This window comes from Lissotriton vulgaris, chromosome 12 (genome assembly GCF_964263255.1).
Source record: "Lissotriton vulgaris chromosome 12, aLisVul1.2, whole genome shotgun sequence".
NCBI classification, from domain to species: Eukaryota; Metazoa; Chordata; class Amphibia; order Caudata; family Salamandridae; genus Lissotriton; species Lissotriton vulgaris.
The window spans coordinates 735,975,007-736,119,185 of record NC_141700.1 but is presented as its reverse complement, the minus strand read 5'-3'; the positions used below and the strand labels follow the sequence as shown (position 1 = coordinate 736,119,185).

The 144,179-nt window shown below is 44.2% G+C and overlaps 1 protein-coding gene across 1 annotated transcript; it reads right to left on the bottom strand.

The window, feature by feature from the left end:
• Positions 1 to 31,746: 31,746 nt before the first annotated feature.
• Positions 31,747 to 140,832, bottom strand: LOC147678444 (vomeronasal type-2 receptor 1-like). The gene is made up of 7 exons (XM_086945630.1): positions 139,879 to 140,832; positions 124,624 to 124,826; positions 119,257 to 119,548; positions 106,406 to 107,245; positions 78,281 to 78,508; positions 58,067 to 58,190; positions 31,747 to 32,663 (listed from the first exon to the last, which is right to left on the bottom strand). Exons 1-7 carry the CDS (start codon positions 140,830 to 140,832, stop codon positions 31,747 to 31,749), a joined length of 3,558 nt encoding a protein of 1,185 aa, XP_086801756.1.
• Positions 140,833 to 144,179: the final 3,347 nt, after the last annotated feature.

The window sequence follows — 144,179 nt, the reverse complement described above, 5'->3', positions numbered from 1 at the left end:
ATGTGATTGGTCCAAATTAACTTCCCATGACCACTAGCACCAAGCACAACAAGTATTCTCACTTGGAATGCCCGTTTGACCGTGAAGTGGCGCTCCACATCGGTGAGAGACGGGCGGATGTGGTGGAAGTCAAAAGAAGTATAAGCGCGCCTCGTGCCTCTTTCCAGCATGTTTTCAAACATTGTTGGGAAGCTCTCGGTTTAAGTAACGCATCCCTATTTGTTTCAGGGAAACAACATTGTGGTAAAACACGCCTGCATGCGAGAGACTTGGGCCAGATTTAAGATACAATGCTTGCCGTTTTTACACTTGATCAACACAACCTTAATATAATTGGAATGGTCAAGATAAGAACCGGGTTTACTCTTTGATATTTTGTTGAAACTCATACCGGCAATAAACACGAGGGGCCTCATTTATGAAGGCCTTGCGCCACTGGTACGTCACTTTTTCCCATTTTAAAAGTGACGCACCGGCGGCGCAAGGCCTTCATAAATAAGGCCCGAGGTGCTCTGCCTCGTTCTGAGATTGGTTTTGAGTTCGAGTACGGGCTCCTCGGAAAACACAACTGTAGCACCGTTTGGACATCAGGTAGATAATGACTAAGCTTATAATGTGGTTGGAGTATGAGAGAGGATACATCTTGTTCATGCGTTGTTTACCTCATGTATTTATTTATTTTTTAGAAAATGCTGACATCTACTAACATGAAGCCCTGAGGAGAGTCCCTGTTCCAGTGGCTTGGGACTTGAAACGCGTTGGCACTTTGTGACACGGAGGAATGGGAATAATTATATTGTATTATTCGAGGGATGTGTTATGAATATTATTCCCCACATGTGTAACTAAAGTATTTCCCCGTGCAGGGCACATGTTTGGTCTAACAAACAAGATAGCGACAAGATTGTTTTAGTCGTTTTTGCGTTATGAGGCAAATGTTAAATGTTGTTTTGTGTATAATCATTGTACGGAGTGGTTTTGTGCATTTATGGTCGTTGTTCATTGTGAATTGCTAAAAGTATTGTTGTTATGTCGTTTGAAAAGACGAGTGTCTTCCTATTTTTCATGCATTTGAACTTTTTGTATAAAAAAAACAGTGAAAATCGAAAAAAGGAATAGTTTAAAAAAATTCCATGCTAACTTAAAAGGTAGCAGTCTGTTTAATGCTCTAAAGTAATAGGACCATGAGACAAAACGGAGCCAGGTCCCCCTTTTCGTGTTTTCAATTTATTGCGTCCCTACCTGGCCCCGGTCCTATGGGCCTATCCCCTCTAGTTTTTGTTTTTAGAAATAAACATTAATGGATTTAGTCCCAGATCTCTGTACTAGGGTGAATGGATGACATTGTTCTGTATTCTGTCCATCAATTGTTCATTTTGCATTTGTCACCCAGAGTTGGACGGGTATGCCTAAACGTGGGTCCTGTACTCTCCATCCCATTGGAGACAAGCTATCCTGTCTGATGAGGAGTGAAATCCCGAAACAGGTCCTAGGATGCTTGTTTCCAGTCCAGGGAGGACCTGGCCTGGCCATTTGGGCTGGACTGTTCCCATTAGGCGTAGGGTCAAGACTGATTTGCATAGGCCATGTCCAAACTGGAATAGCATGGTGAGCAAAAAACGATGGATTTAGGCCCAGATCTCTGTACTGGGGTGAATGTATGACACTGTTCTGCATTCTGTCCATCAATTGTCCTTTTTGCATTTGTCACCCTGAGTGGGACAGGTATGCCCAGACGTGGGTCTCGTGCTCTCCATACCACTGGAGTTAAGCTATCCTGGTTGATGAGGGGTGAACTCCCACAACCGGTCCTAGGATGCTTGTTTCCAGTCCAGGGAGGACCTGGCCTGGCAGTTTGGGCGGGACTGTTCCCTTGAGGCACAGGGTCAAGACTGATTTGCATATGGCTGGGTTCAAACTGAAATGGCCTGCTGAGCAAAAGAAACAGATGGATTTAGGCCCAAATATCTGTACTTGGGATAATTTATGACATTGTTTTGCATTCTGTCCATCAATTGTTCTTTTTGCACTCTCTAAGTAGACTGCATGTAGCCTACATAGAGAAAATAGCCGCCCTATTGCAGTGTTGTGATTGAATTAGGGGAGGGGAGGGAGGCTGCCAATGGAAAATGCAGCTCCTGCCAGGAGCGGCAGGAGCTGAGGCGGCGGCGCTTGACCCGGGGGAAGGAACTTTTTTTAATTGTAATTACCGTCCCGCCCCCCGAACACACGGACCCCCCCCACCCACCCATCATGCCGGCCATGGCTGGTAAACGCTTTCTCCACTCAAACGCGTCATTTATGAGAATATTGACAGTGCGAAACCTCTACACGTTCACTTTTGTCCTGCACAGGGAAATATTTCTTTAATCTCTTGTGTGCTTTATGACTCTTGCAGAAGTATTGGTTTGGAACCATTGCAGAAGTATTGGTTTGGAAACATGAAAATTACAACCCTGTTTTTGTCATTTGGTCATGTCTCCCCTTTGTTAAACTGAGAAATGTTTTGGTGCTTGTTTCCAGTTAAAGCCACCTCTAGTAGTTTAGTGGCGTGTTAGCATCGCTAGTTATCAGTGTGTATACGCCTGGCACTCACTCACACCAGCTTTAGTCCAATGTGATCCTCAGGCGCATCTGTGCACAGCAGCAGTCTGAGGCGAGGGAGGGCCGGCGTCATCCCATGGAGGGAGGGACTGGTGTCATCTCAGGGAGGGAGGGCCCAGCATCATCCCAGGGAAGGAGGGAGTGGTGTCATCTCAGGGAGGGAGGGTCCAGCATCATTCCAGGGAGGGATGGACCGATGTCATCTCTGGGAGGGGGAGCCCAACATCACCCCAGGGAAGGAGGGACCGGCGTCATCTCAGGTAGAGCCCAGCATCATCCCAGAGAGGGAGGGACTGGTGTCATCTCAGGGAGAGAGGGCCCAGTGTCATCTCAGGGAGGGAGGGCCCAGAGCCATCTGAGGGAGGGAGGGAGGGAGGGAGGGACAGGTGTCATCTCAGGGAGGGAGGGCCCAGCACCAGCCCAGGGAGGAACTAGTGTCATCCAAGGGAGGGAGGGACCGGTGTCATCTCAGGGAGGAATGGCCCAGCGTCATCTCAGGGAGGGAGGGCCCAGTGTCATCTCAGGGAGGGAGGGCCCAGGGTCAGCTCAGAGAAGGAGGCCCAGGGCCATCTCAGGGAGGAAGGGCCCAGCATCATCCCAGGGAGGGAGGGCCCAGAGTCATCTCAGGGAGAGAGGGCCCAGCGTCATCTCAGGGAGGGAGGGCCCAGCGTCATCTCAGGGAGAGAGGGCCCAGCGTCATCCCAGGAAGGGAAGACACAGTGTCATCTCAGGGAGGGAGGGCCCAGCGCCATCTCAGGGAGGGAGGGCCCAGGGTCATCTCAGGGAGGGAGGACCCAGCGTCATCTCAAGGAGGGAGGGCCCAGCGTCATCTCAGGGAGGGAGGGCCCAGCGTCATCTCAGGGAGAGAGGACCCAGCATCATCTCAGGGAGGGAGGGCCCAGGGTCATCTCAGGGAGGGAGGACCCAGCGTCATCTCAAGGAGGGAGGGCCCAGGGTCATCCCATTCGGAGAAGCACAGAGTCACACCGCTCTCTTTGGGCTTTCATGAGGAGCCAGTGTGTGAAGGGTTGTGGTGGAAGTGCAGTTCAGTGCTGCATCCAACAACAGTAGGTGCATGTTCGCACCCGTGGTGGAACCTAGCACCCTGACTCAACTCCGTAGAAAAACACAGGCACCCTTAAATGTTTCCTTTTTACTTGGCTTTGTACAGTATTTGATCAATATGGAACAATCCAATCTCGTACCTGGAATGCAAAGTTTCAGTTTTCCATGCAAGAAAGCAATGCCCCCTGCCACCCCCATACGTTTAAACAGTGCCCTTTGCACACACAACTTGTCACTCTGTACACGCTGTGGCCACACCTACATTATTAGAAATCAATATATCGATTGCTTTAGATAATAATATGTATGCATCAGCAATGTTAGTAAGGCACGCAAGAATATTTTTGAAAGGATATGAAGAATCCGTATAATAGTTACAATACAATGTATGAGGTCAATGTACAGAGAAGGAATGATAGAAGTTCAATTGACGGTATTATTTTACATTGTCAATTTGTCGCAGAACACGCACTTTCTACGCCTGCTGTTCTTTCCCCATTATGCGTACACAGTGTACAACGCTTCATTCCTTATTTTTTAACCCCATTTAAATTATTTCTTAAAAACACACAACGCAGTGGCACCAATGTGACAGCCTTCCACTGTGCTCCATGTGACACCTCTGCCAGTACACTGCAGTGCCGTGAGTCACTCATGCCAGAGCCACGTTCCTGCAGACAAAGTGAATACCTGAGCTCCAATTCCAACATAAAAGCGGCCAATATCTTTAAAACATACCCAACTCTGGGCTGTTATGCGTAAAATGCCACCCTGCCCGGCGCTGTGCTGCTGACGAACGAAGCAAGAGTTACTGCTCTGTCACAGACTGGAGACATGTAGCCAGCAGCAAACTGCCTCAAGTGATTTTCCTTGCTGTTGTCCTAATCAAGGCAGTGTTAGTCAGTGAGGTGCCGAACCTCGCACGCTTTACTGTTTGTTAATTCAAGGGCCAGCAGCGATATTAACATTAATATAGGGGCCATATTATCAAGAAAGGGCGATACATCATCGCCGCTTTTATCGGCAGGAAACTGCAGCTAGAGCGGCGATAATGTGCTTGATAATATGCCCTTGTGAATTCCCATAGAAGCCCAGGTTCTGGTGTTAACCCGTGCTTCTATGGGAATTCACAAGGGCATATTATCAAGCCCATTATCACCGCTTTAGCGGCAGTTTCCTGCCGATAAAAGCGGCGATAATGTATCGCCCTTTATTGATAATATGGCCCATAGTCTTCAGCTTTTGAATAAGCGTAACTTTGCACTATGTTTGGGAAAGACGTTTTGACACTTTAAACATGTCTGATTGAACTAAAATGTGTCGCTTGTATTTATTAAACATAGTATGAAAGAATGACACACAAAACAGGGGCATATTATCAAGAACGGTGTTAAAATTATCGCTGGTTTAGCGGCAAAAAACTGCTGCTAAAGCAGCGATAATGGGCTTGATAATATGCCCTGGAGAATTCCAATAGAAGCCCATGTTCACACCAGAACATGGGCTTCTATGGGAATTCACAAGGGCATATTATCAAGCCCATTATCGTCACTTTAGCAGCAGTTTTATGCCGCTAAACCGGTGATAATTTTGAACGCCATTCTTGATAATATGCCCCTTCGTCCTTTGGTAGTAAGCGCGACAGAGAAGATAGTCAGCCAGATACTAAAAATAATGGTGCAGCACCTATAATGTATACATGACGGGACAAACTGACACCTTTTAGTTTACATTCATAATGAGTTTATATCATATTTCTTACATAATGAGGTTTGTGTTCTCATTTACATGCCAGATATCCTGATGGCTCGGCTCGGCTCGTGCTTTTGTTCTTAGAGCCAAGGCAGGCCCCTGGATTGGTTGTCTCTAGGAATTTGCTGGCCTGCTCACCTCTAGTAGATGCGTGAATGCGTGTGCACTCATCTGCATGTGCATGATTGACTTTTTGTGTGTACTTAACTTTGTGTGTGTATTTACATTTATGTGCCTGATGGTGTATGCAGGGAGGTGGGTGCCTGGCTTTCTGTTCTGCCTCCCACTACCTGTTTCGTGACATGACAGTTGTGCGAGAGAGAGAGGGAGAGAGAGAGAGACAGACCACCACAGGAAGCGTGGGATGTCTACAGACTGCCGTGGCCTGTGCGTAGAGGCCGATGCTACCCCCTCTCACTCAGGGCGCCAGTGTGCACTTCAGTGATTTTAGGCAGTGCCTCGGGTCTTCAATGCAAATGCCGCTGCCGTAGACATGTTGCCTCCATCACAGGCATGCAGGCATCTGACTCCTCCTAGACTTAAACAGACCGCAGTCCCATAACTGAGAATGGAAAGGGGAGACCACTCGGTCACCCCGAACGTATGGATGGGTGCCCCGATCCCCCGGGAAACCGTTGTGGGCAGGGGGCATGTCCCGGATGGTATGCCCATAGGTTTTTCTCCCTAGTAGGTAACCAACTGTCGTATTTATTTAGTCTTCGGTCGGGCGGTAAGGTCATGATCGGTGAGCAGTGATTCAAGGTCCCTAGGGACCCGTAATGGGGCGCCACCCATTACGGATGGGTCGCCCAGGGGGAGACGGCCATAGGCCCCTCCCAGGGGGAGACGGCTATATGCCCCTCTCCAGAATTTCCCGGGGGACGGATATCCGCTCCGGCGGAAGAGAGTGCGAGGAAAGGGGGGGAGTCCACGCTGTCCTTCTTACGGATACCCCGCACGGGAACTCGGACGACCTTAAGATGGGGTCGAGTGAATGGGGGCCCCCACAACAAGGGAAGTTACAGTTGGCTACGAGGGTAAAGTCCTCTGCGCATGCGCCACTCACACGTGAGGGCGGGAATTTGGTGATAGGGACCTCAATCAATCAATCAGGAGTTTGTTAAAGCGCGACTACTCACCCGTAAGGGTCTCAAGGCGCTAGGGGTGGGGGGGTGGGGGGGTGCAGGTTCCATTCCATCAAGGAGGGGGTCTGTCGAAGAGCCAGGTTTTGAGGTTTCTTGCGAAGATGGGGAGCGATGTTGTCTGTCTGAGGTGGAGCGGAAGGGCGTTCCATGCTTTGGCCGCGAGGAAGGAGAAGGAGCGGCTTCCCGATCTGGTCTTTCTGGTGCTGGCGACCACGGCGTAGGAAAGCTGGGCTGATCGTAGGGTCCTTTGGGGTGCGTGGAATTTGAGTCGGCTGTTCAGGTATGCTGGTCCGGTGCCGTGGAGGGCCTTGTGTGCGTGGGTGAGCATCTTAAAGGTGATTCTCGCCTCGACGGGGAGCCAGTGGAGTGTGCGCAGGTGCTAGGAGATGTGGCAGTGTTTTGGCAGGTTGAGGACCAGTCTTGCGGCGGCGTTCTGGATGTTCTGTAGCTTGCGGATGAGGTTTTTGTTTAACCTGACACCGGTTAAGACCTTGCAGTTAGCCCCTAACGTTAGGATGTACAAATTCATATGCAATGCATTATGTCATGATGTCGGACTCAGTTAGGAAATCTTTGTATTAGAGATTTGTTAAGGTTAGCCTGAATACCTGTCTTCATCAAATGTAATGAAAGTTGAATTTGTACATGATACATGAAACGTTTTAATTTAAAGTTTACAATTTTGTTTCATATTTTAATAAATACAGCCGGGGAGGTCGTGAGGCCCCCCTGCCTTCCAAAAGTGCAAACTGTGTCTGTCTCCTCCCATTGGGATCGGAGGTGGATGGGGTGGCGGGCATCCCGGCCCATACTTCAAACTGGATACCCCGGGTGTAAACTCAAGGGCATGCTCAGGACCTCAGTCTCCGACCATACAGCCCTTCTCCACAGCCATGCATGCCTCAAGGAAGAACCAGTAAAAAGGAACTTAAAACGATTGTGCCATGGGTACACCGAAGGTGAGGCTGGGTAGTTCAAGGTCGAACTTGTGCTCTAAAGGTTACGCATAGATTTCTGCAACTGAAACGCAACCCAATGAGCTATCTGAACGCAGGATGAAATAGCAAGAATAGCACTTCTCTTCTGGTGTCTCTCGGAGGACAGAATGGGCCCTGATTCTTCATGGGTCCAGACTCTCTGCTTGGCAACCTCTGGCCCATGTGATCTCTGGGTGTGGCCAGCATCCCCACCGTGGCACAAGCCAGAGGGGGCAGGACTGGCACCCACCCCTACCTTGGACCCTGAATGGCATTTCTACTGAGAATTTTGGGAAACGATAACATGGGAAGCCTTTGCTGTTACATTCAAGCATTTTTTACACAGAGTACTACTTGAATGCATTCATATTTTCTGCACTTATTTTTTTAAATGGCGTTTCTTGCATGAAAACAGAACATTTATTTAAGGAAATAGTGCCATTGTATTGATGTACAGCCCTGCACAGTCAATTAATGTATTCATTGTATAGTTAAAACCTTTACAAGTGTTCAAAATTTAATAGGAGCAAATGATAACATCATCATACGTAAAGATTGTCCTCTATAGCTCATAAAAATTGGAAAAATCTTAAATGATAAATAATTAAATCGTATTGCTTTATTAACCTTCCTGCTTCCTCAAATTTGCTTGAAAATGCACCATTTGTCCACTCTATTTTCAAAATGTTCTCAGGGGGAGAACCCCCTCCCAATCCCCCCTGTGGGTTGTTCGGGCTCTTTCGCTATGCTTGATCGCCGCAGTGCAGTATGACTATCATTTTAAACCTTACCACTTTCAAATGTCACCAGCCCTCACTGCAAAATGGGCGCACAAAAGACAAGAGCAGTGGAAGGTTAAGTCATGGTCAAAACAGGTGAAGCACATGCAACAGCCTCTCTCACACAAGGAGCTGGCACAATATAGGCACACAGAGGGCCAGCACTACACACAGACACACACACACCAACACACGCACACACACACACACACACACAAACACACACACAAACGAACACCCAGACAATACACGCTGTGCATAGTTAGCAGTAGAGCAAGCTGCACATGTCTACAGGCAGATCCTGAACAACAGTATTGAAAGCCTCCCTTACATATCAAACAAGTGCTGCTAAGTTGGCATCACTGCAGGTTCCCTCAAACACAGTATCATGTGATTGTGATATGTGCCTGGAGCATGGCTTCTCGCTAAGCGGCTATCAATTAACTTTGCTGTTAGTAGATCTTTCTACTCTCCTTTAGGCCATAATGCATTTGTTTAAGGTGCTCAGGTGATCTTACTGGTTACATGTCGTGAAGCCTGGTGATTCAGTGAATGAAGGTATTTCATTGATCAGAGTGTAAGATGCTGGGAAGATGCCACCAATCATGACATCCCCATCCAGCCTGTAGCCTGTCAGCTGATGGCTCCTCAGGGTGCATCCAGTGGCTTCAGCAAGGTGTCCAGCCGCAGGTATGAACAGAAGCAGCAGCAGAGATGAGAACTTCATGGCTGGGAAGTATCTGTGGAGGTAGAGACCTTGTGTCCAGGAAGAGTGTCTTGTCAGTCTCTGCTGGCTGGCTCTCTGCCTGCCTCTGGACCAGCTCTGGAATCCATGCTGCCAGATGTACCTGTAGGGTAAAGATGGACACTGAAGCATAGAATCTTAGGTAGCTAGTCCTGGTTTGCTAACACACTTTTAAATTACCACTGGTGTTGTTTGTTCCTATAAATGAGCATAGGTACAAATGGCAGGAGCTTCATTAACAATCCCAAATGGAACTTTCCAGGAAAATGCAGATTTTTTCTTGCTCCTAACCCAAATACCATGGCAGGCGGTATGTGTTCCTAGCGCTAGAAGATGTGTGGAATTTCTTTCTGTACACAGAGTTTTTGAATTGCAGTACAATATAACTCCTTTAAATGTCTACACTGTTTGAACCCACATTATGCTTTGCTTGTAACTTGAGCAGAATTAAATTGAGCACTAGTAACACCTGTTAATTGCAGCACTTAGAGACAAAAGACGCGCCATAATGAAATGCTGCATAAAACAGTTATGATTATTGGCATTAATGATGGAGATAAATAACAATGGTAATAATAATATTAATTGTGATAACAGAGGTAGTAGTGATGCAGGTCATGTTATAAGGAGAGTTACATTGCAGCATTAAAACATCAGCTTGTTGGAGTACCCAGTAAACTGAAGACATGCCTGACAATAGCCCTTCTCCAGAGCGTGTGACTCCACCAGCTTCACAAATGTTATTTTTCCTGGATCCGTTCTAGTGACTTTCAGGGCCTCATCTTTGAGGCCCTGACGTCCATGGCGCAGGAGCCTGCTCCATATTTACAAGGCAGCACTAAGCCACTTTTTTTGGTTTAATGTTGCATTGTAAATATTGTCCCCTTTAACACATTTTTCTGCGTTAAAGGAGTGTGCTATGGGTGTTGCTCGGGGCGTTCCCAATTCAGCCATGTCATTTTGACATTGCCCCAGATTTAAGGGTAAATCTGAGGTAGCGCCAAAAACGTGTGGGAGGCGTAATGGAGGCACAACGAGGAGAAATATCTTAATGGCTCCTCGGTTTTCCTTTTTCTGTGTGCGGCACACATTATAAGAGGAAAAAGCCTTGTGTGATTGTTTTTGTGCAGGAAGGTTTTCCAGTTTGTGCGCCAGTGCAGGGGGGAAGCACAGAGATGCAACATATTGTTGCAAATATGTTGCATCCCTGTGCTTCGAAACTAATGCAGCGTGGCGCGGTTTAATGACTTGCGGCACCGCGCTGCGTTAGTTTCTTGTAGATCTGCCCCTGAATGTTTACTGCAGCTCGCTCGTCGGTACCTTCCAGGCACAATATTAGATGTGAACATAAGTACAAGATATGCATTGGAAAGTGTCGGTGACTACTCAGGAAGTTACAAGTGTTTGGTTGTTGACCTCATCTGCAAAGGATTCCCTTGACGCCTGCTCTGACACTCCTGTGGACTCGCCCTCTGGTTACACGAAGGGGCAGATTTACAAGCCCCTTGCGCCGCTTTTGCATCACTTTTTCCATGCATTACTACATTTGGTATAGTGGTCGTCTTCAGGGTACTCATCACGTGTAACTCACATGTAGTGACATCTGTTTCACATACACAAGTTGTGAACCTCTGTAAACTGAGGCCAGATTAACACCTGGAAACCTGCTGAAATGTCACCTCAGAACACAGAGCAGCAGATGAAGACTTCTAGACCGACCTCAGTGCTTACTCATGACAAAGGATTTGGCCCCAAATCAGACAGAAAATCAGAATTGAATTTATTAATTTGGGCGTTCACCTGGATTTCAGAGGGTTTTCCAATTTTCTTCGATTTTCAAAGAATTTCAGGAGTCATCTTTGAAATCTGTGATTGTGGTAATCCCGTTATTCAAACAAACATAGTTGTGCATGTTGCAAATTTTTAAGTGCACATACGGATGTAAGGCATATTTGCATTTGCAATGAGTAACTTTATTTTCTCCACAGAAACAAAAAAACATGTTTTGACACGGAAAAACTATATATCCCTCACAACACTATCAATTTTGAGGCTGGATAGTTTGTCAAAATATGGGAATCACAGATGTAGTTTGGACATAAATATTGTGTGCTTATAGATATTGCCCATTGGTTGTAGAGGTTTTAATATGAACTCCAATGGGCGATATTTTTGTAAATTAGGACAATACATTTTTGTCAGACCATATTAAGGCAATGATGTTCTGGGGGCATCCCATGAGGATATCCCCTCTTCTTTCTCACACTGAGAACATATGTGCGCAGGCTCTTGCAAACTTGTGATTCGTTTTTTTGGAAACTTCAGCGGGGAGACACATGCACAAATAACAGTGAAAAATGGCAATTGTAGATTTACGACTTCTACTTAGATTCACAATTATTTTTGATGATCAGAAATCTCTTTTTCAAGGCACATTTCATAAGAATGTTAAATAGCTGGAGATCTTTCTTTATACTCTTATAAATAATAACTCTTCATCAGGTGTATTTTTCACCCTGGAAAATTCAATGTTTATTTTAGTGTAAAAGTATATTTCGCACTTTATTTTTTTACTGTTTTTATCTCCACAGGGAAAATCACTTTGTTATCAAGCAAATGAATTATGTGTGCTGTAATTGCAGCTCCTCCTCACACAAAATAAGCTGGAATAAAGACGTAGTTTAGAGTTTGGCAGGCTATTAGCTGAATTTGTTGTCACCGTTCCGGATATCCTGTGTGTCTTATTACATGTGCTTGAAGATTTTATGCTCTTATTACAAGTGCCGGAGGATATGATGCTCTTATTACAAGTGCCGGAGGATATGATGCACTTGTAATATGGTGTGCGGGATATCTGTGACCAAGTAACCCATCCGCCATTGGCCGTGTGCATTTTGTGTAAAAAAGAGTTTTGTGAAGTAACACAGATTAGTTGTACCCAAAACATTTCCATGGCCACCCAATGCCACCAATTTGCACCTATTTTACTTCATCTTTATTTTCCTCGCCCACACTTACTTAAACAGACATGTCAGCCCACAAAGCTGAGTTATTTACCTGAGTAATTGGAATTTTGAAGTGAAAATTATTTTGTGCTCCTAGGTACCCTTCAAGCATCATATCCAAAGAGATCCCATGGAACTATTTACTTGGAGCCTGTCTTTATTCACACTAGGGGCCCAATTTATTAAGGGGTTGATTGCCCTTGTGTCAAGCAAGGTGAACCAAGGGCAGAACAATCCTTAACCCCTTCCATGCGGGGCTAGCCCCCCGCGGTGCGGGAGGGGTGGGGCCGCACGCGGTGCCGCGGTGCTCGCGACGAGACCAGCTGGTCATGCTGCACAGTGGAGCTCTGCTCATGACGAGCTCGTCACGACTTCGCTCACTCCTGTAGAACGCCCGCACAGGCGGGGAATTAGCTCAGCGTGGGTGTTCTGCGGCAGTTATGACGAACTCAGCTCGTCATGAGCACAGCTCCACTGTGCCTCATGACGAGCTGAGCCCATCATAAGCATCGAAGGTGTTAAGTCAGATTTAGCAAGCCAATCAAGGTCTTTGCCCTGGGAAGGCATTCCATGGCTGGAGCGTGGGTGTTTCCCACTCATGGATTTTGGTGCATTTCCAGATTTACCAAGACAGGTAACGAGGCAACGACGGACAGAGCGGGGTCTCTTTTATCCTGAGCAAGGTTCCAGGAGAGGTGAGGTATACTCCCTGTACAATACAGATACAAACGATACTGGTTGTTACAGAGGAATGTGAAATTCAGATGACACACATGTATCCTTTAAGTGGTTTAGTTATTTTTCACTTTTTGGTATGCAGTAGCAAACGTTAAGGACTGTGGCCCTGAAGAAAGCCGTGGGATTTGGTTCCCTATAGGCTGAAACATGTTGGCCCGATATATGCAGTTATTGGCAGTTATATGGTTAGACTGCACTCTTTGCACTGTTCTTGTTTTTACTAAGGGAGAGATCAAGTTATATTAAAGTTGGTTGTATTGATCCTCTATCTTTTTTTAAACTCACTACACTATTTTTGCTCTGCACTTAACTCCATCACAATCATTATGCTCATGGTCTTCATGGTGATTGGGGATGTGACCCAGAAGAGTATGGGCAATGGACTAGTCTCAATGATCATGAGACACACCATCCCTGATTGGATAACCAAATGAGAATATTTGATCTACATTTGACGTTGATGGGAATCCAGTATTTCTCTGTATGGGTCTATTCAACAATTACAGTGAGTCCAACGATTTAGGTTGTTCATTTGGTACTTTTTTGAGTGAGCTAGTGGTATCTAGCCCCAGTAACGCTTACTGACTTTTGTAGGAGTGCGCAGATTTTTGGGAGTCTAACAGGCTCTTATATAGACCCCCAGTGTGTTTTTGGTATTTGATTCATTGAGCAGGGGACTTCACCCTGGGCAGGTCTTTAAATATTTTCCCTCAGACCCTTCTTTCTCCGTTAGTTATTAAACCTGGGAATGTGTCAAAATGCCACGCCTTTCCAGGGGAGGTGCAGCAAGGAGAAATATCTTAACCCCTTTACCGTGGCCCCGATTTTCCCGCAGTGCGGCACTTCCACAAAATAGGCGGGGTAGCGTTGGCCATTGGCCGACGGCAACACTGGGGAGGTAGTGCTGCCGTCGGCCAATGGCCGACGGCAGCAAGGAAGGGGTTAATATGCCTTGTTGTTTCCTCTAAGTGTGCTGCATTGTGCAGCACATGTTGAAAGAGGACACAGACTCTATTGATTGTTTTTGTGCGATAAGGAGCCCTTTCCTGCACAAGCACAATCCTGCCTGTAGTACAGACATCCTTGCACCATGGCGCAAGGGTTACTGCATTGGCACTAGGCAGCAGATTGTGATCCAGCGCAGGCAGAGATCTGGAATGTGCCATATATTGCTAATTATGGCCCTTTCCTGCCCTATCCTTTTCAAGCAGTGCAGAGCAGCTAGTTGTGTTGCATAAAATATTCATAAATGTAGCCATTAATACCTTGATCTCACATTCTAGGGCTCTCATTACAAGTTTCAGAGCAAGACGCCCATCCAGTTTTCCGAGCTGAGTGAAATTACTGCGCATCCCTGTAGTTTCCCAAAGCACATCTCAGCAGCACACACATGGCACAATTTGCATGTGTAAAGGAAGCACCGAAAGTAAGAAACACGTGCTTTAATCAGGTGCTAAAACTGACGATGCAGGCTACCTCATATTCCCACCTGTAAAGTTCGGAAACTAGCAAACAATTTTGCTGTGAGGGGCATTACCAGTGTTACCTGGTGGCACAAATACAAGTCAATAATTCCTCTTAGGTCATCAGAGCCTGGATATGCCTTTCTCTAAATCAAACTGATATATATTGTTCTGTTTATTAGAGCATCCCTCAAAGACACAGAACAGGCATACTACAGGCAGCTACTCTTCTAGCTTTGCCCAAACACACAGTTCAGGTCAATAAAGGCAAAAGTACCCAATGCATGCTACTTCAAAAAGCAGGAGCAGTAGGGGTTTCATTCACTCATGGACTGAACATAACTTGAACCTCAAAGTGCAAGCTTCCCGCGTGCATGCACAGAAGGGGCATATCTACAAAGAAATGTCAGAGCTTGGAGCTGTGCCAAATTTGGCAGCACCATGTGCCATATTTACAACAATACGGCGCACCGCTGTGTTTTCCCTAGCATTGGCACTAACAGCAGCTGCCTAGCGCCAACGCAGGCACCCTCACATCATGCCTGCATTTCAGGGAATATTTGTTTAGGTGCAAGAAGGTGTCCCTTCCTGCATAAACAATCAATGATGGCGATATGTTACTTCTATGGGTGCTGCTTTCTGCGTCACATGTAGAAGTAGTGAATTCCATTATTTAACGATTGTTTCTGTGCGGAAAGGGACACCTTCCCGCACATAAACAATCATGAATAACATTCTGCACTTTCTCTGTGTGCTGCATGCAGCACACAGAGAAAAAGCAAAAATAAAGAGAAAAAAAGTATTTCTCCTCGATGTGCTATTCTAACGCCTGCTATTCCAGGGCATTCGTTTGTGGCGCTGCCTCAGATTTACAGATTCTTGTAAATCTGGGCTCAGCATCAAAAAGCACTCATTTAACGCCCCTTTCACGCAAAGTGATGCATGTAATGAGGCTGTATTTACAAGGTCGGCGTTAACCCACTCAAAGTGGCTTAACACTGCTTCCTTAATATTGAGAAGGATATAACACCACCAGGACATCACTAAGGTGATTATCTGGTGTCGCTATCCCCTTGTAAATAAACCCCAAAGTTTACAACACTGAAAGCAGCAGTGACACTGTCCCTCCCATACAAAGCTGATGCAGTGTCCGCAGCAGAAGTGCACACATCTGCACAATTACAGACAAGGTACAGAACAGATCCAGAAGCAATAGAAAAGAGCCTGGGGGCATATTACAAAGGCCCATTATCGCCGCATTAGCGGGAATTTTTCCCGCTAATGCGGCGATAATTTCATCGCCCTATTACCAAGCTGTTGCTAACACCAGTTAGCGACAGCGTGTAGGTGATAGTGGGCATTTAGGGGCCCACTTTGCATGTCAGCGATAACTATTGCTAATGACATGCAAAGTGGGTGTGCCAAGATGTTAGCGACTGGAAACAGTCGCTAACATCGCTATCTCCAATTACCAACTTTTGGAGATATTCGCGCTAAGCGTGATTATCTCCAAAAGCTAACACCTGCCCCTGAGCAGTTCTTAGCCATGTTATCCAATGGGAGGTGGATAACATGGCTAAGAGCATTAGCTCGGTAATGCATGAATATCGCTGACTTTTCAGCGATATTCATGCATTTCGGCCGATTTTTATCGCTTAGGAGATAAACCTTGATAATAGCAATGCTCCTAAGCGATAAAAATCGGCGAAGCACGGCGATAAAATTATTGCCGCTAACCAAGCATAGCGATAATCATCGCTTATGCTTGGTAATATGCCCCCTGCTTCTCTCAAAGTGTCAAAAATGGTCATAGCAGTCACACGCCGGAGTTGGTTTACTTCACAGAGAACTGGTGCAGCAAATAAAGCATCACTGAAAGCTTCACTAACACATACAGAACATGCTATCTTCTAACAGTAGGGTCCCTATAATGCAAAACATGAACATCAGCAAAGCAAGCTTTTCTCAAGCACATCTCACGCACATCTCAACAAGCAGCAGTCTGTAATTAGTCATACACAGGTGCCACACAGAAAAAAAAGCAGGCCACATTTCTTCTGGACGTGTACAGAACCTGCAGGTTAAGTGTTGATCTCAGTGGCTGGAACAGGCTGTGATTTTCTCCCTTGCTCACTGCAGCTCATGGACCATGTTTCTTGAGAAGGAAGAATGTACAACAGCCAAGAGGCAGACTATAGAACATAGTGGATACCCAGGAATGCACAGGCCCCCAACATAAAAGCATATCTGTGTATGTCTTTCAGGACAAGAGGACACAGGAAAGTATGACCTCTCACCTTTAGTCACTGATGTTACTGTGTTAGTTCCTGTGGAGACGTTCTGAGATTGCCCAGGTGTGGAGAGGGGGTCTCTCACATTGATGCCTTCAGTGTTTTACTTTCACTTTGAGATGTCTTTAGGGGAGGGACCGGTGGTGTCTCTTGGAGATGCTGTGACTGCCTAGTGTCTCTTTTTGAGACGTCAATGTGTTGGCAAGGTCTCACTCAGACATGCTGTTATGTCCAGGGTCCTTCTTTGAGACATCTTTAGCGTCCATGTGGGGTCTCTCTAAAGGATGGGTCAGTATCCGGGTCTGACCCTGAGACTTGTGCTATCTGTACGCGCTGTCACCTTGAGAGATGTGTCAGTGCGTTAAAAGTCCCTTCCTTGTACTGGAGAGCTCTCCATCAAATGTGTCTTCATGGCAGCTGAAGCACCACAGACTGTGCCCCAGTGGCATCTCTCGCTCAGCAGCCAGCAGCATTTTATACACATCTGAGTGGCATTTCAGCCTCCTCCTGGACCAATCATGCCAATTATGGCATGATTGCAGCAAATGCCTTAATCACATCTACTTGAAGAACAGAAACTAGCAAGGGCTCTCACCACCCCCAAGGCTCTCTTTCAGTTCCCCGAGTTGAATGTGTTCACCACTGTTGTATGACATCAGCAATGCACTTGTGAGCTTGTTTGTAATCCTTGTGAGGTATTTCTCTATGGAGCTGAGAGAGTACATTATCTCAGATAAACCTTTGCAGCCTATACAATAGTAATTGCAGGCCAGAAGCACATCAAAGTCAATCTTATTAAAATCACAATCAATTGTATGGGCAAAATTCACTATCAATTGTATGGGCATCTTAAAAGACCTTAATGGGCATCTTAAAAGACCTTAATGGGCATCTTATAAGACCTCAATAACATCACATTGACCTTTAGGACATTGTAGGAGATGAGAGCAATTTCATTTTAAGTTGAACAACATAAGGAGTTCTTGATGGCATCACTGTAGACTCACCCTAAATTCTTGCTACATAGAGATCTTAGTTAAGAAGCCTCAGATCAAGCTTCTCTTACACAAATAGAACAGGTTCTGCCCAAGCTTCCCTCACACACCAGGAAAACAGACAGCCTCCTGCTAGCCTGCTTCATACACAAGGAGCTGGAACAGCATGAGTGCAGCAGTGCAAGCTTCTCTCACTAACAATGCTCATACATTGTAAGCATCCTTAAACATTCGACACAGGGAGTATCAGAACAGGTTTCTGAAAAATAATTTAAAATTGCCCTGCTCTGTTTGCTTCATGCCACTCTTTAGCTGCCATCTTTTATTACTCATTCTAAACTAGCCTATCGGAGGGGCTTAACCACAAACAAGCTGCATTCCAGCAGCCAAGCCTCTCTCCGGTGTTGCTACTCGTGAAAACGTTCTACTAATTCCTATGAACTCAGAAAGGCAGCTGATTATTTTCATGGTTGGAATATTGCCATGCGATCAAAACTATAAACCAAGTGTGGTCCTGGGTGTATATTTGAGCTCTGCATTAGTGGAAGAGCCTGGCTCCAACGCTGATGTATGGGGGACTGCCATGTTTGGTATTTTTGTTATTCACAGGCTATTCGTTTTTGTGTATGTAGCCTTTGTGGTATGTTCTTCGGGGCCAAAGACATTTCACTGCCTCCAATGCACCTTACAAGCAAAATAGAAATGCATCACATTTAGGTGATCACATGTAAGCGTGAGCGCAAAATCCGTTCCTCTCGCGGATTTCGCGGATTTTCGGTAAATCCGCAATCCGCGAACTCCAGCGAATTTACCGAAAATCCGCAAATCCGCGAGCGGCGGATTCGGGGGGCGAAAGTTCAAGCCTTCAAGCTTGAACTTGTTGTTGTAACTATTTTAGGATGGCGCCGGCCAGCTGCCTGCGCCATCCTAAAATAGTTACAGCCCAGGATGATGGATGGACAGCTCACTCAAGGGACCCCTGCGCCCTTCGGGGCAATTGCATAGTAACACACACATGGCCGCTGGAACTAGTTGAAGCTCAGATTCAGTGACTCATTCGTCAGCCCAAAAACAATCGTGAGCGTCGTCGAGGCTGGGCATGTGTGCCCCCCTTCTTCCCAAAACTACAGTCGAAAATCAGCTGTGATGCTGGATAGAGGCCTTTGTATCCTTGACTTTCACGAGCGCAATCCTCGTGCTGTTCCTGTGACCAGGAGCTCATTTCTCTTGGTCTGCTGCTCTGATCGGTCTCTGACCATTTATACACACAAGAGGCATGTGAACTCGCACAGAAGACCATCCCCATTAAAAAAATCTGCAAAATCCGCAAATTCGCGGATTTTGCGGATTGCGGATTTTGCGGATCCGTGAATCCGCAAATCCGCAAATTTGCGGATCGTGGATCCACGAAATCCGCCCATGCTTAATTACATGCCACGGTGGTGGCGAAAGGGAGCAGGGGCACAAGGGCAAAAAAAGAAGCAGGGCTCCCAGTGGCACAACGTATAACAAAAAAATAATTAAAAAAGGCAGACGGTGGAAGCCTGCATTCACATCCAGGTCATGGTCTACATCAGTGCTTCCCAAACGTTTTAGTACTACGACTCACATTTTAGAATGACACATTTTCAAACCCCCTCCCCCACACCAGCCTTCATGATTATGAGGCGGGAGATTTCTCAATGCAATGAAAGCATTGTGTGGTAGCACACTTCCATTTACAGACACCACATTTTCCATTGAAATGACCACTAATTCTGCACAGTGATGCAATTTTACTGATTACACTATATTGCGCACATGTGACAATGTGTGAAAATAGGGTTTTAGTGAATATTTATCATTTGCACATCACCAAGTACAGCGTCTTGATTTTCTTGATCCTACTAAAAACTGTGTTTCCATCACACTTCAGAATTACAAAATAAAATTGCTCCATTTTTGCTGCATGTGTACTGTTCATTTACAGGAATTTACATTTTGTTGTGTGTTACAAAAATGACATTCTCCAACCTTCCATGTACCCAAGCAGGATTGTTATATTATTGATTGTACTTTTCTTTCTCTGTCTGTAAAGTGAGAGGAGTTTGTAAGCACCAATCCCCTATTAAAAACATAAGAAGCAATTTGTCAAAAGACATAGCCTGAAAATGTACCTCTCTCTTTGAAGCTCAGCAAATGTGACATGATAAATACATAAATTAAAGGCATCTTTATTACATGCTTAGACTTTCATGATCCAACACAAATTGGCTGGCAACACACCAGTGGGTCACGACCCACTGTTTGGGAAGCACTAGTCTATATAAAACGAGAGCCACATGCCACTTTGGCACAACAACACAGAACAGTGTTGTTAAATCTGGTATTCTTGCTGTGGCTTTCCCCCTAATTTCTCTGCCTTCAATCCTCCTGTTTTGCTGACTTTATTTTTGCTGACTTTACCGCTGCTAACCAGTGCTAAAGTACTTGTGCTCTCTCCTAAAAACCTGGTAGAACCTGCTCATACCCAATTGGCAAATGTAATTTAATTGTAAGAGCCTAGTAAAGGGACACTACCTGAACCCACAGCCCTAAATTAAATGCTACTAGAGGGCCTACAGCACTGATTCTGCCAACCACTTTAGCAGCATTTGTTTGTACAGTTTTAAACTGCCCCTAGAAAAATAAACCTATTGCCAGACCCAAACCTTCCTTTTTATGCATGTAAACCCTGGACAGCCCAGGGGGCAGGGTGCATTGTATTTAAAAAGTGGGACACAAACTTTCTAGTTTTACATGTCCTGGTAGTGAAAAACTCCTAAATTCGTTTTTACTACTGCAAGACCTACCACTCCCATAGACTAACACTGAATGTATCTTATTACATTTAATCAGTGATCATTTACAAGTGGGAGGAGGTAATCAGTTCATGCCTGGAGTCTTTGAAATGTTAATAAGAATCCTCTCTCATAGTGCTGTTGGATTTTAAGTTACAATTTTGAAAATTCTACTTTTAGAAAGTTGGCATTTTCCTGCCTTAACCATTTAGTGCATGCAGCCTGTCTTTGTGTCAAGTGACTGGATGGAGCTGACAGTTGGGCTTTCGTGTATTCCTCCTAGACAAACACACACAATAAAGAGCTTAGATGCTCCGGGATGGCCCATAACTGGCAGAATGGAAGGTTCAAGCTGCACACAGGTCTACTTACACGTGAATTGGCTGTATCCTGCCTCCAGGGAAGGCAGGACGTCTGTGGACTTCATAGAGAAACCTCTGAAAGTTTCTCCCCCACTTCTCAGGAAAGCCTAGGTATAAATAGTGGACCCCAGAAACCAACTCTTCTGGACCTGTGGATAGTCTCCCAGAAGTAGGACTGATGTGTTGCTGAAAGAGCTGCCACTTTGCTGAAATGCTGCTCTGAAGGACTGCTGCCTTGCTGTGCTGACCTTCTTCTTGCTGCCCTCTTGCCTGGGTGGGAAGGACTGGGCCTAAATCTGTTGAACCCAGGATCCCAAAGTTACCCCAAGAGCCTAATTGGCTACCCTCCTGACTAAATCCTCAGAGACTGAAGGCTCAAACAACCTTGAACCCAGCACCTGGACTCTGCCGGCTGTTAATACTATTCTGCAAAGTGGTGCCACCCCAGTCCTAGACCCTTGCAAGTTGGGCCTGAAGGTGCTTCACCATCCCATCTGTTTACCCAACAGAACTGATGCATCACCTCTGCTGCGAGGGTTCTCCCAGAGCAAGAAATCTGTAACGGATCAGCTGCTGTGCAAAGCTTCATAAATGAAGGCCCTTGCATCACACATCCCCTTTCGATGATGACACACGTTATCGTATTCACCTTCGCAGCTCTTTGAAATTGATGCATCAGTTCATCATAGTCGGTCTTTGCATTTCAAGCCCTCGATGGCAGGATTCTCTATGACAATGCAGGAGCCCTTGTTACAGCTCTGCAGCCTTTTGGAACCAATGCATCGCCTCAGGACCTCCAATACTCCACAACCAGGGCTTAAGGTACTTTAGTTCAGCAGGTCTAACTGGTTTCTGTGGCCAGCCCACTCTTCATCAAGGTTAACCTGAACTTCTGACTTTGCCCCAGTCCACTGAGACATTTGTTGCTTTGTTCTTTTTGGCACTAAATTCATTAAACCTTCATATCTCTGGTTCCACTGATTGGATGTTTGCCGTTTTGATCTTGTTTCATTTATTGAAAATGACTCTATTTTCTAAACCTGGTGTGGGATCCTTTTGTGGTGTGTTTCACTGTGTTACTGTTTGAAGTGCTGTGCAAATACTCTATAAGCTTGCTGATCTGTACCAAGATGCTATAGGGTTGAGCACAGGTTGATTTGGTGATTTGCTTGGCAAGTACTGCGGTTGCTGCTGGAGAGGGTTTTAATCCCCTCAACCAGTAACACAATTTCTTACAAGTGTCAAAACAAAGAAATGGTATTTAGGACAAGGAAGGAAGGAAGAAGGGACGAAACAAAAAAGGTTGAGATACCCCTACTAGGCAAAAGTTATGTTTGTTATGTTGTATTATTTGGTTTTATATAGCTCTCAAAATACCCAAGGGCTGCCTTGAAGAAGATATGAGCTGAGAGATTCAACAAGGGCTTTTATTGGTTAAAAAGCATTGTTTTAAGGGATTTTCTTAACATTTGGTTGATTATTTAAGGTTGAGGGGGAGAGAGTTCCACAATTTTGCAGTGGAGACCAAGATCATGACCAGTGAATGGATCGGCCCATGTTTCCGTTACGAAGTTTACATCGATTTTACTGAGATCCATGAATTCTTTAAATTCTATTTTATTTGTTGTTAATGATCTTATGTTTATTAATGTACAAGCTATAAAATTAGGTGGTGCTGTCTTTGCTGATATAGTTTCCAATAAGGAAATGTCCTTGGTTTTTAGGTTGCTAAGCACGAGATCAAATAGTACTGTTTGAGTCCACCTGTGGGTGGAGGGTGACACAAGATGGTTGCTTGCCAAAATCTGAAGTGAGAGAAGTTTGTCTTTAGAGTATTGATGTTTGTTGCCGGATGTTGAGCTACAACGAACAGGGGGTCTGGCGCTGGCCGTGATCTGGTCACGGATGGGTGCGTCCGGGCTTACCTGCATGCATCTGCTACAGGGATGTGCTGAGCAGTAGCGGCTCGCATAGGGCGTACTGCGGGGTGGTGAGGCGGGGCAGGCAAGGGGCAATGTGGGGTGTAGAAAACTCAGACATATGACTGGGAATGGACTGGTCGGTGTCAAGAATACTGAGGGCAAAAATATTGTGAAGGGGCGTTTCTATAGGTAAGCAATGTTGTACTATATTACACTCTAAATGTACGTTGTATAGTTAAGAATAGTACATCTATACTTACCTATTCACACTTACCTTTTCGGTATTTTGGGTTCTCAATATTTTTGACATGATATTCTGTTCACACAATACTTTTGTTTCCGATATTCTGTCAGCGATTTGACTGATTGCATCCCTTCTCAGCCCCCTCTAACCTTAGCTAAGTTGCCTTGATGGAACCTGATGAAGATACATAGTAGTTCACAACAGTATTGCCCCAAGAGCTGGCCTTTGAACATTATTAAATGCTATGTTCAGGTCATAAGCAGTGCATAGTTGGGTGGAATCTATAGTTAGCATAGTGAACTATAATTGGTAAATTCCAGTCTTTTTTGTTCTTTGAACAATATTTTTTGTGTTATTTCAACACCTTACTATAATGTCACTTTAACCTTTGGTTTTTTTCAGTGCATTTCTGAGATGTTATCTTTATGTAAGGTAATAATTTATAACAATATGTAACTATAATGCCACTTTAACCTTTGTGTTTGTCGTGAATTTCTGAAGTTTTCTAATCATATTTACTAAACTGAGCAGTTCCTGGCTATGTGCAGGCCTCTGTGGGTGGCAAAATCCCTCGTCATGCACAGCCAGAGATTTGCTACAGAGTTTAGCCTGTGCCCAGACCTTGCACCCAAACCCACCAGACACCCCGCCCTCCATGGCAGAAGCGTTGGGTTGGCCGCAGGGATTGACCTCCAGCCAGGCCTTACGGCCAATTTGTGTTGGTGTCTGTTAGAAATTGGGCCTCTAGTTGGAAGAGGTTTGCACCCCGTGCACGGTGGGACAACAATCCTAGTCAGATTAAGTCATTCAGACATCATAGATTATCCTGTGCTCAACCTCTGACAACTTGCCATTGAGCCAACAGGCCTAATTTAGGAGGAATGCAAAAAGTGTTTGTGTAACACAGCACACAGTAACACAATGAAAACCACACAAAAAGACTCCACAACAGGTTAAAAGAATAGATATAATTTTTTTAAATAAAATTGAACCAAAATGACAAAAATCCAATGAGTAGAAGTTTAGATATGAATTTCCAAAGAATAAAAATGTCTGAAGCGCTTAGCAGCAATAAGCGTCAATCAGGGTTAATTAGTCACACTGAAATGGGGCAAAGTCAAGAGCTCGGGCCAGATACAGGAGATATGCAGGCCTGCTGAACACAGTGACTTGATCCTGATCGCAGCAGCGGAATGCAGGGTGCAGCCGAGCAATAGTGGGTGTTGATACCGCAGTTGAGTTGATGCATCGATTTTTTTCACGCAATGGTCGATTCCGAAGAAGATGCCCCGAGCTAAGAGCCATTGGTTCCATAGACGATGTGGCAGGTTACTTCATGCAGTCCAGGGGATGTGTCAATGTTCCCAAGCTACAGGGGCAGCCATGTGTTGGTTCAGATGTGTCAGGTCTTCAAGGCTAAGGACAGATTCTGAGTATGGGCCAATTCCGCTCCCTCAACAGCATTGATGCATAGGTTCTGCTAAACGCAGACAGGAGATGTGTTGGGTCAGCTAGAGCAAGCCCTTGGGTCCTCTTTCAATGGACCAGGCACACTGAGTATCAGAAAACAGGAGCCAAGCCAACAAGCCCTTGGAGATCACTTTGGGTTCATGGCAGAGTCCAACATTTCCTCAACAGGGTCAGAGGGCATCAAGCAGCAGGGCATCACAGCCGAAACACACTTCATCTAGAGCAGCAGTCCAGCCGAGGGATAGTCCTTGTAGCAGCACAGCAGTTCTACTGACAAAGATTTGTTACAGGTACTGAAGTGTCTGATTTAGTGGGGTCAGAGTCCCAATACTTATACCGAGTTGGGCATTTGAGGTGGGGGTGATATCAAAAAAGGGTCTGTAAAGTGCAGAGAGGTCCTTTCCCTTCGGCTCTGGCTCCAGGCTCACTACAGGAGGGTAATCAACCTTTTGTGTTGGGACAGGATACTGCCTATTCAGGTATAAGAGTCAGTAACTTCCTCCCATCCTGCCCAATATGAGCCATCAGGATGCAGATGGGCGGTCAGACACATCAAACCTTCCTTTGTGTGTGGATGTCTATGGAAGAATGCACAAAGTCAAGCTGTCACCCACCCCAGATGTGCATTGGAGACAGGCTGAAAGAAACAGAGCTTAAAAGGCTGAGAAATGGCCACTTTCTAAAAAGTTGTATTTCTAAAATACTAATGTCAAATCCAACTTTATCAAAAAAGAGGACTTGATATTACCATTCCAAAGATATAAAGCATGATAGAGTTACTTCTTTATTATCAGGAATTACAGCTTAAAAGTGTAATAAGGAATTCACAATGTTACCCAATAAGGGGAGTAGGTCTCACAGTAGTGAAAAACAAATGTAGGTGTTTTTCACTACCAGACCATGCAAAAATTAAAAGTATCAGTCCTAGCTTTTACTCACACAGCACCCTGCCCTAAGGGCTACCTGAGTAGATACTTGTGTAAGGCTTGGCAAAGGGTTTTAAAATGCCAAGATGTACTTCAGGACAGTATGCAATACTCGAGTAATCAAGCTTCTGTCATTACTTTTCTGGCAAGTGTCATGCCTGTTTTACTTAACTCCTCTGTATGCCAGATGGTCACACACTCTCACGTGGCCAGATGCACCTGCTGAAGGCTTCTGCGCCAACCTGGAGTCTGCCCCATGACCTCCCTCGTTGCCTGGTATAGACCTCCTGGTCTTCACCCAGACTGCTTTGTGTCACTGAGCAAAGGCCGCCTTTTGCAGTACTTTGTAGGGCTTCCATTGCAGCTTGGCCAATGGGTAATTGCTACTTCAGCCCATCAACTACCCTCCTCCACCGTGTGTAAACTGGAGGCAATCTTGCGTTTTGAGACAAAGCACAATCAAACTGAATATCTAAAACTATAGAGGGCCTGCTGTCTCCGTGCCAATTATAGGTCATGATGCTTGCCATCTTGCCCCATAAATTGAACCTCTGCAATGAAAATTTAAATTGACCTTGCTTGTCCATGCTGACTCTAGAGTGGACTAAAAAAACAATTAGTTCAATTTTACAGGCTGTCACTCTGAGATATTACTGTAGCAATGTCCTAAGTGAAGAGTCAATAACAAAATAATGTTTTCAGTGGAACACAATTTGACGTTAGTATAGCAATTTTGTTCCTTTCACACTGCCTGTCATTCTGAGCTTCTGTGGTAATTAAGTCCTCCTGTGTCTAGGAATAAAATCACTAAAAAGAGCCTGTTATAACTGTAGCGTCTTCCCAGGCTGGGTACCTGCCAATGACTACACCACAGAAGGAGCTTAGTAGTACACATCTTTATTCTTCTGCATGTAACTGCACACTCAAAATTCTAAATCAGCCTTCATTGCATTCTGCTTTAGCACTTAGCCACAGCTCAATGGAGTCCATCAGTAGCCAAAAGGGTTCCGTCATTGCTACCTCGCAAGACACTGCATTAATACAACAACTTTAAGATTATGTTCTGACAGACCAATCCCCCCAGTAGTCCAGTAATTTATTCATTTTCTACTCTTTCTGTTTCTTTTGAGTGATGTGCTCCTCAAGTCTAAAAAAAACACAAAAAGATCATGATATAATTATATAGATTTAAAACTATGGGGCCCATTTTGAGTTTGGCAATCTGAGTTTACTCTATTGGGATGGTGGAGGACTCTCCTATCAGCGGGTCCTCCATCAGCCAAATTTAGAGACCTCTATCAGACCTATGGACATCTCTCCACATTGACAGGGACTATTACCTCACAGGGATTTAGTTCCAATATTTCCCAATTGACAAGCATTTCTCAGATTTTTGCAAGGGTATTTGTATCAGAGGTTTCCAAATATTTTAACTATTCTGTGAGGAAGATCCTCCCCACAGCAAGCATGAATCACTTTTACAGAACCACACTTCGGTCTGAAGCTAGAACACCCCTTCCAGGGAAAGGAGTGTGATCTTATTGAATAACTGTGCAAAAGGATCAAACATGGATCCTTGCAGTGGGTGCATCAATTCACTGAGACCTTGGACTCAGTCAAGCAAATTTATAACCAAATGAGACCTAAATCATTTAAACATCCAAACTTTTGGAAAACCTCTACGCTCACATAAAATCTCTCCTGCCACTCACGCTATTGAAAAAGAAGTTGGCAAACTGTTTATTTTCCCATAGAATAGACAAGTAGCCCCTGCACCCTTTTATATATAGTGCTAAAGAAGACATGCCAGGTGAAACTAATAGTTTGCAATGTCCATTCTATGATTTTTCACAACTCCACCATAGAAAGCATACCATGACCCCAAACAACCCTTTACAGCTTCTTACCATCACAGAGAGGCACACACTATCATACATACCACATCACTTTAACACACTCAGATATCCCATCACAAACACACCAACACTCGTGAATACAGGTTCATACATCATACATGCTACATAAACCTCATGGCCCCTCAATGAATCTGAACAATAACACACACCACCACAAATCCACATCATACATAGTATTGCTGTCAAGCACCCACAAAGAACACTGTTACATCACAAAACTCCCATCACTCAGCCAGTGGTGCCTGTCTGTGGAACCTTCCTCTACCCTTTAAAAACACTTACACAAGGGGAAGAGTCTCTCTTGCTTTCAAATGTTCTACCTACTTTGCTGCTGGATCCTGGGAATGCCATGGAGGACTGAAAGGAGAACCCCCCCTGACACCTACTGAGGACCAGAGGGTCTCCCCAAGACCCAGTGAGGCTGGCCTCTTAAAACTCCTGAGGGCCCATTGGAAGAAGCCCTGGAAGTTGCTGCACCCACCAGAAAAGTCATAAAGGAGAACTGGTGCAGGGAGCCAAGACGATCAGCTTTGGAGGTGAGAAAGGATATTGTAATAGCCCATCGTGGATAGCTCTCGACACTAGGAGTACAGTGAGCCCAGGAATGTCCAAATCCGGTAAACAGTCAAAATATCGAATTTTTTATTTCGACTTACACTTATATCGAGTTGCAAATATCGATGGGACAGAATATCGATGTCCAGAATATCGATGGCCAGAATATCGACCCTAAGGTAAGTAATATCGAAATTACTTATATCGATAGCATATATATCGATGTAAGTAAGTTCGATTTACTAATATGTGTTAGAAATTTTAGTTAAGTATTTAAATTAATTGTTATAATATGTGTTTAATATGTTTTTATAAATAAAAAATATATAAAAGTAAATAATATGTTTTACTACCAGAGCGGGTTGTGGGTTTTTAGGGGAATAGGGTGGGAAGTAATTTATTTGTAATTAAAAAATTATTTTTTAATGATTAATTTATTTTGCAATTAAATATTAATTGGTAATGAATTATTTTAATTGATTAATTGATTATTTAATTGATAATTTATGTATATTTTTAAGTAAATTATATGTTTTACCACTGGAGCGGGTTGTGGGTTTATAGGGGAATAGGGTGGGAAGTAATTTATTTGTAATTAAATAATTATTTTTTTATGATTAATTTATTTTGCTATTAAATATTAATTGGCAATGAATTATTTTAATTGATTAATAGAATAATTAATTGATAATGTATGCATAATTTTAACTAAATTATATGTTTTACTACTGGAGTGGGTTGTGGGTTTATAGGGGAATAGGGTGGGAAGTAATTTAATTGTAATAGTAATTAATTTTGGGTAAAGGAGTATTTTTAGGGTTCAGGGTCAGTTTTGGGTTTTTGGGTAAAGGGGTATTTTTTGGGTTCAGGGTCAGTTTTCAGTTTTTGGGTAAAGGGGTATGTTTAGGGTTCAGGGTCAGTTTTCAGTTTTTGGGTAAAGGGGTATTTTTAGGGTTCAGGGTCAGTTTTCAGTTTTTGGGTAAAGGGGTATTTTTTGGGTTCAGGGTCAGTTTTCAGTTTTTGGGTAAAGGGGTATTTTTAGGGTTCAGGGTCAGTTTTTAGTTTTTGGGTAAAGGGGTATTTTTAGGGTTCAGGGTCAGTTTTCAGTTTTTGGGTAAAGGGGTATTTCTAGGGTTCAGGGTCAGTTTTCAGTTTTTGGGTAAAGGGGTATTTTTAGGGTTCAGGGTCAGTTTTCAGTTTTTGGGTAAAGGGGTATTTTTTGGGTTCAGGGTCAGTTTTCAGTTCTTGGGTAAAGGGGTATTTTTTGGGTTCAGGGTCAGTTTTCAGTTTTTGGGTAAAGGGGTATTTTTAGGGTTCAGGGTCAGTTTTAGTTTTTTGGGTAAAGGGGTATTTTTAGGGTTCAGGGTCAGTTTCCCCTACTGTTGCACCCACTGGAGTGGGAATAGTAATGATTGTTAAGTAAGTATATATTATATATGATTTTTAATTATTATTATTTTAATTAAATATGTATTATTATTTTTTTTACCATTATTACATATATTTAAATATGTTTAAGTAATTAATAAGTATTATTTACAGTATTTTTTATGTTATTTTAAATCCCCAAAAAATCGATATATTTGACAACGATATTTTTAACATCGATATTATTTTTTCGATATTTTGGTACTTACCATGTTGTACATAGGGCGTCGATATTTTTGCTATCGATATAATTACGCCGATATTTGTGTAGGTCGAAATTCTGTCTGTCGAAATTCTGTCATAGATCCGCCCAAATCCACCCAACTGGCCGGAGTGGTGGAATACTAAAGTTTGGCGACCTTTGACCTATTTTTCCTCCCTCTGAGTGTAGGAGGCTACATTATTTGATCAGATTTCCCTGTGTTGGAAATGGGGCCGAGGGACGGTGCAAGGAAGCTATGATTTCATAAGTATGGGAGAGGGTTTGTGTGGAGCCCCATTCCCATTTTTCCACTTCACCCAGGGACTCCATCCCCAGGGTGGATTTATGTTACAGAGGCCAGGACCCTATCTATGACCCCTGAGTACTGGCAGACATGGGGAAGCGCTGTTGTGCTTCCTTCAGACTTAAGGATGGAGGACAAGGAGGCAGAAAAAGCCTTGGACCCCATCCCTAGCCCCATTGCACAATTTATGGATGGGGGAGTGTCCCCCCATGTGGTCCACTCTCCCCATTCCCAATGCCCATGTCTGGGATGAGAGGGAGGCAGCCACACAAGGGTGAATGCAGACACAAAGGAAGGCTGCCGGCTCATGCACCAGCATGCAATAAGTGTATGGTGGTCTCCCTGAACTGTCCACCCATGGAGTCCCTGGGGTGACACGGTGGGGCCGATCACCCCACTAAAAATGAAAATGCAGCGGAAACACCACAGCGGCAATATTGACTGATTCTAGAGAACTCGCACCATAGTGCGTTGTGGGGCCTTTGTTTAAAAAAAAGAAATGTCGAGCTTGTCTGAGCTTGTGGTGGTTCCAGGGCGATGGGACCACCACCAAATTGATCAACACAACAAGGCCTTGTTTTTCATGCAGTCTTCTAGGTCTTCATCGTAATTTGGGGTGGGCGGGGTCTAAAATCATCATCTTTCTTGCTTTTCAATATAACTTCAGGCTCTCCCATGGCTGGAGATTGTGTTCCATGGCTGGGAGTGTTTAAATCTCTAAAGGCATTCTGTATGGTAACATTTATGGCCTGGAAAGCCTAAAAATGTATAATGCACTGTTCATGAGCTTACACTGTCTCAGGCCGATTATATGACTGCAAGGCAATGCTTTTTTACAATGCTATTTGACTGTGATGTTCTCTAGGGATTGTTTTGACCTTTACAGTTTAATGCCAAATTTTGGAAAGAATGCACAAGCACAAACTTTGTTTTTGATAATTGTTTTATTGGGTTTTCATAATGATTACACATGTTTTAGTGATTCATCAATATTGCACTAACGACCATGACTCATGCCAAAGCAATGTAATTATTACACAATGATTGTTGAAACCCACTTGAGGCGTCACCGGTGATTACACAATGTCATCCATAAAATGTTCCATCTGCCAATTTACATTTTTAAATTACTGCGTAATATGTGTGCGTAATAAATGCTTTTCTCCTTTTACTAAAGAAAAAGTACTGACTGTGCAATCATTATTGAGTGTTATTAATTATTGAGTGTTATTATTGCGTGCCAGTGATTGGTCATCACTGGACCATATCACCTCCCTTGAAAAGACCTTGGAATGCTCTGCTTTGTTACCCTTTGAGAGTCAAGTGCTACAATGGAATGTTTGGTTCCCAATGAGGACAAATGTGGATTTATTACTTGTGATGGCCACACAACTAATAGCCCAATTTCCTTCAAGGAACACCCGTACTTAAAGGAAAGGAACGACCAATTGGCTTAGCCAATGCGTGTGAAATGTTGTGCACATTTTGTGTTAAACAGTAACGTGCTAAAAGTGATTTTGAATGAAACCTCTCATTAGAGAGATGTTTATTATACAAAAGTGCAGTCTTATTGTTTCCTTTAAAGAGGACTCCGAAGATGTAAAATAAGAAACAACCATTTAATTAAGTATGCAAGTATAAAGAGTTCATTACCATTTCAAACATGTAAGTTACCATTTCTGTGAAGCTATATTCTTCTTAAAGTGGCCATGTGGGAACCTTATGAAGTTCCACTCAATACTAGTTGGTCAAAGGAATGACCTCTGGAGTTCACATAAGTGAGATTTTCTATTTTTGGGATACAAGGGGATGTTTCAAAAAAAGATATTCATTCAACAAAATGAGATACCATCCAAGTCATCAGGTTTTTTAAATCTGGGAAAGAGTAATATTGACACCAGCCTATTCAGTGCAGCCTTGTCTGCCCCTTGCTCTCCCTCTGCTGTTGAAGAGCAGACCATGGGGAAATCAGTGGTAAGGAGTATTGCTGCAGAGCTAAATCTACAGTGTTCAATAGCACTTTTATGCTTTCTCCAAAGCTATCTGTTTCTTGTCTTGGTTCCTTTCCCCAACAGTTGTTCTCTGGTGTTTCTCTCTGGTTTCAGCAATATGATGTAACACTTTGGGAGAAAAATGCAAGCAAGTACTCCAGCGCTGGACGAGACAATGGCAAAAACCTCCACAGCCACTGTGTATTTCCCCTGTGTGCTCAGGTGTCCAGGAACAAATGATCCCCACACACTAATGAACACAAGCATGCTAAATGTGATCCATTTTGCTTCATTAAAGCTATCAGGCAGTCTCCGTGAAAAGAATGCCACTACAAAACTAATACCAGCCAACAGCCCCATATATCCCAGCATGCACCAGAAGGCAGGCACTGAGCATTCATTGCACTGGAAGATGATGGTGCCAGTCTTCATTTCCATATTCTTCTCTGGAAAAGGAGGGCACAGAAGCAGCCATGTGGCGCAGATCAGGAGTTGACCAAGTGTGCAACCAGAGATTGTAAACACTGGAACTTTTGGACCCAGCCACTTCCTCATGTTACTACCTGGCTTTGTGGCATTGAATGCGATGACCACCATGATGGTCTTGGCCAACACGCAAGACACACAAAGGATAAACATAATGCCAAAAGCTGCCTGGCGGACAAGACACGTTACTGGATGCGGGAGTCCAATGAAAAGCAAAGAACAGAGGAAGCAGATTAGGAGTGCTACGAGGAGAAGGTAGGTGAGGTTCCTGTTGTTGGCTTTGACAACTGGTGTATGCCGGTACTTTACAAAGATGCACAGAATTATAATACTTGAGAGGGAACCTAGATTGGCTGCCCCGGTCAAGGTGGCTCCCAGTGGCTCCTCATAGGAAAGATAATCTATTCCCTTTGGAACACATTCATTTTTCTTCTCGTTGGGCCACTGGTCACTTGGACACTTCCAGCAGGCATTGGAATCTGAAAAATAAAACTGTGATTTGTAACAATTTCACAAATTCAATGTGCATTATGAACAGGCATTAACAACGCAAGGTTGTAGAGACATTCAGTGATGCATAGATGTGAGAAGTTGGCCTGGTATATAATGCTCACTAATTCTAGTGATCACTTTGTACCATGCCAAGCAACCCTTATGATGATTGGTTGTAATTCAACCTTGTAGACCAGTTATCCTAGTGGTAACGTGGACAAAGCAGTCTTAGGCTAAACTCTGAAAGGCATGTGAAGCCAGCTGTAATACCATACACAACCCCCTTGAATACCAAATGAAAGGGACACCACACAGATATATATTGAAAATATATATTGATTTATTAACTATAAAATCCCCTGGACTCTTTATGAGCACAGAAGCACAAGCGTTAAATCACAAGACAGTTTAAAATACACAAAAGTTGCACAATATGGATGAGCCCTAGGGGCCACCTAAACCATATACTAAGAAAGTGGTATAAGAGATACCAATAGGAAAGGGAACAGGCCTAGGGCCTTGGGAATCGCTGGAGCTATTCGAGACTAGCAGTGACTAAGTCGGGAAAGGCCCGCGGGACTCGGGTGCAGTGTTCAAAGTGCACGCACTTTCCAATGTAAAGTCTATGGTGCGTAAAAAGTACAAAGTTAAAGAGTTAGGAACCTTCCGAGTGACCTAGAACGCTGAAACTTAAGACACAGGCCCTTGAGAGGTGTACCAGTGTAGGAACACTGGCGGAGCTGAGTTACCTCACCCACAGGAAGCGGGTGCACAGGGTCGAAGTAGTGTCGGGTTTCGTCACGCTGGTCGATGGTGCTTGGAGCTGAAGATGCTGCAGGCGGCTCGATGTGAAGAGTTCCGGTGGATCCAAGGGTGGATCTGAAGATGTGAAGACCTGAAAGCAGAGGGGACAATGTTCAAAGTCACTAGCCAGTGACTACCGTTGAACCAGATTGGAACCAGGCGATGTCGGGTGCAAACAGGCGTTGTTGGGTAGCTTCTCTCTGCAGCCACGTGGACACCGGGGGTCGAGGACGTCCAGGAGTCGGTCACTAGCTGTCCCACGCAGGCTTCTCGCTGTTGGCGGTGTCGGCGACCTGATCGGAGCAAACAGGCCTTGGCTAATGCAAGCCACGCAGGAATCGAAAGATGCTTAACACTCGGACCAGCAAGGTCAGAGTGGGTGCTCTTTTCACAGGAGCTTGGGTGAGTCTGGAGCAACCAGACCCGCTGTGTAGTTTGTCGGTTTCGTTGCCAAGATGGCCGCTGACCACGTGGCTAGTGGCCGGGATGGCGCGTCGAGTGGCACAATGCAAAAGGGCCCCACGCAGATCGTGGAGATGCTGGGGGGCTGATCTTCGGAGCAAGGGCTGCTCGGTGGTGGGGGTTCTCAGTCCCCAAAGCACAACGTTGAGGATGCCTCAGATGCTGCGCAGTCAGCTTTTTGAGTGTCTTCCAAGATGTCCGGTCCCACGTCACTCGGTGCCTCCACGGGTCCCTTCTTTGCAGGGACTGTGGATCGGGCTCTGAGAGGTCTGGGAGTCTGGGTCTTGTCAGGCTCTGGGCTCGGGCTCCGGCAGGAGGCGGCGGCAAAGCAGACGTCGAGTTGCTGGTTGGTGCCTGTGTTCACAGGGTGGCCACTCCTAGGCCACAAGGGAGATTCTCTTCAGTCTTCTGAGCAGCAGAATGTCGAAGTCCAGTCGTCTTCTTAGTTTCAAGTTGATTCAGGATGATCTGCTGTGCAATGGCACTGCTCCCACTCTTATTCCCAGTCTGAGGGGTGGATCACCTACTAGGTCCCTCCTCTGGGAGGAACCAGGAAGGGGGGCGGTTACACCCCCTTTCCTTTGTCCAGCTCCTCGCCAGGCCTGGGTCTGGAAAGTCCCAGGACCGGTTTGGACTTGCCTATGCACGGGGACACCTTGTGTGCCCCGGGCATGTCTGATTCTATTCAGCCCTGTCCTACCCAATACACAAAACCCTGTCTGGGGTGGTGCTCGCACCTCCCAAGGCAGGAAACCCTTTGTCCAGGCCACCATCTGCCGAGTTTCGGTCAGCAGCAGGAGGCCAGACTCGTGTCTGTGGTGGCAGCATCCATTTTGTGATGCTGAGGCTCTGGTTAACTTTAACCGGGGTTAAGGCTACACACATGTCGTGTCCCTCTAGAAGGTTGGAATGCTATCCCCGTCGACAGAACTGTCGAGGGGATAGTATTCCCATTCGTATGACACCTTACTCGACATGTTTTGATAAAGCCAAACCAAAGATAGCATTTAACCACGAGGATTATAATGCACTTAAGAGTATATGGTATGGCAATATCCCGGAACAGCTTAGGGAGTGGTTCCCGACAGCTGCAGACAGGCTCAGCTCATGCTAGAGCACCATCTCACATATTTCCTATGGAAGGCCTCCAGGATTGATGAGGCCTTCCATAGGAGTGGCTGATAGGAACATATGTGTCCAGTTTAGGGTTAGGCACAGGCATACTGTACCTAAGCAAGAGGTGATTACACCAACTTACCCCAGCTGAGTGATCAGCCAGTTGTGTCAAATATGGAGGCCAGGCCAGGGGTGGCACAATACATGCTGCAGCCCCTGGTAGGCCTTGGAAACACCTATGCCCTGGGTATCTAGGGTACACTACTACAGGGGCTAATAAGGTGAACCAGTTCCAATTCGTAATGCACCTAAAGTGCATTGGCAGTAATTTAGAGTGAGAATAGCAGGCTGTGGGTCTGATTAGCAGGCCCACAGCCACATTAAGTCAGAAACCAGTGAAGCAAAAAGCAAAAATTTGGGGTGACCATAGGATAGCAGACCCTACTCTCCTACATAACCCCCCCCAAACGCAGGGACATTAGACTAACCTTGACCAGTTGTGTCTTCATGTTCTAAGTGGAAGTACCTGGAGAGACCACCTGCGTTGCCATGGTCAGTCCCTGGGCGGTGCTCCACTGTAAAGTCCATCCCCTGTAGGGAAATGGACCACCTGAGTAGTTTGGGGTTTTCACCCTTCATCTGATTAAGCCATAAGAGGGGCTTATGGTCGGTCTGAATCTTGAAGTGAGTGCCAAATAAGTATGGTCTCAACTTCTTCAGGGCCCACACCACAGCAAAGGCCTCCCTCTCTATAGCTGACCAACGTTTCTCTCTGGGGGTCAGCCTTCTGCTAATAAAAGCAATGGGCTGGTCCTGGCCATCTACATTAAGCTGTGAAAGCACTGCTCCCACTCCTAACTCAGAAGCATCTGTTTGGACAATGAACTCTCTTGAGTAGTCAGGACTCTTCAGGATAGGTGCAGAGCACATGGCCTTCTTCAGGTCATCAAATGCCTTTTGACAGTTTTCTGTCCACTGAACCTTTTTGGGCATCTTCTTAGATGTCAGATCATTAAGAGGAGTCACAATGGACCCATAGTTCTTAACAAACTTCCTGTAGTACCCAGTCAGGCCCAAGAAAGCTCTGACCTGAGTCTGGGTAGTTGGAGGGGACCAGTCCTTGATGGTCTGGATCTTACTCTCCAGTGGTTGAACTTGGCCTCCACCTACAAGGTGGCCCAGGTATACAACCTTGCTCTGCCCTATCTGGCATTTTGTTGCCTTGATAGTGAGGCCTGCCTTCTGCAGAGCCTCAAGCACTTCCTTCAGGTGGACCAGGTGATCCTCCCAGGTGGAGCTAAAGACAGCAATATCATCTAGATAAGCTGCACAAAAGTCATCCAACCCAGTGAGGACTTGATTCACCAACCTTTGGAAAGTGGCAGGTGCATTTTTCAAACCAAAGGGCATTACCACAAATTGATAATGCCCACTAGGGGTAGAAAATGCTGTCTTGGCTTTAGACTCCTCAGCTAACCTGATTTGCCAGTAGCCAGCTGTCAAGTCAAATGTGCTCAAATATTTGGCAGAAGCCAACTTGTCAATGAGCTCATCTGCCCTTGGAATAGGGTGTGCATCTGTCCTGGTGACAGCATTGAGTCCTCTGTAATCCACACAGACCCTCATCTCTCTCTTGCCATCTTTGGTGTGAGGTTTGGGGACCAGAACCACTGGGCTAGCCCAGGGGCTCTCTGAAGGCTCAATAACACCTAATTCCAGCATCTTTTGCACCTCAGTCTTTATACAGGCCCTGACGTGGTCAGGTTGCCTGTAAATCTTGCTCTTTACAGGAAGACTGTCACCAGTGTCCACCACATGTGTACACCAGTTAGTCTGACTGGGTGTCAATGAGAACATATGCCTGTATGCCTGTAGAACTTGTCTGCAGTCATGTTGCTGATGTTCAGTGAGGCTGCCACCCAAGGCCACACCATCAACTGAGCCATCCTCAGGGTTCTGAGTGAGCAGGTCTGGGAGAGGGTCACTCTCTTCCTCCTGGCCCTCATCTGTAGCCATGAGCAAGCCCATGTCTTCCCTATTGACATATGCCTTCAATCTGTTGACATGGAGCACCCTGTGGGGGCTCCTGGGAGTTCCTAGGTCCACCAAGTAGGTAACCTCTCCCTTCTTCTCCAGAATTGTATGGGGTCCAGACCATTTGTCTTGGAGTGCTGCTGGGGCCACTGGCTCCAACACCCATACCTTCTGTCCAGGCTGAAACTCAACAAGGACAGCCTTTTGGTCATGCCAAGCTTTCTGTAATTCTTGGCTAGCCTCAAGGTTTTTGGATGCCTTCTCCATGTACTCTGCCATCCTGGAGCGGAGACCAAGTACATAGTCCACTATGTCTTGCTTAGGCTTTTTGAGAGGTAACTCCCATCCTTCCTTCACCAGACACAGGGGTCCTCTTACAGGGTGCCCAAACAACTATTCAAAGGGGCTGAAGCCAACCCCCTTTTGAGGGACCTCTCTGTAAGCAAACAAAAGGCAGGGCAGTAGGATGTCCCATCTACGCCTGAGCTTTTCAGGTAATCCTTTAATCATGCCCTTTAGGGTCTTGTTAAATCTCTCAACAAGCCCATTACATTGTGGATGATAAGGAGTGGTGAACTTGTAGTTGACACCACATTCCTTCCACATAGCTGTCAAATATCCTGACATGAATTTGGTACCTCTATCAGATATTACCTCCTTAGGAAACCCCACTCTGGAGAAAACTCCAAGTAAGGCCCTGGCCAAAACAGGAGCTGTTGTGGTCCTAAGTGGAATTGCCTCTGGGTACCTGGGGGCATGATCCACTACCACCAGTATGAATCTGTGCCCAGATGCTGTAGGGGGATCCATTGGACCTACAATATCAATCCCCACTCTTTCAAAGGGAACCCCCACCACAGGTAGTGGTATTAGGGGGACCTTTGTTGTTCCACCTGCTTTACCACTGGCTTGGCAGGTTTCACAGGAGCGACAAAACTCCTTGGTGTCTTCAGACATGTGGGGGCAGTGAAAGTGAGGGACAAGCCTGTCCCAGGTCTTATTCTGGCCTAAGTGTCCTGCTAAAGGAATATCATGGGCTAAGGTGAGAAGGAAACCCCTAAATTGCAGAGGTATAACCAACCTCCTGGTTGCACCAGGTTTGGGGTCTCTACCCTCTGTGTAAAGGAGTCCTTCATCCCAATAAACTTTATGGGCACCTTGAGCATTCCCAGCAGCCTCAGCAGCAGCCTGCTGTCTGAGGGGTTCAAGAGAAGGACAGGTTAACTGAGCCTGCCCCAAGTCTGCCCTAGAAGGTCCCCCTGTCCCCAGGAACTCAACCTGATCAGGTTCAAGTTCTTCAGAGACAGTTCCTTCAGGGGTCTCAAGACCAGCTTCCTGTGAAGCTTGATCCTCACTTGTAGGCAGTTGGGAAGGCACAGCCTTAACCCTCCTGTTCTTCTTCTTGGAAGGTGCTTGGTCCATTGTTCCAGGATCCAAGACCTGAGGTTCAGAGAGGCACTTTTTGGCCTGTGACCTGGTCACAGCAAGGACATGTGATGATATCCCTAACATCTCTGCATGAGTCCTGTACTCAACTTCTGACCATAGAGAGTTCTCCAGGTCATTGCCCAACAAACATTCTACTGGGAGATTAGCACTAACCACAACTCTTTTTAGGCCAGTTACCCCTCCCCAGGAAAAGTTAACAAGTGCCACACTATGTGTAGTAGTGACATTGCTGGCATTGGTCACCAGGTAATTATCACCTGGCATGTATTGTCCAGGGTCCACAAAGTTAGGTGTCACCATAGTGACACTGGCACATGTGTCCCTGTAAGCTTGAGCCACTTTGTCATTAATCAAAGGCGTCTGTCTGTATTTGCCCAGGTTACTGGGACTTATGTCAGGGGTCAAATCTATGTCCCCTTCACAAATCATAACAGCCTGTGTAAGGGTTCTGACTAAGTCAGAGTCTCCTTCAGTTCCCAAGGTGATACCCACTACCCCCTTGGTTTGAGGACCAGCACTGCTAGCTGTGCTAGTGGGTGCAGTTGCCTTAGGGGCTGCAGTGCTGGGGGCTCCACCATTTTTACACTCACTTGTCCAGTGAGAGGTGTTTTTACAAGTTTTACACCAGGGTTTCTTCTGACCTTTCTTCTTCTTCTTCTTGGAAGTTTGGGACCCACCCTCTGTATCATTTTGGGGCCCTGTTGAAGACTTCTGGTCTTTAGCTTTCTGCTCCCCACCCTTCTGGTCTGTTTTCTTCTGGTTACCACCCTGGTTCTGGTTCTTTTGCTTAACTCTGGTTCTTACCCATTTATCTGCCCTCTTTCCCAATTCTTGGGGAGAGGTCAAATCTGAGTCAACCAAATGTTGATGCAACTGCTGGTTCTGACAATTATTTAAAGTTTGTTCTCTCATCAGCAAATTATACAATCCTTCATAGTCTGTAACCTTGCTTCCCAGCAACCATCCCTCCAGATCCTTAGTGGCACACTCAACAAATTCAGACCAGTCCTGAGTCTGTGTCTTCTGGGTATCTCTGAACATTAACCTGTACTGTTCAGTGGTTAAGCCTAACCCATCAATCAGAGCACTCTTCAGGACCAGGTCGTTTCTAGAATCCCCATCACTAACTGTGAGGAGTCTGTCTCGGCCTCTACCTTCAAAGGAGAGCCACAAGATTGCTGCCCACTGCTCCTGAGGGATCTGCTGTACTCTGCAGGCTCTCTCCATTGCAGTGATCCATTTATGGATATCATCCCCAGCTTTGTAGGGGGGCACAATCTTACTCAGGTTTCTGTTATCAAAAGACCTGTCTTTATCCTTGTGGATATTGCTGCCACCAGTGGGTTCTATTACCCCACTCTCTCTAGGCTGTCTTGCTCTAGCAAGTCTCTCTTGGACCAGGGCAACTTCTAATTCTCGCTTCTGGATCCTAAGCTCAGCCTCTCTCATTTTGGCCTCATGTTCCCTTCTCTGAGGGCTAGTCATCTCCCTTCTGGAGTGACCATGAGAGCCTCTAGAAGCATGGGAGTTGTCAGAGTCACCTGAGTGAGTCCTTCTCCTCCTAGGCTTCTGGTTAAGTCCACCTGGGGGTCTGAATGGGTTGTTACCAGATTCATTCCCAAGTAGGCTTAAGTTAGCCTGGTTCAGTCTACTGACCAGCACCTGACTATTTCTGTCATCATCTGACTCACTGCTTCCCCCCTCTTCCTCTTCTTCCTCTTCCTCTTCCTCCTCATCTACCTGAGGAGCGCCAGTGATGGGGGCTTCCTCATCTACCAGGATGATAGGACCAGGGGTGTCTACAGTGTCATCCTCTGAAGGATGGCCTCCTTCAGCATCCCCTGTGGGGTTTGCCTTAAAGGGCTTTAGAGTCTCAGACTGGTCTAAGAGCTCTCTTAGGTGGTCTGTAGTAGGGGAAGGCCCTGTCTTCAGACCCTTAAGACACAAAGCTGTCTTAATTCCTTAAAGGAAAAAATAGCAAATTTGGATGGTGCCCTTGGAGGGTCACACTCAACAGGGATGTTCCCAGTGGAACCCTCTGCTCCAGACATTGCCCTAGTGTGGGTGGATATGTTGCAATCTACCTACACTGGTGTTTACCTACTAAACCTATCTAGTAGTTGTAGCTAGGGTGTGCTACTCCCTTTGATCTACAACAACTAAGTTCAGTAGAACTTAAGTATACTAGTCTTGTTTTATATGTACCTAGCAGGTACCTGTAAGATCTTTCAAATGATAATCTCAAAGATTGTAATGGTAAAACAACAGCAAGCTCAGATCCCCCCGCTGCCACCAATGTGAGAAGTTGGCCTGGTATATAATGCTCACTAATTCTAGTGATCACTTTGTACCATGCCAAGCAACCCTTATGATGATTGGTTGTAATTCAACCTTGTAGACCAGTTATCCTAGTGGTAACGTGGACAAAGCAGTCTTAGGCTAAACTCTGAAAGGCATGTGAAGCCAGCAGTAATACCATACACAACCCCCTTGAATACCAAATGAAAGGGACACCACACAGATATATATTGAAATTATATATAGATTTATTAACTATAAAATCCCCTGGACTCTTTATGAGCACAGAAGCACAGGCGTTAAATCACAAGACAGTTTAAAATACACAAAAGTTGCACAATATGGATGAGCCCTAGGGGCCCCCTAAACCATATACTAAGAAAGTGGTATAAGGGATACCAATAGGAAAGGGAACAGGCCTAGGGCCTTGGGAATCGCTGGAGCTATTCGAGACTAGCAGTGACTAAGTCGGGAAAGGCCCGCGGGACTCGGGTGCAGTGTTCAAAGTGCACGCACTTTCCAATGTAAAGTCTATGGTGCGTAAAAAGTACAAAGTTAAAGAGTTAGGAACCTTCCGAGTGACCTAGAATGCTGAAACTTAAGACACAGGCCCTTGAGAGGTGTACCAGTGTAGGAACACTGGCGGAGCTGAGTTACCTCACCCACAGGAAGCGGGTGCACAGGGTCGAAGTAGTGTCGGGTTTCGTCACGCTGGTCGATGGTGCTTGGAGCTGAAGATGCTGCAGGCGGCTCGATGTGAAGACTTCCGGTGGATCCAAGGGTGGATCTGAAGATGTGAAGACCTGAAAGCAGAGGGGACAATGTTCAAAGTCACTAGCCAGTGACTACCGTGGAACCAGATTGGAATCAGGCGATGTCGGGTGCAAACAGGCATTGTTGGGTAGCTTCTCTCTGCAGCCACGTGGACACCGGGGTCAAGGACGTCCAGGAGTCCGTCACGAGCTGTCCCACGCAGGCTTCTCGCTGTTGGCGGTGTCGGCGACCTGATCGGAGCAAACAGGCCTTGGCTAATGCAAGCCATGCAGGAATCGAAAGATGCTTAACACTCGGACCAGCAAGGTCAGAGCGGGTGCTCCTTTTCACAGGAGCTTGGGTGAGTCTGGAGCATCCAGACCCGCTGTGTAGTTTGTCGGTTTCGTCGCCAAGATGGCCGCTGACCACGTGGCTAGTGGCCGGGATGGCGCGTCGAGTGGCACAATGCAAAAGGGCCCCACGCAGATCGTGGAGATGCTGGGGGGCTGATCTTCGGTGCAAGGGCTGCTCGGTGGTGGGGGTTCTCAGTCCCCAAAGCACAATGTCGAGGATGCCTCAGATGCTGCGCAGTCAGCTTTTCGAGTGTCTTCCAAGATGTCCGGTCCCACGTCACTCGGTGCCTCCACGGGTCCCTTCTTTGCAGGGACTGTGGATCGGGCTCTGAGAGGTCTGGGAGTCTGGGTCTTGTTGGGCTCTGGGCTCGGGCTCCGGTGGGAGGCGGCGGCAAAGCAGACGTCGAGTTGCTGGTTGGTGCCTGTGTTCACAGGGTGGCCACTCCTAGGCCACAAGGGAAATTCTCTTCAGTCTTCTGAGCAGCAGAATGTCGAAGTCCAGTCGTCTTCTTAGTTTCAAGTTGATTCAGGATGATCTGCTGTGCAATGGCACTGCTCCCACTCTTATTCCCAATCTGAGGGGTGGATCACCTACTAGGTCCCTCCTCTGGGAGGAACCAGGAAGGGGGGCAGTTACACCCCCTTTCCTTTGTCCAGCTCCTCGCCAGGCCTGGGTCTGGAAAGTCCCAGGACCGGTTTGGACTTGCCTATGCACGGGGACACCTTGTGTGCCCCGGGCATGTCTGATTCTATTCAGCCCTGTCCTACCCAATACACAAAACCCTGTCTGGGGTGGTGCTCGCACCTCCCAAGGCAGGAAACCCTTTGTCCAGGCCACCATCTGCCGAGTTTCGGTCAGCAGCAGGAGGCCAGACTCGTGTCTGTGGTGGCAGCATCCATTTTGTGATGCTGAGGCTCTGGTTAACTTTAACCGGGGTTAAGGCTACACACATGTCGTGTCCCTCTAGAAGGGTGGAATGCTATTCCCGTCGACAGAACTGTCGAGGGGATCGTATTCCCATTCGTATGACACCTTACTCAACATGTTTTGATAAAGCCAAACCAAAGATAGCATTTAACCGCGAGGATTATAATGCACTTAAGAGTATATGGTATGGCAATATCCCGGAACAGCTTAGGGAGTGGTTCCCGACAGCTGCAGACAGGCTCAGCTCATGCTAGAGCACCATCTCACATATTTCCAAGCACTCTGCCTCCAGGATTGATGAGGCCTTCCATAGGAGTGGCTGATAGGAACATATGTGTCCAGTTTAGGGTTAGGCACAGGCATACTGTACCTAAGCAAGAGGTGATTACACCAACTTACCCCAGCTGAGTGATCAGCCAGTTGTGTCAAATATGGAGGCCAGGCCAGGGGTGGCACAATACATGCTGCAGCCCCTGGTAGGCCTTGGAAACACCTATGCCCTGGGTACCTAGGGTACACTACTACAGGGGCTAATAAGGTGAACCAGTTCCAATTCGTAATGCACCTAAAGTGCATTGGCAGTAATTTAGAGAGAGAACAGCAGGCTGTGGGTCTGATTAGCAGGCCCACAGCCACATTAAGTCAGAAACCAGTGAAGCAAAAAGCAAAATTTTGGGGTGACCATAGGATAGCAGACCCTACTCTCCTACAATAGACATATGAAAAGAATCGCTGATTTGATAAACACTTTCTGATCTACAGAGAGAACCTTCTGTGGTGTGATTGAACAGTTCAGTTAGTAATCCTTACTGATTCTTGACCGGGCTGAGGACTGCATTAATCTATTCAACATGGCCATAAGCACAAACCAAAGCAGGACATCAATGGTAATGGGGTTGTTTTGCTCTGCTGTGAAGCAGAGGTGGTGTGAGGCATGATATGGTCAGAGAGCTGCTGAATGTGTCTCCTTCCACAAATGAATTGGTAATGCTTACCAGAATTCATGTGGCTTTTGCAAACAGTATGCATTCAAGAATAATACATCTGTTTCTATATTTTACAGCATCTCTGTAAGTCTTTCAATTATAAATGACGAGCCAACAAAATGTCATGGGAGCAGAACTGAGATCATATCCCCTTTGACCTTAATGTTCTCACAGGGTTGTCCTCTTGTTACACCTGTTGTCCCTCAACACCCACCTGTTTGCTGCCCTAGTTTATATTCTTAGCTAGCCTTCATGACCACAAGGGCAGTGCCAGGAGGACCGTGGAGCAAACCACTCACTACCAAATCCATTCTGACGTTCCGGTGGTTGAAACACCTTTAAATAAAAAAGCACTCTCTACCAGGTGTTTGAACCTGGATGTCAGTATGGGTTTGGTGGTGAGTGTTTTGCTCTACCCTTAATGCTGTACAAAAGCAACTGCTACCAAACCCTCACTGACTTCCAGGTTCAACTACCGCCAAATTCAAAAGCACCAGCTACCAAACTCTCACTGACGTCCAGGTTCAACTACCTCCAAAAACACAAGCACTGCTACCAAACCCTTACTGACGTCCAGGTTCAACTACCTTCAAATATACAAGCACCCCTACCAAACCCTTACTGACATCCAGGTTCAACTACCTTCAAATACACAAGCACCCGCTACCAAACCCTTACTGACGTCCAGTTTCAACTACCTCCAAAAACACAAGCACCCCTGCCAAACCCTTACTGAGGTCCAGGTTCAACTATCTTCACATACACAAGCACCCCGGCCAAACGCTTACTAAGGTCCAGGCTCAACTATCTTCAAATACACAAGCACCCGCTACCAAACCCTTACTGACGTCCAGGTTCAACTACCTCCAAAAACACAAGCACCCCTGCCAAACCCTTACTGTGGTCCAGGTTCAACTATCTTCAAATACACAAGCACCCCTGCCAAACCCTTACTGAGGTCCAGGTTCAACTATCTTCAAATACACAAGCACCCGCTACCAAACCCTTACTGACGTCCAGGTTCAACTATCTTCAAATACACAAGCACCCCTGCCAAACCCTTACTGAGGTCCAGGCTCAACTATCTTCAAATACACAAGCACCCGCTACCAAACCCTTACTGACGTCCAGGTTCAACTACCTCCAAAAACACAAGCACCCCTGCCAAACCCTTACTGTGGTCCAGGTTCAACTATCTTCAAATACACAAGCACCCCTGCCAAACCCTTACTGAGGTCCAGGTTCAACTATCTTCAAATACACAAGCACCCGCTACCAAACCCTTACTGACGTCCAGGTTCAACTATCTTCAAATACACAAGCACCCGCTACCAAACCCTTACTGACGTCCAGGTTCAACTATCTTCAAATACACAAGCACCCGCTACCAAACCCTTACTGACGTCCAGGTTCAACTACCTTCAAATACACAAGCACCCGCTACCAAACCCTTACTGACGTCCAGGTTCAACTACCTTCAAATTCCCCATCACCCCTACCAAACACTTACTGACGTCCAGGTTGAACTACCTTCAAATACACAAGCACCTGTACCAAACCCTTACTGACGTTCAGGTTCAACTACCTTCAAATACACAAGCACCCCTACCAAGCACTTACTGACGTCCAGGTTCAACTACCTTCAAATCCACAAACACCCGACCAAACACTTACTGACTTCCAGGTTCAACTACCTTCAAATACACAAGCACCCCTGCCAAACCCTTACTGAGGTCCAGGTTCAACTATCTTAAAATACACAAGCACCCCTGCCAAACCCTTACTGAGGTCCAGGTTCAACTATCTTCAAATACACAAGCACCCGCTACCAAACCCTTACTGACGTCCAGGTTCAACTATCTTCAAATACACAAGCACCCGCTACCAAACCCTTACTGACGTCCAGGTTCAACTATCTTCAAATACCCAAGCACCCGCTACCAAACTCTTACTGACGTCCAGGTTCAACTACCTTCAAATACACAAGCACCTGTACCAAACCCTTACTGTCGTTCAGGTTCAACTACCTTCAAATATACACGCACCCCTACCAAGCACTTACTGACGTCCAGGTTGAACTACCTTCAAATCCACAAGCACCCCGACCAAACACTTACTGACGTCCAGGTTCAACTACCTTCAAATACACAAGCACCCCTACCAAACACTTACTGACATCCAGGTTCAACTACCTTCAAATACACAAGCACCGCTACCAAACCCTTACTGACATCTAGGTTCAACTACCTTCAAATACACAAGCACCCCTACCAAACACTTACTGACATCCAGGTTCAACTACCTTCAAACACACAAGCACCGCTACCAAACCCTTACCGACGTTCAGGTTCAACTACCTTCAAATATACAAGCACCCCTACCAAGCACTTACTGACGTCCAAGTTGAACTACCTTCAAATCCACAAGCACCCCGACCAAACACTTACTGACGTCCAGGTTCAACTACCTTCAAATCCACAAGCACCCCGACCAAACACTTACTGACGTCCAGGTTCAACTACCTTCAAATACACAAGCACCGCTACCAAACACTTACTGACGTCCAGGTTCAACTATTTTCAGATACAAAAGCACAGACCAGAATGAAAGCCTGGTGCCACTGTAGCAGAATGATGTACTTTTTATTTTTAAAAGCTTATGTGTTAATGACCTCCTTCCTTTTTAATAAATAACTACAACCTAGAATCAATCTGGTCTCTAGCTCTGAGGATTCGTTCCAGTTTGTTTGAAGATATTTGCAAATGAAACAGCAGTGCTGGAGGTTTTAAGAGTTGAGAGACAAACAGCGAAGCAGTAGTGGGAAGAAAGAATGAGAAAAACCAGAGAAATGAGAGAAAGTTTTCAAGTCCCTAATTTTCCCTTGAATTCTTCACATAATATGTGTCATTTGTGATCAGCAAAAGAAAATGTAACATGAGCCATAATCAAACAGCATCACAATAATGTCAAGTATCTTAACAGCAGGGTCAGAGAATTACATATATGTAGCCACGGGATGAGTCAGAGCAGTACCACCAGCAGTTCTGAAGAATGAAAGTGCAAAGCATCAAAGTGTATTTATTTATTTATTCAATTTAAAAAACGCGCTATCACCTAGCAGGCATCCTGGCGCTTGTCCAGGAGAGATGGTGCTAGTGTAAAATATTCCCAAGTCATGAGAGCAAGAAATGTAATATATTTGGCTGCACATCTAAAAAATTAGGAATAGTCTAAATAGCCGATTAGACATACTATCTATTGGGGAGAGGCTATGTTGCACAATATTTTTTAAATGGTTCAACGCTCCCCTGTTACTGCCAAACAGCTCAATGTGGGTCATTGGCTTCACAGCTAAGTGTCTAAAATAAAACAAGGAATATTTTCTTTCAGCTCAGAAACAGAGAAGAAAGGGGGCGAGAGGAGGGTACATATCAGGGCCACATAATTAGACCCTCAAGGAAACATCATCAAGACAAGATGTCACTCAAACTATGCCCAGTCCAGAAGCACAAGATAAGGAGACACACATCATAAGCATACAATTTAAGAGAACAGATGACTGTCAAACTCATTCATGCAAAACAACCCACAAAAGCAACACAGACAAGCATATTGAGGTTTTAATGGAGATCTTGACTTATCTCTGTCTTTATCCTTCCTCTCGTCACCAAATCTCTCCTTATCTGCCCATCACATAACTAATTCCAGCCTGCCTCTTTCATCAGGCAGCGTTCCACCATTAGTCTTAATATTGGTTATTACCCACTCCAGGATTCGCTTCTCTTCTTAGCTGGTACTCCTGCTGCAATATGTCCTTTGATGATTTTTTCAGGGTAGCAAAGAGCTTCTCAAGATCTACAGAGTCACTAAGCTCTCTCTTTTCACATTACATTGTGACCAGCATGGTGGCAGGCTCAAGCAGCCCATATCTGATGCCTACTTCCGAACTTGAGGTACATAGCACCTGAAACATTATACATTTCATGAAAGTGTGCTGAAATGAAGGTCTCATGATTCTGATAGATGAATGGGCAATTTTTCTTCGACACCATTGTCAGGACCTGCCTTACCTGCTGATGGCATACAAATCATTCAGTGGAAATTTTTATTTCCAGGATTTGTATTTATTTATTTGATTTTTATTTGAAGGGTTTTATATAGCGCTGGCTAGACCCGGATGTATCAGAGTGCTTTACATGAGTATCAGACCATAGTTGCAGATTACATCGTTACAAAGGTTACACATTTATTAGAGCATAGCTACATAGTTGCTTTTTTAGGTCGATACAAGCAATAATGACAAAATGTGTAAGGGAAAAAGCAGGCAATGGGAGAGATTCATTGGAGAGGGGGAAGTAGTATGGGAAGTAGACAGCGAATGAAAGGAGGGAAAGAGGAGGGGGAGGGCGAGGGCGAGAGACACAGTATGAACGAAGAGGGGTAGGGTGATGGGGGCACAAACCGGTAGATGAGTAGTAGCTGCATCCAAAGTCCAGTAAGCTGTGATCCCAGGGGAAGTGGTATCATTCCCCCAACTCCGTTGCGAGAGGCTTCCTTTACGCAATGGACTCTCTCAGAGGAGTCTCTCAGAATCCAAGTCCTGCCTACTGGATCCTTCCCCAAAAATGGGCGTGGGAGTGTTTTGGCAAGGGGCACCATTCCATACCTCAACTGTGAGTGGCTCCCTTGGCGCTGTGGTCTCTCTCAGAGGGATCACTGAGACTCCAGAGTATAAGTAATGGGATCTTTCCCAAACAAGGGGAGAAGGAGTGCTGAGTTAAATGGCACAAGGGACAGGAGGCTAGGCGGCATAGACGGCAAGGGGAGAGAATTAAGGGGAGGGGGATAGAGGCAGAGGAAGTAGACAAAGAATGAAAGAGGGAAAGTGGTAGGGAGGGTTAATTCTGCAAATTATCTGGAATTCCAAAAGTGGCGTAAATTCACACTGCAGTAGATCCTGTGGGAATGTTGTCATATATGTCTACTCAAGACCTTCTTGTATGCTCAGGAAACACACATTATTTTGCCTGCTTTTGTCTTCTAGGTTCATGAGTTTCCATTGGACATTCCATACCTCCGGAATCCAGTCCGGGCCCCGTCTTAAAGTGTTCATCTGGGCCTTATTGGCTTCTAGCATTCTTCTTGCTCTGTCATATCTAGTCTCGACTGGTATGACTCTAACTCCACCCTTATGAACTTCACTTCACCTGCCATCTCCAAGGGGTTTTCTGATACAGAACTAGTGGGCAGCCGTCGCCGCTGCAGGTAAGAGTGGTGGGGCCGGCAGGGGGGATTTTGAGAGACAACCACAAGGAAAAATGTATTATTTATTTAATTTTCCCTTGTGGTCATCTCTCAAAATCTCCCCCTGCTGGCTCCCCGCCCCACCTCTCTCACCTACAGAGGCCGAGTCTGCTAGTGGGTTGTCTTTATATATGACAGTTCTTGCATCAAGGTGTACAGAGTACCTTCTGGCATTTATAAAAATCAAATGGGGTGATGAGCTATCTTTTTCGAAGCTTTTGAAAATGAAAGCTCTCATTGAGATTTGAGCATCAGCTTTGGAGACATTTGAGACAGACTGAAGATTTGTCATCCCCCAGAAAAGTCAGGTTGGGCCAACGAGAGAGACTACAAAAATCTGATTATGGGAAACAGGTTCATCACCATCCTCCTCTACAAGTGCCAACCTGGTAACAGGTGTAGATATCTTTAGCTGGCACTTGTCCAGCCTATTGCAGGGTGTTATTATTCAGACAAGCGGTCTTCAGTGTTATGTCCCAAGCAAGGGACACTCCATCCACCTCAAAAGTCATATTTCACTTTTAGGTGCTTCAGCAGGTAGATCAGAGCCCACAGATTGTCATGTTTTATTCAGTATAAACAAGCCCCCTGTACTCTGATAATTTAATACAATTACCCTGTAGTACACCATATGTCTCAACATGAAGTCGCCGCCAAACCCACCCAGAGCCCACATTACCTAGTGAAGGTAGTCAGGCCAGTCAAGGAAGGGAAAGAAGATCAAATCTGTAACTGGTCCAATGTAATAGTCAGGAAGGAAATGAGAATGCTACTAGACTATCTCATGGGACACAGTGAGAAACAGGTGTTGTGGCACTACCCCATTAGGACTCTAGCAAGCCCAATGCACCACTTAACCTACCCGCATCTGAGGTTCTTGTGCAATCATTGCCACCAGATCAATGCCAAGTCTGAAGTGGAGAAGGGCCTACCAACTCCTAATGACGTGTTGGTGCAGTAGGCCCAGTGCAGCCCAGAGACTATGGCTCACCCATGTAATATTGGTACATATCAGGCCGTGATTCTACTAGTCCTCTGGTTCATTCAAGAGGTCATCCCACGGCTCTTTCTCAGCCACCTGCAGCCCACTTTGCCTTCTCATCTGCCACCCACCGATCCTGGAATTTATCACAGTCGCGTATTCCTAACAGGATGGTCAGAACTAACTCAGAGTAGCCATTGTAGGGAAAGCCAAGCATCATATCCAAGCCACTAAATTTTCTACTGATTTCCTAATTCATCTAGTTTAATCCACTTTAATTTAATAATTAGACATTGATATGAGTATGACTCCACTGGTTTCCATGTTAAGAAACCACAAACACAATACTTCAACAAAATTCTTTAGCATCTACTAAGAGATGTTGAGTGTATTACAAAATCATTAGAATACTTTAGAAGTGTTGATAAAGCATAGCTTTGATTAAAGAATTGTCAGTGGGAGATGGGAGTTATTCAGACCTAAACCAGGTGAGAGAGAAGTGAAAAATCAACATAGAGAGGGACAGAGAGGGATAGATGCTGAGAGTGAGAAAAGATAGATGAATAGTTTAATCAATCAAGTATTTATAAAGTTCGAGGGGAACATGGGGCCAGGCTGATGCCGTTCATGTGAGCTCCCGAAGTGAAGCGAGAGAGATGAGGGCTGACATAGTTTAATTCTTACCTGGTCAGACTGGGCGACGTGTGGAGGTGGCTGGGCCATTTTGGATGTTTTATTATTGAGGTGGTGGTGTGGGAGTAGAGTTCTGTTTGCATATGGGACCTGGTGTGAGATGGAGCCGGGACCACTGGAGCTGGACGTCAGTCCTTTGGTGGCAGCCGTGGGCTGCTGCAGTGATTGCTGGTATCTGGGTCGGGGGAGGAAAAGCCAGCACAATGCAGAAACAGCAGCAACAGCAGCACTGTGAGGTGATATCAGAGGTGCAGGAGCTTTGTGGTGGCTTCGTGTTGGTGGAGAATTCCAGCTCCTGTCCCCAAAAGGATTTGAGGGAGAAAGGCGGTGGTGATAGCGTACAACTACCCAAGACACAGCACACAGTGATGGAAAAGAACCCACCAGCGCCACCAACACAGGTACTCTGTACTCTTGTAGAGGGTCTAGGAGCTGATAATATTGTTTTAAATATTTAGGCAAGGAGTGGCATTGGTAAAGGTAATGGCGCTGGCAAAGGAGATATTCCAGCCATTACACCACAAGCCCTGCAAGTCAGGAATAGGTATCAATTGAGATCTGATCCAGAGAAGAAAGCCAAGGGATTGAGAGCAAAGGAGCAGTCGGCTTGTGAGGGGATTATAGTCTCACCAACCAGAAAAGCGGGGAAGGCTTTGGGGAGGCCAAGGCGGTGTGGGCCTTTAGAGGTGTGTTCACTCCCAAAACCTTCCCCTTGCTCAACTCCTATTTTAAGATTATGGAGCAGACAAGGGGAATAGTGCTGGCTAGCCTGGGGATGCAGGGTTCAGTGGCAATCCCCCTCAGCAATCATTTTTAATCCATTAGGTAGCTTGGTAGATGAACGTCAAGATGGATCTAGCCCAAAACAATCCCAGGACACTATTGAGATTATCGAAAATATTGAGACGCCCATGTAGGGGAGCCCAGTCAGTTGGAGGCTAGTACTGGGGTAATGAGTAGTCAGAGAATCAGCACAAAAACATTATATTGAATCTGAGGCAGATATTCTCAAGAAATTCGAGATCTCAGAGGTAAATCAAAGAGGGATTCAGGAAAAATGTGTCATGCTGGAAGAAAAGCTGTATAGCATCGCACACCGTATTGAAGCCCCTGCAAGTGAGGTGAAAGTCTTATCAGCAGGAGTCTCTCAAAACACCAAGGATTTAGGGATCTTGAAATCACGAAATAAAACACTACAATATGACCTGGAACACCTTGAAACTCAAGCTAGGCATAACAATTTGTGGGTTCTCAATGTTCCGGAAGGTGCAGAGAAAGGGGATATAAAAGGCTTTATCTCCAAATTACTAGGCGAGGGAATACTACAAGATTCAAAGAGTGCATAGGGATCAGTTCAAATTGAATACCAGTAGGAAGACACCCAGGAAAATCTTGATACATTTCCTAACATCCGCAGTTAAAGAGCTGGTTCTGACGTGCGCATTAAAGGAGAGATTTTAACTACTTTAGTGAGATCAGACGTAGGGAAGAGAACTGGGAGTTGGGTTCCAGGATGAGCGACCCGAGGAGTAAAGGGGCTCAGGTTCAGATGAAGTTTCCAGCTATGCTGAGGATTATGTGGAAAAATAAAAAGCATAATTTCAGCAATCCAGAGGAGGTGGATTCCTTTTTAGCCCAGATGGAGGGAGCCTCAGCTGTCATGTCTAGCCTCAGCCTGTAATGATCCATCACTAGTTGTGGCAATCTAGCAGTATTCAAGATCAATTTACGTTCACGTAGAAGTTGTCAGCCCGATGTTGTTTTTTTTTCATTTGTTGCTTAGTGCACCTTTGAATCTCTCTCTTCGGGGATGGGTCGAGAAGGACAGATTTATTGCCTAGGGACAGGAATGGGGGTTCCCCGGGGGTGGTGGTGGGAGGGGCACATATGGTGGTGGGAGCATGAAAAAAAAAGAAGAAAAAATGCATCCTCATTTCGATAACTGATAATCAGCTTAAGGCTTTTCCAGGGCTCTATCAGTGTACGTTGGCCAAACAGGAGTGCTTGCAGGGAATGTGTAATAGGGGTACGACATGGAGAGGCACACATGAATAAGATTAATAAAATCAATTTCATATACTGGAATGTTAGTGGCCTAAGGTCTAGGTGGAAATTTGCAATGGTAGCAGAATATCTTAAGAATAGTGGGGCACATATTATAATACTACAGGAAACCCATTTGGAACCTAAGGAGTGTGAGGTCCCTTTTAGGAAATTATGCTGGGTTCAGGAAGAAGTGTGCTCAAACCAGAGTGGATCAACTAGGGGTGGCCCTAGTTATCAGGAATAACTCAGAGATAAGGCTACTAAAGTATGAATCCGACACCTCTGGTAGATGGCTGTTGGGTAGCATAGGAATACAGGGAAACCCATAGCATGTGCTACATATTATGGACCAAATTGCGACTCGTCCTTGGCATCCCCCGACACAAACACATCAGCCAGCACCTACGAAGTATGCACTGGCTTCCCGTGGAGAAAAGAGTCACTTTCAAAATCCTCACTCACACGTACAAGTACCTACACAACAACGGACCCAAATATCTCAACGACGGAATCAACGTCCACGTACCCAAAAGAAACCTCCGATCTTCCTACCTTGCACTGGTCGAAACCCTGCACATCCACAGAACCTTTCAGGCAGAAGATCCTCCTCTCACATTGCAACCAAGACCTGGAACGAGCTACTGGCAGACATCAGACGCGCCACCTCCCTGAACACCTTCACGGAGACCTTCAAGACCTGGCTCTTTGGCTAAACAAATCTGCGGACACTCCCTCAGCACCTTGAGACCCTCACGGGTGAGTAGTGTGCTTACAATTCCCTGATTGATTGATTGATTGGCTAATTAAATCAGAAGCATGTCTGTTGGAGACTACGGCGCTGATCATACTTGGTGGCGATTTTGATATAGTTCTGAGTAAGGAGCTGGATAGAACATCTAAAGCAAAATATGTAAGCTTCCCTAAAACATTATCCTACCTAAAAATTATGATGAAGGAATTTAATTTGGTAGATGTCTGGCATAGGAGGGCCGAGGTAGGTAAGGGTTTTATCTTTTACAGCAAATAATATGGCTATCATTCTCATATTGATTAGTTTTTTGGTGGACCAGGAGCTGTATAGTGAGGTGGGGGCTATAACACATGCCCCGCAGTCCTCTTAGATCACTCGCCAGCGGTCCTATCCCTAAATTATCGGCAGTCAATGGAGGAAGAAGGTGGACCCTAGAAAGGACCATTTTGTTACAGCAGAGGGTAGTATCCGATGTAGCAGATAGAACAGCAGACTTCATATATTTTACCAGAGATTCTACTGGTTTACAAACTGCCTGGGATGCATTTAAGACATATATAATGGCAGTAATTGGCTCCATCATGGCAGGCAAGAGACGTGCAGAAGGATGAAGAAGCAATCACGGAAATCAAGATCAAAGAGCATGAACTTCCGGAGGCCTCGCTGGAGGGAACTGCTAGGGTATTAGCACTTCGAAGGGAACTGGAAGATTTGGAGGTGGAATATGAAACTCAGTTAGAAAGTATACAGGAGAGATGAAAATTTAGCAAACTCCAGCACTTCTCATATGGGGAAAAGTGTAGTTCATTATTCGTATGGAAGGCTAAGACCGATATTGCTAGGAAAACAATTTAGAATCTGACAAACTCAGAGACTGGAGTACTTTTAAATTCTAATGCAGAAATTTGAGGGGAAGCTTGAAGATAAATGTGCAGTTTAAATCAGGAGGATATGCAACCAAGAAAATATTGTGTAGAAGCCTGGCTAAAAGGAATTGAACTCCTGCAATTAATGAGTGAGCTGAAGCAGGTTTTAGAGGCAGAGATTACAGAGGAAGAAATCAGGGCACAATGTGGGAAAATGACCATTGGGAAAGCGGCTGGGCCAGACTGCCTTCCAGTAGAGCTATATACCCAAATCATCGATGAACTAATTTCATCTCTAAAAGATGTATTCAATGCAATATATATATGCGGTGAGAGTGCCCCTCTATCTTGGTCAGAGGCACAGTGGTTTTATTTGTTAAACCAAATAACGACCCGAAAAGAGCAGATTCCTATAGTCCAATATCCCTCTTGAATACTGATTATAAAATCTTCTCAGGGAAAATAGCATCAAGAGTCGTGCAGGTTATCAAGGACATTGTACATCCAGATCAGAGAGGTTTTATTACAGGGAGGCAGTTGAATGAGTTTACATATTTGATGCTATGAGCAATTGATTTTGAGGAGGCTCAGAAATTACCTCTAACTGTAGTTGTGGTAGACGCAGCAAAGGCGTTTGAACAAGTGCACTGGGTATATATATGGGAAACCGTTAAGAGTCCTGGATTTCCACATATTACAGTGAGGGCTGTACAGAATCTCCATTGCCTCCCTAAAGCAAGGGTGTTGGTCAATGGGGAGCTTTCCAACTGGTTCCATATTACTAGGGGTACGAGGCAGGGATGCCCCCTATCTCCACTTCTGTTTACCCTATACATTGAGCCCTCCGTAGAACAGATTAGAGCAGATCCCCTGATAATTTCCTTTAAGACATCTGGGTTTGTGATAAAATTAGATCTTTATCCGGATGGCTTGACCCTGTATACCACCAACCAACAGGCTGCGATCCCTATCTTGATGGATAAAGCGCTGAATGTTGGTAAGGTATCAGGCTATAAGATCAATGTATATAAGACCAAAGTGATGGATTGGAATCAGGCCAATAGTAGTAGGGGGGCACAATCTCAAATGAGATACCTCGGTATCTTAATACAGCAGAAGCTTGAAGAAATCCCTGGAGTAAATTAGAAAAAAGTTAGCCTGGAGGTGGGAAGACTGCTAGCTAGATTGGCCAATCTACCATTAAACATATATGGCAGATTTAATCTTATCAAGATCATCATCCAACCAAAAATAACTTTTCGTTATAACTCCATACCATTGGCATTTTGGAGGTAGGACATAGCTAAACTGCATGGAAAAATAGGTAGCTTCATTTGGGCATCAAAGGGACCTAGGATAGCGTGGAAAAAAAGGAGGAGAAGGCTGGAGGTGGGTGGACTGGCCCTCCCGGATTTGTTTATTTATTGTTATGCTTTCCACTTTAAGAACGTTCGCATATTAGCAGACAAACCAGATGGCTTATCAATGGGGAGTCTCTTTGAGGCATTGCTTGGGGATTTAGGTCAGGGGCAGTGCCACTTTTTGTTTAAGTACGGGGATCAGAAATGTTTTAAAATGGTGAACTTAAAACTTTTGAAAACGGCCCTAAACACTTGGTTTTATTTTCAAAGGAGGTTTGGGGGACCATATTACTCATCTTTGGCACCGATTTGGGATTCCCCGGGCACCCCTGACTGTTTGTTTGACCAGTTTAGCCAACTCTTAAAATCTGTGGGTTTAAGCTACTGGGCAGATCTCAAAATAGGGTCTAGTCTGGTAGGCTGGGAGGTCCTAAGTAATTGTAATAAGGGACATCTGACGAGGTTCAAGTACTACCAGCTACACTCCTGATGGGCCGCCCAAGTGTGGGATGGGGAGGAAGATGAATCATGGTTCGAACAGACAGTGAGAATTGGTTGACTAAAAAATGAAGTTTCAATCTGGTATTGGGCCTTACAGGAGGGAGAGAATAAGAGTTTATTGGATATATCTAATTTGTGGGAAGAGGGATATGGGAAAGGCAATTTAATGCAAGTATGGCAATCCTCCATCTCAATTCTACGCGCAGTGGTGAAATCCGCTTCACTTAAGAGAAATCACCTGTTTACAACACACAGGGTGCATTGGTCACCGGGTAGGCTCTCAAGAGTGACTGGGAAGGACTAATCATGTCCAACGTGTGACCTTCCTTTGGCAGATGACCTGCATATGTTCTTGCAGTGCCCAAAGATCACAAACCTTTGGATGTCAGTGTGCAACTTCATAGAGGAAGTGACTGGTCAATGTACAGAGGTAAACCCTCGACTTATATTCTTTGGGCTATGCTCTAAGGAAGTCACACAGAGAATTGTGTCCTAGTAGATGATGGTAATAGACCTCCATGTTTGCTGGTTCGGTCCCGGTGTGCTATCCTGTAGCCTTTGGGGGTGGCAATGGCCATGTCTGGTGCGGATGTGGGGCTCATCCAGGTACCTGTGCTGAAGATATTAAACGGGGTGAGGGAGGAGATCATGTCCCAGATCTCCATGGCATGAAGGCAGAAGCAGGAAAGATGGAGCACACAAGAAGGCAGAGTAGATGAAAGGTAGATGAAGAAGGAAAAACAGAGTCAGAAGGACAAATACGGGAGAAGAAAAATCAGGCAAGAAGACTGCAATGCTGGCAGAACAGACTGGCAGGAGGGATGTGCAATGGGGGAGCTGGCTAGAGCACCTCCTCAATGGGGCCACATTGTGACCTCCATTAAGTAGATCCTGGGAGGGGAGCTGGAGGGGCTGGAAAATGGGAGAGAAAGAAAATGTTGGGAAAGAGGCAGCAGTGGAGAAGCAGTGGTGAAAAAGTAAGGCAGAAACAGGAAAGATAGAGCACAAAAGAAGGCAGAGCAGAGGAAAGGTAGAGACAGAAGGAAAAATAGAGTCAGAAGGGCAAATAAGGCAGAAGAAAAAATCTGTCAAAAAAACAGCAATGGTGGCAGAACGGAGCGGCAGGAGTGATGTGCATAGGGGGAGCTGGCTCGAGGACCTCCTCAATGGAGTGTGCCTGCGGCCTCCTTAAGTAGGTTCTTCAGAGGAGGGAAGCGTGATGGGAGTTTGGAAAATGAGAAAGAAGGAAAATGGCAGGAAAAATGGCAGTAGAGGGGGTGTGACTGTAAAAAAGGAGGCAGAAACAGGAAAGCTAGAGTGCAAAAGAAGGTAGAGCAAAGGAAAGGTAGAGGCAGAAGGAGAAATAGAATCGAAAGGACAAAGAAGTCAGAAGAAAAAATCAGTAAGAGAAGACTGCAGTGCTGGCAGAATGGAGCGGCAAGAGCGATGTGATGAAGGGAAAGCTGGCTCAAGGACCTGCTAGTGTTAGGATATTGAACCCAATATGGAAGAAATGAAATGATGTAGAGAGAATAGTAAAAGGTAAGCTACAGACTTCGAAGTGAAAGGGGAAAGGCATGGTAATCACATATCGACATAAGTTAATGTCAACTAAAATAACTATTTCTCAACTCATTCACAGTCAGTGTTGTTTTCTCAGCAAATGACACACAAGAACATATCAGTTTGCAAAATAAAGGTACCTGTTTCATTTGAAATCTCTCCTTCAGCACATAGGACACAGTCAAAGCAGCAGGGAGGCTGTCCTTCTTGGGCGGCTTTTCGATATCCGGGAACACAGCTCTCGCTGCAGACTGAACGGGGAACCTTCGATCAAATTGAGAAACACTGAGACACTGCAGGCTAGCATGTATTTTCATGCAGGTACAGATGGGCACAGTATGTGCCCAGAGCAGGCAAAATATCTTACCAGGAAGATGTAAAGGTGCATGAAGGCACCAGCCCTATTCTGCCAATGCCTCATCTTAATCAGCCACTTGATCTCCTGGCCACTAACTACTTGCACCCACCAGGCAGCAAAATCAACTGAAATCATATGCCTCTTGGAATCTTCAATCCTATATTATTATGTGATATATACCTTATTACAATACCCCACCAGTATTCTTAGTCCTTCTACCAACTTCCATAAACACCTTAATACTGAACCAAAATGACTGTTATTTTATAGTGATTATCACTTTGCCTCTTCGTCACAGTCTTTTTCACTGAAGGGTGACAAGACCCTGCAGACAAAAAAACTTGGTATTTCAATAAAAATTCAAATAAATGTTTGCAAAAAAGTGCATTTTCATTAAACTGATTGCACTGTGGGGGAGAAAATAAATACTTCCAGAGGCACTTGGTGTTTTTTTCCCTTTCTTCCTTTATTGCTAGTAGTTTGCAGATTCAACTACCTCAAATTATGAAGTGCAGATACAAGTTCAAAGTTTATTGTTTGATTACTTAAAGCCATTACAATTTACAAAAGGATAAAATATCATAAAATGCTAAAATTGTCACTGAACCATAACAATCATGTTCAACCATGTTCACGAGGCGGTGCCTCACAACATATGATTAATAAAAAAATATGTATAATAAAAAAAAAAACAACTGTGATACACTAATAGGTCTTGGGCTAAAGAGCTGACTGCTGTTCCACAGGCAAGAGTTCTCCTCAAATTATGAAGTGCAGATACATGTCTGTATTAATATAGCTCGAGTGGCTGAGCCTGAGCATTCCATTTCTATATCTTCACCTGCTTTCCTGTAGAGAGTAAAGTTCTATACAGAATCTATCGACAGCTGTATGAAACATTTTTGTTTGTGCCTATGTATCAAACACATTTTAGGAGTCTGTAAAGTTTTACCAATCCCTACAAAAGGGTTTAGAAATGGATTTAGAAGAGGCATGTCAGAGACTTGTGTTGCCACTTTGAATAAGTGGGTTAGTTTTCTGATGCGGATGTCTCATTCACTGTCAGAGGGCTTCAATGACATACTATTTTCATCAAACATTTCACAATACAAAAATATTGTGCCAAAATAAGTGGTCCTAAATATCGCATTTACATTCTTCCAATGTAAAGTACAAAAATTATTTCTGCAAGATATAGTGATCATAAATGTTGGCATTGCATAGTTGAGTAGATATATTGAAAAGTATGTAAAATTATAACTTACAAAAGTTAATTAACTTCCATAAAATATCACATACATGAGATATACAATAAAAAATGAAACAATATATTTTGTATTCAAAAATATAACAAATACTGATTTATAGAAACAAAGATACAATGAATAGCATATCAATCAGCATTGAAACTATCTTTTTCTAAAAGCCAAATAATTAAACACATTTAAAAACGCAGCATATGTATACCCACTCCAAAGTTGGCAACAGTAAGGAAAGTGTTAGACTTTTGAGGGATCAAATATACTAGTCTCACTCTGAACTAAGTACCATTAGTGAAGGTTTTGAACTTTGGAGGAGTCAGATTTACCATTCACATGCGAACCTAAGCAGTAGGGGATCGGCAGATTTAATATTCCCACCCCAACCTAAGCAACAGTAGGGAAAGCTTTTAACTTTGAGGGGGAAAGATTTGTCAGATTTAATATTTCTACTCGAACCTAAGGAACAGTAGAGAAACTGTTGGTAAAATACATATTCATACCTAATATGTGGGATAGCATAATTTTTAACATCAAAATGCAAACATGTATTTCATAAAAAAGAAAAAAAGAAAAAACATAGGGAAAACACATAAAATATACCTATTTTTTATAAACAACCCAAAACTAATAACACAGTCCAAACAACATGTAAAAAAATGAGGACCGATAAAAATAATTACAAAAATACTGAATACTTAAAGAAATAACATATCAATTAAATTGATTAATTAAAAAATACATAGTTTACATAATCAATAATCTAATTATCCATTTAAAATAAACAGTTAACTGTTTATAAAAAATAATTCAATAACGTTTCAATTGAATAATTTTCATAATTAATGATATAATTAACCAAATTAAAGCATACAATTAACAATTTACAAAAATATTAAGTAATATATTAATTGAAGAATTTACATGGTATATAATCTAGTTTAGCAATTCATGTTTAAAAATTGACAAAAGTTATACAAAATGTAATGGATGTATTGCAAAACATTTCCCAACCTACTTGTCTATAAACCCAACAACTTGCCAATAATTGAAAAGGTTTATACAATCAAAAACTCTTTACATATATAACCTAAACAATAAAGCACTAATAAAAAGATTACAAACAAATAATAATAACTAGGCTTTCCTCTTTTCAGTTTCTGTTTTTGGTAAATTCTGGCTGGGTTTTTTCAGTGTTTTCAATACCTTAAAACAAAGTAGTTATCAGTAGTTACACATATTCACCCCATTAAAAACAACAGAAACTGTGTTTTCCGTTGTTTATGGAATGTTATATTTTTATTATTGCTTGCTTTCTGCACTGATTGTGCATATGTATAGACAGTGTGCGTACAGGATATATGAGGTCCAAATTTCTTTTTGGAAATGAAACATACTGTAGTACACCATACAATGCTTCTTTAGTGAGTCTTTGGTCATGTACGCTCGCTCTTACCTTCCCATGTAAATGTTTATCTTTGAAAAGGCCCTCGCAACATTGCCACTTGAGACGGGAAATTGCAAAACAGCCAGTACACAATTTTCTAACTCTGGTCACTGACATAGCTTTCCATGCCGAAACTGGTGCACCAGAAGATTGCAATTCTCTGAGACAGGTTTTGCAACATATGCGTTCAACTGGACGCATGTGCCCTCAGTTATTGAAGCAGTAAAAAAGGAAGCAGTACTTTTTGAGGTGCAGACAAAATGTCCTTTTTCCAGAAGGGATCTAGAACGTGTGCAGAGTGCCTCAGTGAGGCTTCATTGACTTCAAATGCCATGGTTGATGAAGGGACATGTGTATGCATCATTCCTAGCCATTTCTCATGCACTGTAAAATAGCATTTCCTGAACTGCTCCTCAACATTTATTTGCTTACCAAGTGGCAAGAATTCTAACATGGAATATGTTGTAGTGTCAAAGTAAATAAAAGTGTCGCCCAGCCCACTCTCAAGGAGATGTTTCACATCTACACCAATTGCGCCTAACACTTGGTAGACAAGGGTGTTTTCACACTCTAGTTTTTTGATTATGTTCACTACAGCACCCATGTTTTCCTGTAAAAATCTAAGAATGCAGTAGAGTGTACTTTTCATCCCATTATCAATATGCAACAAAGATCCTTGCATTTCTTGCCTTTGGCATCACCACTAAGCAAAAATTCTGTAAACCGTCGCCACATGGATAATGTAGCATTCACGGCCTTTAGGACTGAGAACAACCAGTTAACTGACACAGTTGGGATGACTCTCTCTTTGATGCCACACAAAGCACAAAATTATAAATATTGGCGTTTTAGATCTGTTTTAAAGCACTCTGCATTGCTCATAGGACACTACCAGGGGAGGGACCGTCCATTAACCGGTCCATCATTCTGCCCTATCGAGCGAACAGATGTCTACGATTGGATGACCTCCGCCTTGCCTTAGTTCCCAGAATTCAAAGTGCAAAAAGTGGTGGACGTCTGTTTTCATATTATGAGGCTAGGTTATGGAATTCCCTTTCCCTCCACATGTGTATTGAACCCAATCATTTGGCCTTTCGTAAAGCCCGAAATACCTGGCTTTTTCCTAACTTGGTTTGGTAGTCTCTGTGTTTGCACTGTTTCCAGTGCTGGGATGCCCTTGGGTAGCTATGTGCTTAACAAATGTTTTAAAGAATAATAATAAATAAGTTACCACACATAACGAAACAGTGCACCGAAATGGACTACAAAGTCAATAGCATTCTTCATTAATTCTGAAGATTGTAAAACTTCTTTCAGCATACTATCTAGCAAGTGGCAAGGATCTCTTACAGGGAAGCCCTTCAGCTCAGGTATGAGTATTGACAGGTCATCACGCACCTTTTTCATATACGTAGCTAAATTACTGCAAATATAAACTATATCACTTCAATCTTTATTGAACTTGGTAAGAACATTTTGAAGCAGCATTCCAAGTGAAACTGCATTCCAACCTCTGGTGTCATGTTTTCACCAATATCACAGATGCTTGGGGACAGCAGCCTTTTCACATATACCTGTCACTACATCTTGCATTGAATGTTTAAAGCCAGGGGTGTTTGGCAATTCACCAACTATCAATACTGACTCGCTAGAAAAGGGGGCTAATGTATCAAAGGGTTTTACCCATTCTCTGTCTGTGGATAAATGTGATGCTACATATTGGGAAATAATCTTATGAAACCAGCTATTTTACATATCAGTGAAAAAACTCAAACATAGCCAAAATATCAAATATGATTTTGATATTTCCTGATTCTCTACAGTTTATAAACTATTTAAATTAGACATAAAACATGCTTCTAAACCCTGCATCTTTAGACCAAAGATCACAAAACCAAAAAAAGCAAATGAAAGAAGAAACAATATTTTAGTGACATCCCTAAACAACAAAACTCAAGCAGAATATTGTTAGCCCAGTCCTTCTTGCAGTTGCATGTATAACAAAGTTACATTGTATTGGAATTTTCATGAAAGGATAAAAATTACTCTTTCACTCAACTTGTCCTACCTTTGAATGGCATTTAGTTTGTGGTTGTGAAGGTGTTTTTTCAGTGTTTACACTGGTGAGGGCTACTTTGCTTTCGATTGAGTTTTATCAGCTATTATTGGTTTAAACCGAATACAGGACAGCCTTGTAATAACATATAACATATTATTAACTTATTGTACACAAAATCATAAACCATTATAAAGTAATGAATACAACTATTTAAAAAACAAAAAGAAATACATACTTAAAAGTACAATACTCTAACCTGCAATATTCTGTCATATAATATTCTTGTCATCAGAATATTTTTGTGAAAACATTTGTGTTGTTAACATGATATTAATGCTGTTCACTATCAGAGGTGGATTTGCCAGGTATTGTACAGAGAAGATCAACAACAAGATGGCACACCTACGCCGAATACCTGGCCTTATGCTACTACTAGATGTAGGTCCATCTTTATCCTCATTGAGAATTGCGATTTGGATTTAAGCCTCCTTCCAAAGGATTCCTCAACATATTGTTACAAATAAATGCAAACTTAAAGCATGAGATCAGTGTGGCATGTGATCATAGGTTGGTACTGCTAGATACTCTCCTATACGATATGGGCCGTGGCTAAGAAGAGGGCCAAAAGGTAAGTGACCCATTAGCCTATCGGCAATCTTTACTACCGTAAAACATGATTTTACCTGCCACAGGCCTGCATTCTCCCACACTTTATGGTGGGTGTGTGTAGTGCTATTATCCTTCAGGGTCTAATTAGACGTGTGCCATAAAATTCCAACCACTGCACACAAGCCTGTTTGCACAGGGTCAACAATCCTAGTTGTGTGGATTTTATCACACTTGGTAATTGCCTTGCGCGATGAAGTCTACTTTTCTTAGTATATGTTATATGGTAAAACATATTTGAATTTTCTGGGGGTAAAAGTTGTGGTGTTGTTCGGGACATGAAGATTTTGATGTAGTAAGTGCACCTGCTTAATTTGAACCCCTGGTTATTATATTTTGTTGTTACAATAAATTATGACTACTCCTCTGGGGCACCTGAGATGAGGCCCATAGTGTCAGTTTTGTTGTTCAATGAAGGTTACTCTGGAGAGTCCGTATAGTTATGCCCGTGAGCAGTGGATTAGGAGTTTACATAAAAACATGCAACCCTTAAATGATAGAGAGGAAAACAAAAAGATCCATAGGGGAAAATAAAATGCCAGCTGCTCTTCTCAATCTAGCACGAAAATACTAACCCTGGGTGTAAGACTATGCTACCTCGCAGAGTGTGTGTAGTATGCGCAACTACGCCCTGCGAGAATTGCACGTATCACAGTGCAAAAATGCGTAGCGTAGCGGGCATTTTTTGCAACTCGCGGTTCTCAACGTCAAGTTGATGACCGCGAGCGAGCAAACTAACATCCCGCCGAGACTTTTTCCTCGTTAGCGATCAGCAACATCAAGTTGCCGATCATGAGCGTGGAAAACAAATCTCCCAGCGAGATTCTCAACGGGGGGAGGTCAGGTTCTCATTGCGTATGCTCACGACCGCTCGTGATGAGAATCTTCCAGTCCACGTTGAGAAAGCTGCCGCTTGAGTACAAATCTACTCGAGCGGCAGAAAACGACGCTTGCAATGTGCAAGATGCGGTTTGCAATGATTGCACAGTGCACACAAGCATTCGGCACTGTGCAAGCAGTGCGAACAGCATTTTCCCTAACGCACTACGCAGTTCGCGTAGCTACGTGTAGCCCTACTACACAAACTACGCCCAGGGTTAGAAAATACTAAGGCACACCCAATTAGCAATTCCTCTAAGACACACTTTTCCACTGCTGTTTCACCAACAATTCATGCTCTTACATAAAGAAAGTCCTCATGCCTCTTTTAGTAAAAATGTTACCAACCAAATTCTTACAACATTTTCACCTACCCACTGGCTTCCCAGAGTTCCCTTATTCAAGTGTGTTATTTTAATTCTGAAAGCATTTCCCACTCTTCTTTCAAGTAGTGACTTAATTTAAAATGGTCCCAGTATTCTTGTTTTCGGTCCAGGGAAGACTTGGCTTGGCAGTTTGGGCTGGACTGTTCCCATGAGGCACAGGGTCAGACTGATTTGCATATGGCCATGTCTTAGCTGGGGTGGCGGAGTGAGCTAAAGAATGGTGATCGATTAAACCTAGATCAGTGGACTGGGGTTGAGGGTTTGATTTGCTCAAGCGCTCCGTCCGTCATCCCCTTTTGTATCCCTTTGTTCGCCCTAAGTTGGCAGGGTTTGCTCAGACGTGAGTCCCTTGCTCATTTTGCTACTGGATTCAAGATAGCCTGGCTGATGAGGGTTATAAACCCAAAACCGGTCCCAGGATGCTTGTTTCCTGTCCAGGAAATACATGGCTTGGCAGTTTGGGCTGGACTGCTCCCATGAGGCACAGGGGCAGACTGATTTGCATATGGCCATGTCTGAGCTGGGGTGGTGGAGTGAGCTAAAGAATGGTGATGGATTAAACCCAGATCAGTTGACTGGGGGTGAGTGTTTGATTTGCTCAAATGCTCCGTCCATCATCCCCTTTTTGTATTCCTTTGTTCACCCTGAGTTGGCAGGGTATGCTCAGACGTGAGTCCCTTGCTCACTTTGCCACTGGATTCAAGATAGCCTCGCTGATGAGAGTTATGAACCCAAAACCAGTCCCAGGATGCTTGTTTCCGGTCCAGGGAAGATATGGCTTGGCAGTTTGGGCTGGACTGTTCCCATGAGGCACAGGGTCAGACTGATTTGCATACGGCCATGTCTGCGCTGGGATGGCGGAGTGAGCTAAAGAATGGTGATGGATTAAACCCAGATCAGTTGACTGGGGGTGAGTGTTTGAGCTGCTCAAACGCTCCATCCATCATCCCCTTTTGTATCCCTTTGTTCGCCCTAAGTTGGTAGGGTAAGCTCAGACGTGAGTCCCTTGCTCACTATGCCACTGGATTCAAGATAGCCTGGCTGGTAAGGGTTATGAACCCAAAACCGGTCCCAGGATGCTTGTTTCTGGTCCAGGGAAGACATGGCTTGGCAGTTCGGGCTGGACTGTTCCCATGAGACACAGGGTCAGACTAATTTGCATATGGCCATGTCTGAGCTGGGGTGGCGGAGTGAGCTAAAGAATGGTGATGGATTAAAACCAGATCAGTTGACTGGGGGTGAGTGTTTGATTTGCTCAAACGCTCCGTCCATCATCCTCTTTTGTATCCCTTTGTTCGCCCTAAGTTGGCAGGGTATGCTCAGACGTGAGTCCCTTGCTCACTTTGCCACTGGATTCAAGATAGCCTGGCTGATGAGGGTTATGAACCCGAAACCGGTCCCAGGATGCTTGTTTCCGGTCCAGGAAAGACATGGCTTGGCAGTTCGGGCTGGACTGTTCCCGTGTGGCACAGGGTGAGACTGATTTGCATGTGGCCATGTCTGAGCTGGGGTGGCGGAGTGAGCTAAAGAATGGTTATGGATTAAACCCAGATCAGTTGACTGGGGGTGAGTGTTTGATTTGCTCAAATGCTCCGTCCATCAACCCCTTTTGTATCCCTTAATTTAGAATGATGGCACACCCTCTGCAGAATGTGATGAGGGGCCTATGAGTCTCCCATATCTCACATATGCAATATCCATTGGCCTTGGGCTTAATGTGTCCCTCTGATGGGTTTGAGGCCCCTTTGAAGAGCGGGGACTGCAGGGGTCTGTGTTACACCCCTGCTTTCAAATTGTCTAGTTTCTGATGTTCTCTGCACTTCCAGCCCTGGAAACCCACCCAGAAATGCCTAAGACAAACCACTAACTGAAACTGGTATACTCTTGGGTTCCTTATTGGGAGCACGAAGAGGTACATGTTCTCTTGATTAAAGCCCAAAGATGTTGGTGTTAGATTTCTGCATATCTTTCACTGGTGGCACAAGTGACTTACATGACAGCCTGAAGTTCTGATATTCCCAGTTGGTGACTGCCTACTCCTGCACTGGAATATGTGGGATCCACCGCTCAAATACTGGATGGTATTGAGAACTATTTTAAGGATAATGAGGTGACGGCCTCTGGACCACTGAATAAGTGGAAGGCATTCAAGATTGTACTACAAGGAATGTGCTTGAAAACCGTGAATAGGGTGTGGAGGGGTCTCTAATCGGATGTACTAGCGATTGAAGATCGCATTAGAGTGCTTGAAAGAGAGGGCGCAGTGATCCTGAGTGACAGTCAGGGGTTACGGGGTTTGCAGAAGGAATGCAGAGCACTGTTGAGCAGGCTATCTCACTTTGACTATGTTTCATATCTCCAGAGGCAGCATGAACAGGGGGACAAAGCTGCCCGTCTACTGGCTTGGCTCCTTCAGATGGAATGCTCGGGATGCCCAATTGTGGCTCTCCGTTTGAGATCTGGGTGCATGGTGAACTCACAGGTTGAGATTAATGTGGCTTTTGAGGAGTACTGCAAGGGCTTCTATGCGGATAATGTGATAGTGGCAGCAGCTGCAGCAAGGGCGTATTTAGCAGGGATCCATATTCCTATGATTGATACCCTGCAGAGGCAAGAACTAGATAGTCTGATGTATTTTGAAAAAAATTAAGGGGGCAAGCAGAACGGTTCTGGGTACTGGCCCCAGGTCGAGCTTTTCCGTGCTGCTGCATTGCTCACCCCTGCTTTGTTTTCTTGTTTTTACTGCTTTCTCCTTCCTTTTTCTGAGGTCTTCCTCCTGTTTTATGCCTCGTTTATATTGCTTTCATCTTCTTTTCCCCTGTTTGTCTGAGTACTTCCTCCTGCTTTCAGCCTTATTTTTACTGTTTTTCCCTTCTCCCCCCATTTTTCTGAGTGCCACCTCCTGCCTTTTGCCTCTTTTTTACTGTTTTCTCCTTCCTGTCCCCCATTTTTCTGAGTGCTTCCTGCTGCTTTCTGCCTCATTTGTATTTCTTTCTTACTCCTTTCCGCTGTGTATCTCAACACATTCCCCTGCTTTTCCCTAATTTTTCCGATGCTTTTGCCTTGTTTTTCCTATTGGCACTCCCACCTGCCTCCCATTTTCCCACCCTTCACCTAGCCCCACCTACATCTCTCTGCGCCCCTTCCAGGTCCTACTTAATAGAGGCCGCAGTGTAGCTGGGTGCGCCACTGGCTTGCGAAGCTGTACCAAAGGCAACCCCATTTGTGACCTTCCACGCCTGGACCGCACCCACTGCCAGGGACCCAGCTCTTTCACCCCACGAAGATACAACACCACTGAATTCTGAGCCCTGTACCCTGAACACACCAACAACCACTGTTTCCAAATATCCCCACACACCACCAGAGGACCATTCTTCTGCTCACACTGTGACCTTGCCTTCAACACCGAAGCAGTCAATGACATCAGTAACACTGCAAATGCAGCCACACCTGCTACATCAACTGAGACCACCACGGCGCAAGCCCAGTGCATCCTATTCAATGCACGTTCACTCAGTAAACATACCAGGGAGACCTGGAACATGATCTCCCCCCTCACCACAGACATTATCTTCCTTACAGAAACCTGGCAAAACCCCACCTCTGCCCCAGACTATACCACTGTCATCCCAGAAGGTCACAAGATAACACATTGGGGCCAAACCAATAAGCACGGAGGCAGAATGGCTATCATCTACACAGACACCATCTTCTGCATGCATCCCCTGACGACCCAACACCAGTAATGGAACACCTCAACTTCCAACTCCATGCAGACGGGAAAAGCACCATCAGAGGCACCCTTGCCTACACACCACCAGGACCATGCCCAAGCTTCTTAAACACCATCACAGAACTCATCGCCCGCTTGCAATTGATTCCCAGCACTACATCTTCCTGGGGGACCTCAACTTCCACCTCGACGACCCCAGCAACGCAAACTCTACCGACCTTCTGGAAAGCATGAGTAACATCGGCAGCTAGCAGCTCATCATTGACCCTACTCACATCTCAGGACACATGGTTGACCCCATCTGCACCTACAGAGACAACCATGTACATCCACACCACACCACTTACCTGGTCTGACCACCACAGCATACACTTCACCATCACAGGATCCACCTACCCCGGAACCATAACCCCCAGCTCAACACGAAGACACTGGAAAAAGGTATCAGACCAGTGGAACGACACTCTCCGTTCACAACTCCCAGATCTATACATGACCCTGAACAAAAAGCTAAGAGCTTCATCCAGTGGATCACAGAATGTGCCAATGCCATCACCCCTGCCAAGACAGCTAGGATCAAAGAACTAAGCAAAGAGCAAGCTGTTTCACCAAGTAACTGCACTCCACCAATTGCAACTGCTGACAACTTGAAAGGAAGTGGCTCACCAGTAAAAAAACAGAAGACCCAAACCACCTTCAGGTCTGTTCTCAACCAGTACCACCGCATCCCGCAAGAAACCAAGAAGAATGCCCTAAAAGACCGCATCAAAGGCAGCGTAAAATCACAGTAAAGAACTCTTAACCATCTTAAAGGAGTTCACCAGTCCCGCAGCCACCAAGAATGACATCACTCCCCTCCCAGGAACTGTGCGACAATCTCGCATACTTCTTCCATGTAAGAAAACTTCGAACGCCAACCCTCCATTGCAGACAGCATCAACCAGCTCACACAGACAAACACAAACCCAGAACACCTTCCCACCTACAGGAAAGTCCTCACCACCCAGGACACTATCTCTTTCAAAAACTATGTGCACTCTGGAGCACCCACATACCCATGCCCCCACAACATCTTCAACCTCTGAAGCAAGAGAATTGATGATGAGCTCAGGAAGGTCTTCGACACCTATATCACTGCAGCCTCCTTCCCTGACGACTGGAAGCATACTAAAGTGAGCCCCCTCCTGAAAAAAACATATGCCGACCCAGGTCAAAATGAAGAACTACTGCCATCTCCCTGCTCCCCTATCCAGCAAACGTCCTTGAGAAAGCAATCAACCAGTAACTCACCCAACACCTAGAAGAAAACAACCTCTTGGACCACATCCAATCCAGATACCGAGCTAATCACAGCACCAAGACAGCACTGATCGCAGCTAGGTGTAACATCAGAGTCCACCTGGACCGTAGGGAAAAAGAAGCCCTCATCCTCCTGGACCTGTCAGCCACATTTGACACTGACTCCCACTACATCCTGATCAACAGACTCCATCAATTCAGGATTCAAAGAAACACCATCAAATGGATCACCTCGTACCTCATTGGCAGAACCTAAAGGATCCGCCTCCCACTGTTCACATCAGAGCACAAGAAGATCATCTGTTGAGTCCAACAAGGATCGTCCCGCAGCCCAACCCTCTTCAACACTTACATGGCACCCTGGCCGCCACTGTCAGAGCACACACATTCAACATCATCACCTACACTGATCAGACATAGCTCATTCTCTCAGTGTCCGAAGATCCCTCCACCACTAAAGCTAACTTCCACAGAATCATGATGAACATCGTGGACTGGATGAAGGACACCTGTCTCAAACTCAACACTGAAAAAAAGTTCTCATCTTTGGAAACACCATCTCGTTATGGACCGACACATGGTGATCCGTGAAGCTCGGCACCCCCACCCCCCCCCCCCCCGCTCCAAGAGACCATGCCTGCAAACTCTGCATCATCCTGGACAGCAAGCTATGCATGGAGAAGCAAGTTAAAGTAGTCTTATCTGCCTGATTTCTCACCCTACAGGAGGACCTCATCACCAGCAGACTGGACTAGTGACAAACACTCTATGTAGGAATCATTGCACGCCTCTTGACTTCAGACAATAGAACTCAGCAGCAAGACTCTTACTTGTATTCCCCAGAAAGACCCACATCATATCAAATCTCAAGAAACTACACTGGCTCCCAATTCAGAAAAGATGCCAGTTCAAGATGCTGACCCGTGCTTACAAGGCCCTGAAAAATTGAAGGACCAGCATACCTCAACAAACTACTGACCCTCCACCAACTGACCAGATACCTTCGATCATAACATTTCTTCTTGCACCTGGTAGCCAATGCTTGGAACAACCTTCCTCTGCACCTCAGGACCCCACCATCGCTCTAGGAATTCAGAAGAGAGTTAAATGCCTGGATCTTTGAAAGATCAAACCTCCGTGCAGCAGCAAACTGCTCCAGCTTCTTGAGACCCACACAGATGATTTGCTGTGTTCTGCTTGAGTTGTATGCCTCACTAACGCAGAGAGGCTGCCCTGGCAGTTTGACAACTTGAAGTACTTGGGTGTTCAGGGGTATCATGAAGAGGCATCCATGTTTAAAGTGAACCTGGGTAAAGCATGGCTATCTCTTTGACGTTCGCTCTCTTTCTGGACCAGCCTACCATTGTCACCAACTGGTAGGATTGGTGTGTCCAAAATGTTGGTATTACCTAGGTTGCTGTGTTTCTTTGCAGCCATCCCAATGATCCTGAAGAAGCCTTCTTCCAGTACCTGCAAAGTTTGCTAACAAAACTATTAACAGTAGGTGACACATGGCTCTCAGTAAGCTATACATGCCACTAGATGACAGTGGTTTGGGTGCCCCATGCTATGAGTTGTACTATGTGGCTGCACAGCTGCAATGGCCAACGCAGTGGTTGGCTCTTGCATCACGGCTACAGTATCTGTGTGTACTCCACGATCTGGAAGGACGGCCCCTCCTCCACAGACTTTTGGAGTCCCTGATCTCGGCGGGACATGCAGTGTACTGTTGTGTGTTGCTCTGCAGATATGGAGGTGCTATATCTGCAGCAAGACGTGGTCTACACCCTATACTCCCAGTTTCCCATTGTGAGCAATGACAGAATGCGCCTGTCTATGAGGGATATACAGGACCTAAGACTGGAAGGAGGTTGGGATTTAAACATGGCGGATGTGATGTCCTCTGAGGGCCTGCATGCCTTTAGGGAGCTGACAGAGGAGTATGGGCTAGGGCAGGAACAGTTCCTGTAGCAATGCACAGTCTACACCCTTAGCCCCCAGTTTCCTGTTGTGGGCAATGCCTGAATGTGCGGGTCTATAGGGAATATACAGGACCAAAGACTGGGAGGAGGTTGGGATTCAAACATAGGCAGGTGTGATGCCCGCTAAGGGCCTGCATGCATTTAGGGCACTGACAGAGGAATATGGGCTGGGGCAGGAACAGTTCGTACTCTGCCCTCAGGAATGTGATGAGGAGGACTTTGGAGTCTGACAGGGAATGCCACTCATCGGTGGCCCCTTTAAATGTGGCGTTGACTGGGGGGGATTGCTCTGAAGCCATAACTCATCTCTAAGCTGCACTGTGGTATCATTCCCATGGGAGACAATTTCACCCAGAGATTGGTGGAAGGATGCCATGTAGGTCATTATACTAAACACAGTGGGTTCACTGAGACAATTTCTAAGACATAAATAGTGTGCTGCCAAAATATTGAGCCAACTATATTGATCACAAAAATATTGTTTTCCTATACATATAATGGTAAGTGCAAAAATATCGAAAAATATATATTTTCACACTAATATCAAAACATAATAATATGTAACAGTAATTTAATGTCAATAAAATATATTAAAAAAATATATAAAATATATAGAAATATACACTTAATGAACACACACATATATATGTTTGTATGTTTATGCACACATATATAATGGAAAATTATTATCTGAAATTTTCACTTTAATTGATATCATAATTTTGGAGTGTTTTTAATGTAATAATATAACAAGTATATATATATATTTATATATACATATACACAATACATTAAAAAATGAAGCAAATAAATTGGACTTTTTTAATTCCATTTTAATTGCACATACAAAGTAAACAATAAAAGACATGTAGTTTATCACAAATATATTATGATTTACAAAAAATCCTATGTATAAATATATATATATTAAATACATAATAATAACAAAACTATTAAATTATAGGAAAATTAAACATACTATTCCTCCTCCTGTCTGTGCAACAGTTGGTTAAGCATTGGACTCAGGAAGGGTACAATTTACCATTCACACTTCCATCTGTGTAACAGTATGGAAAGCGTTGGACGCAGGAGGGGTAAAATGTGCAATTCGTACTCCAGTAGCTGCAACAGTAAGGAAACTACTTCACTTCAAACACATACCATGTTTTAATACAAATATTTATTTAATAAAATTATAAAACTGTTCACAAAAAAATTAAATACACACATTAAAAAACATTAAACAATTTAAATAAGTATACATTTTTAAAATAACTATTATAAAAAAATTGTTATTGAATTATTATTTCATTAAATTTCCACACCATACTCCCACATACCAATCAGCCCGCATTTACCATAAATCTAAAATTAAACATTATAACACAATTACCTTAGTAAGTAATAGAGCATCATTACTAATAATTGAATAATGAATTGATAATGAATTATTACTTAGAGAACTTCCCACCCTACCCCCAAAAACCCCAGCAATCCACTCCTAAAATATAACTTAAAAAATGTATTAACTGGTGGATCGGGGCTTGGGACGTCAAGACGGTGGTTGCACTCTAAGAGTGCTCTGGACCCCTACACCATCCGCTGCCATCTACCTCAATGTCCTGCCCTCTGTGATCCAGAGAATGTCCTGCGGTAGACCCCACACCTTGTCAGACATAATGGGTGGTGCAATCAGCTGCCCTTGACACGGCATGGGCCTGTGCGGCCGAATCTCTTGGGACAACCCAAAATGGCGGACCCATATTGTTATCGGGCCTCCGACCGCCATTAATGGGAGCAGATCTGCTCTTCACCCCACTGTCGGTTTACAAGAAACAACAATACACCGCCATCTTGGGGTAGGTGGTGGACTGCTCCAACGCACCCACCCTAGCAGAGACCCAACATGGATTTAGAGAAGCAGCGTGGGCAGACAGACCTCCTCTCCTGGTAGGCGCTAGGGGTGTCCGGGCAAGGGGGCAATTTTTGGCACAGGGGCCACAGTGTCTGTTCTCCACCTTATCTGAACGACTTGGAACGCTCTGGGATCACATGATTGGCATGGTCTCCTGATCACCATCTGCCACTCTGGGCAGCAGGGGCCAACAGCTCCATTGACTGTCCCTATATGTGAGGCCTCCAGACCCACTCTCCATCCTCCGAATTGCCTGGGCGACTCTTGGGCCTTGGCGGCTGCCTTGCTGGTGTGGCACCTGGCTCTTTGGTTGCGGCTTTGTGCCATGGCAGCCCACCCTGCTTTTCATTTTCTTGCCTCATCCCGACTTGAGTGACCCGCTGCCACCTCTCGCTCCCAGGGGTTGTGGAGTATCGTCAGTGTCACCCAGTGTGGGACCTGGCAGCTTCTTGGGGTGGCCCCGGGGCAGAGTCGCACAACAGCATCCATTTGAAGGTGAGGAGCACAGCCATGGGTAGAGAGGCGGATTTTGGGTCTGAGGCCCAAATCCTAAAGGGCCTACATAGGCACCCAGACTGTGTCTATGTTTTGCACTGCTGGCCCCCAGCACGAGATAGAGAAACAACTAATGGCCTGACTGTTAAGTACCCTATCCTGCTCACTTACCCACTTGATGAGATGTTACAGTCCCATAATTGGGGCGCCCAGAGGACACGTGGGCCTTCCCTTCTTCTTCCATTTTTGCGATGTACTGGAGCACTTGGGCCTGCCTTCCACAGATTTTGAGGGGTTCCCCTCCTTTTCTGCCCCCTCAGATGTGAATTGCTCCTTGTTGTTTGCTTCTGGTGCTGTTGGCTGTGGGTCCGCAACTCTAAGAGCGTATTTGTTGTTCTCATGGCTGGATTTTGATGCTTCTCTGGCCAACAAGTGTGTGAGCTGGGCCGAGTGATATAAGGCATATGAAACATGGACTTTGTGACCAGCTTTTCACCTGAATCCTCAACCTGGGATCACCTGATATAGGCCTGGTCCTCCTATAGCACAGCAATGCAGATTCTTTGCCAGACGCTTTGATCCTCTTCTGGCCTTTCCGCTTTCCAGCCCCACATGTGGTGACTGCTTGTACTGCTACAAGTCCGTCTGTTTCCCGCGTCCGTCTGTTTCCCGCGTCTGTCCGTTTCCCGCACATTGTGGGAAACAGACGGACGCGGGCTGCTGCGGTTGCCTCGACAATTTCTATAGGGTCTTATCACAGTACCCGAATTACTGGGAGTTATCCTGTCTCCAGATCAAACCAAAGAAAAAGATTTCTACATTCCGAATGGTTTTACTATGACATCTTAACGATCTGGACCTTTCTTGGTCGGATGACAACCATAAAGCAGATCTTAACTTGTTCCTAGTTCTGTCCGCTATAAGTTTAGAATAAAGACAAAGGATTTTCAATAGCTCGAGACATCAGAGCCAATACAAGAGCGATTTCTCATGCTCCTGAGCTACTACAATACAAGCCTTGAGGAAGTCACGGTGGGGACGAAACGGGCGTTGGCTGTTTTCATACTACAAAGACAAGGAACTGGAATTCTAAAAACATCATAGAATCTGCCCTTTGTGTGAATGCTAAGACTTTGGAAATGAAATGTACTTGTTTTTGAGGAAATAAATCATTGTCTAACTATCCAATCCTGTTTTGTATATATAATTCCTGTGATAGAAAGTTTGTCTCATAATTTTACCATGTTCTCATTGCTTTAAAAATGTATTTGTAAATTGTACACAGAATATTTAGACTGCCGGGGTTTTGTCTCTTGTGCATTTTGAGCAAGTCACTCTGTGCCTTGTTCCTATCGATACCTTGGGTAGTGGTGTACCTTACCCTGAGTGGCACCTATTAGACTTGTTGGTGTTGAGTACACCCATGTGAAGAAAAATCATCTAACCTGTACCAGTGTCTGATAATACCTCCTTTGAAGTGCTACATTATATCCACCATTACCGTGTGTGGGATCTATGTCTTTACAACGCGTTATTTTACAACGCAGACCGTTACAACGCAGTTTTTACAATGCAGGTACCATTACAATGCATGCCATTACAACGCATGTCATTACATAGCAGATACTATTACAACGCATGCCATTACATCGTAAGTATAGGTAAGTATATCTTTTTTTAAAAAATGTAATAAAGTTAATTTAATTAATTTAAATTAATAAATATAATTTAAAAATTATTAAAACAGTAATTAATTTAATTTAACTTAATTATAGTAATTTAATTAATATTAAAATTGTAATAAATTTAATATATTTAATATAATATAATTAATGGGATATAATACATTTATAAATAGTAAATAATATAATGTAATTTATTACAATAAAAATAATTAATATAAAATTAAAATAATACTTAATATAATTTAATTTAATAAAATTAAAGTAATTTAATTAATTTAAAAATATTATTTAATTATAATAAATAGAATAAATTAAAAAAGTAATTAATTTAATTTAATTTAAGTAATGTAAATCAATTTATTTTTTTATTGTAAATATTGTAATTAATTTAATTAAATTTAATTAAATTAATTTAATTAATGTAATTTATTTTAAGTCGTAATACCCCTGTACCCCAAAAACCAAACCTAGCCCTAAAACCTAAAAATACCCCTGTACCCCAAAAACCAAACCCAGCCCTAAAACCTAAAAACCTAAAAATACCCCTGTACCCCAATAACCAAACCCAACCCTAAAACCTAAAAATACCCCTGTACCACAAAAACCAAACCCAGCCCTAAAACCTAAAAATACCCCTGTACCCCAAAAACCAAACCCAGCCCTAAAACCTAAAAATACCCCAAAATTACTTAAATTAATATATTAATATTTTATTTTATTTTTAATATTAATTAAATTAATAAAATAATGTAAAATAAAATAAAATAAAAATAATATACTTACCTATACTTACGATGTAACGGTATGCGTTGTAATAGTATCTGCTATGTAATGACATGCGTTGTAATGGCATGCATTGTAATGGTATTTGCGTTGTAAAAGTTGCGATGTAATGGTAGTGCGTTGTAAAAGTTGCGTTGTAACGGTGCAACACCCCGTGTGTGGCTTTCTATAGCACTGATCTTAGCGGCGCAATGTATCGCAATGGCGTGGAAGTCACTTTCAGCAAAGGTGATACATAGATGACCTTTCAAACTGAGGAAATGGACCACGGCTGAGTTGGCAGTCCATAGGAGACTGCGCAGTAGAGGATGGTGGAAGATCTGCAACTTAGATGAGACACCTTATGTCCTGTCTTATGTCCTCTGTGAAGCAGCTTGGACCTGGAACAGAATAGTTGCAATGATGTGATCACCGCTCACCCCACCAACATGTTAAATACCTACAGATACATGGAGTGACACACTTACGATAGGGTTCAGTGCAGAGTATGTCATATCTGCACACGTGGTAAGATTGTTGTCTTTTGATGGGTCAATTGTTATATCATGTATATTGAGCTATGATACTGTGTTTGACTCACCGCTCTGCTGTTGATGTATACAATCTGGGGATATGCTCTATACTTGAACAATTAATAAATGTATATTAAAAAATGACAGTCTGAAGTTATTTTAAAATGTACATGGTGGGGTTTTACTGACACTTGAAGAGACGGAAGGCTGCAACAGTTAATCACTCCATTTCCTACTCAGCAGTGCCAACCTTGTTAGTAAAATGATAGGTCATTTGTTGCCAAAGTCGGTGATCTGAAGAAGAGATCACAAGCCTGTATCAGTGCCTTTCAGATAAGGTGAAAAAGCAAGCCTGGTGATGACCCGGGGCCACAATAATATTCCGACTGCCTCTCTCCTCCCTCTGTGGCCAACGCCTGAGAAATGCATTTGGCTGCAGAGTCACATGGGTGGGGCATTTGATGCTGCATCATGGCTCTGCTCTCCCTAGTGTAAAATTGAAATCAGAGCCAATGTAAATCTTGAACTTCACCTAACTCACCCCAGCCCCACCATCCTTCCAATGACACCAAGCTCATATACTTTGAGTTCCTATGTGGAATAAATCTACCTCATTTGTTGTGTTGCTCCATGATGCTATTTACAATCACTGAGAGAGAGAATGTGAAGGGTAGCGTATGAGAGATAGGGCGGGGCTCCGTAGATTTAAGAATAAAGACTCCAAATTTATCAGTACCATTTTCCACTTTCTTTCTGGTCAATCCCACAATGGTATTCACGTATCATTCCAACCTTACAGCTAGAACACAAATTCAGTGCTGGTAATTTCCTCATTTCTCTGTAAACTGGACGGTCTACTGAGCTGCATTGCCAATGATGGATTCATGTTGTACCTCTTTGTACCTCGCATTCCACTGGGCGGTGCTGATGTTGATGTGCAACTCCAGCCCCTCAGATTCTCTGTCACCAAAATGTCCCACTTTCACATACTGCATGGTTCCATCGGGTGCCACCTTCCAGTGAATGATATCATACCGTGCAGGGGGGTCACCCTGACTGTTGAAGGATATCTCCTCACCAACCTTGTTCTTGAAATGGACCTTCTTCATGTAGTGGAGCAGCTGTGGTGGAAAAAGAAAATGGTGCCTCATGCATGAAGATGTGGGAAGGAGTCAATGTGTGGTAAACATGCTCAGACTCAGCTAATTTTTGCTGTTACCACTTTTCCAACGTGTATACATTGTATTGTTGAAGCCCATTTATTGCAAGCTATTTCTGGCATTAAATTTGATTGTACATTATCCAGGACATAAACACTTTTTAAAAAACAGCAATTTGCCCCCATACTCTATATCCAAGACAGACATGAGCTGTTCCAGTGTGCACAGTTCTGTTCAAACATGTCCTTCCATGTGGTGCTTGTGAACCATGGAAAACTGATATTGTTTAACATTTATGTATCAGGGGTAAATGCTCCTAATAATTATAGCATACAACCATATATCAATAAACAAGAGATGCTATCCATTGCCTGAGCAATAAAAATCAACATAGTGCTGTTTGTGTGAAGTGCGTTGACCATTTCATGATTCTTGGGTTAATGAAGAACATGCAAACCTCTGCACTTTCTCCTCTGTGGTGAAGGCCAATCATGATCTGGCGGTTCACCATACTAAAGAAAAAGCCTTTAGTTTAGCTTCACAATGTTTATTTGCAGGGACACAATGCACAAAATGCATAATATCTATAACAATTGTGTACAACTTGTGGGAGTACTTGGTGGTGCTTTCTAAACGCATCCAGGTAATACACAAATAGACAATGATACTGAGACACAGTCATGGCCCTGGCTGCTTCTCATAGTGTTGTTAAAGTTTTATTTCTAATATGCAACTTTGGGAGACAAATAGTCTATGCATACAGTGGAGAAGTGTGGCTCACTGGTTAGAGGAGGCAGACCTGGAAGCAGACGTCAGCCTGGGACCAGGGTTCAATTCCCGGCTCGGCGGGGTCTTGAGTCCTAAAATGTCCATGGACTCGACAATTCTCGCTCTGGTGCCTACTCGATTCACGGGTTCACACTCTGCGACTCTGGGCAATAGCTTGCTTAATCTCCACAACGGCCCCTCGCAGCGGGATGCCTGGCTTTCACCTTGCGGATACCCTGCTGGGGTTATCTCACAGGGGAATACCAGGACGGGTTCCCTAAGCAAGCGCTTAGAAACTGCTCGGTGATTTGCGCTATAGAATTCCTGTACATTTACTAATGATCTGTATGATAACTATAATCACAGCCAATTAATTCATGACATTGCACTTAAAATGATTTAAGTATAATGTTTAGAAATGTGACAATTAACGTAGTTTAGTTATGACACATTTTCATTAGTGACATAATTTTTACGGATGCAATTTCTGGTGTTCTGCTCATCTTGCTCCTGTTCATTCTCCCGCCCAATCAGTGTCCCCCTGTGAGACTATTCTCCCCCCAGTTTTCACGGAGCACTGCACAGCACACTTTGATGCAATTGGTTATTTTCCTTAGAGAGCATGTGTTGTGAATAAAACATTCCATCATGTTCCCAATGTATCATTCTGAAGGACGCTTTCATTGGAGGTTCCGATATAGGCTGGTTAACCCCTCCAATGCTGATGACGGAACCGCTCCGTCACCAGCCACCGACGCGCTGTGCTGATGACGGAGCGGTTCCGTCACGGCCCGCTCGGCGCGCCTGCGCGGCGCGGATTCCGTGCCTGTACTGGACGTTCTTTTGACCATTAATAGAAATGGGGTAGGCCAAAAGGTCCGGGACCTGGGTATTCAGCAGCATTAATAGACAATGGTCCAAGACTAATATTAAGTAATGTCGCAATTATTCAACATTTCGTAGTTCAAATAGTGGAATAGTCTCACAAAAAACAAAAATAACAGCCAACCAAAACGAAATCAGTGGTGATTTATTCATTTTCTACCACTCTTAGCCATAATAAATTTCTTATGCAATACATGTAGGTCATGATGGTTGCCCCAATGGAAGCGTGCAAAAATAAAAAAGTGAAGTGAAATTGGTGAAAAAGAAAAAGAAGGAAACTGCAAAGAGCGTGACATAAAAACAGTTTGCAATTGACCTTGGATCAATAGTCATCCTTGTATTAAGACCTGACCCTAAATCAATTCAACTAGATTTTTCAAATTATTACAGCAATCCTATATAATTAATGAATCAAATGCACGAATAGGGGGGTATATAGGTCTAGGTCAAATATCAGCAAAAGCGTCGACGTTTCGACTCGACTTCTGGCCCCGCGGTGAATTAAGCCTGGGCCGTGCGAGTCTTCATCAGGACTAAGGCGGGCAACCATATAATGTTGGATGACCCTATGGGACAAAAAGATGGTCTAAATAGGCTGTGGTTCATAAGTGAACTGATTAAAAACGAATGGAAGGCAGGGGTTCATTGCTTACCCTGACGTTGATAGAAGATTCTATAAGGATTCTCTTATTGTGATTTCATTTAATGAAAACGTCCTCCTAGAAGAATATAATACATTCTATTGAGGACCTGAGGTAAAGGCACAACTGTTACACTGCGTAGAGGAAATTAAAGGATATAAAAGGGTTTACCTTCATGGTTATGTGCCCTCAGAAAGAATCACTCGAAAAAGGGGGCCAAAACATGGTAACCTATGGAAAGGTGAACACAGTTAAAATCACCAGGATCGTATTCTCTAGGCGGTATTCAAATGAACACGAGAAATTAATACCATGTACCTGTATATTGGTGTTGAATAGTCTAATCCTGATTTTCAATGTCCTCAACTGATTCGTATATTTAAGCAGCACCACTATAAAAACAATAATAAACCCAAACTTAATATCATTATCTCGGGTTTACAAATTAATTAACCAGTGGTCACTTGCCGTTAAAAACTCTTACCCAGCTTCAAGAGCAGTCGAGAGGCGTTAGATACATTGTCAAACTTTCGAAAAAGGAAGACGGGGTATTGTTTCAAAACCCTTCTTCACAGATGAACACTAGAAGAACGGGAAAGAAAGTGCTTTTAATGACGGTCTGCTCCGACGGGTATGGTTCTCCCTAAATCTAGAAAGCGGTATGGCAAGGCTTACCTAACTTGTTCGGTTTCTTTCTTCCAAATTACAACCACAGTTTGCGTCTTCTTACTCGAGCCGGTAATGAGAAACTGTCACCACATTGAAGTGAATCCACAGGATTAATGAACATAGACGATGTGCCAACGTGGTGGATAAACATCGCCGCCATCTTGGAGTGGTAATTTTATCCCGCATTTGGAAAGTGAGTTAATAAACGGGCCAAAACTAAAATAAATATTAACCCCTCGATGTTAAGAAACATGGTCCATTAAATTACATGTGGAGACACTGCATAACAAGAAAAAAACTGCCTAAATGCAGAATGAAGCAACAGGCACTGTTGTAATTAAAATCCCCGCCATCTTGGAAAGTGGTATGCAAACCTATACAATATATCAAACATGTGTTCAACATTGTAGAATCGGGTGCAAGGGCACATATCCATTCTTTTAATCCTCACTGTAACCAATTGTAAACAGCTGACATAATTCACAACATAGAAACAAAACAGAACATAATTTAGTACAACAATTTATACACATCTATATGTACAACAAGATATTGTAATATCTGAGACATAGGATGTTATGTACACAGTATAATGCATCTGAGATCACTGATAGGAATTACATTCAGTCTAGACTATACAGAATACAAAACTATACCACATAGTATTGTAATGTATGATATCAGTACGCAATATAGTACATATATGATTGCTGATAGAGACTATACAATCAGGAGGGACACCTGTCTGTTAATTTCCTCCATTTCATTCAGTCCAGACTTAACAGTGTCCAAAAGGTGTATCCACATGCACTCTCTTTTCTTCAGGACCGCACCCAAGTCTCCTCCTCTAGGGTGAGCTCTAACCTTTTCAATAACCCACCATTTGAAACTGTTTGGATCATGATTAAACCTAGTGAAATGATCCACTAGGGGGGCCCCCTGTGTTCTGCAGCGTATTCTGCTTGTATGTTGGAGGATGCGACATTTTATCCTTTGGATAGTCTGTCCGACATATAGAAAACCACAGGGGCACTTGATGGTGTAGATGACCCCTGTGGTATTGCAATTACTGTGATTCTTTAGGGTGTAAGTTACCTCGTTATGTATAAAACTAGTACATTCTAAGGTTAATGGGCAAGCCTTACAACCTCCACATTTGGTGTGTCCCAACACCGGTGTAAGGCCCCACAACGTTGTTTGACTAGCTAGTTGTGGTGACTTTACTAATGATTGTACCAAGTAGTCTCGAATATTTTTGCCCTTCCTGAATGCGTGTAGTGGAGGCGGTATTCCCCCTAATTCATCTTTGACTAAATGCCAATGGCGATTTATCCATTTCTTTACTGCACTACTTTTAGTATTGAATGTTGTCACACACACAAGGCGTTCAACACTTTGCTCTTTTGGCTGTATGTCCAACAGATGTTCCCGTTGATTATGCCAGGCACGCTTCCGTGCCTTTTTCAAAAGTCGTGATGGATAACCTCGTTCTAACAGTCTACTCAACAGTAGGGAGGACTCATCAAAATAATCCTCTTTTTTGGTACAGTTCCGCCGCAACCTCAGAAATTTCCCAAATGGCAAATTGTCCCTGAGGTTGCGGGATGATGACTCGTGTATCTGAGGAGGGTATTCCTCACACTGGTCTTTCTATATAGGGTGGTGTATAGAGTTCCAGCTTCTGCCTTGATCTGAATGTTCAAAAAATTAATGGACATATTATCCGATTCTAGAGTGAACTGGATATCTTGTGAGCGATCATTGAGCCAGCCATGAAACATTGATAACAGGTCTTTACTACCCTCCCATATCAACAGGACGTCGTCAATGTATCGAGCCCACAAAGAAATGTGATTCTGGTAAGGGTTGTTTAAGTTGAGAACAAATTCCGATTCATATTCACTCATAAAAATGATAGCCAGGTTGGGCGCAAAGCTTGCCCCCATGGCTACACCCCTTGTCTGGATATAGTATTTATTTTAGAACACAAAGAAGTTCTTTGTCATTGCTATAGTGAGCAATTTAATGATAAACTCAGTAGAGACTCTATGGGGTGCTGGTCTCTGGTTGAGAATTCTTTCCATGCATACTAAGGCCGACTGTTGGGGGATGTTGGTGTAAAGGGATGTAATATCCATGGTTACTAACAGAGAGGTGTTGTAGTCGTAAGTCCGTCCTTCAACCAACTGGATAGTCTGGGTGGTATCTCGCAAATATGTAGATGTGGCCGTGGCTATTGGTTTTAAAAAGACATCTACATATTTGCAAAGAGGCTCTAATAAAGAGCCGCACCCCGAAATAATAGGCCGACCAGGTGGATCAGTCATCCGTTTGTGCACCTTACGGAGGGTGTATATCGTTGGCATTCGAGGATATTTATTGTTTAGAAACTCATACTCCAACTTGTTTATTAAGACCTCATCCAAAGCAGTTTTTGTGATGTTATTAATGAGAAGACTGATTTCTTTTGTAGGGTCTTTTTTCAGTAGATGACTGATCCACTTGGTCGGCCTATTATTTCGGGGTGCGGCTCTTTATTAGAGCCTCTTTGCAAATATGTAGATTTCTTTTTAAAACCAATAGCCACAGCCACATCTACATATTTGCGAGATACCACCCAGACTATCCAGTTGGTTGAAGGACGGACTTACGACTACAACACCTCTCTGTTAGTAACCATGGATATTACATCCCTTTACACCAACATCCCCCAACAGTCGGCCTTAGTATGCATGGAAAGAATTCTCAACCAGAGATCAGCACCCCATAGAGTCTCTACTGAGGTTATCATTAAATTGCTCACTATAGCAATGACAAAGAACTTCTTTGTGTTCCAAAATAAATACTATATCCAGACAAGGGGTGTAGCCATGGGGGCAAGCTTTGCGCCCAACCTGGCTATCATTTTTATGAGTGAATATGAATCGGAATTTGTTCTCAACTTAAACAACCCTTACCAGAATCACATATCTTTGTGGGCTCGATACATTGACGACGTCCTGTTGATATGGGAGGGTAGTAAAGACCTGTTATCAATGTTTCATGGCTGGCTCAATGATCGGTCACAAGATATTCAGTTCACTCTAGAATCGGATAATATGTCCATTAATTTTTGGGACATTCAGATCAAGGCAGAAGCTGGAACTCTATACACCACCCTATATAGAAAGCCCAGTGAGAGGAATACCCTCCTCAGATACACGAGTCATCATCCCCACAACCTCAGGGACAATTTGCCATTTGGGCAATTTCTGAGGTTGCGGCGGAACTGTACCAAAAAAGAGGATTATTTTGATGAGTCCTCCCTACTGTTGAGTAGACTGTTAGAACGAGGTTATCCATCACGACTTTTGAAAAAGGCACGGAAGCGTGCCTGGCATAATCACCGTGAACATCTGTTGGACATACAGCCAAAAGAGCAAAGCGTTGAACGCCTTGTGTGTGTGACAACATTCAATACTAAAAGTAGTGCAGTAAAGAAATTGATAAATCGCCATTGGCATTTAGTCAAAGATGAATTAGGGGGAATGCCGCCTCCACTACACGCATTCAGGAAGGGCAAAAATATTCGAGACTACTTGGTACAATCATTTTTAAAGTCACCACAACTAGCTAGTCAAACAACGTTGTGGGGCCTTACACCGGTGTTGGGACACACCAAATGTGGAGGTTGTAAGGCTTGCCCATTAACTTTAGATTGTATCAGTTTCATACATAACGAGGTAACTTACACCCTAAAGAATCACAGTAATTGCAACACCACAGGGGTCATCTACACTATCAAGTGCCCCTGTGGTTTTCTATATGTCGGACAGACTATCCAAAGGATAAAATGTTGCATCCTCCAACATACCAGCAGAATACGCTGCAGAACACAGGGGACACCCCTAGTGGATCATTTCACTAGGTTTAATCATGATCCAAACAGTTTCAAATGGTGGATTATTGAAAAGATTAGAGCTAACCCTAGAGGAGGAGACTTGGGCGCGGTCCTGAATAAAAGAGAGTGCATGTGGATACACCTTTTGGACACTGTTAAGTCTGGACTGAATGAAATGGAGGAAATTAACAGACAGGTGTCCCTCCTGATTGTATAGTCTCTATCAGCAATCATATATGTACTATATTGAGTACTGATATCATACATTACAATACTATGTTGTATAGTTTTGTATTCTGTATAGTCTAGACTGAATGTAATTCCTATCAGTGATCTCAGATGCATTATACTGTATACATAACATCCTATGTCTCAGATATTACAATATCTTGTTGTACATATAGATGTGTATATATTGTTGTACTAAATTATGTTCTGTATTGTTTCTATGTTGTGAATTATGTCAGCTGTTTACAATTGGTTACAGTGAGGATTAAAAGAATGGATATGTGCCCTTGCACCCTATTTTACAATGTTGAACACTTGTTTGATATATTGTATAGGTTTGCAAACCACTTTCCAAGATGGTGGGGATTTTAATTACTACAGTGCCTGTCTCTTCATTCTGCATTTAGGCAGTTTTTTCCTTGTTATGCAGTGTCTCCACATGTAATTTAATGGACCATGTTTCTTAACATCGAGGGGTTAATATTTATTTTAGTTTTGGCCCGTTTTTTAACTTACTTTCCAAATGCAGGATAAAATAACCACTCCAAGATGGCGACAATGTTTATCCACCACGTTGGCACAACGTCTATGTTCATTAATCCTGTGGAACCACTTCAATGAGGTGACAGTTTCTCATTACCGGCTCGAGTAAGAAGACGCGAACTGTGGTTGTAATTTGGAAGAAAGAAACTGAACAAGTTAGGTAAGCCTTGCCATACCGCTTTCTAGATTTAGGGAGAACCATACCCGTCGGAGCAGACCGTCATTAAAAGTGTTTTCTTTCCCTTTCTTCTAGTGTTCATCTGTGAAGAAGGGTTTTGAAACAATACCCCGTCTTCCTTTTTCGAAAGTTTGACAATGTATCTAACGCCTCTCGACTGCTCTTGAAGCTGGGTAAGAGTTTTTAACGGCAAGTGACCACTGGTTAATTAATTTGTAAACCCGAGATAATGATATTAAGTTTGGGTTTATTATTGTTTTTATAGCGGTGCTGCTTAAATGTACGAATCAGTTGAGGAAAAAGAAAATCTGGATTTGACTATTCAACACCAATATACAGGTACATGGTATTAATTTCTCGTGTTCATTTGAATACCGTCTAGAGAATACGATCCTGGTGATTTCAACTGTGTTCACCTTCCCATAGGTTACCACGTTTTGGCCCCCCTTTTTCGAGTGATTCTTTCTGAGGGCACATAACCATGAAGGTAAACCCTTTTATATCCTTTAATTTCCTCTAAGCAGTGTAACAGTTGTGTCTTTACCTCAGGTCCTCAATAGAATGTATTATATTCTTCTAGAAGGACGTTTTCATTAAATGAAATCACAATAAGAGAATCCTTATAGAATCTTCTATCAACGTCAGGGTAATCAATGAACCCCTGCCTTCCATTCATTTTTAATCAGTTCACTTATGAACCACAGCCTATTTAGACCATCTTTTTGTCCCATAGGGTCATCCAACATTATATGGTTGCCCTCCTTAGTCCTGATGAAGCCTTGCACGGCCCAGGCTTAATTCACCGCGAGGCCAGAAGTTGAGTCGAAACGTCGACGCTTTTGCTGATATTTGACCTGGAGCTATATACCCCCCTATTCGTGCATTTGATTCATTAATTATATAGGATTTCTGTAATAATTTGAAAAATCTAGTTGAATTGATTTCGGGTCAGGTCTTAACCCCTTCCGTGCTCATGTCGGAACGGTTCCGTCATGAGCGTAAGTTGGCCTGTGCTTATGACGGAACTGTTCCGTCATGGTTCCATAGGCCAAATGGAACGTTCAGCACCGCAGCAAAATTCGCGCATTATAGAAGGGGTTAATACAAGGATGACTATTGATCCTTTGGTCAATTGCTAAACTGTTTTTATGTCACGCTCTTTGCAATTTCCTTCTTTTTCTTTTTCACCAATTTCACTTCACTTTTCTATTTTTGCACGCTCCCATTGGGGCAACCATCATGACCTACATGTATTGCATAAGAAATTTATTGTGGCTAAGAGTGGTAGAAAATGAATAAATCACCACTGATTTCGTTTTGGTTGGCTGTTATGTTTGTTTTTTGTGGGACGTTCTGTTGAGCAGTGACGGAACCGCTCCGTCATCAGCACAGCGCACCCGAGGCTCGTGACGGAGCGGTTTCGTCACGAGCATGGGAGCGCCGGCCGGCCCCCCACCCCCCTAGCACTGCGACGGAATTGCCGCCGCTGTGAAGGGGTTAATACACTAATGTAAGGAGTCTTTCTTTAAAAATGTTTCATATTCTATTTTAAGTCACTTGATTGGTGTTGCTATGGAAGCTAACATAAGGATTCCTCCACCTTAGAAATGGGTTTGTGTTATAAAGCTTTAACTTATAATCTTTTTTCTAATTTGTCCAATTTGAGGTAACATTAGTCATGCATTGGGTGATTTGCCATAAAAACGTGGCATGAGGAAACAGTGATTCCCTGTGTTTGTTTTAAAAGCAGGAACAATTAAAATTAATATAATGGATTGAAGACAAGCAGAGAAATATAAGGATGAACATTTTTGGTCAAAAAGTGGAGTAATGAAAAGGTTGATTCAGAATTTAATTCATTAAATTCATTATAATAGGCTGTCGCAGCTATATGGGGACCGAACCCTTGTGTTTTCACTTGTTTGCAGCGCAAATGGGCAGAGCGCGGAGAGCGAGCACGCCGACAAAGTTGAAAGTGGACATTACAAGTATTGTTGAATAATTATAAGAGAACAAAGGAGTGCATCTCTCCACTATCTATGTGTTATGTAACAATAGTCATACCATGCTCAATCTGCAGTTTTGCTAACTGTTAATGTGTAAAATGTGTATAAAAACCCCTGGTTTTGGGGATGCGGAATAAGACTTTTCATTTCCTTCTGAGACTCTGCCCAATTTAATTGAGAGTGTTCTTTACCCTCAAGATGCTGTCGGTGCTCTTTATGGGTTTTACATTTAGATTTTTGAAAGACTTTACTGCTTATTAGGATTCAAAGGATTTCTGATTGTGTCCTCTGTATTTGAGCCTTCATGGTATTTACTGCATTTCCCTGTATTGCCTGTTTGATATTTTTGTAATAAAACTCTTTACCTTTTTCTTGATCTTAAATTCAATTATTGATTGGTCCCAGTCCTTCTTTTGATTTCACTCTGCTAAATTGTGGGGCTTGTTTTTGGAGGGTGGTGAATCTTATAGCAAGATCAATGGTGATTGAGCCGGAAAGTCAGAGGTATATTTTGGAGTGTTCAAATATTGGGTTTCGGTGAATTATTGGGATTTGGGCTCTCACAAATTTGGTTGCAGCGGGTGGTTGCGTAAGAGCACATCTAATTTAGTAGGGTTCCCCTATAAGTAATTCCTGCGTGTCTTTAATGCACAGACCATGGAAGAAAGGAGTTTTTGGAAAACTGCCAAGGGTTCCGATCGCGTTCACCATATTAAAAGAGGTGTAAGAAAAGTCTCCAAAAAACATGTTTCTGAAATTTTGTAATTGAGACAGCCAACCACCCAAAGGAAGGTTCTGATGTTTCTTTGGATTGTTGGACACTGCCATCAGTCGATTCTAAACTTGTCCTTGATTGCAAAGCCTTTAGTGAGGTTAACATGCAGTGATTATTAAGATCCAGGAGCATGTGATGATGAATGCATTGATGCATTTTAGAAATTGAAAGATCATTTGTGTTATGCATTCACACTCACATGCCTGATTACAATTGGATGGATTTTGTCTTTTGTCTTGAGAAAGATAGATATGCCCTTTCAATTCTCACCCAGATCATGGAGGATTAATGTGTATTTGTATGCTTTATTGGTTTCTGTACATCTTGAAGGATGTTTGAAATTGGTTGCAGCTGCTTGCCAGGCAATTTAACAAAGTGAAGGCATTGTGATTTGGGTCAAACTGTAATCGTTTATGTCCCTCATTCTGTTGAGATCCTTTCAACAAGACAAGAACTCAGCATATCACGAAGAGTAGATTGACTCCATATAAACAGATCATACCTGCGGCACAGAACATTTCTATTTGAAGTTGCAATGGCCTAAATCCAGCAACACTGCTTCTTGTTTCAGACAAGAACTGTAAAGATGAAGATGAAACTGATGACAAATTGGACCATGGTTGTTTAGAGGTGACTGAATTATACAGAAAACTAAGACCAGATATGAAACAGACACCTTTGGAAATGGCTGATCTGACATTGTTTGTTTATGGTTCTTATTTTAGACGTCAGTAGGCAGAATTGAGAGCAGCCTATTCAGTTCACCACACTTATGAGTCTCTCAAACTATCTCCTTTGCCAAATGTAACTTCAGCACAAGGGGCAGGATTGGTTGCCTTAACAAGAGCTTGCTGCTTATCAAAGAAAGAATTTAAATATGATTTACACAGACAGTCAGTATGGTTTTGTTGTTGTTCATGAATATGGCCATATATGATCACAAAGGGGATTTATGACATCTTCAGAAGATCCCATAAAAACATTGTGTACTTATTAAATTTGTTGAAAGCTATAAACAAACCAATGGAGATTGCTGTGGTTAAGTGCACAGTTCATAACAGATATGATTACTCTTGGTAACAGATACGCAGATCAAATGGTAAGAATGAATGAATGAATGAATACTTTCTTTTATAGCGCATGGCTACTCTTGAGCATCCCAGCGCTGTAAGACAAAGGAAAGTAAAGACACTATTGGAAAAGGTGCGTCTTTAAGCGCTTCCTGAAAGCAAGGTGGTTTGACTCATGCCTAATGGCATCTGGGAGTGCGTTCCATTCTTTAGCTGCATGCACCGAGAGTCGACGGCCACCCATCCGGGCCAGCTTCATCCTGGGAACTACCAGCAAATTCCGCTGGTTGGATCTCAGAGATCTCACTGATTGGTGGCGACGAAAAAGGGGATCCAGGATAGGCGGGCCAGCCCCATGGATGGATTTATGCGCCATGCACATGGTCTTAAAAGTTATCCTTCCCTTGATGGATAGCCAGTGCAGGGATTGAAGTGCGGCTTTTGCTGAACATCTTTTAGGGACTTTCATGAGTAGTCGAGCAGCACAATTCTGTACCGATTGCAGAATTTTTATGGTGCCGACCGGAGCCCCCATGTAGACGGCATTAGCATAATCCAGCCGTGACATAATCAATGACTGGACTAGCAATCTTCTGGCTTCGAAAGGCAGAAGGTCTAGCACTTTTTTTAAGACTCTCAGCAGCCCATAGCAGGTTCCGGCTACCTTTTTTGCTTGGTATTGAAATCCTAAAGAGGAGTCTAGCCAGATCCCTAAGCTCTTTATATGAGTCTTGGGTGCTGGGGGAGGTCCTAGGCAGTGAGGCCACCAAGGATCAAGGTTAATTGGGGCCTTGTAACCTAGGAGCATGATGTCTGTTTTGGCCCCATTTAACTTTAAAAAGGAGGAAGTCATCCATTCCAGAACCTTGGTGAGACATGGGGTCAGATTGTTGATCCCCGGATTTGAAACATCGTTCCTCACCAAGGAAACCACCAGCTGCGTGTCATCGGCGTAGGTAACAAGTTGGATTCCCCAGGGAAGAACCACCTCAGCCAAAGGTCTCATATAGATATTAAACAGAGTTGGGCTGAGGGAGGAACCCTGGGGGACGCCGTGATTCAGTTGCAGCTGGCTGGATGACACCTCTCCCTCAAAGACGGAGAAGCTTCTGTCGGATAAGAAAGAATGGAGCCATTTAATGGCCAATCCAGAGACTCCTGTAAGATGCAGCCGATGCAGCAGAAGAGAGTGGTTTACTGTGTCGAAGGCTGCGCTGAGGTCCAACAGGACCACCGCAGCACAGCCTCCTGCATCCACTATACCTCTAACTGCCTCCACTACTGCTACCAGGGCTGTCTCCGTTTCCTGTTTTGCTCTAAACCCGGTCTGGGTGGGGTGCAATCCTTCCGTGGATTCAATGAAGGAAGAAAGGACCCGATTCACATATTTTTCAGCTATTTTGCTGATAGTTGGTAATAGTGAAATAGGCCTATAGTTGGCCAGGTCTTCAGGGTCTAAGCTAGGTTTCTTAAGCAAAGCTCTGACCTTGGCCTTCTTCCATTTGGGGGGCACTACACCGGCGGCCAGTGACGCGTTAATGACCTGCGTTATCACAGGGCATACTGTCCCTGATACCTGTTTAAGAACTGCCGGGGGAGCAGCGTCTAACGGGGAGCCAGATTTAAGCTTACTAAGGAGACTATCCACTTCAGCCAAGTCCAATGAAGGAAAGGCTTTGAGATCTACTGATGGGTTGGAGTCCATATCCAGGTCCTCCTTTTTTTCTCTCTTCCAATTATCTGGGATGTCTGTCACTGATGCAAAGCCGGAATAGATGTTCGACACCTTAGATGCAAAAAAGATAGCTAACTCATCGCAGTGTTCCTGTGGATTCTGAATAGGACTAATAGTCCTGGGTGTAGTTGCCAGGGATTGAAAGATTTTAAAAATTTCCCTGGGGGCGTTAGCTGCTTGCATTACATTACATTACATTACATTAGACGCTATGCATTACAGAAAAAGTCTGTTGTGCAGGGAGGAGTAACAGAGGAAGTGGAAACAGATATAGTCCAAAGTCAGATAATGTGAATTGTTTTTTTATGGATTCAATGCAGATATCTTTGAGCCAGTTGAGAGATTTGCAGGAAGATGCTCCCGAAAATGATGGAGAAGATAGGTTTTCAACAGGATTATCAGGATTTATATGTCAATGCAGAGCATAAGTATGCTCTTCCGTATTCCAGGTTACTTCCTATGTGCAGGTATTTACACAACCAAACACATACAGGAAGAGATAGCTTAGGGACAGATTACGATGGCGGTAGGCATGCCACCGACAGCCTGTTGGTGGCAGACCCTCCGTCATCGTACTACTGTTTTCCACCCGCCATATTACTAAGGCGGGTGGAAACGTGGCAGACGGAAAGACCAATCACCACGGTTCCGACAGGCGGTCATTTTCCGACCGCCTGTCAGACCAACCTCATTGCTCAGCATGGTGGCGGTGCCAGTCAGGCACCGCCGCCGGCATTATGATATCTCTTTCCGCCTGCCTGTTCATGGCGGTTAAACCGACATGACAAGTTGGCAGAAAGGGACCTTGGGGGCCCGTACTAGGCCCCCCTTCAGCATGGGCACTTTCTTTTGGGGGTTGCGGGGCACCTATGCTGCCCCCCTACATTTCCCTGCACCATGTGGCAGGTACCACATGGTGCTTGCCACGTAGTGCAGGGAAATGTAAACACTGTATTTTATACATTGTGGCGGGTGCTGCAGCCAACAGCACCCGCCGCAATGTAAAGTATGGCAAAAACTACCACCACAGTGGCAGTCGCTTTGTAATACCCCCTGTGGGACCGCCACCTTGTAGGCGGGTGGACCCACCCCCGACACAAAAGCGGACTGACTGAAGTCCGTCCACTGTCGTAATGACCCCCTTAGTTGCAATTTTCAAAAAGTACTAGGAAAATACAGTATTTGGGAATTTTGTTGAGGATATTTGTAACCAATGTCTGATATGTCATTCAAATAACCAAGGTAAAAAGACAGCCACTGTAGAAATTGGGTTACTGATTGTACTTAACGCTTTGGGATTTTGGCACAAAAGCAGTCAGGCTAACTTAGGGGCAATGTGTAAAGTATTTATGCAGCACTACAAACAGTAAAATAGTGAAAATGCCACACAAGAAAAATCCCACACCAATTTAGAAAAAGACAGTAACATGTAATAAATGATTTAGGACATAAAAAACAAGAATCAAATCAGTAGACCCTGAGCTATGCAATTTTTAAGATTCAGCTAAAAAGAGTGTCTTGAAGCACAAAGTGCTAACTGTGATTATCCAGTCACACTGGGCCTGGACAAAGTCTTAGTTTGAGGCTTACCGCTATGAAGCGTAGGCCAGATACGGGGCTGAATTTAGGCCCACTGAGCAAAGTTCCTTAAATCATGATTGCAGAGCATTGCAAGATCCAGCATTGAGAATGTGTCACAGGGCTGCTGTTCTGAGGAAGGTGTGGGCTGCAATGCCCTTCTTCGGAGATTCCTTGTACAGTGGCAGTTCTGATGGGGCCGTCAACGAGGCTTGTAATGAATGGTCCTGCGTCATTGTTGAGGATGCTATTGACAGAGGCTTGCAATGCTGAGTCCTACATTGGGGATGTGTCATGCAGTGACAGTTTGGAGGAGCTGTGATGTGAGGTCCAGTATCAGGGATGTGTCACACAGCAGCGGTTCCTATCCTGTGCTTGAAAAAGATGCATCGGACTGCTTCAGTTCTACCCAAAAGGCGATAACTTGGCTTGCAAAACACCTTCACTCTCACTTCCAAGAGTTCAGTACTGGGGTGGACCCACTTGTGGGACACGGCTTAGAGCAAACAGATTCCAGTGCTGGGTTTAAGTTGATGGGAGCATTTTCTGCCCCTGAGGCTCTGATCAGGAGGCCAGACAAATTTCCTGTGGGGACATTCTGGTGGTGCTGGGATCAAGATGCAGGTTCAGTCCTTTTCACTGAGGCAGCAAGACAGCAGGCAGCAAGGCAAGCAAGTAGCAGACAGCAGAGTAGCAGTCCTTCTTGCAGCAGACCTGCAGAGTAGTCCTTTTGAGTCTTCTACAGGTCCAGAGGTGTACTGAAAAGTTAGGTGTGACGGTATAATATCTGTACTTGGTGGCAGCTTTGATGAAGTGGAAGGTCCTCGAGGTTTACACGGGTAGAGGTGTTTGGAATTGTCTTCCCCCTTGTCCTAGCCCCAGTTTGTCGGAGGGTACAAATGACCAGTGTGAAACCCTTTGTGAGTGTGCTAAGGCAGAGTCTCTGTAATGTGTAAGCATCGTAGGTGACATCTCCTCCCCATTATCAAGTTGGGGATGACCCATCCTGCCAACACCTATTCCCCATTTGTATCACTGTCTAGGAATAATACGCAAAGACCAGCTGATAACGAGACCTGATCATATGACCCATGATACAGGCTGCAGGCATCAAATGTTTAGGCCAGGAAAATGCTAACTTTTTTAGGCACCAACTCTACATTTCTATCTGCTTCCAATTGTACGTTAGCACTTAGTAAATGGAATAAGGTAATCCAATGTTATACTATGGGAGAGGCAGGCATTGCAGAAGTAAAAAACAAATGTAGGAGTTTTTCACTATCAGGGCATGTACAAGTTTGAGGTACATGTCCAACTATTAAATATACTGCCTCCTGGCCTGTAGGATATTTAGAGCCTTCTTTAAGGGATACTTACAGGAACTAAAAAGGAAGGTTTAGGCCTGGCAACATTTTTATTTTGACGGTCAAAATGCCACTTTCAAACTTTACCCACAGGCTGCAATGGCAGGCCTGAGACATGTTTAAAGGGCTACTCAAGTGGATGGCAAAGTGAGTACTGCAGGCCAACTAGCATCATTTAATTTACACGCAACTGATACATGTAGTGCAACTTTACTAGGGACCTGCAAGTAAATTGAATATAGCAATTTAGTGTGACTTAATTTTAACAGGTTTTAGGGAGGGAGCACACACACTTTAGCTCTGGTAAGCAGTGGTAAAGTGCACAGAGTCCTAAGGCAAACAACTATGAGGTCAGCAAAAATGGATGAGTAAGGCAATAAGTTTGGAGAAAGACCTTTCTAAGGCTAAGGTTGACATGCCTAACAGTCACAATTATTAGCCATATTGGTAAATCAGAAGGCCCATTCACAAGATCAGAAGAACTCAAACCGATTTTATTGAGATGGCACACTGTAATGGTTTGAAGTATGTCTTAGTAATTATCAGCTTGTGTTCTAAATAGGTGAAAGCATTTCCCACAAGAAGAGCAGATGGCCTTACAATTGCCAAGTTGGTTTTCTGGGAGTTAATATCATGATTTGACTTTCCAAATTCTATTGAAACTGATCACGGAGCACACTTCAACAATGAAGTTCTACAGAAAATCTGTAAAACATTCAATATCAGTCAGAGATTCCATTGTAGTCATCGACCACACTCCTCACGTTCTGTGGAATGGACAAATTGCACTTTTAAGATTAAACTGGCAAAAGTGGTAGCTACAACTGGTTTAAAGAGGCCTTATGCTCTTCCTCTTGTTTTGATGAGTATGAGAAGTACTCCTGACAGGTAAATTGGTTTATTGCCCCATGAAATCACCATGAATAGGCAAAGACATTTGCATTTGTACCAACAGCTGCACTAGTTTCAATAACTGATGACATTGTGCTAGATTATTGCAAAGATCTGGCTGATATGGTGAAATCTGTTTCTCATAAGGTGAATGTGGCAATAGAAAATGCAAAGAGATCCCCTGCTGTGAATTAAGCCCTGGGAATTGGATCGTAATCTATAAACATGTTCCCAAGGGGTGCCTGGATGAGTGTTTGAAAGTGCCAAACCAGGTGATCTTGATGAAGGACGTATCTGTGAAATGCGCAGGTGCCAAAGTGGATCCATGCTGCACACACAAATAAAGTGAGAGCAACTGAAGAAATGGACAAGTCGAGTGATCTGAGCAAAACCACTCACAAATTCAGGTTTTAGTTCACAGAGTGAATCTGGGGGAAGTAAAGAATTCTATTTTGAAGCTGGTGAAGATACAGTTTTTGAAGCTGGTAAAGACAAACAACAGAGTGCAAAGGCAAATAGAAAGAGTGAAGTATCAGTTTAGTGAAAATTCTGATGAAGAACCTGAAACCCCTAAAGTCCAGCTTCAGAACAATGATCAGACTGAAGAGCTGTTACTGTACAAAATAAAAAAACATGAGTGTCAGCAGGAAAAAGTAGTCTCTGATCCAAACAGTGAACAGTTGCAGTTGAAGATCAATGTTAAAAACACCCCAAGGGAAAGAAGTTCACTGTGAACAAAGCAGACAGAGACAGAATTGACCAAAGTACAAATATAAGGTCAAGCTCAAGTTTGAGTTCAGTTCTGAGCTCAAGCCAAAGTTACTTAAAGAGTCAAGAGACAATTGACGTTGCCGAAAGGGAAAAGCGAAGAATGATATTCCAAGGAAGAGAGCTTGCAAAGGAAAGTACAGTGAGCCAGAAAGAAAACCTGTGAGACAATAAGACTCAGAAACTATTGGGAAGGAATAACTACCTGCCAAGAGATCAATAAGATAGCGTTCCAAATCGCAAATATGCATTAATTGATGAATCAATGCCAGTACAAGTTTGAAAGTGAGCCAGGGACATAGTTTGAAACAGAAGGAGAAAAATCACCTTAAATGTGAAATAGAGACTATTGGAAAAAAGTGAATTCTAAAACTGTTGACAGAGAGACTTTGCTAGCGACATTGACAACTTGAGGAGAATTGTTGAACAGAGACCTATGAATGTTTAGAGTGTTCCAACTAGTTTTGAGCACATTGAAGAATCACTAATGTAAAGAAGGAACCCAATGCACTTTGAGAAAAACCTTTGAAACTAATACATAAACGTTTAGGAAAAGGAGAAAATAGGAATCATTTTTTGTTTTGATTATTTTTTAATGAAACAAGAAGAAAAATATTATTGTTTAGAAGATTTCTTTTGTTGACATTTTAATTTTCTCCCAGTAAGGATTTTTCTTCTCAAGGCAAGATGGAGTAAAGCAGTTGCTGTAAACAACGTAGAACTAACTTTACTTATTACAATATTGTTTTTTTAAAAATCTTTATCATTTTAATCAACATGTACATATACTGAATTTTGAAACAACACTCACATATGTGGTACAGTAGGATACCAGGAGGAAAAAGCATATAATAATAGACAAGTGACATAAATAAAGGGGGAAATTTGTAAACACATAACTTACCTCAAAAACAGAATGGCACATCGGGTGTCACAAAGAGGAGTGACTGATATAACATATGGCAAAAGAACAAATATTTAATCTGTTATTTCATCGTCCGTAGAAGGATCAATAGACAACAAATAGTTCTGCAGTATTTGCCAAATATCTTTAGGCCTGGATGTATTCCATACAGCTAGGAATTAGTACCACAGTAGGACAAATCTTTCAGCCAGGCTGCCAATTTGGGAGGTGGGGATGAGAGTACCGCAGTGAAGCAAAATTTGTTGTTTAGCTAGAAGTAAAGCAATAGCAGTAAAGCGACGTGGTCGCAATGGAAATGGCTCAACATACCCCAATGAAGCAATTGAGGGACAGCAGTAAGTGGTTGTTCAACCATAAGCGAGAGGGTGGAGTAGATGTCTATCCAAAAGGATGCTATCACCCCACAGGTCAATGCCAAATGAAGGAAATCTGCATGGTCCGCCTGACATTTTGGGCACCGGTGGTATCTAGTAGGGTCAAATTTTGCCAGTGCATCAGGGGTATTGTAGGTTTCGTGGAGAACTTTTTAATGCAATAATTTACACCTGGTGTTGCCTGGAACAGGTTTAGTCTGCATGGAGCAGTAAAACCAAATCTTATCCAAAAGAGGGATACCCAGATCACATTCCCATGCAGCCCTGGCGCTCTCTACTCCAGCAGGCTTTAATTGTAAGGCAGTGTGATATAATTTAGAAGCAAGATGGCTATTATTTGGGGAAGCTATCATCAATGTGAGTGGTGAGAAATCCCTAGGTTCAATAGGGTAAGCATGTAGCACAGACCGTAATGAAATGCATAAACAACAGAAAGTAAATCTGTCCATAGACGTCAATTGTTCTTCCTTAGCCATAGTGGAAATGGGCGTGAGCACACCACATATAAACAGGTCACAAGTTGTGTGTGCAAAGAGTACGCTCTACCAATTGCTCAAGAGTGAGTGGGAGCCGAGGGTTTTGCATTAGTGGGATATGCGGGAAATAAAATTATCCCCACCAAGGGAGTGCAGGAGTTTAAACCAGACACATGCATGCAAGACCCGACTTCTCAACTCGATGAAGTCCCACCATCCAGCAATCGGCAGGCAAAGGTCCTGGCTCCAGGTCCCTGAAATGTTAAGTTTCACCTAATAAAATCAGCAGGGAGCTCAAGGAGAATGCTGGGTCCACAGCAAGCCAGTGCATGGGCCATGCGCTGGGATCTCGGCACACAGCAGGCCAGATGTCAGCAGCGTCCTGGTCCGCCGCAATGCAGGTTGGTCCCACTCAGGGCGCTCCCAGGAAACACAGAACCGTCTGGCAACTATTTGAAATGAGCTCTGGCTGCCGACTCTGGGCACACAGAGACCCCGCCCTCAGGCCCTGTCTCCGTGGGGCCTCGGAAGGCCAAGTCAGGCTGAGGCAGGCGGACAGTCAATGAAGAAGTCAGGTGAGAGCCACCAAAAGACCCAGCACAGCAATTGTGCCCTCAATATGGGTGGAATAGGTCCGGCAGCAGTAATGAGTCTATAACAAAACTCAGAGGTGTATGATTTAATTAGAGAATATAATGAGAGATGAGTAAAAGTGGTGAGAAATGGTAAGAATAGAAAATCGAATTGGAGGAGATAAGGGAAGAAGTAGAATTCAGATTTTCACATTCACATCCTAGTTTGAGAAGGGAGAAGAAATGAGTTGTGTGTGGTTAGGCTTACCTTCATATAGAGAAGTGAGGTAGAATTTGTAAGGGAGAGTGTGTGTGTGAAAGAACTTATGAAGTTTGCAGAAATCATTTTCTTGTTGAAGAACCTAATATGAGGGGATTTTAATATGTTTGTGGAAAAAATGCATGTTTCAATTTGCAGACAAATTGAGTTGGTTCATGTTATCTAGCATTAGTGAATCACAGGGTTCAACATATGAATGAATTGATAGTTGGACATAGTTTGAGTAAAGTGAGAGGAAATTTTGTACAAGTAGTTTGGGGTATACTCGGTCCAGTAATTCCTTCTACGGAAGTGGCAATGAATGATGTGAAAACTAGGCATTGGTTTAAGGTGGTGGATAGACTTGCTGTAGAGACAGCAGGACCTTTTAAGCTAGTAAATGTAGAAATGTTAGCAATAAGGGCTCTGTGTATGCAAAATCGTCTGCCTTTAGGTATTTATTAGGGCAAAAGAAGGGAGAGTCTGTAAGGTGATTAAGGCTAATAGGTGTTATACATACATACCAGACAATAGTGGAGCTATTGTTTATTATAAATATGACTAATTTAACTCATGAGATTGAAGGCTGAATTCATCAATTTTGTGACGCAGCACAACACAGCAAGGCACCTTGATGCACTGTGCTGTGTCAAATGGAGAGGGCTGGAATGGCTGGAATGTGCCATATTTATAAAGATATGGCGCGTGCCTAGTGCCAATTCAGGCACCATTATGCCATGGTGCAAGGTTGCCTGTGATACAGGCAGGAGTGTTTTTGTGCTGGAAGGGACACCTTCCTGCACAAAAACTACCTTAGAGTGGTTTTCTTCTATCTGATTGTGCTGCAGAATGCAGCATACTTAGAAAGATTAAACAACATGGAGACAATTAATATCCCTCCATGGTTCACTTCAGTGTGAAAGGCATACTATTTTGACGCATTCCAAGGTTTACTACTCATGTTAAATCTGAAAATGGGTGGTTATCGCCTTGGTCCTCTCCCGATTAGATTTTTCTAATTCCATCTATTTAGGCCTCCCCTTGGTTCTGTCTAAACGCCTGCAAATCTTGCAAAATCAGGCGGCCAGACTAATCTTCAAAAGCAACGGTAGGAGTTCAGCGAAACCACTGCTGGCCACTCTTCACTGGCTACCTATAGCCCAACGGGTAACTTTCAAGGTAGGCTGCTTGGCCTTTAAGGCTCTCCTTGGAAAAAGCCCTAAGTTTATTAACAACCTCATAAACAAACATGAACCGACTCGCAATCTCCGCTCTGCCCACCTGTCCCTCCTCACTCTGCCTTCCTTCAAAAAGAAACGTCTTGGCGGATGCCGATTTGCTCATTTGGCCCCAAAGATCTGGAACTCTTTTCCCTTGTCACTCCCGAGATGCACTAATCTTATGGAATTCAGGGGCGCACTGAAGACCTGGTTATTCAGGCAAGCGCACGGTTAGGTTACTGTTTATCATCCTTTCGCACCACTAGCGCCATGAAACCTCTGGGTGCCCGTGCGCTTAACAAATCCTGAATAACATAACATAACATAAAGTATGGGTGGATGCATGGGAACACTAACGCTCTACCCATGTAACACCTTCCGCAAGGCCAACGCAATCAGTGGATAAATCTCGCCCTAGGTCTTAGAAGGAACATGGGCAATGTTAAGCTGGAGGCTCTTGGTTTAGTGATTTAGGGAAATATTTTGGTAGGGTTGGTGAGTGCTTAGTTAGTGTAGGTGTTGGTTTTCTTCAGTCAGTCCCAATGCTGAAATAATCACAATGCTTGTGCAGTTTCTTGTACTAACTTTGTTACAATGTATGATTGGAGGATATATAAATTTGGCTACAAACGGTTAAAGATGGTGACGGAAAATGCTCGACAACCAAAGTGGTTGAAAAAGTCTCTAGTTAATGGCTGATAATTAAAGTTGCTAATGGAATTTTAATGACTATTAAAAATAATCAGAGGGGGAAAATTATCAAGTTTGTAGGTTTAGGTGGCAAACAAACTACATATTGCTGATTTTTATGATGAATATAGTCATAACCGATAGATTGCAATTTTTGCGATTAAAATGATATAAGTATAATGTTTAGAAGTGCTATTATGAACTCATTTTAGTGATGCCATATTTTCATATGTAACGTCATTGTTATGGATTCAGTTTCTGGTGTTCTGCTCATCTTGTTCAGCTCAATTGCCCTCCCAATCAATGTCTCCCTGTGATTCTTCTCTCACCAGAGTTTCGTTGGAGGGCAGCATGGTTTTTTTCTTTAGAGAGCAAGTATTGTGAATTAAACTTTCAATTTTGTTCCTGATGTATCATTCTGAAGGGCACCTCCTTTGGAAGGTCCATGTAGGCTTGATATCACAGTAATGTATGAGTCTTTGTTTGAGAATATTTCATTTTGTATTTTACGTCTCTTGATTTCTATTGCTGTGGGAGTGTCACAGGGTCACGGAGTCACCTTTATTGTTCCCCGTGACTGACTCTCCGTCTCCCCTACAGGACTGGTCCGGGCCCTTTAAGGGAAGCCTGGACTTTCCTGACTGTGAATCCAACCCCCAGACGTCAGAGGACGTCGGCCTATCTCCATTGGCCGTTGCAGAAGAAAAGGAGGACCCAGAAGACGCGGAGCTGTTGTTGTGCCGAGGAGACATCGAGCCGAGGAGAAGAAACCGACGTGAGGAGCAAGGAACGGAGGACGCCGAGTCGGTGTGGAGATCCAGCGAACCCGAGACGAAGCAAGCCGACAACGGAACGTCGTAGCGAGAGGGAGACCCGGAAGAACCGCCGAGAGAGAAGCCAGGAGGCCACTGACCCCACGCATCGCCCAGCCACACGCAGGAAGAAGCGTGGCTCAGCCAGGTACGGGGGCACTTTAGAAACCTACTTCGTTTTCATAAAAGGGAACCCGGGTAAAAGAGGGAGCGGGAGGTACCAGGATACCAATTACTTTGAGCACTTTTCACACATCACTTCGGGCTACTGTTCTTGCGAGGTCGGTGCTGGTGATGGTAGTTTGGTCTATCTCCTCCTCACGATTGTTACCCTCACTCCCTGCCCCCTTTTAGTTGCTAGACTCAAGCAGTGAAGTAAATGCCACGTTTTCTTTTCTCCTCTTCAAACCGGGCGAGACGGTGAGACCGGGCTGTGAAGACAACCGAAGACAAAGCAGGAAGATAACCGAATCCCCCGGGACAGTCAGAACTACATGTTCAACTGCATTGTGAAGAAAAGCCTAAATAAACTTGCTGTTCAATACCTTAGTAGTGGTTCATTTTCTCCTTGTATACCCATAAGGTTACAGGGAGCTAATAAATGGATTTCACTTCCTTAGAAATTGGTCTGTGTTTGAAAACCTTAAATTATGATCTTGTTTCTGAATTGTCTATAATTAGCAAATGATAGTCATGCCATTCTGAATCTGTAGTTTTTCTAACTGTTAATGCGTAAAATGTGTATTAAAAATAGGGGTGGGCAGAATTTGCGTAATCGTCAATCAATCAATCAATCAATCAATCCATTTGTAAAGCACGGCACATACCCGTGAGGGTCTCAAGGCGCTGGGGGTGGGGGGAGGGGGAATGGAGGGGGGCTGATACTGATCGATAGCCAGGTCTTGAGAAGTCTTCTGAAGGCCAGTAGGTCCTGGGTCTGTTGTAGGCCTGTAGGGAGAGTGTTCCTGGTCTTGGCGGCGAGGTAGGAAAAGGATCTGACGCCGGCGGTGGTTTTCTGGACGCGTGGAACTGTGGTGAGGGCAAGGTTGGCCAAGAGGAGGCTGCGGGTGGGGGTGTAGAAGCTGAGTCGTTCGTTGAGGTATGCTGGTCCGGCGTTTTGTAGAGCCTTGTGTGCGTGGATGAGGAGTTTGAAGGTGATCCAGTTGTTGACGGGGAGCCAATGCAGGTCTCTCAGGTGGGGTGTGATGTGGCTGCGTCAGGGGGCGTTGAGGATCAATCATGCCGGGGCGTTCTGCATGCGTTGCAGCCGTCTCAGGAGCTTGGTTGTAGTTCCTGCGTAGAGGGCGTTCCCGAAGTCCAGTCTGCTGGTGACTAGGGCCTGGGTGATGGTTTTCCCGTGTCGGAGGGGATCCATTTGAAGATCCTGGGGAGCATTTGTAGGGTGTGGAAGCAGGAAGCGGAGACGGCCTTGACCTGCACTTTGGCGCGTAGGTGCGGAATCCCAGGCCCACCCCCATTTGTAACTTTAAAGCTCCCGTGAGCAGTGGGCTGAGGAGCCTGGGGTCCCGCACCTACGCGCATGAGTGGTACTATACCTTGCAGATATTGGCAGCCATCGGCAACCCCAGTACACTGCCTATCCCTGCTGACGAGGGGTGATACCCCGAAACACGTGTCCAGGGATGGCGAAGACAGCGAAGATAGCAGAAGATCGAAATATAATGCATCGCGAACACTTTACTACATTGACCAGAGTCCTTAGGGGCGACACCGCCGGTGGGTGAGTAGTGTGCGACCCCACCCCCATTTGTAACTTTAAAGCTCCCGTGAGCAGTGGGCTGACGAGCCTGGGATCCTGCACCTACGCGCCTGAGTGGTACTATACCAGGCAGATATTGGCAGCATCGGCAACCCCAGTACACTGCCTATCCCTGCTGACGAGGGGTGATACCCCAAAATACATGTCCAGGGATGGCGAAGACAGCGAAGATAGCAGAAGATCAAAAGATGATGCATCGCAAACACTTTACTACATTGACCAGAGTCCTTAGGGGCGACACCGCCGGTGTGTGAGTAGTGTGCGACCCCACCCCCATTTCTAACTTTAAAGCTCCCTTGAGCAGTGGGCTGACGAGCCTGGGATCCCGCACCTACGAGCCTGAGTGGTACTATACCTGGCAGATATTGGCAGCCATCGGCAACCCCAGTACACTGCCTATCCCTGCTGACGAGGGGTGATACCCTGAAACACGTGTCCAGGGATGGCGAAGACAGCGAAGATAGCAGAAGATCGGAAGACAATGCATCGCGAACACTTTACTACATTGACCAGAGTCCTTAGGGGCGACACCGCCGGTGTGTGAGTAGTGTGCGATCCCACCCCCATTTGTAAAAGTAAAAAATTTCACGAAGTCGCAGAAAGCAGAATTTTGGGCAATTTTGTGTACTCGCAGAGCGCAACATTACCCAAATTCCGCAAATTCCGCGAACGGAACGGAATTTACCACCCAGGCCTAATTAAATCACCTATTGTCGGAGGTGCGGGGGAATACTTTTGTTTTCCTCCACAGACTGTGTCCAATATATAATGAGACTTTTAGATTTTTTAGAGTCTTTGCTGCCTATTAGGACTTAGAATATTTCTGATTTTGTACTCAGTATCTGAGCCTTCATGGCATTAACATTATTTCTCTGTATTGCCTATTTTGAGATATTCGTGATTAACCCTTTAACTTTTTATCGATCTTGAGCTCAGTTATTTAGTGGTGCCAGTCTTCTGATTTTACTCTACTAAATTGTTGGGCCTGATTTTGTGGTCGGTGGTGACTCTTACTGTAAGATCATGGGTGCTGGAGCCGAACCAATAGAAGTACATTTTGAGGTGTTCAAATAATTGGGTTCAGTGAATTATTGGGGTTTGTTCGATCTCCCACTTGGTCAGAGTGGGGGCTGCATTTCTGCCCTAAGAAATAATCACCATGCCAAAGTGGGCTCTGCAGGGATATTTCTGGCCAGCTTTTACCTTTCTGTTAGTGTGCTGACCAACCCCTTTTGGAAGAACAGGGGACTTTGATGCATGGGCCTGAGGCATACTAAAGGAAGATTCCCCTTAACACTGACTGTGGGGGCACCTAACTAGAAATAAATGACTAAATGCTATGCGGACTGTGTGACTTCATACAAGACAGGGCATGACTAGGATATAGGTAGGAGGCTTGACCCTCCCGCACTCTGATGCTTGGTATCACAATTGGTGGTATAAACATTCCACCCACTTAGAAACGTTCTTCTTGAATCTTCTACGGTGAATCCTAACTCAATCTGAAGTTCTCCAGTATCTAAATCTAGGATGTCCCTCCTGAAACTTGCACTATCCCAGCTAAAGCTTTGACCCCCACTAGCAGCGCCCCCCTGGGGGCAAGGTAAAATGAAGCATGGTTTGAGGAGTTAGCAGTGTATGTAGGGGCAGGGAAGGCTCTCCTGTGGCAGACAGGGAGCTTTCCCTGAAAGGGTCAAGTATGGGCTGTGCGGTGCCCTCAACAATGCCCAGGGTTCAAAGTGGGTTTACCCGGTTGGGTAATGCATCCGGGAAAATGAGGTCCAGGGTTTGCATACCTATGAATTTTTGAAGCAGAAACGAAAAGTCACACAGATTCGGCTGTGTTGGCCTTTCTGCTGAGACAATCAACTTGAAAGACTTGAAATCAGCCCCTAAGTGAAGAATTTAGAGGTAGTTTGACAGGGAGGTGAGTGCCAAGAAACCTTGGAATAACAGCCATGTATTTTGATATCGCTAACCAGTTTTATCTAATTCAAGGTAAGTCTAGATAAGTGAGTGCTGCTAGTAAACAAACATGGAACCAGTTAGGGAGTTTTAGGAGGTGGAAGCCACTGAGCAGGCATGTGCAAGCACATTGAATCTTACGGAATGTTGCTAGTCAATATCTGAAGAGATTTGGCCCCATTTTCCCACAGTAACCTGTGTTCTCCACAGCACTTCAATGCATTAACAGCTATCAATTAGCTGATTGACTGATATTCATAAATTGAAGAGGGTAGATTTGGTTCTCAGATATGCTCAGTCATTCCACCTATTCTTGCTTAGATACCAAAGTCCATGACGTTGCTCAGTATTGATGAATTCCTCATCAGGTAGGATTTTGATTCCATTGCAGCACCCTAACAGTGACACATCGTCAATGCCGTGGGTGGCCAAAGTAGGTGCAAGAGGACTGGAGTCACATCAATTCTTAAGTAAATACAAATGAGTTGAATTTACATGCAATTAATGTAAATGTAAACATTTTATGTAGTCAGAGGATAGCCAGAAACTCTGGTATGCCTATGTCCCACATAAATCGATGTTGAACACCCTGATTCTTGACAATAACAAGTCTGAAACTTTATTAGACATAAAATAAATCTACATTGGGATTTGTAGCTTACGGCAGTTCTGCAGGTGAACAGCCAAGTCTGGGATGTGATTATAGTTGACAACATTTGCAAACAACCAGCCAAGCATCACAAGACATGAATTTGAACATTTGGGTTACCCATATAGGTCAGCAAATGTGATGCTTTCCAGCTCACCTGCCATGGTTTGATGCTTCTCATATCTGCGCATGCTTCCTTGTTGAATGGACCATGTCCTGGTATGCAGGAATGCATATCCTTCAAAGCATGGGCCACTGCATAGACTGCATTGTACATGTTATAGCTGACTCTTAATGCAGACTCAGACTTCTGTATGCTGTCGTTTTGCAGGGTTTCCTCTCCTGTGCAGGGCACCTTTGACACGTGCTGTCCTCCATTTGTTACAGTTTGGATCTCCTCCTGACTAAGCCATTGACATCCTAAAACTGATTCCCAAAATTCTCTGACAAAGACATCACCTGAAGATGTTGCTGGACGTATAGCGAGGGAGAACTCTTTGAAGCCTGGAATCGCTCCCTCGGGTGTGACAAGCCCAATAGTGCCTTCCATGACATTGGCAAACTCTTTGGTGAAAACCCTAGCAGAAGTGGACCAGGCCTCGGTGGCAATCAACACCTTATCAGTGATGTTTTTCCTGGATAATTCCTCCATCAGTGGAACAATGAATGGGTCAGAGGCGAAGACCAGTATACCCTTGGCTGAAGATTTCTGAACCAACCCAATGATGCGTTGAATCTTGAGATTTGGGGAGACTGTGGGGAATGTCTCATGGAAGGCAATACAAATGCCAAGTTTCTGTAGGTCCTTCTTCAGTATTTGTGAACCCATCTCACCATAGTCATCGTCAGTAGAAAGGACCCCAACCCATGTCCATCCAAAGTGGAGCACCAGGCGGGTGAGGCCTCGAGTCTGGGCGTTATCATTAGGGATGGTCCTGAAGAAAGAGGGAAACTGTAGCTTGTTGCTGAGAAGGGGACTAGTGGAAAAGTAACTGACCTGTAGAGGAAAATGGGCAGATCGTTTTAGTCTGACAGATGTCTAGATAGTCTACAAAGAATTGAGAAGGTTTGAGCTTACTACGCTTTCTCTTATGATTGTGGAACACAAAGGACAAGAGATTCCTAAGATCTACAATGCAATATTTACCAACACTATGGTTTTCTCCTGACTACACAGAGGAATGAATGGAGGAATAACCCATTGGGAAATATGACTGTGTACACTGCTGAGGTATCCTAAACATTTAATCATTTAGAGACCTTAAGAATCCACTTGAGCCGGGCTGGGCGCACTATTCCACCTAGATTTTGGGATAGCGATATAATTTGCAAATTACTAATGCTTAGGTTTATTATAAGTGAATGTTATGTTACATTGAAATCTTGATTATTGGCCACTTGGGGATTAATGATTGAGAGTTCTGCGCTAGAACATTGCCTTTTTTTATCCTGACAAATCTTGTCTGATTTATCAGATCTACTGTTTCCGATAGTATGTTTATCAATTATTGCGTCAATTAACATGCAATTGAAATCAACTGAAAGGTAGCACGCCACTTAAGGGTGGTGCAAAAAAGAAATTGTATTGTTATGTGTCAGTGAATTTAGCCTATTATTGATTATATATGTTAATGTTGTAGAAAAGATAACACTCTTTCGCATCTACATTAGATTACATTTCAACATTACATTACAGTTTATAATTCAACTATGTATACAAGAGATATGCTAGTTGATCACAGCTTGTTATGGAATGTATGCTATTGTCAGGGTGTGGTCCTGAATATTGACTACAGTGCATTGTGGGACACTATTACCGTAGACAGAATATTGAGGGACAAAATATTGAAAGGTAAGTATGTATAGATTTTCTATACCTAACTCCATATCTATGTACCTTGACGATGTATATGTTTAAGGTACATCGATGCGGGGTTATGGATATCTTCAAGGTGCATAAATGTGGAGTTTGTAGTAGTTTTCCATTAACAAAATTAATAAGAATCTTTATCTAAGATGTAGAGAATCGGCCTAATAACCTGACATCGAATATCATTTCCATATGGGCCACCTTTTTTTTAGTTCTATATGTTTATTTGAGAATAAAATTGTATATGCAGAAACATACAACAATCTAGATATCTGCTCAGTATAAGATGAGCATATAAAATAACCAAGTCACAACACTTAGAATGAATAAGGACCAGGCTTAAGAGGAAAATTAATAGAGAGCATGTACAATGGAGAAGAAAAATAAAGATAAAGAGGGAAAAGGAATCATTTTTATAATACACTGTTATTAGAAACTGGCTAAGGAAATCAGTGAGCATGTGGGCCACTTATTAATTGTGGTATCGGAAAATCAATACGCGTGAGACATCAGCGTTTGTAGAAAATCAGCCAGTTGGGCCTGAAGAAGAAACATCTGTAACCCTCCCCGCTCCCGCCTCCCAGCTGCTCCGCCCACCCGCGCACTTCGCCTTAAATGGCGACCGTGCGAACGCGCAGCGGTCACGCGCAGCGGGCGGGCCGATTGTGCGCCGAAGGCGCGCCAAAGGTAAGCCCGTCTGCGCCCGTCCGCGACCGGACCGCGCTCAGCGCCAGGACCCCTGGCCCACGAAGACCCCGACCGACCCGCCTGACGTACTCCGCCGCCACCCTCATCGCACTCAACACCGGCCGACGCCCAGAGTGCCACCAAGCCACTCCACGACGCACCCACGGTCCCTTCAGCTGCCACGCCTGCAAGTTCTCCTGCACCCGGACCTGCCTCGCACCAACACCCGCCAAGTCAAACACCAGCAGCACCCACCTCAAGTGCATCCTGCTCAACACCCGCTCCGTCCACAGACACGCCATCGAACTCTGGAACCTCCTAGACGCCACAGCCCCTGACGTTGCCTTCCTCACGGAGACCTGGATGAACACCTCTTCAGCTCCCGACATCGCCATCGCTATCCCAGAGGGCTACAAGATCGTCCGGAGGGACCGAAACGCCAACCAGATGGGAGGAGGCATCGCCATCGTCCACAGGAGCACCATCCGTCTCACGACCAGCACCGACAACACCCTGACCAGCGCCGAACACCTGCATTTCCAGATCCACACCAACCCGAACACCACCCTCAGAGGCACCCTGATCTACCGACCCCCGGGACCACGCACGCAATTCAGCGAGGACATCGCCGACTTCGTCAGCCCGCATGCCCTCCCCTCCGCTGACTACATCCTCCTGGGAGACCTCAACTTCCATCTGGAGAACAACAACGACCGCAACACCAGCACCCTGCTCGACAACCTCGCCAACCTGGGACTCAAGCAACTGGTGTCCACCCCCACCCACCTCGCCGGACACACACTCGACGCAGTCTTCTCTTCCAGCACAGACATCAACTTCAGCCACGCCACTGAGCTTCCATGGACGGACCACAGCTGCGTCCACTTCACCTTCAAGAGAACGACGACCCACCACCACCAGAAACAGACCGCCCGCAGAAGCTGGAACAAGATCACAGCAGACCAGCTCGCCACCTCCCTGAGCCAGCACCCTCCTGCCAGCTCAGCGAACCCCAGCCAGGCCGCCGACAACCTCACGAAGTGGATCAGCAACTGCGCGGACGAACTCGCCCCACTGAGGACCCCGCCTAGCAGACCCGGCAGCAAGAAGGCCCCTTGGTTCACCGACGAACTCAAGAGCTCCAAGAAGAACTGCCGAGCCCTCGAGAAAGTCTGGAGAAGGGAACCGACACCGGACAACAGGACCTCCTTCAAACTTGCCACCCGGAAACACCACCAGCTGATCCGCGCCGCCAAGAAAACAGCTTTCAAGGACCGGTTGGACAACAACGCACACAACTGCAAGGAACTCTTCAACATCGTTGCTTTCCAACCCCAGCGCAGGAAACAACGACATCATCCCATCGCAAGACCTCTGCAACTCCCTCGCTTCATACTTCCACAACAAGATCGCGGACATACACAACAGCTTCAACAACCAACCAACGCACACCATGACCGAACAACCACCCCCCCCACCACCACCCTCCACGCCTGGACCCCGATCAGCACCGAAGACACCATCCGCACGATGAACTCCATCCACTCCGGATCACCGACCGACCCCTGCCCTCACCACGTCTTCAACAAGGCCGACGCTGTCATCGCACCCCACCTGCGAGACATCATCAACACATCCTTCGACACAGCCACCTTCCCCGAGAGCTGGAAGCACGCCGAACTCAGCGCTCTACTCAAGAAACCCACAGCGGACCCCACCGAACTCAAGAATTACCGCCCCATCTCGCTCCTCCCGTTTCCAGCCAAAGTCATCGAGAAGACCGTCAACAAGCAGATGGCCGCCTTCCTCGAGACGAACGGATCCCTCGACCCCTCACAGTCCGGCTTCCGAGCCAACCACAGCACCGAGACCGCCCTCATCGCCGCCACCGATGACATCCGAGCCCTGATGGACAATGGAGAAACAGCGGCCCTCATCCTCCTAGACCTCTCCGCGGCATTCGACACGGTCTGCCACCGCACCCTAGTACGGCGCCTCAGCAACATCGGCATCCAGGACAAGGCGCTGGAATGGATCACCTCCTTCCTCGACGGAAGAACACAGAGAGTCCGCCTACCACCTTACAAGTCAGAGGCCTCCGAAGTCATCTGCGGCGTCCCCCAAGGATCATCTCTGAGCCCCACCCTCTTCAACGTCTACATGAGCCCCCTCGCGGCCATCGTACGCAAACACAACCTCAGCATAATCTCCTACGCCGACGACACCCAGCTGATCCTCTCCCTGACCAACGACCCCGCCGCCGCCAGAGCCAACCTGCACGAAGGGATGAAAGAGGTAGCCGAGTGGATGACGACCAGCCGCCTGAAACTGAACTCGGACAAGACGGAGGTCCTCATCCTGGGCTCCTCACCCTCCGCCTGGGACGACTCCTGGTGGCCTCCCGCCCTGGGCACCGCACCCAAACCGACAGACCATGCACGAAACCTGGGCGTCATCCTGGACTCCTCCCTCTCCATGACCAGGCAAGTCAACAACGTCTCCTCGGCGTGCTTCAACATCCTACGCATGCTACGGAAGATCTTCTGGTGGATCCCCACCGAGACCAGAAAGACCGTCACCCAGGCCCTCGTCACCAGCCGACTGGACTACGGCAACGCCCTCTACGCCGGCACCACCGCCAAGCTCCAGAAGAGACTCCAGCGGATCCAGAACGCCTCAGCCAGACTCATCCTCGACATCCCACGAACCAGCCACATCTCCGGACATCTGAGAGACCTTCACTGGCTCCCCGTCAACAAAAGAATCACCTTCCGCCTCCTCACCCATGCACACAAAGCCCTACACGACCAAGGCCCGAGCTACCTCAACAGCCGAGTCAACTTCTACGCTCCCAAACGCCACCTCCGATCAGCCAACCACGCCCTCGCCGCCGTCCCCCGCATCCGAAGAGCGACGACAGGAGGAAGGTCCTTCTCCTACCTGGCCGCCAAGACCTGGAACTCCCTCCCGACCGGCCTGCGCCTGACCCAAGACCACCTCTCCTTCAGGAAGAAGCTGAAGACCTGGCTGTTCGAGCAGTAGCGGCACCTCCGCCCCCAGCGCCTTGAGACCCTACGGGTATGTAGCGCGCTTTATAAGTGTCACTGATTGATTGATTGATAGAACATGAGTCGTGAAACACATATCGCCTATTTTTAATTAAAGACAGACTTTAGCAAAAAGCAGGGAGTTTGAAAAGGATTTTTTTCTTAAACGTACTTTCTTATTGGCCTCGAAACAACCTGTCTCTGTTGTTCATGAAGCTACTGCCAGAAGATTGGCATGCAATATATATTTTTCAGGACTCCTGATGGTTTCACGTATTCAGCTCCTTACTCCCCTTCATTTTTTAAATTAATGAGGCATCTGAGAGAGAACCACCCGATCCCTGTATCTGAGAGAGAACTGTCCCATCCCTGTATCTGAGAGAGAACCACCTCACCCCTGCATCTGAGAGAGAACCACCCCATCCCTGTATCTGAGAGAGTACCACCCTATCCTGCACCTGAGAGAGAACCACCCTACCCCTGCATCTGAGAGAGAACCGCCCCACCCCTACATCTGAGAGAGTACCACCCCATCCCTGCATCTGAGAGAGAACTGACCCATCTCTGTATCTGAGAGAGAACCACCCCATCCCTGCATCTGAGAGAGAACTGACCCATCCCTGCAACAGAGAGAGAACCACCCCATCCCTGCACCTGAGAGAGAACCGGACCATCCCTGCACCAGAGAGAGAACCTCCCCATTCCTGCATATGAGAGAGAACTGACCCACCACTGTATCTGAGAGAGAACTGCCCCATCCCTGTATCTGAGAGAGAACACCCCACCCCTGCATCGGAGAGAGAACCGCCACATCCCTGCATCTTAGAGAGAACCACCCCACCCCTGCATCTGAGAGAGAACCGCCCCATCCCTGCATCTGAGAGAGTACCACCCCATCCCTGCATCTGAGAGAGAACTGACGCATCCCTGCACCAGAGAGAGAACCACCCCATCCCTGCACCTGAGAGAGAACCGGCCCATCCCTGCACCAGAGAGAGAACCACCCCATCCCGGCATTTGAGAGACAACTGACCCCTCTTTGTATCTGAGAAAGTACTGCCCCATCCCGGTATCTGAGAGAGAACCACTCCACCCCTGCATCTGGGAGAAAATCACCCCATCCTGCACCTGAGAGAGAACCACCCCATCCCTGCACCTGAGGGAGAAACGGCCCATCCCTGCATCTGAGAGTGACCTGACCCACCTCTGTATCTGAGAGAGAACTGGCCCATCCCTGTATCTGAGAGAGAACCACCTCACCCCTGCATCTGAGAGAGAACCACCCCATTTCTGCATCTGAGAAAGAACTGCCCCATCCCTGTATATGAGAGAGAACCACCCCACCCCTGCATCTGAGAGAGAACCACCCCACCCCTGCATCTGAGAGAGAACCACCCCACCCCTGGATCTGAGAGAGAACCACCCCATCCCTGCACCGGTGAGATAACCGCCCCATCCTTGCATGTGAAATTGCAAAATGCAGACCTGGAAGCTCCTGTCTCTCCCAGAGACGAGGGTCCAGTGTGAGAGAATGTGGCCGGATGCGGAAGTACAAGGGGGGGCCATGTAGCTCTCCCCTGGACTGCTGTACACTCCACACAGTGACCACTGCCATCCTTCACAAACCTTCCACTTTGCAAACAGACACTGCCCGAGTAAGATGTTGGCATTTGATCCATGGTTGGCAGCCTTAGCTACGATTGCCAACCATCGACACCTGCAGCTAGGATAGGCTGGCGCCACTTTCATGCCCTGTTTTCCTGCTGACTTGCAAAGCTGTCAATAGCAGCTGCAATAACATTTGGGGGTAGGTTTACAAACAGTGACGCTTACCAGCACAATTTTTTTTACCTATTTTACTTTCCAATGGAAAACTTGGTTTTATCCGGTAAGTACCCTAAAAGTAACGCAAAGCAGCATGAAGCACTGCTTTGCATTATGTAGCGCCAAGGGGGAGTTACATGGGTGGTACATGGGCGTTCCCATGCAACCAATCATGCCTTTTGATGCAAAACCCTTACGTTAACACCATTTGAAAGGAGGAGTGAAAAGGAAAAAAAAAATTCTTTCTCATTTCTTTTCCAACTTTGCATGTGTGCGTGCAGTGCACATACAAAGTAGGAAAAGATTTAAAGTGAGTCCACGCTTAGTGTTTTGTACTGGAAGGGTGTTCTTCCGGTACAAATCCTATAGTAGACTCAGGCACACACCCTAGCACTACAGCGCTAAGGTGTGTGCCTGGCACAAGGCAGCTAAAATCTGTGCTGATACTAGGGAGAAGGAAGAAGAGAGCCAAATCTCTGTAGACGTGGCGCTCTCCTGCTCTCTCCCTGTCATGCAACGCAGCACAGCATTTTAGGCTTCCATGTCGGTTTTAAAGATCAGGCCCTTGGGATCCTGATTTCACACTCACAAAGTCTGCAACTTTGCACACTGCATGTTGTGTGAGTACAAATACCATTAGTTAGGGTTTGTATTCCAGATTATTGAGGACAGAAATACATTCCTATAAAATATTGTGATCTAAATATGAAGAAACACAATATTGTGAAGTTTATTACACATAGGTAAGTATGGGTTAACTATTCTTAACTCCTCATCCACATGCAATCAAAGAAATATTTATTGTCAAGGAACATATATGCTAAGTATAGCAAACCTATTCTTACTTAAACTTACTTATATCTTCATGATAGATTCGCACTAGATATTTTTGCCTTGTTATAATATACTGGTCCAAGGTGTAAGCAAGGAATAACTTATAAAAATGCTGCTCAAGAAAGTGAATATTGCTTTTACATCACTAGTTTTCATAGTGTTATAGATAGATAGATAGATAGATAGATAGATAGATAGATAGATAGATAGATAGATAGATAGATAGATAGATAGATAGATAGATAGATAGATAGATAGATAGATAGATAGATTTTTTTATCTCTCGCAAATGAATCCACTGTGTGCGCATATGATCATGGTATATGACATGCGCAGTCCAACTGTGGTTTAGAGTGGCTTAAACTGTATGAAGATATTTGAATAAACAAGTGGTCTAAACCATTTGCATGGCCTGTGGTAAGCCTGAAAAATAGGCTACTTCCCTCTAAGGTTGTGCACCTTGAATACAAAAAAACGTTCCAAGAAGAAAACCCAATACACAAGCAACCCAAAGTGATGAAAATGATGAAAAACTACAAAGTTAAGTCGATCATTTTCAACAGAGCTGCCGACATTTATAACAATTTTCAAAAAGAAGGGAGTTACCCCAATGTGAAACCAAAGGGACGGGGTACAGAGAACCAACAACACAAAAGTCCCTACACTCAATATAAAAAGGGCAATCACTTTTACCCTGGACCAAGTGTCAATAGTTCATAAGGGTATCAAAATTCCCATACAGGAGGCAATTGTTATACAATAATAGTTGTTATTTATTCTCAAAAGTACTGCATTATTATAATATTACTTGGTGAAAGTTACATTTTGGTATGGTGTGATGACCTCTCCTCATTCCTTGTCCAATCAAAATTGGGGATCCTTACACTTGCAACATTGATGGGTGGTACACTGACCTAGAAAATAGTATAACTAGGTTAGCCTTAGTTAGTTAATTTGTCCGACTTGTCGGAATAGCTGACCTGTCACTGACCCAACGCACTCAATAGGTGATCTAGAGCAGAGGGCTGCGGAGCACTCTGTCAGAAGATTCAATAACCCAATCGGGGTTCAGGAAGCTGAAGTGCTGGCGAAGCACTTTGTCAGTGAAATCGATAACCCAATCGGGGTTCTGGCAGTTAGCTGCAGAGAGGGAGTGGCGCAGGCATTGCAACTGAACTGCGGGTGCCGGTCTTAACCTTTGGTGGTCCTGTTCTGATCCAATTTGACTTTACCTGTCCTGATTCTGATCTGCACCTGATAGCATACAGGCAACTGCAACTTTCAGGGTTCTGTCTGGAAACAGCCATCACAACGCAACTTTAGCAAAATCCATTACAACACATGCTATCACAACGCATGCCATTACATCCCAGATGCTATTATAACGAATGCCATTACAACGTAAGTATGGGTAAGTATTTTAATTAATTAAAATTAATTTTATTTTATTTTAATCAATAACATTTTTTCTTTTAATTATTCATAATTTTAAAAAAATTAGGATAAATATAAATTATTTTAATTTAGTAATTTTAACCCCTACTCTATCCAACACTTACCCTACTATTACACCCCCCTGGAGTTAGATTAGTCATTTTAACCCCTACACTATCCAACACTTACCCTACTATTACACCCCTTGGAGTTAGAAGAGTAATTTTAACCTCTACACTATCCAACACTTACCCTACTATTACACCCCCTGGAGTTAGAATAGTAATTTTAAACCCTACACTATCCAACACTTACCCTACTATTACACCCCCCTGGAGTTAGAATAGTAATTTTAACCACTACACTATCCAACACTTTCCCTACTATTACACCCCCCAGGAGTTAGAATAGAAAATAAAATATATTAAATAAAATTAATAATTAATTTAAAGTAATAAAGAAAAAAAAAATATATTATTAAAATTAAATACTTACCCATACTTACGTTGTAATGGTATGCGTTGTAATAGCATCTGGGATGTAATGGCATGTGTTGTAAAAGCATGAGTTGTAATGGATGTTGCGTTGTAAAAGTTGCGTTGTGATGGTATGTGTTGTGAATGTATGCGTTGTAACGTCATACATTCGTTCTGTCCTTTAAACTGACCTGTGGCCAGGGTTGGTCTTCACACCATTCTAGGTAAACATACATTCGTGTGGGTTCGTCATTGTTTTGTTCCCTTTCTCTTCACCCTTCCTACCGTTAATGATTCGATTGCATATTATGTTCCTTTCTCTTACCCTCCCTTTGATAAAAGCTCAAAATCTTTCTTGATTGCATATTAAGTTCCTTTTCTTACCCTCCCTATTGCTAAATGGTTGAAATCTGTTTAATACATCTTCTGCATAGTTATATTCTAGTATTGATTTTCATGATTGAGAGTCTTTTGGTGTTTAATCTTTGGATCGTGACCTTTTAAGAAACTTAGATAAAGATTTTAAAACTTCCCGAGTCTGTGATTATTACATGAGTGCAAACGGTATTTTTCTCTATCTATCTTCAATCTAACACCCTGAAGCAATAGGTTTACAGGTACCAGCGACAAGTATTGGTAAGTCAATGGTATGAAACCTAGAAAGTGAAATAACTGGTAGTAGAGTGAAGGTTACCTGATTAAATTATGTGTTATTGATTATGTGCCCAGGTGAGTATGGTAAATTTATAGTCGGGTGACCTGCGCGCTCTATCACTTTTATAGTATGTTCTTGAGATTAATTTCTGTTAGTCTGGTTTTAAGCTTGTCATAAATCTGTTAACTTCAAGTTACTGAATCAGACTTTTTTTGCGTGGTCTTAATGATCACACTACATCCTAAGATTCAAATTGGTTGCTAACCCCTTCTCCTCACAGGCTACTATCAAGGTCTATTGACCAGCATTCTATTAGAAGAAACAGCCCAGAGCATTCTCAATATATCTGCAACAGTGTTCTCCAAAATGCACCACCGGATGCACACCGCACCGTTACTACTCTCCTGCTGAATGGGTGTGGTTCATTTGTTACACTTGTTCTTTGTGAAGAGTTTGAAGTTTTTCACAATTCTTAGGAATGTTACAATGATGGCAGCACCCCCGCTCTGAAAACTGCTCCATCACTACTGCTTAATATATGACTTTAATTTTGATAAACTGCAATGTGTTCTTCAGATTTGGTTGTGTGCAAGATGATGAAGGAACTAGAGTGAATCTAACACGTTTTGGATGCTTTTATCCTATCATTTTTAAGAGTGTTATAAACGAAAAGTGCATACAAAAAATTTCAAGGAAGAGCTTTAAATCTGCCACAGTGATCTCCCAGTGATCTCCCAATCTCACTTTAAAAAACAAATTATGTCTAATTTTCCCAATGTATTTTGTAAATTTTCATTCCCGGCCACAGCTTCACCTGTTGCCTTCATAACCAATGCGAAGGCTGGAAGGGGGCTTAGGGTCCCATTGATGTCACAAAAGGCGGGGAAAAGCATGGTTTTCTAGTAGAAGTCCTTGGGCTGTGTTTGTACCAGGAAGCAGGTTGGCTATAGAGTTAGAGGTGCTGGGTGCGACAATCTTTTTTGGAGCCCCCCATGACCTCCTCCTTCACAGATTCCCTCACTACCACCTTCTAACACTGCAACTCACCTCTCCACAGCCCCTCTCTCACATGCAATTCTTTTGTTTTATAGTGCTATGCTTACCAATCCTAGGGTGTCAGAGCACTTTATATCACACACATGTTATACAGAGGCAATGAATATTACATGTGTAAATCAGAAATGTTACGCAGAACAAAGAGGGTTACCGTTTGATGATCTGCACATACACTTTCTTTGCAGTAGGCATATTATTCCTCTGCACTACTTTATGATGAGTCAAAACTGTCAATAGACAAAACTTTGATCTCTCCAGCATTATTTTGACATTTTTATTGTTACCTAAAAACTGCTGGACATACAAGGAAACAATAGGTGCTTTTAAACCCAAAAGTTATTTCTAAGCCGTGTCTTTCCCGAGGTCAGCGACAGGTGAGGTTGCACTGGTTGCATCGCCCTAAAGCCGTCCCAGCCAGGAAGTATTCCCTGAACACAAATAAGCCTAAAAACTATGGGCCTCATTTATGAGAAATGACGCACCGCTGCGTGAAAGCAGTGATGCGTCACTTCTCAGTGCGCAATCCTTGCGACATTCCTGATGCGTCATATTAAATGTATGACGCATCATGTCGCAAGGAGTTACAGATACGTCGGTTTTTCTGACGTATCTGTAAGCGCAAAAGTGACGCATTGCTGGAGTGTGTCTCAAAAGTGACGCAACTCCAGCAATGTGTCCTTTCACATGGGGCAAGCCCCATGGGAAAGGGCCTGCGTCAGTCTTACGCCTGCTGTAAGGCAGGCGCAAGTGTGCACGAGATCTGAGCATGGGCTCCTTAATTATCAACAAAAGTTCCTTATATTGGCGTAGGACCTTTACAGTGGTGGCCAGCAGATGTGAGAGTGGTGGGCCAGTGGGACTGGGCGGGGTGTGAGAAGTCAAAAATTACAGTATAAGTAAAATTAAATAAAAAAAATGAATCCAACCCCTTACCTTGCGCTTGCCGCATCGCCCAGTTGGCAATGCGGAGCGTGCAAGGTAAGTGGTTGTTTTTATTTTTTCTTTATTTACTTATCCCGTCGTCTGGAGACTTTCCCTGACCCCACACCGCCACCGCCCTGCCTCTCTTACCTGTGCCGGCCGCCACTGGACCTTTAATGATATAGACAAGGCACCACTACTCACCTGTGGTACACTGTTGAGACCCAGGAGCCGAGCCATGGATATTGATGAGGTGGAGCGAGATTCTCCAATGACAGCCACCAGTGGGGCCTTGTGCTGGCATCTGTAGTTGAGGATGGGCATGGGGCGTCCACCCAACATCCACAGCGTGCCCTGGAGGGCTCTCCTGGAAGAAAGGCAGGTGTCGTAGATCAGGAATCCCAGGGTGGTGTTTGGGAGAAAGCTCTGGTTGGAATTGATCTCATTGACAGCAAAGGTCATGGCTTGAGCTAGGCGATAGGTGCTGGTACTAAACCTAAAAAAAAAACAACAACATGGCGGCTAGAGAATTAGAGCAAGAAACAGAGAGTGGGGAAAAGCAAGAAGAAGTAATAGAAGTTAAATGGAGAGCTGAAATAGAGAGGAACAGAAAAAAAATTAGAAAGAGAGAGAGGGAGATTGACATAGAAAGACAGCAAGTTAAAGAGAGCGAGAAAACACTGTGGAAGGTAGACTGTACAATAGCACTGATTTAGGGATGAAAATAGTAAATAGTGTTGCTCAGAAATTATTTTACGTTTGCAAGCAGTTGCATGTCGGTCCCAATTATGTGTCATGGACAGGATATGAAGAGGTGTCATTGGCAGAATAAAGCTGACAAACAAATAGTTTTAACATATTTAAGAATTGCAAAAGTTTTATAAAATACCATTTCTTCAAAGAGTTCATTGACATTTGCGCATTCAGCATTTCAGTTGCAAATATGTATACTCGTTAAATGATCCCAGCTATTTTCAATTTAAAGATGTATTTTGCACAGATGATTGTCTACTTTTAGATTTTTTTATTCGGATTTTGAGAAAAAATGTAATTCAAAATTCTGATTTCCACTTTTTCTTACTGGCCTACTGCCCTCCAAAGTGAGACAGTCATAAATTCAAATATCTAGTTTTTTTCTACAGGAAACCTAATACTGGAGGTAAGCCTATATCTTTGTGCTCCTAATAGCTGCATTTAAAAGACTGAAATTACTGATGTCTACATTAATTGCACTGTTGACCAATGGGGCCATTTATAATACTTTCATGTTATGTGAATATTGTAAACGTTTTACCAGTTCTTATCTCAAAGTAGGGACATTTAGGGCCAGATGTAGGTAGCCCTTTACCGATCGGAATCGGCCGAAAATACCGATTTTCGGCCGTTTCCGATCGGTAAAGGGCTAGGGAGATGTAGGTGCACATATTCGGTAATTTTACCGAATCGTTATTATTACCGAATCGGTAATAAGTACCGATTCGGTAATAATTACCGAATCGGTAATATTTACCGATTAGGTAATATTTACAGATTCGGTAAAATTACCGAAAATGCTATGTGGGTAGCCAATTTTCTATTGGCACATGGCTTACAGAATCGGTATTTTACCATGGAATACAAATCCATGGTAAAATACCGATTCCTGTGTACATGCACATCTGTGCATGTACACATGTGCCATGTGACAGACAGACGTGCCCTTAGGGCATGTCTGTGTGCCACATTGCACACATACCCAATTTGGGGGTGCTAGAGGGTGTCAAAGTGACACCCCCTGCACCCTTGTGAATTCTTTCATTACCGATTCGGTAAATACCGAATCGGTAATGCCTAATCATTCCTATGGGCTTCAAAGCCCATAGGAATGAATGGGCATTACCATTTATAATGCGGCGCACCATGGTGCTAAAACGGCACAGATGCGTGACGCATCTGTGCCGGAAAAAGTGCAGTGAACTTTAAAACTAGTTCAGTGGTATCTTTTTGTAAATAATTTATTCCTAGATCAACTAGGGTTAAAAAGGTGTGAAGGATGGTGGTGACAGGAAAGTATTAGGGTTCACCCCTCCTTACTGCCAGGTTGTCGACATGTTTCAGCTGAAGGATTGTACCTACAGGTTGCAGGTCACCACAGATCTCATCAGGACCTTTCCGATCAATCCCTCAGTACCCTAGGGGATGGTCGGTTCATGGGGTGTACTGTAAGCAAGCCCGATGATGAAGCATGTCACAACTTTGTGAGTGAGGGCAGTATTTTTTCACGAAGCACGTGCCACCTCTCTTGAAGAGATTCATTCACACTACTCCCCTTTGTGTGAGTTACAGAAAGTTTTGAATGTAGGACCCTTGGACCTTGAATGATCTTCTGGCTAAGGATGCCTCCTTCTCACTTTATTGAGTGACTTTCATGTGATGGAAACATTGCGAATGAAGTTTGACTAGACTTTACTTGAATGCCATGTTGTGGTGTTGTGTGCCATTTCATGGTACTTTCCCAACACTTTGGTGATTTCTGTCTCATTATCTCATGCCTCATAGTACTGATGCTAAACCTTGCTCTGAAACTAGTGGTCGGTGTATTGCGTGAAAGTGAGAGAGTAGCAATGTGCCATATCTACTAAGCGATGGCACACCTCTGCTCTCTCATTGTGCTGGCACGCATAAGGGACCCCAGAATTAATATAGGAACCCTTGCACCACGGTTCAAGGGGGCCTTTGTTCCAGGCAGAATTGTATTTGTAAAGGCAGGGGCACCTTCCTGCAAAAAACAATCCCTGGAGGCCTTTTTTTCTTTCTATGTGTGCTGCAGAATGAGTGGATGCAAGGAAAAACCAATGGTCAAGCCGTAGAATGCCTTCCAGAATGCAGCCACAATGCAAAATGTTGGTAAATAAGGCACTAGGTGACATCCTATGCTGGTTCTTATGGGCCAGCATTATGTGCTTTGTTCCTGCTCTTCCTCTCACCCCTCTGCCAGTATCATCTCAATCGTAATTAGCCGACCGGTTTGTTTGATTTTCTTATAAAACTTAAATTGCTATTGTCTGTTCTAGATGACTCTTGAGCCATAGTCAGTCTTTCATTTAACTTTTTAAACTATTCTCTCTAGTTGAAAGAGGGTTTGATTCCTGAACATTTTATTACATGGTGTGTTCACTCGTATTATGCTACACTAGGCCATGACAGGCACCCGCTAACTCTCAACTGAGTGTGAGCAAGGACAATTTGGACTAATCCACCCAGTGTTTTATCGCTTCCAGATGTGCATAGTGTCTCAAAATCTAAGATGTCTTACATTCGAAAATCAATTAGCATCAGATACATTCCCACTGATGCATCCAACCGTCCTATGGTACCAATGATCAATACATGCTATAAGCAGTGTTTGGTGTCTCTTGCTGATGCACTGCTACATAACATCCAACAAGGCTGTCTCTTTGGCCTCAGAGACCTCATGCGAGACGGATAGTCTTCCTTCACATCAAGTAAACCTACACATGTTATGTTATATATTGATTTGTAACGCGCACTGTTAGTCAAGACTGTCCTGGCGCGGATGAGGTACACATCTCCTAACTGGTCACCATCCTTCAGAGTAGTTTAGTGATACAATGAGGTCTCTTTACTGTGTGATGGAACTGGCTCTATATGGTCTTTTATCACTTCTTGCAGTATATGAAATGATCCCTTAGTGGAGTGTTCAGCTTTTCTGAGGCAATCTGTGAATTGTTTTTGTTATTCAATCATGGCGACTATTAGGTGTCCTCAGCTCTGGACTTCTGTCTTGGGTGGACTTAGACTTTGACCATTTGTGTAAGACCATTCCACTAAATATCTTATAAAACCCAAAATTCAGTGAACTGCAATTCAACATGTTCAGGCTCCAACATAAAGTCTAAAGGGCCAGATGCATCAAGCATTTTTCTCCTCGCAAACGGGCCTATTTGCAGAATCCAATTTTGCGATTCGGTAACCTGTTACCGAATCGCAAAATGGGTTTGCAATTCGCTATTTGGAAGTGTTTAGGGCATTCCTTCCAAATAGCTAATCCCAACAGTATGCATAAATGTTTTGTCACCTTGAATGCGGTCGGGAAGGGGTCCCCAAGGACCCACTGCCTGCTCTTAAAAAATGAAAAGAAAACTTTTCATTTTTCTTTTTGTAAAGCATCTCGTTTTCCTTTAAGGAAAAGGGCTGCTTTACAAAAAAAAAGACTGCTTTATTTAAAAGCAATCACAGACATGGGGGTCTGCTGATCTCAGAAGGCCACCATCCCTGTGATTTTTGCGATACCTAGGTGGTCACAAATTGCGACCTACCTCAATAATATTCATGAGGTAGGTCATTTACGACCCCTTACGAATCGCAGAAAGTGTACTGCACACTTTCATGCATGCCGTTTTGCGAATCCCTAATTGTGAATGGCAAAGATTCGCAATTAGGGAATTGTAAAACATTTTTTTGATGCACCTGGCCCAAAACTTTTTAATAATTGCGATTTTTTAAAACTCCTCCATGACGCTGTTACCTAAATTTCTCAACAACTTTATTAAACTACCCACTTGTTAAAACTGCTAGGTAGCTTTTTGAACATTTTTCCAAAGAACCCCAGAATGTTTTTGAGAAAAAGTACATAGAGGCCCATTAGGATGAAGGGCGGACTTTGTCCGCCCGCCATCCCATCGTAGAAAGGGACCGCCCGCCATAAGGGTGGGGGTCCCATGGGGGAAATTAGGATGCGCCCGCCACAGTGGCGGGTGCATCCTGTATTTTTAACAATGCGGCGGGCGGTGCTGGAAGCACCGCCCACTGCAATGCAAAGAATACATGTTGTGCATTTCAAAGCACAACATCACAGGCACCGCGCGGTGCCTGCCACGTTGTTCTTTGAAATGCAGGGGGCCCCCGCAGGTAGACTCCGCATGCCTTTCCATGGCGGCATGGCCGCCACGGAAAGGCATTTCCCAGCACACATTGTAATACGGCTGGCGGTGTCAAACAGAAACCGTCACCATATTGCAGCCTTTGCGGCGGACGGTCTTTCCGTCCGCCGCGGACCCCCTAGCCATAATAATATGGCGGGAGGTCATTCCTGCAAGTTCAGGCGGGGGCAATCCGCCCACCATCTTAATGGACCCCATAGTGTCTATTTTTAATAACAAACACAACCTGGTTAAACTTCTTATTCAGTTTATTTTAGTCCATCTTTTTTAACCCCTTCCACGCTCATGACGAGCTGGGCTCGTCATGGTGTAGCCTCCTCGTACACTGATGACGAGCCCAGCTCGTCATAAAACAAGTAAAATATCAATTCCCAGCACAGGAGGGGAATTGCCTTAGCAGCCATGGAGTTAAAGCATCACAAAATGATCGATGACTGCCTCATTATGAGACCGCATAATATTTTGTGAGGGATTGGATGAACCAGAAGCACTCAAGTTTAGCTTTAAAACTTTTGACCCTTTGTTAGGTTAGAACATTTAGACAAAACTTATAGTTTGCAGATGGAAAATTCTCTCATATGAACGCACGGCGGGATTCTTATTTAAAAATTTTAGGAGACTTTTTTACCCTTGACAAAGGATGGCCTTAGGCACATCAACAAACGAAGTATCTGGAAACTGCCCGCTCAGATGCACAGCGACTGCTCCTCCAAGCATGACATCTGCCTCCCTGGTGTAGCCGACCTCCTCCTGTTGTCGCAGCATGCACGGTCGAGTGTTGCAGGAGCAAAAGAGAAACGCAGTCGCTATGAGGAAGACCACCAGCATTATCTGAGCACGAGAAGAGAAAAAGCAATCAGAGCCTCAGAAAGCTGGTGGCCAAGTAGTGGGGGGTCGTCACATGTACATGAAGGCTAATCAAAAACAGATTACCAGGTAGACTTTTACATTAAAATTGACGTAGGTCCGTGCTATTAATGGATTCACTGAGGACCAGATACTAAGCAGTTAAAACAGAATCAGGGAAAACTCAGTAAGTCAGATATAGGTGAGGACGGCGATGCTGATGGCAAAGCTGACTGAAACTGAACAAGCACAGAGATCTGCCCACCTCTAGATGAGGGGTGGCTGGGACTGGGAGATGACCGGAGATCTTATCAGCATATCTTCCATAGATACATCTTTACCAACAAACTATACATAAGACCATATATCACTGATTCTCAAAGAGCCTCCTCACTCTGAGCGGATGCTTTGCAGTCATAGCAGGATCTCTGCACTTGTGGAGGAATCACCTCACTGCAGTTTCCCATGACGGAGATCCCACCCCAACTGCGGAGCCTCCGCCTCGAGTGTGGTGATCTTACCACAACTGTGGAGCCTTTGCGCTGAGTGCGGTGGTCCCACCACCACTGCGGAGCCTCTGCCACAAGTGCAGTGATCCCACCACCACTGCGGACCCTCACGCCATGAGAACGATGATCCCACCACCACTGCGAAGCCTCTGCCATGAGTGTAGTGATCCTAACACCACGGTGGAGTCTCCTCCAAGAGTGCGGTGATCTTAACACAAATGGGGAGCCTCCGCCGCGAGTGCAGTGATCCTACCACAACTGCGGAGGTGCCCCTTCCTGCACAAAAACAATCTCCCCACAACGAAGGCATCCTTGCACCATGGTGGATGCCTGCACTGGCGCATGGCAGCAGTTTGTGCGCCAGCGCAGGGGGAAGCACAGAGATGCATCATATTGTAAATATGTTGCATCCCTGTGATTCCAAATTAAGGCAGCACAGCAAAATGACTTGCCACACCGCGCTGCGTTAGTTTCTTGTAGATCTGCCCCCCAGTTTTGATCATTTTTAGCTGATTCACAGTCAACTTTATTCCACATAGCCCCCAAATATTTCAATTGATTATGCTTTCTATTTATTTATTTATTTGAGGTTTAATATAGCTCAAACATGACCCGTTAGGGTATCAGAGCGCTTTACAATGATAAACACGTTACGTACGGATTAGGCATAGGCAAAATACAAGGATGGGGTAAGGGAATTGATTACATAGGACAAGGCCAGAGTTATATACAATGATCAGTTTAGTACCAAAAACGGCGTAAAGGAATTGACTACAATAGGAAAAAGGCTAGAGTTATATACAATAATCAGTACAGTACCCAAATCGCGACATGTCAACGATAGAAGGTGAAAACCAGCAATTGTAATCAAGAGAACCAAAAGATATCAAATGGCTGAGAGGGCTGGCAGAACATTCGAAGGAGTAGGAATTGGTACACAGTGAGGGCCAAGCATTACAGGGGATTATGTACAGAAACCAAAACCGTGAAAGAGGCGGAGTGCGCAACAACAGAGAGCTTTGGCTTCCTTTTTGAAGAATGACAGAGATGGTATTTTCCTGATAGAGGAAGGTAGCGAGTTCCAGATCCTTGGTGCAGCCACAGAGAACGCTCGGTTGTAAGTTTTCTCCTTGCCGAAGAAGGGTGGCTGGAGAACACGGTCTCTGGTGGACCTGGAGTTTCTGGAACTCCCAGATACCACAATTTTCTGGGCAAGATATGCCGGGGAGTTTGTGTATAATGCTTTGTGTGTGATGCAGGCCAGCTTAAGCTGGATTCTGCCTTCAAGAGGAAGCCAGTTCAAGGCCTTCAGATGTGTTGAAATGTGGTCACATTTTTTTGTGCCAGATAAGAGTCTGGCTGCTGCGTTGAGGCAAGCCTTCAGGGGGCTGTGGAAGTCTTTGGTAGGCCAGATAGGGTAGAGCAGCCGTATTAAATTCTGGAAATAACTAATGCCTGAACAGCGGATTTGAGGTCGGCAGTTTCAAGGAAGGGTTTCAGCGTTCTCAAGCATATTCAGGTTGCCCTCCAAGATTACCCCGAGAGATTTGGCAGAGTCCACTACGGACGGTGTGCAGTTGAGTGCTGTGATTGAGTTAATCCATTTCAGGATGTCGCTGGATTATTTTGAGGGGGAGATGAGAAGGCATTCAGTTTGAGCTGGTTGTTGGCAAGCCATTGAACAGTCAATTTCAGGGCATCATCCAGACAGGTAATCTCCTCAAGAGAAGAGATTTTGATGTATATCTGAGTATCATCAGCGTACATTTGGAAGGATATGTTAGCCATGCGAAGGATTTCAGCTAATGGTTCAAGGTAGAGATTGAAAAGGGTATGGGACAGAGTAGAGCCTTGTGGGACACCAATGGAAATTGGGTAAAGAGCAGAGAGGTTGCTGTTGACCAAGAATCTCTGTGTCAGGTTCTGGAGGAAGGAACCAAACCATTTGATGATGGTACCTCCTAGACCCATCCTATGTTTGAGGTGTTCAAGAAGTTTCTCATTGTTGACTGTGTCCAAGGCCGGGGAAAGATCCAGAAGGATCAAGAGAAAGGTTTTGCCTTGGTCAAGTGCTAGGAGGGCATCATCAACGATGTGAAGAATGGTAGTTTCAGTGCTGTGCCCTGGCCTGAACCCAGATTGGAAATCCTCAAGCAAATTGAAATTAGCGATGTGCTGGCTCAGTTGTAGTTGCACACATTTATCCAGTACTTTTGCAAGAAGCGGTATATTTGAAATTGGTCTGAAGCTGTCTGGAATTTCCAGATACAGAGTGGGCTTTTTAGGATGGGGATGACTTGCCCAGTTTCCAGAGTCAGGTATGGACCCTTGAAGAAGGGAAGCCTTGATAATTGTGGTCAAGATGGGAATGATGAGTAGGGAGGTCGCTGCCAAGCAGTAGGTGGGGAGGGGGTTGAAGTGGGTGTTTCGGTTTTAAGGAGGATAGAATTTTCGAGATGGAATGGTCATCATAAAGTTCGAAGTTGGACCAGTGATCCTTGTTTTTGGGTGTTGCTAGGAGGGGACGAGAGGAGAGATGGGGCTCAGTAGCTGGAGGAGGGGGATTGAGGTAGCATTAAGTTTGATTCCTAACGAGTTTATGTTTGCTGTGAGGAAGGAGGAGAACTCATTGCAGGTAATTATGGATTTAGTAGTTTCTTTTGATGATTTCACTACCTTGTTAAATTGGAGTTTGACTAATTTGAAATGTTTGCAGGGTCTGCTTTTGGCATTTTCCAATTCTGACCTGAAGAACCCTTTTTTAGACTGGAGGATATTCTTGTTGTTGGTATTTCTGGCCTGGTGTAGAAGTTTAAGCTGGGAGGCTGAGGGATGCTGTCTCCAGTTTCTTTCTTTTTGAGTCGAGGAGCTCTCCTTTCACTATTGAGGGGTCAGCTGAACCAGGTTTGTTTTTGTCTTTGAATAGGGACCTATTGAGCTTTAGCGGTGCTATATCATCCAAAATGTTGGTCATAGTTGAGTTGTAGTGCTCTGTGAGGTCATTGACCGTAGATAGATTTTGGGAGGGGGGGTGTAGGTCGTTTTTGCAGCAAGTGGTCAGCTACATGAGGTCAAGGTTCTGAGTGTCTCTGAGCCAGCGTCTAGGTTTCACTGGTTGCCCAAGTCTTTTCATGCTGTAGTGAGGTATTATGAAGGGTAACTTGTCATAATATTGAATTAAAAATATCGAGTAGAAAAAATATCGAGTTTTTAATATGGAGTGGACAGGATATCGACCTGCAAAAATATAGTTGTGAAGAATATCGACATGCAGGTAAGAAATATTGTTTTTCATAATATCGAAGTTAGTAATATCGTTTGTAAAAATATTGTTGCTAATAATATCGATTTTTTTGTGTTTTGTAAGTTAGTGTATGTGTTAATAGCATGTATTATTTTTGTAATGTATGTTTGAATGTTTCAAAGTAATGAATTTCATGTTAATTAAGTTTTTGCTTAATTTAATTCCGTAGCGAGTTGTGGGTTTATAGGGGACTAGGGTCTGAAGTAATTTAATTATAAAATATTTTTTGAGAATTATTTAGAATTAATTAATTATATTTTTGAGTAATTCAATTTTGCAGCAGGTTGTGGGTTTATAGGGGAATAGGGTGGGAAGTAATTTAATTAAAATTAATGAATTAATTATTTTATTAATTAATAATTTAGGATGTAATAATTGATATTGTTAAATATGGAAATTAATGTATTATTGATTAATTATAAATTGATTATTAACATTAATAATTAATTGGAAATTATGTTAATTGTGTTAAATTATTGTTATTATTTTATTAATTCATTCGATATTAATCATTAATAATTGATTTGTAAATATGTTAATTGTGTACTTTTTTTAGTAGTGGATTGCGGGTTAATAAGGTAGTAGAATGGGAAAACTTACTTTTAATGTAATTTTCATAATTTTTTATATAGTATTTATTAATAGTAATTTTTGTTATTAATAATTTTATTGTTAATTGTTGTTAGCTAATTCATTAATTGTTAATGAATTATATTAATGTAATAATATTTTACAATATTGTTGGTGACATTTATGAGGGGAAATGGTGGGAGGTAGATTAATTTTGGAAAATAATTAATGTTAATTATATTGCAGGAGTGGGTATACTAAATTATTCCCCTACGCTATCCAACACTTTCCCCACTGTTACACTAGTTGGAGTGGGAATAGTACATTTTTCCCACCTGCTATCCAACACTTTCACTACTGTTGCACTCACTGGAGTGGGGATAGTAATTTTTACCCTCCTGCTATCCAACACTTTCCCTACTGTTGCACTCACTGGAGTGGGAATAGTAATTTTTACCCACCCGTTATCCAACACTTTTCCTACTGTTGCACTTGCTGGAGTGGGAATAGTAATTTTTACCCACCCGCTATCCAACACTTTCCCTACTGTTGCACTCGCTGGAAGGGGAATAGTAATTTTTACCCACCCACTATCCAACATTTTCCCTACTGTTCCACTCGCTGGAGTGGGAATAGTAATTTTTATTGACCCGCTATCCAACACTTTCCCTACTGTACCACTCACTGGAGTGGGAATTGTAAGTGTATCCCCTACACTATGCAAAGTTTTCAGTATTGTTATATTTAATGTAGTTAAAAATATTATTTAAATAAATATATATTTATTTTAATGTTTTAACTTATTATATATTATGTAATGTTATATTTACTGTTATACTCACTGGAGTGGGAATAGTAATTTTTACCCACCCGCTATTCACAACTTTCCCTACTGTTCCACTCGCTGAAGTGGAAATAGTAATTTTTACCCTCCCGCTATCCAAAACTTTCCCTACTGTTCCATTCGTAGGAGTGGTAATAGTAATTTTTACCCTCTCGTTATCCAACACTTTCCCTACTGTTACACTAGTTGGAGTGGGAATAGTAAATTTTTCCCAAACGCTATCCAACACTCGCACTACTGTTGCACTCACTGGAGTGGGGATAGTAATTTTTACCCTGCCGCTATCCAACACTTTCCCTACTGTTGCACTCACTGGAGTGGGAATAGTAATTTTCACCCACCCGTTAGCCAATACTTTCCCTACTGTTGCACTCTCTGGAGTGGGAATAGTAATTTTTACCCACCCGCTATCCAAAACTTTCCATACTGTTCCACTCGCTGGAGTGGAAATAGTAATTTTTACCCTCCCGCTATCCAAAACTTTCCCTACTGTTCCACTCGTAGGAGTGGGGATAGTAATGTTTACCCTCTCGCTATCTAACACTTTCCCTACTGTTGCACTCACTGGAGTTGGAATAGTAATTTTTATACACCAGCTATCCAACACTTTCCCTACTGTACCACTCACTGGAGTGGGAATAGTACGTTTATCCCCTACGCTATGCAACGTTTTCAGTATTTTTATATTTAATGTAGTGTAACCTACTATTAAAAAAAATATTTATTTAATGTTTTAACTTATTATGAATTATTTATTTTTATATTTATATTATAGGTTTATTTAGTACAGTAGTGATCGAATCGTGTGAACAAGCCCTTTCGGGGGCGAAACACGTCACAACAGGTTTATGAATGTAATAAACCTATGGATGATGGCATAAGATGTAGCCCTGGTGTTTATTGTGAGGCCTGAGTGTTCAATTGGAACGCTGTTCATAAAGTATACATATATATATATATATATATATATATATATATATATATATATATATATATACATATATATATATATATATATATATATATATATATATATATATATATATGTAATTATATTTTGAGTTATGTTTTTCACATTTTATAATTAAAAATAATTATTATTTTTCAATATTATTAAGTTAATATATATTAAAAAAATGCATGTTTTTTTACATTACATTTATTATTTATTAATGTTAACCTTTTTAAGTTATTTTTAAGTATGTTTAACTTAATATATTAATTATTTAATTAATTTTATATTACTTTTAAGACATGTAAAAAAGTTCACATTTTAGCAAACTATATTATTAACAATATTTAGGATTCGATATTTTTGTACTTACCTGTTTGTGGATATGAAGTCGATAGTCTGTCACTCAATATTTTTACCTTGATATTGTGGCAGCTCGATATTCTTCTTCTCGATATTCTGTCAGTGATCCATTATGAAGGTGATGGGTGATGATCTGGCCAGTTGCAAGGCTCTATAGAATTCAGCCTGACTGCCAATGCTTTAGCAATTATCCAGTCCAAGGTGGCACCTTTTAAGACGGTGGGCAGGGTACATGCCTGGGTAAGTGATTTGTCAGCGAGAAAGACTTTGACAGCGTTGACCTGGGAGTCATTGTAGTCGTACCAGCGCAGATTAAAGTCACTAAGGAAAATGCCTTGGAGTGGGGGGAGACCTTAGCAGTAATGATTTCCATGATGAATGTGTCGTTCTTGACTTGGGGTGATAGAAGGTGTGCAAATAATCCTATGGATTTAAGGAAACAAATGTACTAACATGATAAGGCTTTATTGCACCACAGTTGTGGTGCATCCATGCTGCACAAAATGCTAGTAGATATTTACAAAGCCACTCAAGGAGTGATTTATGCTGCCTTGATGGTTTTGAGAAAAAATGTAATGCAACACAGCGGCTTGCACTGAATTGCATTACATTTTATTCTGAGGGGCGGTCCATGGGCGTTCCCATGCATCTACCCATCAATTTCACACAATTCCAGATCTATAAAGGTTTGTAAACCTGGGATTGTGTGAAATCGCTATGAGACAATTGGTGAGAGAACTAAGAAGAGAAGAAGACTTTGAGAGAGGGAGAAAGTGAGAGAGATGATACAGTGAGATCAAAAGAGAAGACATGTTTTGTGATCTGTGGTTCATAACCTTGAATCTCAACTAGACCAAGTCATAGTTTCAACTTTTTGAGGTTGGTAAATTTGTACAGTAATGTCTTTGAGACTGTAGAAATACAAAACAAAGAAACACTTTATTATAAAATGTGCCTTGAGGTGAGGAGGGCTCAGCAGAAAAAATGAGAGTGAAATAGGTTTACAGTGTTTGAGAGTAACAGCTAAAATATAAGACCACAAATCTGAGAAACCTTAATAAATAGTCAGGAAAGAAATAATGTTTAAAGAGCACAAATGTGGGCATGTGAGAAAGAAAACAGGATTAGTGCTATGGAAAATGTATTAATTTGCACTTAGGAAACAAACACTCTGGCGTATGAAAGAATACAAGATCAAAGGTGAAAAAAAAAACAAAGAGAAAGTATAAAAGGAGCCTGAGAAACCCAGGGAATCACATAAAGGGTGAAAGAGACCCACAAGAGAAAATGAGGTACCCTTGAGAATGAGGGAGAAAGGCAGACAAGCCACAAGAAAGAGCATATGAATTTTGAGTTTTGTAAGGATCACCAAAAGACAATAGGTTTTATTTCTGTTGAACATCATCAAAATATGTTGTGCACAGAAAATGAAAGAAGCCAGAGATGGTAGATTGTGTTGTGTGGACCGATGTCAGGGGATATATAAAGAGAGGATGAGCAAAGAGAGAAAGGTAATGTTAGACAACCTAGGAGAGAGTGAAAGAAATCGCTTCAAATAGATCGGGAGATGGGGCATATATGGATGAAGTAGAGCCTTAGGGAGCAATAGTAAGGGCCCCAGGGAGGCATAAAAGGTGAAAGAAACAAGCCAAGAGAGAGGTGATAAAAAATGTTGAAAAAGAAAAAGAAAGAGCTCCTTAAATGTAGGGTAAAAGGATCCCAAATATGGGTGGAAGCAACTGGGAACCCACAAAGAGAGTGAAGAAATAAAAGAGAGAACCATTGAAAGACAAAGGGAAAAGGGAGAAGGCTTCGGAAAAGTATTAAGACTTTGCAAAAGAGAGAGAAATAATGCGTAAGGAGAAATCCACTAAAGCAATGGGTAAAGGAGACACACAGGTAGACAATTAGATAAAAGAAACACCGAAGGCAGAGGACAACAGTATTCGCTTTACGTGAGTTGATTGTCAGCATTCAGTGCATGTGTGATGTGCTGGATTCGAGCATAGAGTTTGAAACTCTCTAGTTAAGTGTAAATAGCTCACACTGGTCTGATCAGCCACTGCCGTATCCCCTGACAGTGCTTCCTTCTCAGACTACTCAGCGGGATCGAGGTTCATTCATTAAGTCTCATGGACCACTTCTGCATTTTCCATAATTAAAATCCAACTCTGTGTCAGGGATTAAACTTCCCAAGCTGATGACTCTTAATACATTGATTATTTGACTTTTAAGACTCACATTTACCATCAAACTAATCAACCTGAATGTACTTTTCTTCAATCTTGGTGCAGTTAAAATATCTTTGTTTATAAAATATTTAAGTATTTGGTGGTATATCCTATTCTGCTTGAAATAATTAGGTCTTGTTTTTTTCCCTCAAAAGTTGTAATCTGTTTTATTCTCCTTGTAAATAGTGCTTCTTATTGACGTACAGCACTGTGAATTTTATTTGTGTTGATGGAATATTTTATTAATAATGTTAAAAAGTAAATATTTTGCTGCCCCATTGATCTTTTATGGTTCATATCTTATTATTTGTTTATCCAGGAACAAATACTCTTACCTAAATCCAAAGGCCGACGAGGTAGAACAGTGGGAGAACAGAAGAAGGAGATAGAAGGCAAGGAAGAGAGGACACCAGGGGGACTAGGAAAGGGGGAGGGGAGGGATACATTGTCAGGGGTTGTCACCCAGGGAGAATAGCCTCTCTCACCAGAATTAGTTCTTTGGCAACCTATTCAGTCTCAGCAGGCTGGGTCTTTTAGTGCTTCATACCCACTGTGGTCAGTTTTTGTCTTGCTAATCAGGCGTGCCCCCTCGTCCTGTTAGCTGGCGTACTCATAAATAAAGAGGACTAGTAAACTCCCATAAGTCCTTGCAAGAGATTGGATGCATTGGCCCCTCATTTTGTCAAAATGTAGCAACTTGTTCTGCAGGGAAGCATTAAGATTTTCCATCCCTGTGAGGTCCCACAGTTTATGCAGCCAGTCAAAGTGAGACAACCACGTATCAGTGCCTCCTTTGGTTTTGATGACGTTTAGCCAAACACAAAGCCAAAATCCATTATTATTGCTGTCCCTTTGTTAGAGTGTAGATGGTGTGATGAGGTATTGGGGAGGCTCAGAAGAACGTAGCTAGAATGACAGGGTATATCGGCTGCAAACATTTCATTGATATCTTTCAGCATGTCAAAAGATAAAGAGGGAGCTACCCTTTTGACATGAAAAGAATTGGGTCAACATTCTTATGAAAACAAAAAACTCCTTCTCCTGAGTTTGGCAAATGATTAGTGATGCTAGATTCCCTTGGGGGACGTTTGCATCAGTGGGAGGGATTTAAGTATTGCGTAGGTTACCAAATTTACAACTTAATATGTATCAGACCAAAAGATAGCATGAAAATATTGCATACACAAAAATTAAAAGTTTCATTCATTTATTCAAATAATTTAAAAATAATAACACGTTATTTCATAAAAACAATCTTGTGCACATTCATTTTTGCTGTTAGTCAGCTATATTAAAAAAACTCAATTTTTTTTAAAAAAATGCTGTTAAGCATTGTTACACAAGTCTACATGTACATCATATTTATTTAGACATAAGGAACAAACTGTCGGCACGGCGTTTCGGTGCCTCAAATAATCTTGCACCTTCTTCAGGACTTGTTCATTTAAATCATATCCAGGTTTGTATTTCCTTACTGGCACAACCTTTTCGGTCTTTTGAGCAGGTTCTCTTCCGCTCTTGTGTTCTCCTAAGGAAGTTTTTGTTTGCATTCCTCTTTCTTATTCTTATGTATCAGTTTCGTTGGTACTCCAGCCGGGTTGATTAAAAATGGACCAACTTCAATCCGGTCCTATTTTCTTGGTGTCTTAAAGGGTTGGAAGGACGCCTCTGGGAGCTACCCGTCGCTGTTCTTGTCACCACTTTGTCTTCTTGGTGACAAGACCTGCTTTAAACTTGATTTCCTCCTTCTTTTTTCTTTAGTGTGAAATCAAGGGTCACTTTGTTGGGCTTTCATAAATTAGCTGCCAACTTTATTTTTGTTAGCTGAGCTGCGTGGCTTCCTCCTCCTTCCCGGGCTGTTTGCTATCTTTTGGTCTGATACATATTAAGTTGTAAATTTGGTAACCTACGCAATACTTAAATCCCTCCCACTGATGCAAACGGCCCCCAGGGGAATCTAGTATCTTTCAGCATGGCCTACCAGTAGCGTTTGAGTTTGGGACAGAGCCAGAGGAGATGGGTTTGTGTGTATGGGTGGCCGAAGTTGCGTTAACAGTCATTAGGACTGTTGAGTTTCCATTTCACCTTTTGGGTGGGGTCTAGTACCAATATTGTGTCACCTTAAGCATTGCTTCTTTTCCCGAGGCACATAATGAGGAGGTGTACACTTTGTGGAGGATGTCAGTCCATTTTTTTAGGATGATGTGAAAGTCTAGCTCAGCTTCCGAGCTGCGGGCCTAGAATAGTTGCACAATTCCCATGTTTTAAATTGTGTACCCAGACCCACCTTATCCAGTATTTTAAACAGAAGAAGGCCAGTGTACTTGATCAAATGCATTAGTTCTGTCAATTGACAAGAGAAGTGCTGAGACTCACTCTACAGTGATCGTGTGTCTGTCTGTCAGTCTCTCAGACACCCTGGAAGAGAAAGCTGCACAGTGTGAAATGTTATGTTTGTGACTGGTCGTCTTTGTCTTTCTCGATCTAGAGAAATTTGGGTAAGACACCTTGGATTGTTTCTGCAGGACAGTAGGTTGGAGAAAGAGGTAGGTCTTAGTTTTGGACTGATGATCAATAAGTCAGGAGTTGGGAAAACTAGTAAGTCTTGAACAGTGGCATCACATGTTCGTAGGTTGGGTGTTGGCAGGAGATCCTTGAGTTGTTCTCTGAACAGTAGCAGGTTGGATTGGTTGTGATGCTCTACAGGAAGTTTGTTTCAAGGGCTGTTGTCAAACATTAAATCGATCAGCCCTCCGCGGAGTATTTTAAAGTGAGTTATTGGGAAGATGTGTGGGGTTGGAACACAGCTTATTTTTTGGGGTGATTTTGTCCTTGATCGATAATGGTTCTTATCAGTAAATGGCTTTGTGAGGTAGTGGCGTGTAAGTTGAAAAAGCAGCAGGAGCTAGTTGTTAGCATCCAGGAAATACAGCAATGGACTGTTTGAATACATCTGTCCAAGAATGGTAACAGACAGTTGCATGTGTTAAAAACCTTAGCCCTGCCTGGTCTTTACAATTAATTATCAGAGTGTGGACACCAATGGATTAGCAAAATTAAAAGGCAGCAGGGAGAGATTCCAAGACCAGGTTTACTAATGTCACAGCTGATGGAAAATGTTGATGAACATACTCTAACCACAAAAAAGTGTACATCCCATTTAAACCAATCTGCTGACCTAATTGATGCACCTCATGCATTACACTCTTTTTTACCTTTTCCTATGTTGGAATATGCCTAGGGGGCTTTGGGAGTTGTGTCAATGTGCCTGTCTCTGTATATGAGGTATTGGCCTGCTGGGGGCTTGCCTTTGTATGCATAAGATTCCATAACAACATAGCTATGTCACTGTACAGAATACAACAAGAATGCTGTATGAGTGATAAGAGAAGTGAAGGGGTTTGAACAAGGTGATTATTCATGGCCTAAAACAAAAAGTGCTTGTGGTGAGTCAGAGGTAAGGATATGTCTCCCACTTCAGCAAAATCCTCTCCACCATCAGTGGCCTTTTTGTATGTGTGTGAGTGTGTTTGTCTGTGTGTATGTAGATGGAGAGAGCAAGAGAGAGGGAGAGAGAGATTCAAACAATTTAATAAAACAACACTGATTTGCTACAAAAGGTAGTTGGACGATTTAATGTGTGTGGAAAGGTGCAGTGTCTGTTTTTCTGTGTTGTCACCCAATACATTGAGCAGCTGTGGTGGTGGCCACTACGGGAGCCAGGACAAATAGCACTGGGGAACAAGCACCGTCTGGCCTCTCTAGAGACACCAGGGAAGACTCTGGAGTAACCAAACACACATTTTAGAGACGAGAAGTGCACCATATCTTAGTAGATAGGGCACATTTCTGCTCTCTCTCTTTCACGCAAAGCAGCACGGCAAGTTGTCTTTCTACACTGGTTTGCGTGAAAGTTTCGCGAATCTGGCACTAAATGTGACTGCAAGAAGGCAGTCGTCATTAATATTACGGTGATAAAACAGGTAAGAAGAGCCTCTTCAACAACCTCTGGCAAAAAAAGAGTTTTAAGTGATCAAGGAAATCTGGTTATCCAAAGTTACTGTAAACTCTGTTTGGACAACTAAATTCCTCACAATGGCAAGAGGAGTCCTGCAGGTACCCTCAGAGCTGGACCATAATTTACTGTTCCAAGTGTCCATACCCATGTTTGCCTGCACCAGGAAGAACTCCTACTGCTCCACAGGTATCGCTCGAGATCTCTACACACGTGGATCTTACTCTAGTACAGCCCCTGTATCATGTTTCACATTCCTACAGTGCATGAGAAGAACTGGCGAAACTCTGTACACAATGTAGAGTAACTTTAATGTAACATAACATTGCATAAAATAAAATAACACACATGTTTGCAGAGCATACCTTTACAATCGACAGCAGCTACAAAAACAGTACATCATGAAAGTGCAAGTCGAGAGCCATATGCAGTGACTGCACAAGCGCCCCTTGTAAAAAGGAGAGATACAGCAAGGTATCATCAGCAAATAAGAAGATGGGAGTTTTGACATTTGCAAGTGTAGGGGCATCAGTGTGCACCTGAGATAGGATGTGCACAATTTCATTTAGGTACAGCGAGAACAGCATTGGGGCCATGACGCAGCCCTGACGAACACATTTGGAGACCCAAACCCTCTCCGTCAGCTGGCCCTGTGCTCCCCAACGGATTCTGGCAAAGTTGTCTTTATGCAAGTGTGTGACAAGAGACAGGAGTAGGAGGCATGCCCATGTGTTTAAGGGCTTGCGACTGCCTCACACTGCTCCAGCGGCACTGATCAAGCACTGTATGATAGGCAGCATCGGCCTGGTACAGCCCCCGGCCTCACACTGCTCTAGAGCTCCAGTAGCACTGCTAAAGCTTTGTTTAAAATGCCTCTGTCATGCACTGCTCCCCCACCCCCAGCCTCACACTGCCCCAGAGCTCCAGGGGCACTGCTAAAGCTTTGTTTAAAGGGCCTCTGCCATGCATTGCTCCCCCACCCCCAGCCTCACACTGCTCTAGACCTCCAGGGGCACTGCTAAAGCTTGGTATGAAGGGCCTTGGTCATGCACTGCCCCTACAGCCTCACACTGCCCCAGAGCTCCAGGGGCACTGCTAAAGCTATGTATACATGTGAGTCTCTGCCAGGTAGAGCATCCACAGCCTCACACTGCTCCAGAGGTGCTGCTAAAGCTATGTATACATGTGAGTCTCTGCCACTGCTCCAGAGGTGCTGCTAAAGCTATGTATTTAAATGTGAGTCTCCGCCAGGTAGAGCATCCACAGCCTCACACTGCTCCAGAGGTGCTGCTAAAGCTCTGTATACATGTGAGTCTCTGCCACGTAGAGCATCCACAGCCTCACACTGCTCCAGAGGTGCTGCTAAAGCTCTGTATACATGTGAGTCTCTGCCAGGTAAAGCATCCACAGCCTCACACTGCTCCAGAGGTGCTGCTAAAGCTCTGTATATATGTGAGTCTCTGCCAGGTAGAGCATCCACAGCCTCACACTGCTCCAGAGGTGCTGCTAAAGCTATGTATACATGTGAGTCTCTGCCACTGCTCCAGAGGTGCTGCTAAAGCTATGTATTTACATGTGAGTCTCCGCCAGGTAGAGCATCCACAGCCTCACGCTGCTCCAGAGGTGCTGCTAAAGCTCTGTATACATGTGAGTCTCTGCCAGGTAGAGCATCCACAGCCTCACACTGCTCCAGAGGTGCTGCTAAAGCTATGTATACATGTGAGTCTCCGCCAGGTAGAGCATCCACAGCCTCACACTGCTCCAGAGGTGCTGCTAAAGCTATTTATACATGTGAGTCTCCGCCAGGTAGAGCATCCACAGCCTCACACTGCTCCAGAGGTGCTGCTAAAGCTCTGTATAGATGTGAGTCTCTGCCAGGTAGAGCATCCACAGCCTCACACTGCTCCAGAGGTGCTGCTAAAGCTCTGTATACATGTGAGTCTCTGCCAGGTAGAGCATCCACAGCCTCACACTGCTCCAGAGGTGCTGCTAAAGCTCTGTATAGATGTGAGCCTCTACCAAGCACACTCCTCCCAACTCATCCTGCTCCAGAGATCCAGGTCACAGCTATACCATTCTGCAAGTGGATCCCACAGTAGGACCCATTTCATTCCTCTTGATTCACGGTGCTCAGCGCATACGTACACTGCTCAAGCCCTCTACCCGTGTGACTATCAGCCTGTCAAAGCTCATTCAAAACCCCACTGTTCAGCCCAGTGGGGATAATGGAGTGCACCTGCGTTTCTCACCTCCACAGGTGCATACATAGTGCCAACCGAGCATCGTTCATCCTCAACAGGTGTATACACAGTGCCAACCGAGCATTGATCATCCTCAACAGGTGCATACACAGTGCCAACTGAGCATCGTTCATCCTCAACAGGTGCATACACAGTGCCAACCGAGCATTGATCATCCTCAACAGGTGAATACACAGTGCCAACTGAGCATCGTTCATCCTCTACAGGTGCATACACAGTGCCAACCGAGCATTGATCATCCTCAACAGGTGCATACACAGTGCCAACCGAGCATTGATCATCCTCAACAGGTGCATACACAGTGCCAACCGAGCATTGATCATCCTCAACAGGTGCATACACAGTACCAACTGAGCATCTTTCATCCTCAACAGGTGCATACACAGTACCAACTGAGCATCTTTCATCCTCAACGGGTACATACACAGTGCCAACCGAGCATTGATCATCCTCAACAGGTGCATACACAGTGCCAACTGAGCATTGATCATCCTCAACAGGTGCATACATAGTGCCAACTGAGCATCGTTCATCCTCTACAGGCGCATACACAGTGCCAACCGAGCATTGATCATCCTCAACAGGTGCATACACAGTGCCAACCGAGCATTGATCATCCTCAACAGGTGCATACACAGTACCAACTGAGCATCTTTCATCCTCAACAGGTGCATACACAGTACCAACTGAGCATCTTTCATCCTCAACGGGTACATACACAGTGCCAACCGAGCATTGATCATCCTCAACAGGTGCATACACAGTGCCAACCGAGCATTGATCATCCTCAACAGGTGCATACACAGTGCCAACCGAGCATTGATCATCCTCAACAGGTGCATACACAGTGCCAACTGAGCATCTTTCATCCTCTACAGGTGCATACACAGTGCCAACCGAGCATTGATCATCCTCAACAGGTACACAGTGCCAACTGAGCATCTTTCATCCTCTACAGGTGCATACACAGTGCCAACCGAGCATTGATCATCCTCAACAGGTGCATACACAGTGCCAACTGAGCATTGATTATCCTCAACAGGTGCATACACAGTGCCAGCTGAGCATCGTTCATCCTCTACAGCTGCATACACAGTGCCAACTGAGCATCGTTCAACCTCTACAGGTGCATACACAGTGCCAACCGAGCATTTTTCATCCTCAACAGGTGCATACATAGTTCCTAGCCGAGCATCAAACCTCCACAGGTGCATACATTGCCCCCAACAGACCATCACTCCTCAACTGATGCCTACATAGACTACAACCAAGCATCATACAACCTCACCAGATGCACACATAAGGGTAGATTTACAAGCCTCCTGCGCCACCAGTACGTCACTTTTTGTGACGTACTGGTGGCGTATTTCACGGCTCTACCCTGCATGGCTTTTCCTATCCTTGTAAATATGGCCCCTTTACACGCAGCACTTTGCGTGAAAGGGGTGTTCCATGGATGTTGCTGTGGGTGTTCCCACGCAACACCCATGGAACCAGACACATTTCCAGATTTACGAGGAATCGTAAGTCTGGAAATGTGTCAGTATGCTACGCCACGCTAGGGGTGGCATAGTGAGGCGCAACGAGGAGAAATGTTTTCATTTCTCCTCGTTTTTTCCACTTTCAATGCAGGCTGCATTCTACAGCACACATGAAGGAGGAAAATGCCTATAGGGATTGTTTTCATGCAGGAAGGTGCCCCTTCCTGCACAAAAACAATCTCCTCATGATGCAGTTATCCTTGCAAGATGATGCAAGGGTGCCTTGCGCCGGAGCATGGCAGCTGTTTATGTGCCAGCGCAGGGGAGAGCACAGGAATGCACTATATCATTGTAGATATGTTGCATTCTATGCTCTGAAAGTGCTGCAGCGTGACGCAGCCAAAGGGCTTACCGTGCCACACTGCTGCACTTTCTCGTAAATCTGCCCCATAGTCCCTAACTAGGCTTCACACACCAAAAGGTGTTAAAGTTACCCAAATGAGTATCACACATCCTCAACAGATGGTTACATAAACCCCAAATGAGCTTCACACAACCACTAAACAGACCATCAAATAGACCTTAGCAGAAACAGACATGGTCCCCAAAAATCATAGCAACACTGCTGAGCAGCACACAGCTTCCATGGGTGAATACATACTGCCCAAACTCAGCACGATATACCACAGCAGAGCAGCACAGAACAAAAGAAAGGGGTAGATCTACAAGAAACTAAAGCAGTGGGGTGCAGCAAGTCACTTTGCTGTGCTGCGTTAGTTCCGAAGCACAGGGATGCAACATATTTACAACAATATGTCGCATCTCTGTGCTTCCCCCTGCGCAGGCGCACAAACTGCTGCCATGCGCCGGCGCAGGCACCCTTACACCATGGTGCAAGGATGCCTGCGTTGTGGGGAGATTGTTTTTGTGCAGGAAGGGGCACCTTCCTGCACAAACACAATCAATTGTGGTGATTTCCTCTTCCAATGTGTGCTGTTGAATACAGCATGCATTGAAAGAGGAAAAAAACCAGGAGAAACGAAAACCTTTCTCCACGTTGCACCTCACTACGCCACCCCTAGGGTGGCGTAGCATTCTGACGCATTTCCAGATTTACAATTTCTTATAAATCTGGAAATTCATCAGTGGCCTTGGGTGTTGAGTGGAAACACCCACAGCAACACCCATGTCACGCCCCTAACACGCAAAGTGTTGCGTGAACAGGGGCGATATTTACAAGCACAGTTTAAGTCCAGCAGGGTGACTTTACCTCTTCTTGTAAATATCACTTAGCAGGCTGCGCCACCGGTGCGTCACGCAACGTGATGCATCGGCAGCGCAAGGGACTTGTAAATCTGCCCTGAAATGTTTTATTTTAATGTTGCGTCTGATCTTGGCACTGCACACACACAGAGGCTTCACATTGTACTCACAGAGCCCGCTCTCTAACGGAACACCAAGGGACTTATTTACAAGTCCCCTGCACCACTTTTCCCATGTTAAAAGTGACGCAAAAGGGGCGCAAGGGGCTTGTAAATCTGCCCCCAGATTGCCTGCAAAACAATTTCACAAGCCACGGCAGACCCTTACACAAGTTCCACGGATCCTTAAATGTCCCCCACAAAATACTTTTACCGCCCCCCAAATCCTACAGACCCTCACACAGCCTTGCGGTAGCGTGCATGTGACCTCATCTGATCGCTAACGGGTCCTCCCAGGGGACTATAACAAGGGGGGGGGGGGCATGGGGGGCAAGTAGGAGGACTAAGTAATACGGGGGTGCCCTCTAAATAGTACCTAAGACACCTACAAAAGCAGAATAAAGTTTTACGAAGGCTTCGGAACTGTTGTAAAACCATACCACGAGAACGTGTCCCTTAATGCAATGGAGATGCTAGATGGGTGTGTCCGGCCTCAGCCCTTAAAATCTGTTCGTAGTTTTTCAAGCGCAGTATCACTCAATTCACACACCTCGGATGGATGAATGGCTGAGCCAGACAAGCTGGGATTCGAACCGGAGAGTTGCAGACCGCACACACACAACCTTAGAGCCCACCGAGACGTCACGCCAGCTGTGCTTGCTGTCACGCCTTTAGCGGGGGCACAGATCGGACATTTCCTCCTCTGGCAGCGCAGGACCCCGCTGCCCTGCAGTGGAGTCTGTCTCCGGCTCTGCGGGGCTTTTATACAGAGCCTAGAGGTCTGGCTAATGAACACCAGGCGCCCCTTTGGGAGACATTTGACAGATAATTACACCTTTGCTCTTCTTTGAGACACGAAGGATGCAGAGAGCATTTCCTTAATTACATGGCATCTCTTTGAGTAGTTAATTTGCTTATTGTCATAGAGTATGTGAAGGGTGTAGTTATGTGTGTGCAGTGAATGCTCTCTTCTTTTTTATTGCAAAGATGATGCCCCACAGCTCTGCCCTGCAACACTCCTAGCTTTTCATTACAGGCAGCCAAGCACATCCGTTGAAACACACATCAATCCTGCTCTACAATGCTACTGCTGTTTGTTCCATGACTGGACCACACACCAACATAGACATGCACAGACACACATACACACGCACAACCACAGGCATCCCCCATGCACCAGAGCCCTGCACCAGCTCCTGCAGGTGTGCACACATGTGAGAGCGCACAGTCCCACACACACATCTCTCCCCAGGCACACCAACCCTGTTCTGCAATGCCTCTGGCTGCTCCATTAATGGTGCACACACAATGAGAGGCATGTACAGACACACACTCACGCACCTCTGCCAAGGCACCTCAAACTGCCCTGCAGCAACTCCTGTCATTC

Excerpts from the sequence above, each read along its gene's own strand:
- LOC147678444 (XM_086945630.1), bottom strand. The coding sequence starts at position 140,832 with ATGCTCAGTTGGCACTGTGTACCTGTTGAGGATGATCAATGCTCGGTT. Across the intron at positions 124,827-139,878 it reads CTATGTATGCACCTGTGGAG|ATAATGCTGGTGGTCTTCCT; the intron begins GTGAGAAACGCA and ends TCTCGTGCTCAG. Across the intron at positions 119,549-124,623 it reads AAGGCCATCCTTTGTCAAGG|GTTTAGTACCAGCACCTATC; the intron begins GTAAAAAAGTCT and ends TTTTTTTTTTAG.